Source organism: Centrocercus urophasianus, unplaced genomic scaffold (genome assembly GCF_019232065.1).
Source record: "Centrocercus urophasianus isolate 14NV4802_14NV808 unplaced genomic scaffold, USGS_Curo_1.0 seq_73, whole genome shotgun sequence".
Classification (NCBI taxonomy): domain Eukaryota; kingdom Metazoa; phylum Chordata; class Aves; order Galliformes; family Phasianidae; genus Centrocercus; species Centrocercus urophasianus.
The window spans coordinates 897863-1033670 of record NW_024885344.1 but is presented as its reverse complement, the minus strand read 5'-3'; the positions used below and the strand labels follow the sequence as shown (position 1 = coordinate 1033670).

Genomic DNA, 135808 nt, shown 5'->3' with positions numbered 1-135808 from the left:
TACAAAGACTGGCAGGAATAGGAAGTGATCTACTATGTGGTTTTAATATAAGTTAGCAGCTAGTTGGCTTTTCAAGAAGTACTGGGTGCTAAATATTTTGAGTATCTTGACACTTTATGTAGGAATCTAGTGAGAACGAGATATTTTGAAAGCCTGTCTTATCACCAAGGGCAAAATTTGTCTTCACATGACTGATTTAGAATTATTTGTGAGGAGAAATTTACATGGACAATGATGTGCAGATAAGTCACTGGCAATACTTACAATCCCATGCTTTTGTAGCAGATCAATGTCCTGAAAAAAGGATTCCTAAAAATAAAATAAAATAAAACAAAAAAATTGAAAATAGATTTTTATTTTTCTTAAAATTATATCTAGCTCACTCTGTGCTTCAAATTTGTAAGCCTTGAAATGGTTTTCCCTAATAACACGTCTTGTTGAACTACCAAAATAAGAAAACCCAGAGTAAGCCAAGAACACCTACACATTTCCTACCACTTTCTTCATCAAATATATCTTCACAGGCAAGTAACTCTGCTGTATTAATAAACTTGCGTTAGGATCACGTCTTGACTCTTTCATCCACTGTTCTTCAGCCTTTTCTGGCTGAAGAACTTTCTGGCTTTTCCTTGAAAGCTTCAAATTAACTGATAATCCCCCGACATTTAATATCGAAGTACGAGATGTAAAGCAATAATGATAATTCCATTAAAAACTGTGCATAGCTTTGGAAAGGTTAGTGAAGAGCATCTGAAGAACACAACTGTACAGAGACAATGAGATTTTCTTGGTGTTAGACTACAACAAAATGTTAAATGAATTGAACTTCCTGTTGGTGGTTTTTGGGGACTGCCTGTCTCTCTGTGGGCTTCAGTACACTGTAACAATACCTTCAGACATCTGCTGTACCTGTTTTTCAAAGAACCATAAATTTACCTCATCATCCTGGTATCCAGATTCTTCTTGGACTACTTGATCCTCCATGGCCTTCATTGTGAAAGAGCAGGCAATAAAGTATCAATTGGTACTGAAAAAAGCAAGCAAAGACAGTACTGGGACCGGAATAAATGTGCAGGTAACTGTAAAAGGACTTTTAAAATGACCTCAAACTGCACAAACTTTAAGTTTGTCATCACATATGGATTTAAACTGGGATTCTGCATTCCTCTCTTTCTCCAAAAGGAGAAAACCTACTCTCCAGTGAAGTAATTTGTCTAGAAAAGGTTTAACTGGTGTTAAGAAAACAGAACTCATTCCCCTGTAAGAATCTTGGGTCCCAGTGTGGGGACATTTTAAATGATTTATCATTAGTAGAATTTATTGCCATAAGCAGTAGCATTGTCAGATAAAAAGGACAATATTGCCTCTAAGTTATTTGAAAGCAGGAAAAATGAACAGTTCCTTATGATTTCATAACCTGCTGTACCAGTTTTGTAATTTTGTAAATTGTTAGGCTGCTTCTGTCTTAACTGTCAGCTTGCCTTCATTGCTCTAGTTTTGTAAAGTGCCTCATCCAGAAGATTGTATATGTTTGCTTACTCATCCTCCTTAATAAAGTCCATGAAAAGAATATGATGTTTTCTGTGAACCTACAAGATGAGCTACATTTAACAGAGGATGAGATAATTTAGAATAAATTGCTGCAAATAGCTTTTTTTTTTTTTTTCCCCAGCTTTCAAATAGATACAGAAGGTCTGCATAATTTGTTGACAGGAATCACAGAATCACATGTTCACAGAATCATATCACTTGGAGGGGATCCTTAAAGATCATCTAGTCCACCTCCCCTGCAATGAACAGGGACACCTACAGACAGATCAGGGTGCTCAGAGCCCCTCCAGCCTGACCTTGGATGCCTCCTAGAAGGGGACATCCATCACCTCTCTGGGAAACCTGTTTCACTGCCTCACCACCCTTGCTGTAAAATGCTTTTTCCTTATAACCAGTCTAAAACTTTCAGTCTGAAAGTATTTCTCCATGTCTTATCCCAACAGACCCCGCTAAAGTCTGTCCCCTTCTCACAGCCCCCTTTGGATACTGAAAGGCCGCTCTCCACTCTCAGATCTCCCCAGAGCCTTATCTTCTCAAGGCTGAACAGCTCCAGCTCTCACAGCCTGTCAATCTTGTATATACAGAAGATGGGAAAAGTGAGAAAGAAAATATAATTTTAAGATGATCTTATTTGGGTTTTGAAGTGAGTATATGATGCAATCACTTTTGTTAATATTTAGTGGAAACATTCCTATAAAATTAGCTGTTTCTGATAGTGTCAGGATATGGGTTTTTTTGCATTGCAGCCTTCCTGTATTTAAAAGGGGATTATAAACAGGAGGGGAATCAACTTCTTACTTCGGTAGACAGTGATAGGGCAAGGGGGAATGATTTTAAGCTCAGTGAGGGAAGGTTTTGATTAGATGTCAGGGGGAATTTCCGCACAGAGAGAGTGGTGAGGCTCTGGCACAGGCTGCCCAGAGGGGCTGTGGGTGCCCCATCCCTGGAGGTGTTCAAACCCAGGTTGGATGGAACCTTGGGCAACCTGGTCTAGTATGAAATGTGGAGGTTGTTGGCCCTGCCTGTGTCAGGGGGGTTGGAACCTGCACTCTGAGCACAGTTTCTCCCTCCTATTCCTCACCCTGAGGCAACTGACACCCCCCAGAAGAACCAGGCAGCCTCAAACCTGTGCCTTCCTGCAGACTAGGAGGAACAACAGAGCAATTATACCACTCTCTAATTGAAGCTTTAGTGATGAGCCAAATCCTCCTCCCGTTGCTGGTGCAGTGAAGGCTCAGAGCGTTCCAGTCGTCACAGCCTGCAGAAAACCAGATACAAGGCTGGAAGTGTGTGAACACGGCAAATCCATTAAGAAGTAAGGATCTTTGTGAGGAAATACAACCGTTTTTGGGTGCCCTAGGAGCTATTTGTTGGGTACATGAGCAAAGTCGGCCTGCTGCACTGCGCTGAGCAGACATGGGCTGTGTGACAGGCACTCGTCCTGGTCACACCATGCTGGGTTTAACAAACGATTCGTGAGCTGACAGAAACATTGCAGCCCACTCGACTGGGGCCGAGCTTGGGCCTCTGTTACAAGCTGAAAAACGCCCTGTCCGCTCCCCCACCCCGTGGCTGACCGGCATTACCCGATTGAATCACCACATCCCCGGACCCACCCTCAGCCCCAGCACCGCCCTGAGCGCCTCCTCCTGAGGCAGCGCCCCGCCTTTCCCGCCCAGAGAATGAGGGCGATGGCGGAGCCCGCTTCCTCGCCGTCCCTCCGCAACGCAACGCTGAGCGCATGCACTGCGGGTGCTTGAGAAATCGAGCAGTTTATGTCCGTGCCTGGATCCTGAATGCCTAAGGCTCAGTCTGCAGCGAGGAACTGGCTGGCACAGCTTTTGAAAACGGCATTATTCCACAAGAGCTGTTCCAGAAGAGCACTTCGGCAGGCAGTCCTTTAGCCTAAAGATCAATCCCTTCACAGAAGCGTGCTATTACTCCAGGACCGAGCGCACATGCAGGGAGTGATCTTTTGGGTGCCGCTAAGTGGCCCCACAACAGCTAATGCATGTGTAAACAGACTGCTGAGCAGGTTGCCCAAAGTAGTGCTGGATCCCCATCCCTGGAGACATCCAAGCTCAGGCTGGAGGGGCTCTGAGCACCCTGATCGAGCTGTGGGTGTCCCTGTTCATTGCAGGGGAATTGGACTGGATGGCCTTTCGGGTTTCTTTCCAATTCAAACAATTCTATGATTCCCTCACATTTCCTCTTCTTGGAAGAGCCAATGAACGCACAGAGTCTGAAGACCATCTTCCAATCCAAAGTGCAATTTTGGATAACAGATTCCCCCCAATATCCTCAAAGAGCTGGGATCACTAACTGTTCACCTGGCTCCCAGCAGATGTTAAAGAATCACAGAATCATTTCAGTTGGAAAAGACCTCTAATTTCACCTAGTCCAGCCGTGAGCCCATCCCCACCATGCCCACTAACCATGTCCCTCAGTGCCACGTCCACACGGCTCTGGAATACCTCCAGGGACAGCTGGTGCCACTGCAGCACCGCTTTTCCTGGGAAGAAATGCTTCCTAATGTTCAGGCTGAACCTCCCCTGGTGCAACTTGAGGCCATTCCCTCTCATCCTGTCACTGTTACCTGGGAGAAGAGGCTGACCCCCACCTCATCACAACCTTCTTTCAAGTCACTGTAGAGAGCAATAAGGTCTCCTCTGAGCCTCCTCTTCTCCAGACTGAACATCCCCAGTTCCTCCAGCCGCTCCCCATCAGACTCGTGCTCCAGACCCCTCACAGCTCTGCTGCCCTTCTCTGGACACACTCCAGGGCCTCCATGTCTTTCTTACAGTCAGGGGCCCAGAACTAAACACAGCACTCAAGGTGCAGCCTCACCAGAGCTGAGTACAGAGGGACGGTCACCTCCCTGCTCCTGCTGGCTGCACTATTGCTGATACAAGCCTGGATGCCATTGGCCTTCTTGGCCACCTGGGCACACTGCTGGCTCATGTTCAGCTGGCTGTCAACTAACATCCCCAGATCCTTTTCCTCCATACCCGCATAGCTTTCAAGCCACTCAGGCTCAAGCCTGTAGCAATCCATGGGGTTGCTGTGAACGAAGCTCAAGACTCCACACGTGATCTTATTGAAGCTCTTACAGTTGGCCTCAGTCCATTGATCCAGCCTGCTCAGATTCCACTGTAGGGCCTTCCTACCCTCAGGCAGATTGACACTTTCTCCCAGCTTGTGTTATCTGCAAACCTACTGAGGGGGCACTCAGTCCAATGCAATGTCTCCACACACTCCATCACCTAACACAGCAGGCTTGCATGCCATGCAAGTCAAGGCATTCCCATCGCATCCCATTACTGCCATCCTCACCGTGAACCTACAACTGGGCGTTGGTGAGGTGTCATCTGCATTTCCTTTCATTTGAGATTGTTCCAGCTCCAACAAGGCAAAACTCAAGTTAAACCACTGCCACAAAATACATAAAAAATATTCAGCTGATTTTGTCATCTTAAAAAAATGTTTTAATCCATGGTTACAGGGGGGAAATAATGTGGTTCTTATACTGCTTGCTTCTGTGTTTTATTTAGGTCTATACAGATCAAATTCAGAGAGTCAAATACATAAACAAATGCCCTTTCTGAACTTTCAGGCTTGCAGTACGCCTGTACCTACACAGGACAGAATAATCTGATATTTGGCCTTGAAGAATATAGCCCAGGAAGATTCAGCCTCCTGAGGAAATGATGGATTACATGTCTGTGCCATTAATATTAAAGAGATGCCAGGTGAATGCAGGGCCACATCAGGATGGATGTGACTGGAGAAGAAAAGATGCCAGAGACAATTTATTCATTAAAGCAAACAAACAAACGCAGATGAGTGAACACATGCAGTTACTTTTCTGCATCAAGAAGAAATAATCTTTAAGTATATGAACTATATAAAGACATTAGATGATAACAGTCTAAGCACTAAAGCTTCCTTTTCTTTGTAATGATTTCAAAATCTTATTATAAAATAGATAATTCTTAATATGTGATAAAGGATGTCATGAAAAAAAATAAGTATAAAAGGAAGACTAGAAGAAAGGAGGCCACTTTTAAGTTTTGCAAAACCTAATCCCAGTTAACAGCCTTTCTGGAGACATGCACCAATTTATCATATGCAGAGTCCATCAAAAAGACAGAATAAGTAAGTAAAGCTTTCCCTTCTGAAAATGAGTACTTTTAAGATATGAAAAGCAAACCAGTAAAAGGCAACAATAGGGCTGAAAGGGTCAAGAAGAGATTATCTAGTTCAAAGCTGAATCAGCTGAACTGGGAGGATGTTTGCTTGCCTGGGGAAACTGGACTTTGTTTTACTAGACGGTTGTGAGGGTTCTTTTGGAGAAAGAACCAGATAATTTCTGGTCCTGGCTTCTGACTATTCTTGCCATCATCCCTGAACTCCATCTTTCACTTGGTAATGCCATTTTGTTTGTAAAAGTGTGCTATATACTTTAAGCTAACTTCTAGTTTTAAAAGATCAAACAACCGTGACTAATTCTTGCATTCTTGTGTCTTCTACTGCAAAAGAAACAAAATGCCAGCACAGCCAGCTCTAAAATAATTGCTCCATACTGATGCATTAGTGTGCACAGCTTGCTCTTACCTGCTCTCCTCTTTTGGGGCTACAACATTGTAACCATGTAGTTCTCTGGTATTGCCATTCCCAGTTATTACAGTGAATTTCTAAGGCCTCAGGGCTGAGGCTTGTCAGGCTTGCTTTCTCTGAGCTTTGCTTGACCCTTCTGTAACCTCATTTTACTCAGTTAGCTGGGATAGCAGCTTCTATAAATGACCAGGTGTCTCTGGCTAATTTGTTTTACTTCTGTTTATCTGTGTTGTACAGCCATTCTTTCATTAAAAATAAAAATTAAAAAAAAAAAAAGCAATAACAAATGGTTATTATGTAGAATGAGAGATTTACAGCTAGCACAGTGATGGAGTGTAGAGAAACACAGGCCTGGTGCGACAGCAGAGACCTTAAGAACTGTGGACATGATGTGGTATAGAGGAGCACAGGCAAGTGATGATAACAGGCAGGACATGGGCTTGACAAAAGGAACTTGATGGCTATAAAGAGCTCATCAGTGATAAAATAAGTGCAAATCTGGAGCTGCCCAGCTGGTTTTAGGGTAACAAAGAAATAGTATCTAATATATGTCATGTGCACCACGCATAGCCAAATCAGGCATAACGTGGAGATGCAGACCAGAGAGTAAGGGTATAAATGTGTGCTAGCAAACATAAAAAGGACACCAGGTGAATCCTTGAGTGAGGAAGAAACCACCAACATGAACATCATATTCCTCCCAGTGAAAGACTCCAGATACTGACAGCTCTTTAGCACTTCTCCCACAAGTACCAGAATGAAACCACCAACCTTACAACCCACAGAAGTAGTGGAAGGGAGAGAGAAATACAGGGAAAAGGAGCAGAAACCAAGAACCGTGTGCGTGTGCTTCAGTTTTATAGAGGTATTTTCACTGCATCATTATTCTTTCCCTTTTTCTAAGTTATATCTGGGTCAGTAAACATTACACCTTTTCTATTTTACTAACAAGACATTCTTGGCTTCACATATGCATGATGTTGTCTGTAAAGGAGATTCATTACTTGGTGTGCAATGAGCCAATTCCCACACACTCAGGAGAGACATTTCTTTTTGTTCAGACCTGGGTGCTCCAAGGAAGTTTCCACCAACCAAACACAACAGTGCCATTTTCTTCACTGTGTTCATACATTAAATGCACATGCACTCTGCCTATGCAATACAGAACACCTACTACTTATATATTCATAAGGTTAGACAAGCACAATACTCAATCAACATTAAACTTAAGATTCTATTACAGTAACAATACGTTATCAGCTTTACATACACACAGTTCTGCACACACACACACACACACACACTCAATTGCTATAACAAAATGCAGTTGGGGAAATATGTTACTCTGAATCATGAAATAACTAATTTGGGAGACACGGGTCTTTATAACACTAGGAGAGCTTTCTAAACAGCTGTAGCAAATTCCAAAATAACTGTTCTTATCTAACTCCACACACACAGATCTTTGTTCTGGAGAAAGTGCATGTTGTTCTACATTGATTCAATCAACTTTATAAAGCTTGTGGAAAAGATAACCAGGGAAAGCAGACTGATTATGGAATAAAACTGCCCACATATGTAGCTAGGGGGAAGCGTAGTTGCAGACATCTTTGGTCATTTGAATTAGCCTCCAAGGTCAGAAAAAAATTACTGCTGCTTTCTTCATCCTGATTTATTTACCATGAAATTATGATCAGCCTTCACAGTCAGTAACAATGCCACTGACAAGCCTGCATTTGAATTGAAGGTCAGTCACAGACCCAGTTCAAGTCTGTAGGCGAATTATCTTCATTTCACTCAACTAAAAAGGCAGAATTGCCTAAATATTCTGCTCACGGATGAAATAGGAAACCACCATCCAAGCTCTGGGCCTGAGTGGAACATTGCATGGCCAGACCGGCACGCTCTCCCCAGCATGGCTGCTGCAGCCCTCAGACACAGCTCTGCTCTGAGCCAGCTGGGCATTTGTCATGCTCTGCTTTATATAAGTGGCTTTGCATTTCTACTCCTTGAATTCACTCTGGTGCTTATCTGAACAGTAAATAAAGTCAAGATGGGACCAGGCAGCTAGTGGGGTGGGGAAGAGAGTCAGGAGAAATTGCTTTGGTTCAAGGTTGGATCAATTTTGTCATTTGATGGACATCTGTTGTTCCTTTAGAGAATGCTCTGGAAGTGAAACACAGGAGGGAGAATTTGCCTGGTGGGAGCTGTATATGATGGTGCGTGAGACAGGAAAGGAGAGAGAAGCAACAGAATGAGCTCTTTAGAAAAAACAAAAAGAGACAGAAAACTTGACTTAAGCAGACTGGACCCCAGAAAGAGTTAAAACAAAACTGCTCATAGATGAAACTGCCATGCTGCAGGACACAGGACTGTGTGTATTCTTTACAGCAAAGACATTCTGTCTCCTAATACAAACAAGCTGGAAGTACTGCAAATATTGTCTTAGCTGCTATGGCCAAAAAAAGTCAATGCTTCTCTAATTTATTCACACATCAGCATTGAGAATTAATCTAAATTAGACTCAAAGCAGAGCAGCTTTATCCACAGAACACGGAAGAGCAGTTTTCAGTGTTACAGCTAAAAAAGGTATAATTAATTGAATGTTTTCCTTTTCTCCTCTAATATATTACAGCTCACAGAAGCTGAGTGCTTCTGTTGTCAAGTAGATTGAATAATGTCTTTGAGTGCACTGCTCTGTTTTGTACTGAGGGCAGCATTTTCATTGGCATGCTTCAGAAACAAGAATGTATTTAATGTGCAGCTAATAGAAAATAGATAATTTCCAAGTTACAGGAGACTTCACTGCTCACATCGATAAATGGCATTTTGCAAGCAAAACATTTTGCAGTCATATTTGGAGGAGGTTCAGCACTGGCACGAGAGACATTTCTTCTTAAAAAAAAAAAAGAAAAAAGAAATAAATCCAAACTGAAGAACATCAACTCAAAAAGCTAAGAATTGTCACAGTGCTTCCATGCACTTAGCAAGTTTGGAAAAGTTAGTGTTTTCTTGCTCAGCTTCTGAGCTTGTGATAGCTTTTTTTTTTTTTTTTTTTTAAACCAGCCACCCTGCAGAACTGGATGTGCTCTTCTTTTTGGCCACTTTCCTACTCTCTGCTTTGCTGCTGCTTCTGCAAGTGAGTTTGCATGTAAACCACAGAAACAAATACATCTTGCTCCATTTGTATATTTGTATTGTGTATGTTTGCCAGGCCAGTGGCAGGAAGAGATCATGATCAGTTTCTTTTCAAATTTAAAAGCTTGGATAGACATCACCTGCCTTATCACAGTTATTTTTACTTTAGAACAACAGTTAGAACTCTCAAAAGGGTTGTAGTTAGCCTTATAATATGGTGTTTCCTTGATTTTGCTACACATAAAACCTCAATTTTGCAAATGGTTCAGGTAAAAATTTGCTGCAGTCTCACAATTTGAACTTCAGTGAATGATTAACGCGGTGATTCTGATGTTTAACTCCTTGCTCCTCCTTCCTTGGATTATCAGTTTCTTTGCCTGCCATACTGGAAACGTGTTTATACCTAAACATTTTCTCTGTATCACACAGTAACCTTTCAGGCTCTTCTCTCTTGGTGTTTTCTGCTGAGTTACTGATTATGAATGATAAGCAACTTTTTTTCTCCTGGAACTCAGCACAGGTGCACAGCTCTCACTGGGTTCAATACACCCCAATACTTCCCTCTGCAATCTTTCTTTCTGCTTATCTGCCCCTCTTGTTGTGTTCCTTTCCTACTGGATTATTAAGGCAGTGCTTTCTGCTCTAATGGCCGGACAATCCAACATAGAGGAAAGGGTCAAAGCTTCCAAGAACAAATTTCACACATGACTTCTGCTCTTAGGTCAAGGAGATGGGTAGCAGACCACACAGTGACTCTCATATGTTCAACTGGAAAAACAGCATTCGGTATTTTAACTGCAGCCATAAGGGGTTTTTAAGTGAACAGCCACTGAGCACATTCCCACCAGCACAGTGCCAAGGCAGCAAAAGCAAACTGGAGATAAGAAGCTGATGAGAATAACAACAATCCTTCATCCCAGGCATTGTTTGGAATGATTGAGCGGCCTTGAAGGAACTCTATCTAAAGTTAAAAGCACCTGCAAATTGGTTCATGAGACTGAACTACCTGGGCAGAGGATTTGCCTGTCTGTTGCTTCAGAAGGAAGTTACGTATATGTATAATCAATAGATATCAAGATGTTATAATCACAATATAGTTGTATAATCAGTAGATATCAAGATGTTATAATCACAATGTAATCAAGAGAGGTAGGCAAAGTAGACAACGATAACAAAAAGAAGATAAGTGGAAGAGCTTACCCTTCAGCTGGGCTCACCACAAAACACCAAGAGAGCTGATCTCCAGAAGAGATCCTTCCCCACTGGCAGCCAGCTCTTCAATAGGTCTAGGAGGAGTGCAGCCAGGCTCCACCCCTTCCAGCAGCACAGGTGAATTGCCTTCAGCTGTGCTCCTCTGGCTGACTCATGGCTCGCCTCAGGTGATCAATCAGAGGTTCAGGCCGTGACTCAGCAGTTCCCATACAGTATATTTGATAGAAAAAAAGGCAGAAGGAAATTCCAGGCACTACTGCAGTAAGAATGAAGTATACAGTCACCAACACTATTAGGATTCCTAAAGAGGAAACGCTAAAAACCTGTTGAGGAGCATAGAAGTACGACAGATGTCAAACTATCACCATCTTGAGACTAAAAAATATATGCAAAGCACCAGAGTTTAGAATCTGCATCTATCAATAATTTGAAGACAACATAAGTTGTGTAAGCTCTCTTACCGGACCCCCATCCAGAGAATGGAAGAAGGTACTCTCAGCTGTACTTCTGGATGTGATGGAAGGTTCTAGCAGGGAACAAGGAAGGAATGTTACTGGCTACGGGAGAGAATCTGTGGGGATAAGCTGACAAAGAAGCAGCACTAGAAAGTACAAAGCAAGGCCACTGCAGTACTCCCTGTAGGTGAGCAAATGCCTTTAGGAATTGCTAGTGTATTGCAAAGTAGACTTGGATGCCAACAAGAAGATCAGCTATGAAAAATTCACTCATCTACAACATCTTCCATCCTTCTCCATATCATCACCTCTCTAGGATGAGGTGCTATTTCGGTCATGATTTCAGCATATATTGACACTGCCTGGAGGTTTGAAACAAATGCCAGCAGACTGCATTCCTTTCATCTAGCAGCACAGGACTGTGAATCCAGTACCTAAGGAAGTATTTGCACTAATGTGACACTCACAAATGGATATATACCTTCTAGCTGCTCTGATGAGTCTCAGCTATCCAGGACCAACAAACAAATCCATGTATGTATGTACATGCACCATCCTTATGGGGAGGATGTGATGTAGCAAAGCAAGCCTGCAAAGTCTTAGTAAAACAAATAATATTTTACCTTTTCCTCATTCTATAACTGGAAGATTCATTGTTTTAAATTTTGTTTGTTGGACTTGGAAGACTTTGCTTGTTTGATGAAGCTGGCAATTGCTAGAAACTTGTCCATGTTGTAGTTCTTTCAAGAGAAAAAGGAAGGGAGAAAAAATATTTGAGTCATCTACCACAGTGGTGAGATAAATGCCTTAATTTTCATGCATTCTCTTTAAAGAGGTTAACTCATCCACAAGTGAGACATGACTGTTTCTAGGGCAAAATACAGCATCCACCAGTGTTGGCAGCACCACACCACAGTCATGTGAAAAGAATAAAAGCCTCCTCTCCTGGCTGAAATTGCTAGAGAAATTGCAGGGTGGTAGAAAGCAATTACAGGCTTGGAAAATAGCTATGATAGCAGGGTAATGTCCTTATCTAGTAAAAAAAGAAAAAAGCAACTTATTGAATTATTGCATAAAACACCCAACCACTGCTGAAGTCAGCTGTCTCTAACAAAAGCAAGTTTGGAGATAGCTTCCCCGAAAATTTTTTGGCTCCATGAATTACTTTAATAAAATTAATGCCTCCCAACATGCTCATATTCCCAGTTTCAACATGTAGGCCTGGGAAGAAAAGTGGCACCAGCAGTCAGCCCTTCCCAAATATCCATTCCCTGCACAGTTACTCAGTAAAGCACATTTCCCCCCGCCACTCTGCAGTAACAAAGCAGTACCTGTAAGGGGTCTTCTTCCAACACTGATGCAAGTGGCAAGATGCTGGCTGTGGTGAGACAAACTGATGTGCTGGCAGTATGGAGTTCTCTTGGATGATATTTAAAGATGCACAAAGGCATTCCAAAGAATAAAAGGAATCTAGAGGCTGGCAGAATTGCTGTAACGGTGCATGTTACATAAAATGAAAAAGAAAAGAAAGCACTCAAGTATGTAGCTTGGTGAAGAGAAACAAACAGAAGTTGTTGCTTCCACTTGCTGGCAGGCATGGCGGCAAAAGTCTTCATTATAAAAATGTGTAGAAATCAGCAAGATGCAAGCTGACTGAATTCTGTGCATTGCACTGAAAGTAAGGATCCTCTGCAATGAGACTGAATATAAAAGAAAATGCCTGACATACTTCATTTCAGATTTTAAGGAGAACAACTTGCTGTCTTGAGAGCTTTCTTTATAGGAGTAGGAACACAGTGGGCAGACCTTAAGGCTCACCACCCATTTTTTCCCCACTTCTTCAATATACTTTGCAATACACACGTCCTGAAATTCAATTTAAGAATGATTCAATTCAGCTTACATTCAAAGCATTTATAGAGAAATAAATGGCTATCATTACCAACTTTGAATGTTCTCAGTGGCTTCTGTACCAGGTTCAGCATTTCTAGCCCCTTACCCAGTGCAGCCTCTGTGTACATTTAATACTACCATTCCTCCCGTCATTTCTTTCCGTGATGCTTTGTCCAAATAGCCACCATTTACTTTTCTCTTTCAGCCTTACTTATTTGCTGCCTGCGCTTAGAACTTTCCCTTTCTCTGCGTGACAAATAGCAAGATCTTTCTTTCTTCTAGAGCATTAACAAAAATACATCTGATGAAAACTATGTATTGCTATCAGGCATTTTAAAGAGGTTTGCTATTCTGTGTCCAGGCACAGGAGGAACGCTCTTGCGTTTGTCCATCATACGCACCATTCGGGTCCCAAGATTTCAAAACAAGAATGAAATTGGAGGCTCGTAATTAAACAGTCAAGCCTTAAGTGGCAGGCACTCACATTGGCAGCAAGATAAATGCTTATTATGGAGCATTTCTGAAAATGTAGATGCTTGTCTAGGTGTCTGAATAGCAAATCAGGAAGCCGTTTTGGAAACTGCTAGTTTGATTTATTTTTTTATTGTCTTGACCATTGTTCCTTGCACGCTGCTGAGCACTGGCTCACCTATCTCAACTCAGATGACAAGCTTTCCCGTGTCCTGCACAAGGCTTGGCAGGATTCCTGACAAGAACTTATCGCTGCCAGTTGTTTAACTTTGGAACTGAAGTAGCACATTACTTCAGCAGATAATGAATGAACGAATTGTGGAAACAGCCTGCCTGCTGACCTATGGCAACAGCTTCACTTTCTCTTGGGCTGACAAGATTTAAACTTGTAGGCTGAGTTTCACCAGCTTTTACACCCAAAATGAACTGAATTACCTACATCTGTGAGCTGGGAACCAGCTTCTAAATGCAACACCCTTCCCTCCCAATAATGCTAAATATGAGATTCTTCAAATTATTCAGGCACTTGGTGCATAAGTCACATTCAAGTATTGTTTTGCCCATGTCATATCAATGAGCATTCTTTTACACTGCATTCTTGTGGGCAGTGCTCATTAGTCTTCTCCCAGCAACTCATCATCTTGAAGGAATGTGGGGAAGAGAGAATACAAAACACAGTTCATCAGTTTTAAATCCAAAACTTAGAACCTTCTTAAAGCAGAGGATATGTGTTTTACATGTTAGTATATATAAGAATATCACAGAATCATAGAATGGCCTGGGTCAAAAAGGATCACAGTGATCATCTAGTTTCAACCCCCTGCTATGTGCAGGGTGCCAACCAGCAGACCAGGCTGCCCAGAGCCACATCCAGCCTGGCCTTGAATGCCTCCAGGGATGGGGCATCCACAGCCTCCTTGGGCAACCTGTTCCAGTGCATCACCACCCTCTGGGTGAAAAAATTCCTCCCAATATCTAACCTAAACCTCCCCCATCTCCGTTTAAAACCATTCCCCCTTGTTCTATCACTATCAACTCTCATAAACAGCCCATCTCTGTTGATATGCTCCTTTCAAATATTGGAAGGCCACAATGAGGTCTCCCTGAAGTCTTCTCCAAGCTAAACAAGCCCAATTCCCTCAACCTTTCCTCACAGAAGAGGTGCTCCAGCCCTCTGATCATCTTGGTGCCCTCCTCTGGACCCGCTCCAGGAGCTCCATGTCCTTCCTGTACTGGGGGCTTCAGGCCTGGACGCAGTACTGCAGATGGGGCCTCACAAGAGCTGAGTAGAGGGGGACAATCACCTCCCTCTCCCTGCTGACAACCCCTTTTTTAATGCAGCCAGGATATAGTTGGCCTCCCAGGCTGCAAGTGCACACTGCTGGGATATATAAACAGTTATATATAAGAAAAGCTCATGTAAATAAATGTGTGTATCAGAGAATTCGGGGAAGGAGAGCAGAGATGGAGACTGAAGGGCAAATGATTCAATTTCCAGCTTGCTTAAGGTGCGTTTCCTGACAGAAACAAAGCCACTTTCACCCATCATCCGTCCTGAAACTACACTGAGAAGCAGAGAAACTACACTGAGATGTCTTGAATTCATCAGTACTGAAACAGTAACAGCAGATATATAAGGCTCCACTCATGAAGAAAGGGAAATCCTAGGATTTAAGGGAAGAAAAAATGACAAATCCATGTAGTTTTTATTGTTACCAATATCAGAATTGGAGACACCTTTGATTGTACCATCTACATGACCAGAAATGACTACATGACTACAGACCTTATTTTGAGTTAGAAACAACCGAAGTTTCAATTGATGCAGAGAATTAAAGAGAAGTGCAATATTTGGCACAGAATGAATTAAGACATTTCTCCTTCTCCCTCATTTTTTAAGAAGGTCATATGAGCAAAAGAGAACAGATAGTTTGCTGGTTCAGAACTTCTAGCAGGCAGTAGAAACCCACTGTGATAAGTGGAAGACATTGAAGAACACATGAACAAGCAAAAAGTCTCATGAGAAGGCAGATATGAATTAGGTGAAGGCATATTCCTTGGGTGACATATAGAGGGTGGAAATGAGGGACCAGAAATCAAAACAGCACTGCACTCCCATTTGATTACTATACTTTCTGAAAGCTCTGTTATCCAGAAGACAAAGGCATGCACTTTTCTGATTATCACTTGGTGATTCAATGTAAGGATAACATCCATTACAACCACATATCCTCCAAAGTCACAACTGATGGTTGGAGATTAGGATCCCTACAAGACTCAGTTAACAGATGCCTGTGGAATTCTCTATTCATAGAGCAAGTATTGGTTTCCGGCTGCTCCTACGACGATTCAGTTCTGCGCCTCATTTCTCTTCCTAGCTGTTTTCTCTGCCTAGCTCTCTACACGCTGCCTTGAGGGCCTCCTGGTGGTGCAACCTGTGACGGTCAAGTAAGAGGAAAGCAGTTGCAATGCGCTGAGGCAGCTGTTCTCCCATGCCTGGAGCTGACCGTAATGGAAAACCACAAAACAAACAAACTGAAAAAGAAGTGTTTGCTTCAGCAATATCACAGAATCACAGAATGTCCCAGGTTGGAAGGGACCTCAAGGATCATGAGACTCCTACCCCCCTGCCACATGCAGGGCCATCAACCTCCCCATTTAATATTAGACCAGGCTGCCCAGGGCGCCATCCAGTCTGCCCTGTTATAACAGGTGACATATTTATACCACTATCTATTATTCTAGAAGAAAGGATATAATGAACTGCAGAACACTGAGGTGTCAGGAATTGTCAGACTGCTCAATAAATTAATTGGGAATGAAATTATTTTCAAGATGAAAAAAAAGCTTAGGTTTTAAACTCAGCCTCATCTAGCCCACCAGTGAATGTAGCAAGTTTTAAATGGCAGAAATGAAAACAAGTGCTAGAGGTTTGGGGGAGGTTTAGGTTGGCTACTAGGAAGAATTTCTTCTCTCGAAGAGCAGTGCTGCGGTGGCACAGGCTGCCCAGGGAGGTGGTGCAGTCACCGTCCCTGGAGGTGTTCCAGAGCCGTGTGGATGTGGCACTGAGGACGTGGTCAGTGGGCATGGTGGGGGTGGGCTGGACGTTGGACCAGGGGATCTTAGAGGTCTTTTCCAACCTTAATGATTCTGTGATCTCTGTCTTGGATGAGCAGTAAGGCTGTGAACTCTGCCCCATCTCCCGTGCTCTGCGCTCAAAACAGCAGCCTCTTATGGTAAGAATGTGAGAGCTAACTGGCCTCCCCCACCTCCCTTCAGTTTTTTTTCTTTGCAGATGAATTTCTTCTCACCACTTCCTGCTGCTTACCTGAGCTTTGAATCCCTGCAAGACCCTGGATGAGCCAGTTTGGTTTTCTGATATTAATGCTGTATTCCCACGGCCCTCACCTTGCTCAGTGCACGGACAACACGGCGCTATGAGTCTGCACCCTGAGTGCTGTGCTCAGTTCTGGGCCCTTCACTGCAGAAAAGACATGGAGGCCCTGGAGCGTGTCCAGAAAAGGGCAGCGGAGCTGTGAGGGGTCTGGAGTATGAGTCTGATGGGGAGCAGCTGAGGGAACTGGGGTTGTTCAGTCTGGAGAAGAGGAGCTCAAGGGAGACCTTACCGCTCTCTGAAGTGGACAGTGTGTGGGTAAGCGCTGAAGCCCCGTCTCATCACGGCTGTACCCCCAGCAGCGCACTAACTCTACCCACTCCCCCCGCGAGGCCCGGAACCCCGCCACCAGGCCCCATGCTCAGCGCAGCAGCTGGGCGGAGCGGCGGGGCCCAGATGTCTCCATGGCGACGCGCCGGCCGCAAACCGCCGTCGGGCCACGCGGCGGACCCGCAGCGCGGAGCGGCGGGGGCCGGCGGGGCGCAGGCGCCGCTCAGCGAAGCGGTGCTGCCCCCACGGAACGAAGGCGAATCCCGATGGAGAGGGCTGCCGCCGCCCCCGCACGGCGGGGCTGAGCCGGGCGCCGCGGCGGGAGGGGAGCGGGGAGCTCCTCGTCTGCTCTTCTCTCGCAAGCGGTGCCCGCTGCCTGCCCAGCGCGGGCCCTTCGGGAGGGACTCGTTGCAGGGCTAACGGCCCGCGCCTCTGCCCCTACTGTGTTCTTGGGACGCGGCCCGGCGATAGGAACGTGGCGGTAGGAAGCGATGCCTCTTTTCGGGAGCACCTTCAGCCCTAAAAAGACCCCGCCGCGGAAGGCCGCCTCGCTGTCCAACCTGCACTTGGTGAGTGTTGGGGCTGCTGGTTCCTCCCAGCCCTTGGGTGGCACCTCCAGTGTGTTTGGGTGGGAGAAACTGCAGGCGTTGTGGTGAGTAACTAGGGAACGAGTGATAGGATGGGAGGTGATGGCCTCAAGTTGTGCCAGGGGAGTTTCAGGTTGGATGTTAGGAAAGATTTCTTCCCAGAAAGAGCGGTGCTGCAGTGGCACAGGCTGCCCAGAGAGGTGGTGCAGTCACCGTCCCTGGAGGTGTTCCACAACCTTGTGGATGTGGCACTGAGGGACACGGTTTAATGGTGATGGGTTGATGGCTGACTAAATGATCTTAAGAGGTACTTTCCAACCTCAACAATTGCTTCTCTCTGCAGCTGGACAGATCCACCCGCGAGATCGAGCTGGGCCTGGAGTACGGCACTCCCTCTATGAACCTCACGGGGCAGAGCCTCAAGTTTGAGAACGGCCAGTGGGTGGCAGGTAGTGCCGTGCAGCGCGGGGGGCCTCCAGTGGTCACGGTTGGCTGACGGCCCTCCGTGTGGTCTCTTATTTCCTCCAGAAATAGGAAGCTTCACGGGAGATCGCAGGGAAATGCAGCGCTTGCGCAAACGCAACCAGCAATTGGAGGAGGAAAACAATCTCCTTCGTCTGAAGGTGGATATTCTGCTGGACATGGTGAGTACTGAACTTCTGCCTGCCCTCAGTGGTGGAAATGCTGATGTGAAAGGTGCTGGGGGCACCAAAGGAAGTGGTTCTCACTGCAGAGTGCACTCCATTCCTGCTTTACCATACTGTGCAAGAAAAAATTTGGTGCCAGAGTGAACGTGGGAGAAAGGTCTGACTTCATCTGCTCCCTCGGCAAGACGAGGGGCAGAGCTTGGCTTAGCACTTAGCAATGCTGAGTTGGACAGGAGTGCTGTGCTGTGTCAGGTCACAGAAGATTAAAGCTCTAGGATCTTCCTTGTGGCCTGACAAGCACTCTTATATCTATTCTGTATGTAAGCCTATGGGTGACAGAATTCCCCAGCACTAAACTAACCAAAATTCAGCTTTACACGTTCAAAATCTGTAGAGTTTCTTTGCTGAAATAGAATGTGTGTATACTCTGAGTATACTAAATGATTTGGCCTTTCTGTCAGCCTGAAGAAATAGGTGTTCCTTCAGCGTTTTCCTTCTTTATGTTCTTTTCATGTTTTCAATGTGGAAAGTAGCTTCTGTGACTGTGGCACTGCACTTAGCAGGAAGTATAGCCCTCCAGGTTCTCTGGGCTGTCTTGGTGAAGTGTGAAGTGTGAAGCCTCAGCTTCCCTCTCACTGAAATGCAAAGGCTTTCTCACATTGGTGCTAGATGTGGCTGTAAATTTTAGTGACACCTCTGGAAAGATTGTGTCACAAAACAGTGTAATTGGAAAAGCTTCTGGTAGGGTGGTGCTTAAAGGAGCACATTACTGTTGCTCACTGTGCCTTGCAGCTCTCTGAGACCACGGCCGAGTCCCACCTGATGGAGAAGGAGCTGGAGGAGCTGAAGAGTCACATCCGGAGGAGGAAATGACAGAAGCGGTGGCTGAGGGAGAAGGGAGAGGAGGTCATGGGAGACTTTCCCTGTTCCTGCAGGCACAGACTGGCTCGGGTGTCCGGGCTGTATTGGTACCACATATAGATAGCTCCATGGGACAAGATACCTGCAGTATTGCATCGGTACAGTGTAAGGGTGCCTCCGCATCCCAGCACGTCACATTGTGCACTGTTCACCAACGCTCATGTTTGTTCCCGGAGCACTTCACCACTTTTTAGCGCTCATGGCTGTTAGCCGCAGGTACACATGCTCCACAGCAACCTGGCAGCACCGCCCTCCCCGTGAGCAGAGATCTGTGCCACGGCTGATGCCTGGATTCACAGCCTGGCTTTGTGCAAGGCCTTTGGCGAGCGGAGCGCTGACCTTGCTTGTTCTCGAGCGTTCGGCGTCGTTTACATGAAAACTCACATTAAAACGTTCGTTGGAACCCGAATCTGAGGCAGCGTGGTATTTTGGGGAGTGACACCTCCCGGCCGTCAGGGGGCGCTGTGTGCGCCGCCTTTTTTCCGGGGCCGCTCAGTCCGCAGTTCCCCTTCCGCCGGCTCGCTGCCCGCTCCGTCCCTGGTGGTGGTGGTGATGGCTGCAGCTGCGTCCCTGTCCCCGGAGGAGCTGCTGCCCAAGGGCGGCGCGGGCAAGGCCGAGGAGTTGGAGGACGAGCTGGAGGATGACGACGACGACGACGAGGTAGCGCAGTGGCGGGGAGGGCCGGGATGGCCGGGAGGGCCGTGCGAGCGGGATGACCCCGTCGGGCGCCCGCAGGCCTGACGCCGCGCTGTCGCCCGCAGCTGGACGAGACGCTGGCGGAGCGGCTGTGGGGGCTGACCGAGATGTTCCCCGAGAGCGTGCGCTCGGCGGCCGGAGCCACCTTCGACCTGTCGCTGGCGATAGCGCAGAAGATGTACAGGTGAGGGGCGGCGAGGCCCGCGGGCTGCGGAGAGATCCGCTTTCCGGCGGCCGGGAGGAGGCCGGATGGTTCCAGACGGACTAAGGGCTGGAGGAAGGGGAGAAGGAACGAGGGAGGGATCCAAGTGCTGCTCCACTGTGCTGCCGAGATTCGTCTTCCTAATGCGTTTTGTTCCACGCAGATTCTCTAGAGCAGCTCTGTGGATCGGGACCACCTCCTTCATGATTTTAGTTCTTCCCGTCGTGTTTGAAACCGAAAAGCTGCAGATGGAGCAACAGCAGCAGCTGCAGCAGCGACAGGTGAGGCTGGAGCTGCACCGCCCGCCCTCATTGCAGTTTGGATGCGGCTCTGGCTGCCTGCTCAGTCCCGCAGTGATCAGCTGGTGCTGCGGCTCTGGAAACAAAAAGCAAAGGCGATGCGTTTGGTGCTGTGGGCTCACTCATCCCACAGCGTGCTCTGATTGCATCCTGGGGGAGTAGCACGAGGCAGCTTCCTCTTGGCCTGCACAGCTGCATCCATCCGCACGGGTCTGGGTTTGGCAAGGTGAAGCTCTGAACCTGGTGGTTGTTGCAGAGAGGGAAAGGGCTAAATGCCTACTCCCAGGGGTGGACATTTCCTCGCTGTGCTCTCCCAGTCCTACTGGCAGATAGTGAGGTGCATCCTCAAAGCTTCTGATCTCTCTCTCTCTTACAGATTCTCTTAGGACCCAACACAGGGCTGTCTGGGGGCATGCCAGGGGCCCTGCCTCCACTTCCCGGAAAAATCTAATTTGCTGCAGCCACGTTGGATTTGTATCATGTGGGAAGACCTTGAGATGATGATATATTGAACTGTTGATTTGTTGGGTCGGGGCATTTATTTTTTTGGTTCTGTTTTTATTTTTGGTTATATTTTGGGACATTGACCTGTTCATACTGTGGGGGAGGGGGGAAGCCCCCTGTCTGGACCTGATGATGGCTCCTGTCTGCATTCTTCCCCTGTAGAAGTCACGAGTCTTTGCTTTTGCTCAATCAGTACACTGTAATCGGTTACAGAGACTTGAAATCATGGAGTTCCTGTTCTGGACTCCTCCCTTCCCAGAAAAACCACCTTGGGGCACAAGTTGGACTTCAGACAGCAACAGTCAAACACAAGTCTTTTCCTGGCTAACTCAAAGCCTGAGAGCATCAGTGACAGAACAAGAAGCAACTCTCCCAGCAGATGAAGCAAAGGAAGAAGGAGAGTTGAGGGTATCTGTACCCTGTAGAAAAAAATTCTCTGGGAAGATGTGTGTGCAAATACTTTCACTGCAACATTGTGTGTGTGCGCGTGTGTGAGTACCAAGGGAGTGGCAGAGGGGGTTAATGAGAATCACATCAGTGCTGATCCTCTGCATCATAAAGCAGAATTTCAGAACTCGGTTGCATATTTTTTTGTATTGAATATTAAATAAATCCAACCTGAGCAGTGTGGTTTTAATAGATGTTCCTTGAAGAGGATGCTTCTTTCCTGGAGCATTGGTTCCACTGAAGTTTCAGTGGCTCTGCCCTTCCAGTTCATGCACAGATCTCCCAGGGAGGGGACTCCAAACAGTTGGGGTAATTTAAGGGAGTTCTCATAGAGGTGCTACAATTTCTGTCCACCATTCTACCTCAAGCACCAGGAACCAAGGCTGAAGGTTCTTAATATCATTCAGTTTTATAACCAAAGAAAAAAAAAAAAAAAGTTTATTTTTCCTTTACATACTTTGTTACAGAACAATTCAGTTGAACATACAGAAGTGATAAGACATTTATATGGAAATGTTTTTTTTTTTTCTTTTCCATTTTTGGTTAAACAAAATACATCTCTGTAAACAAACCCAAGACAAGGCTCTAACAAAAACCAAACAAGCAAGAAAACAAACTTGGGCTTTTCCCACTCCCAAGCAGTGGGACTGGACTGGTCTGCCCACCCTCTGTCCAGCAGCCTTGCTTGCCCCAGGGGTGTGATCATTCAGTTTCCCTTTACCTGAGCAGCTGGATCACACTATTTTCCCCCCACAGGAGAGGTGCTGACATACAAGGAGAGGAAAGTAGCCCCAAAATATTTTAAAACATCTTTGCATATTGTGCACTGATCTATTGGCTTGCAGTTTCCATGCAAACGGTTTCTCCAAAGTGCGGTTTCACGCAGCATAGAAAAATGTTGCTGTAGAGATTTTTTTTTTCTCCCCCTTCCTCTCGAAGAAATGGCTTCAAGTCATGAGCAGAATGCCTGCAGGCTTTGCATCCTGCTTGTAAAGTGTTTAAAAACTCCGCCAGCTGGTATTGGTCATTGGAATGTGTTACGAAACAGGACTTGTTCTAGAAACGCTGGGTATTTAAAACATAAGAGCCATTTGCCCTTGACTTCTGGAGGCTGTGCTCAGAAGACTGCAAAATGGTGCTTGTGGGATGTCCGGGGCTCAGCGAACACCACGCTCGTCCTGTCGTCACACTGCCTCCAGTCTTGGTAACAAGGTGTGAGTTAGCAGTCTCTCGCTTGGCTTCGAACATCTGCTCACGCTTTGCTGAGCTCTCAAGAGACAGGCAACTGAGAAAAGGTAGTTACAGCCCACAGCCCTCCTTCTGAAAGCCCCAATGCCACCAGAACGAGACTTCCCTACTGGCAGAGCAGAATCGTTTGAGGAGCTCCATCCCTCTCCAGCAGTTACCATTTAGCTGAGCCCCCGCGTGCGTAAAGAGAGAAGCAAATGGCAGCTCAGCCAGGAAGAGCTGAACGCAAGGAGCCCTGTCCTCAGCTCAGTGCTTCCTCCTGCTCGGAAGCAGCAACTGAGCTACAGCTGGCCTAAGCGACAGAGAAACAACAAAGATCCCTCTTAGAGTCTCCATGTTTCATCACTTTTTTCCTCCCCATGGAAAGAAGAGGAGGAAAAAGCAATTCACTCATTAATGGAATGTTTGTCAACCAACACTAAAAGAGAAGCTGATTCAACCACTAGGCCCCACGCTCTAACGCCTGATGATTCTGGTGGACCCTCTGCATCTCCCCTATTGGCTGCTAATAACTATCAAGAGGCAGAAGCTGACTATCATAAGACTTCCCTCCTCAAGTTATTGTTATATACATTTTTTTCTCCTTTTGTGACCAGCTCACTCGTAGGAAAGCTCCTTCTGGGACACTCTGCGTGGCATTTGTGATCATGAGCTAGACTTCTGGAAGAGAATTATTTCCTCTTAAAACCCCTTCAGATTTTATTTTTCTTTCCAAGCAGCCCCTAAACTACTGGGTGCTCATGCAGAAAACCAAAATAGCTTCAGATGTTTAAAAAAAATATATATATATATATATATGTTAAAACCCAACATAGCACAAAACCCAGGCAGACTTCAGCCTCTAGTTCAGAAACCTGATACTCCCCCATTAGCTTGTGCCTGCTGTTTTTGCACTGCCTTAGCAAGCCACACGTTGCCAAACAACCACTTGGCCATGTAAATCCTTGGAGATACTGGGGAAGAATCCTCTAGTTACTCAAAGAATTTTCTGAAAGGTGACTTCTTTTATTTTTTAAACTCACCCCTCCCCTCTAACTCTGGGCACAAACCATCCCTACCAAGCAGAGGGTCGTGCTGAACACCCTACCATTCCTAGTGTTTTGAGTGTGTCCTGAGAGACCCTTACAAGTCACAATCGCCTTCAAGACAACTTGTTTTGGAGGGAGAGGCTTGTGAAGGAGCGACAACATGCTTGGCCCCTGCTCCTCCCCAGTGAGCTCTAAAGGAACGCTGTGCCACAATACACAGCCTTGGGCAACACAGAGAAAGAGAGGTTGGAGGCTTCCAAAAAACCTGGCCCTGAAGCACAGCTTTAGAGAGAGCAACACCTTCTAGTTAGCTGAAGAGCACGCAGCTCATTCACCTTTTCTATCAGTTGAATGGCTTCCAGTTTCCTCCGCTCTGCCCTCAGTACCCCCCACCCACTGCCCCCAGTGTCCTACGCCACCGCCCTATTGCACCAAGGAAGAAAGGAAAGAGCCTAACAAAGGAAGTTCCGGAAGAGAAGAGTTGGGGCACCCATTATCCAGGTTTCAGGACATCATGAGTTCCAGAAAGGGGCAGAGCTGTAGTGAGAGGACAGTTGGTCCAGGTCACACGTCAGCTCTCCAGCTCTGATGTGCTTCCACCTCCTCTGGCACCACCAGCAGGAGTTCACAGTTCTTTCCTCTTAGCTGGTGTTTCAAAAATTTCCTACAGTAAGGAGAAACAGGAATAAGCACAACTGAATGCAGAACTTCTACAATCTTCTACAACTACACAGAGCTAGCTATGCAAATACGACAAGAAATGAGAGGAACATCATCTCACCTCGTTATTTTCTGACAGAAAACTGAACAAAAGCTCTAGATTCAATACATCTGTACCCAGCAAGCTATTGCAGAATCAGATAGACATGATTGCTTCAGTTGAGAGATCTACACAGATGTCACACCCCAGCTTTCCAAGGTGGCAAAAACAGCGATTAAAAACAAAGTTTCTTTGGGTGTCCAAGACCAACAACCACACTTTAACTGAAAGTAACTTCAACAAATCCAGCACGTGTTTGTGGGAAAAACAAGCAGGGAAAAAAAAAAAAGCAAAACACTGCCATTAGGATGCCATCATCACAGGTCACAGCAGCACAGAACCACTCAGTCGCCTGACACGGCTCTGCAGCCCCTTTCTTGTCCATATGCTTTTTCCTCATACCAAACACGGATGCAATTCAATAACCATTAAAATCAAATCAATGCTTTCTCCCATATCTTTCTGCCCAACTTCTCAAATTCAGCATGTGGGAAGCCCTTATTTATTGCTAAAGAACAGCACACCCAAGACTGGAACAACAACAACAAAAACTCCAATTAGTTCTGCACAGTAGATCCAGTACTGTGTTGTTCTACCCTGGGAGCTCACAAAAGGCTTATAACCAATTTGTCAAGACTGGAATGACATGACAGGCGCTGGAAATATTGCTCCCTTAAGTTAGAACAAGTCTAGTTGAGACAGCAATGCCATCTGTACACTTTAGAACAGGACAGAACGGCAGCAGAATGGCAACTAAGGACAGGTTGGGTTTTACAGTCAAAGCAAATCACACCAACCATCTGTATTAAGAATGAAGAGCAGAGGGGAATCAAACCAGATGTGCAACGTACACTGAAATAGGCAAACAGTCAAGAATAGGGCTGCACTCCTAATTTGAGGAGATTTTGTTGGGAACACACAGTACTGAAGAGGCAGAGGTCTCACATTCGAGGAGACAGTGAAGCAGAGCACATTTAGTTGCAGGCATCACTCACTGGTGTCAGACTTGGCCTTTACTAGTGACAGAGAGACAGTGATTGCTAGTGATAGAGCCAGCTCTGTAACAGATGAAATTAGGCTCTCCTGAGCTCTCAGAAACCTCTGTTGGCTAAAGTATTTTCCTAGCTTCGCACAAATAAGATATAAAATGACATTGGGCTTATGCAGAGAAGCTTTTCTGTAGTGGGAAGGGCCACCCAACAGCTGCCCCACATCAGATCAGAGCCAGCCTCCGCTGTCCCAGAAGGTCCCACTGCTGACCAGAGCTGAGCCATGAACAATGCTGGTTGTGCTCTGGGAGAACAGATTTAAGAAAGGAAAAAAAATGCTGCACAACAGCAGCTGGGAGAGAGGAGTAAAAACGGAGAGATAAGACAGCCCTTCAGGCACCAAGTTCAGGTCAGAAGGAGGTGCTCCCACAGCCCAGGAGAGGCCCATGAAGGAGCAGGCTGTCCCCTGCCCCTCCACCATCCCCACCGTGGAGAGCAGATCTCCACATGCAGCCATGGAGGAGCCCACAGCGCAGCAGTGGACGCGGCCTGAAGGAGGCACAGCCCATGGAGAGCCCCCACAGGAGAAGTCCTGGACCAGACCTGCAGTCTGTGGGGCAGGAGAGCTGAGAGGGGCTGCCTCCCACAGGGATCGTGCAGAGCAGCTCCTGAAGGGTGGGCCTTCTGGTATGGTGCCATGTTTGATCAGTGCTTGGAGAGCTGCAGCCTATGGGAAGCCCACGTGGGATCAGGTCGAGAAGATGGCACGCTGGGGGAGGGACCCCAAGCTCACACAAGGGCAGAATGACTATAGATCAGCAGAGAGGAAGTGTTATGGACTGACTGCAGCCCCAACTCCCTTGAGCCTCTTTGGGGGTGGAAGGGGAAGGTGTTTTCAGTTCACTTTTAGCTCTCACTGCTCTACTCTGTTAATAGTAGACAATAAATTTTAGTAATCCCCATATACTGAATCTGCTTTGCCCACATTGGTAACTTTGACCAATCTCACTGTCCTTATCCTATTTTTTCTCCTCAAAAGAACAGTGGGGGGGAGTAGTGACAGAGAGGAGTGGTGGACCTGAACTTCCCATCAGCACAGAACCACCACATAGATGTAAGCAAATCTTATTACCATCAAATATTTGGTACTGCAATTCAGCCATAAATGCTTCCACTAAGTGTCTAAGAATGAATTCACTCCTTCCAGTAGGAAATACCTGAATACAAACCCACAAACACATAACAAGGGGGTGGAGAAGACTTACCTGAGCTCACTTTCACCTCCAATCCACTCAGGCATCTTGAGTTTGGAGTCGAGGTTATAGTAAGTGCCTCCCACCTCCCGGACGCAGATCCAGTGCTGCCGCTTGAGGGGGAGCTTCAAGGGACCCCAGCAAAGGCTGGAGGGCAGATTCATGATGAAACCCATCACGTTAGACAGGGCAATGACATTAACATCCCTGAAAGGGTACAGAAAACAAACAGCAACAAGATTACGTTCTGGTATTAGAATGCCATCTGGTTCTTGGTTTTCGTTTTCAGCTTTACAGTTGGCAGCCATCTCTGGAATTACACAATTTCTGAATACCTGCGCTTGTCCCACCAAACTGCCTCATATCCTTTGGTCTGAAGCGCTGCCATGATCACGTTCACGTCGTAGTTCCCATTCCCCAGCATGCTCTTTTTGTGTGGCGTCACCATGGTGTTGGGAGACAGCCTGGAAACAGAACAAGAAGTGCTCTAGCAGATGCTTGGCAAACCCATATTCCAAAACTGCTGTGTAACTTGAAGTCTGTTTTCAGGAGATTTGCTTTCTTAGAAGTGAACTATTTCAATCTGCCCCTTCTCCCTTAAGCCAAGAGGCTGAGAGGGCTAAATAATGCATTAACAGTTACTTTGATGAGCAAAACTGCCAAAGATTCTAGCTTTGTAGTGAAAAATTGCCAACATTCCACGTGCATTGAACTGGTATTTCAGGATGCCACTTTTATTATTTTCCCCTAGTTCAGAATTGGAGTAAATGCTGGTTTGCCATTTGGAACAACAGCTACCACAGCTTCAGGTGTTGAAGTCAACAGCAGTCTTTAAAAGCAGATGAGACCCAGGGTGGGCTGCCTGCAGTTAAAGGTTGTTTTCCCCCAGTGGTAAGTGAAAAGAACGTTCATACATAAAGCTGTGGAATTATTTGGGCTTGAAAGTTTCTAAAGCACTGTCATTGCTGTTAAAAAAAATAATAATAACCTTTTAAGCTTAAAAAAAAAAAAAAAAAAAAAAAAACCTGCCTAGACATCACTTGCATGACTGTAGAATCCAAAAATCCAGAATCAGAGTCCATCATGTAATATGCAAAAGAGGTGAGAAAGTCTTTACTGTCTACAAATACCGAAAATGGATACAAGACATAAGAGATGGAGATATGCAACTCTCACCCCTCTGAGGATAAACACTGCAAGCAGAGAAAACAACGAGATAGTGAGTTAATGTGAGGAGGACAAATGGGCTTCAGCAGCTGGGAGGATGGGCACGGAGGGAAACTGAGCCCAGAAGAGCAAGGTCATGCAATGGCAAACAGGAGAAAGCCAAGCCTTAGCTCTATTCCATTGTGATGGGTTGCTCTTCTGATTGGCGAGGACTCCACTAGCTGTGCTGGCACAAGGTTCAGATGTTTCGTGGCACCTGATATCCATGTTTCCTCTGCCTTTCCTTCGTGCCAGCTCTGACCCCTGTAACCCCCCTGACCAGGTGAGTGTTACATTTCAGACCAAGCGAGGCTAGATAAGGTACAGGCAGATAACCTTCCACATCAGTTCTCCTTCAGGGCAGCAAACTGCAGCAGAACAGCCTCAAACAATGTGGTAACACAAAAATCTACTAATATCTGCCATGAGCAGTTCTCAGCAAGGCAGGGACGTCTGCAGAAAATCAGTTCCCAGTCCCCAAGTCTCTGGCACGTCTTACAGATCACAGATGCTTCTGTAGCTCGTCACAGCCCTTCCAGCATCACCATAAAGCAAGAGCACTGGGCTACAATTAATTCCTCAAGAACACTGCTTCAACCTAGTATCTCTCATGAGTGCTGGCAAGCTAGGAAAGCCTCCCAGCTAAAAGCCCTTTGGTTTACACAAGCACCCTCTTGTGGCACAGTTTTCCAAAGACTAGCTTATTTGCAGGCAAGTATCTGGCAAATGCACTTATCTTTGTTCTCTCCTGTAACTTACAAAGGCCCAGAAATGATAAAAAACAGAGGTGACACTCAGAACTGTCACCCACCAGAAAGCCTTCATCAAAAGCCACCTTGTCTCATTTCTGCTCACATACACTTCAATATGGTACACAACCATCAGCTGAAGGATTGTGGACTAAGCAAGGAACAATAACATTATTTATCTAGAGATTAATCCGGGCAAGACTGATGAAGCTGAACAGAACTACAGGCAACAATCCTTCTGAGTTTCCCAGAGTCACAGACCTTCATCAACTCCAACACAAAGCTCTTTTCTAACCAGATATCAAGAAACAGACTCGAGTGAAGTGGTTTTGTTGGCATCTCCACGCAACAACAGGAACAAGTGATCTTACTTCCTGAAACAAAAGGCAGAGAAACAGCAAAAAGATGGTTCTCCTGTTAGAGGAAAGAAGAGAGGGAGGACTACAGAACCAGAGGGGAGCTGGGGACATGCTTTGGCACATACTGGAGATGATGATAACGATCACACTACACTGGCCTGGAGCAATGGGATGCAGCAAAAGGGAAATGAATGATTAAGAAACACACTTCAATTATTTTTCAAGGGATGTGGTCAGAGCTAGGGAAAGCTCATTTGTGAGTTCATTACCATGTCAACACTAAGCTTAAAATAATAAAAAAAAAAAATGATGCCTAGCGATGTTTCTGTAGCTTATTAAAATACTCATCAGTCTTTTTGTCATATTCAGTAGAACCCAGTGTATGACTAGACATGGGAAAAACATGTGGAAAAATGATGTATAAAGCATGGCTAAGACCAAGCCACTTAAAGTGAAGCCAAAGAGCTACAAACAAGTAGCAACTCCACAGAGAGGCAAAGGAGGAGGCAATTGCTATGCATTCCTTGTAGCTCATCCATTTAGAACATTGTGAATTGGAAGGAACCCACAAGGATCACAGAGTCCAACTCCTGGCTCCATGGAACCACCTCAAATTCAAACCATATTTTTGAGATCGTTGCCCAAATGCTGCTTCAACTACTGCTGTGGGGTTGGGTCAGCCTGCATACCTCCATCTGAAGACGAACAGGAGACAACACCAGTTTGGAATTTAAGAAATTCTTCCTCTTTGGACAAGAGGTCTCACCAGATGAGCGCCTCGATGCTTTCTGAGAAGTTCCATGCTGCACATTAATTCTCTCTCACCACACCCAGAGAAAACCAACTAATTAGACCATCACACCACTTCCACCACAGGAACTGCCTCTGTTTACTTCAGGCCAGTAGAAATCCATCAGTGATTACAGCTCTGACAATTGCTACTCTGGAACAAAACCACAGAGCCTTTATGCTGGACAAAGTGCTGTCGATCAGCTCCTCTTCATGAACAGGCATTTTATTTACAGTACCATTGTAAATAGCACTTCCATGTGATATTTGTAGCTGCTTATCACCACATTTTGTTCACTAAAGAAAGGAAGGCACACGCATGACAAGCCGAGCCCCAATTCAATAAAACTTCAGATTTTTAGGGTGGTAGCAACAGTGGCAGGGAACTTTGTCCAGCAGCACCTCCAGCCTAACTGCTGCCATGGAGAGCTGTTCCCTATGCCTCACTAACACAATGCGCTGTCAGCTACTGGAAATAAGGACTCAACCATAACCTCAGTGAAGATTAGATACAGAGAGTAAATGCTACAGGGAGACTCCATTTACTTCCCCGTTCCTTAGCTTCATCAATTAAAGTCATCGGAATTTTTAAAGGCACCCTTAGGACAACTCCACAAAGTGTTAAACAACATGAAATAAACAGCCATACAACAGAGTTATGTTGCAAGGCACATTCATCAATTACAATTTCCCGTGTAAGACTCAAGAATGCCTTTAGTAACTACGTGAAGCTGCCAGGAAGAGCTCAGCCAACACTGCAGAAAACATGGCTCTAGCTACTGAGATTAAATCCTGTTTGGTAAGCAGGGTCTCCCTGCAAGGAAATAAAAAAGGCTGCAAAATTTGAGGAATTTCACTTAACTGCTTGAGTAAGTTGACAAAGCTTTAATGTCCAGCATCAAAGTTCCACGGTACTAAATTGAGAAGTTTTTACGGAATTATAGAATGGCCTGGGTCAAAAAGGACCACAGTGGTCATCTGCTTTCAACCCCCTGCTATGTGCAGGGTCTCCAACCAGCAGATTAGGCTGCCCAGAGCCACATCCAGCCTGGCCTTGAGCACCTCCAGGGATGGGGCATCCACAGCCTCCTTGGGCAGCCTATTCCAGTGCATCACCACCCTCTGGGTGAAAAACTTCTTAAAATCTAACCTAAACCTCCCCTGTCTCAGTTTAAAACCTCTTGTCCCTCTTGTCCTATCACTATCAACTCTCACGATGAACCCTCTGTCATCCCAGCCACCTTCACTGCCCAGATCTTTTACTGCATGAAGGTAACACACTGACAGGAGTCAGGGGCAGAAAACAGAAGATGCATTAATGTGGATGCAGTGCAACTACATAACAGAACAGGCAATAAAGCTCTCAGACACGTTAAACAGTCTGAGAAACAAGAATAAGAGGGGATTTTCTCTATGGAAAAAAGAAAAAATAAAAGAGGAAAAGAACAGGGCAAAAAAGAACCATGCTAACTCAAAGCGGCAGAGTATTCTGAATACTTCTATTTATCCCCAAAAATGAGACCTGCAAATCCCTCTAAGCACCAAAGGAAGCAAATGCTTCAGTCAGTGCAGAGTGCCATACCTCTGAAAAATCTCCTGCAGGGTTTCCCTGGTGAAGGCGTTGCTGTCCTGGAAGACATTGTTGAGGGCATGGAGGGCACATAGCTCCCTGCGCTGCTTCTCGTGGTAAATATGTAGCGGCGGCAGCTGGGGCGGCTCAGGGGACTCCGATTTGGCCTTGTCACCTTTCCATGGCACGCAACTCATCTTCTCACAGGGCGGATGGTGAGGCAGGAGGTGAAAAACTCAGCAGGCCGAGGTCCCTTCCTCAGAGTCACAGCAGCAGCGTGTGGCCCCTTTATTTTATAGGCAAGGGCTGCTCTCACCTCACCAACCCCCCTCTCGTGCTTCAGTTTATTCAGTAACCGCCTCTGATGGCTGGCTTTAACGACCACCTCCTATTTCCCATACCCCATAAAACACCACACACACACACACACACACACACACACACAACAAAAAACAAACAAAAAGCAGAGAGATAAGCAAAAGATACGGATCCCGTCAGTCTCAAGGTGCCAGCTGGATGCTGCCACACCGCTCCTTTTCTTCCATCTCCGGTACCCAGCGCAGGCCACAGGGAGGGGCACCCCGCGGGGCCAAGCTGACAGTGCGGGCCCGCCCCGGGGCAAGGGATGGGCCGGGGTCCCTCAGCTGCCCTCCTCCATCGCTGCGGGCAGGGCAGGCTCCGGGATGCCAACGGCTCGGGGAAGGAAGCCGCCTCCGCCTAGGCCATAAAACACAGCTCCGGGCTCCGCAGCTCCCGACGAGCCGCCCCGCACCTCCGCCCGAGGGAAAGCTCCGTTAGGAGCGGGCAGGGCCCGCACGGAGCCCCAAGGACCCGCCGCTTCCCAGCTGCCCGGCCACGGCCTCCTCGCACCGAGGGCGGCGGCGCATGCGCCCCACCCCGCTCCTTCCTTCTCTACTGCGCCCGGGGTTTTCTGTCAGGAGCCCCACGGACGCTCGGCGCGTTCCATTGGTCGACACAGCTGTCCGTAAAATTGTTCCTCTTTTTCACTGGCCGGTCCGAGAGAGTGCCCGCCCGCGTGCCTAACTGCCTTGGTGTTTGGTCCCGCCCTATTGCTCAAGTCTCCCTGTTCCATTGGATTGTAGGGCCGCTTGTCAAGAGGAGCAGCTCTCCTATTGGGCAAGGAGAACTTGACACGTCGAGCGGACTCTGTTGTGTATGTATATATAGAAAACAAGCCGAGCTGGCACTGCTTCTCCCATTGGCTTCGCGCGCTTCGCGAGGGCGTGGCCTTCCGTCACGGCCCCGCCCTCTGTCGCCATGACTACAGGCTAATTACCGTCTTCCCCGCCCTCCCATTGGCTGTCCACCCCGCACACCGCCTTGGCGGGCGGTGGGCGTGGCCTCCGCGCTTCCCGGGGCGGAGGGGTGGGGGCGGAGTGCCGGGGTAGGGAAGATGGCGGCGGCGGAGCGGAGCCGCTCCCCGGCGGGGGGCTCCCCGGTGCCGGCCTGCATGTTCGCCCCGGAGCCCGGCTCTCCGGGCGGGAGACCTCGTTCGGCAGCGGCCGCCCGCTCCCTGCGTTCTTCTTTTGAAGCGGAGGATGGTGAGACACTCAACGGAGAGCCCGAGATCGACCTCACTAGCAAGGTAGGCCCAGTGGCGGGCTCTCCGGCGGCGGGCAGGGGCTGGGCCTGCTGTCGGAGGGTCCAGTCCAGAGGGAACGGGTTGGTAGGGGTGGCAGGAATTGTGGTAGGGCTCCTCGAGATCTGTCCCGTTCGGCCGCTCTCTATAACCCTGCGCTCCGAGGGCCCGGCTCCTCTGTACGGGAGGGAGAGCTGTGGTGTGTGGCTGTAGGAGCCTTTGGCTGCGAGGGAACGGCTGAACTCTGAATGCTCAAGATATCTGAATGCTGAAGATATGCTGTAAGGAAGCGAAGGATGAGCATCGAAAATTCAGCATCTGCCGGGCCACCTGTTTGTGTCTGAAAGAGCTGGGCGAGGTGTGGATGCTGGGTGCCAGCGCCGACCTGTCTGTGTGCTTTGTGTTGAATACAACCGGCGTGGAGGAGCACGCAGGAGGGCTCCGAGGGCTGTCACCAGCCTTGACAGCCGGGAACCGCCCACAACTCTGACCAAGAGGGAGGGAAGCTCTTCTTCTGCTGCTTCTATTAGTGTCGGCAGCCGGCCATCCACTCCCAGGCGCCTGCAGGCAAAGTGGAAGTGACAGGTGAGCATTATTTTGACCTTTATTACGATTGACTTTTCTGTATGGCAGTATGTAGCTGCTGCCCTGTTTTCTCAGAAGGAGCAGTGCTGCAGTGGCACAGGCTGCCCAGGGAGGTGGTGCAGTCACCATCCCTGGTGGTGTTCCAGAGCCATGTGGATGTGGCACTGAGAGACGTGGTCAGTGGGCACTGTGGGGATGGGCTGGCAGTTGAACTGAGTGATCTTGGAAGTCTTTTCCAACCTTAATGATTCTGTGCTTCTACAATCTCTATCTTGGATGAGTGCTAAGGCTGTCAGCTCTGCCCATGCTCTGCTCTCAAAACAGCAGTCCCATATGGTGAGAACACAAGAGCTAACTTGGCCTCTTCCCCAACCCCCCTATTTCTCTGTCTGTCCAGCTGAATTACTTCTCACCACTTTCTGCTTAAAACAGTGATTCCCACTGCAGTTAGTTTGTTAGCTGGCCTTCTGTCCCACTCTGACCCAGCTCCTTGCTGTCTGACACACTTCTCTCCCATTCCCCTCCCCAGCGTGTTTGCTATGAGATCTGCTCTTCTTAGAGGATGACACTGGGGATTCTCTTGATTCTCTTAGCAAGCACATATACTTTATCAGTTGATCAAGCAAACTGTTCCATTCATCAGCACAAATCCATTATCGCATTAATCTTAATAGGTGCTTGTTTTCCCTTCAGTACTAATACACTGCAGTAGTAACTATCTTTTAGGTCAAAAACATATCTCACAAAGCTGTTAGTGAAGCAGAATTTTTTTAAGTTGTTATACGTTTGTTCTATACTGACAACAGAACATTAGTAGCACTCAAAGTATGCCTGTCTACAGGAAATAGGAAGCAAAATATGATATTACAGAAGGTGTTGGTGTGAGATTGAAATGTCACAGGGCTGGGTTGTCTTTCCCCTGACTTCCCACTGGTTCATGGTAGCCTCCCAGCCAAACGTCAGACTGTGTCATACCAGTAGAGCAGCACTGAATGCTGCTTACTATTTGTTTTGCCTTTAACCTTTGTGGTTTGCTCACCTTTTGGGTAGGGAATGTATATTCCCTTAGGACTGCCTGAGAAATATTCACACTATAACCTTAGCTTGATTGCAGCAAAAGCTTTGAATTGCTGTTTGTTTATTATGGCATCTTTCTTGCTGATGAGCAAAGCAGAGTACACAGTCTGGTTGCCCCTTGGAATCAGCTCATCTAGCTGTAGCTGCTGCCAATTTCTGGTCTGTGTTAATCCCAGAGCTGATCAGAGAAAAGGTGGGAAATGTGACCTCTCCTCAGACATTGGGTTGGGACTTTAGAGATGGCATCTCAAATTTGTGAGATATGTTTCTTTCTGCTGTCATGAGAATGGAACAATAAATGGTTTTTGCTTTTTTGCCTTATAGGAGTTCTGAGATTGCTAGACCTGCATGACTTCTGCAAGCTGTTCAGTGTTTGGCAAAGTTGAAAGAACAAAAGTGAAAATGTTTGACTTGATGAAAACCTGAAAAACAAGAGTGTGTAATAAAAGCATAGATGAGATTTCTCAAAGGTGGGAAAAGAAAACAAACATAGAAAGCGCCTCTCTGACACAGAAGGGATCTTCAGAACACCAAGTGAAGTGTTGCAGGGAGCTAGGACAGTGCAGAACTGGCTGGTGACTGCAGGCAGCAGAAGAAGCCACGAGAAATGCTGAACAACACTGAAAGATCTGATCCATGAAAGCTGCCACTTGATCTATCTTTCCTTCTCTTGACATCCCACTAAATCATATCATATGCAAGCTTCATCACTGGGGGAGGCTTTGAAGGACTCCTGCTCTTCAGGGCAATGTTGTAGCCCCTGAACACCTTTCAACATCACCACTGCTGATGGCGAGCAGCGTTCTGATCTGTGCAACCTGAATGTGTGCATATACTGTGCTCTGTGAGCCCACAGCCCTCCTGCCCAGCTCTGTGAAGAAGGGTCGCAGCGAGCTGCTCGGCTGAAATGTGCCTGGTACTTCAGTCAACACACTGTTGAAGCATTCAGACTTGCAGAAGTGGTGCTGAGGCTTGCAGACTTGGTGCTGAGGCTTGAAGAAATGAAAGTTAGCGTGTCTCTATGCTGATGGCCCCTCTGTTTACTGATCTTAATGGATATAGCCACCTATTTAATAGATTTTCCCGAGTTCCTGACCTGTACCAGTTCACTAGCATGAGCAGTGAGCTGGTTTGCCAGGAGCTTCTGAAAGTGCTCACTGTACAAAACAAGCCCTACGTGTCAACGCACAGCCTTTCATTCCTGTCCTGATCAAACCTCTGAGCAGATTCCGATTCTCCTCTTCATACATTCAGTGGTCTCCTCTGAAAAACAAAACAAAGCCCAACCAAACCAGAACACACCTGTAATAAAGGCAAAACTCAGTGTTTTATAGTACAGTAGAGAAAAACATCACTCTAGTACATCAGAGAGCTTTACTATCTGTACTGCTTTGCAGACCATGCCAAGTAGTTCAAAGCCTTAGATAGGGCACGCATCTAGAGCAAGTGCATGAAGGTGGTTGTCTCTCAGCTCTTTGTCCCTTGCAGAAATACTGCTGTTGGGTGCTACTGTTAAGATCTGAGGAAGGCATTGCTTAGGCTGCCTTAAGCCCTCTCATTAACACTTGGTATCTGTGCTTCATTTTTCCAGATGTGCTCATTGCTGTAGTTTTGAAAGCTGCTCAAACATTGGTTATGATCTTTTATGCTCCAGATTTCTAAGAAAGGACTTTATCACCTATGTAGCAGCAGGTGGCAAAAGCCGAATACACATTTTGTTAGCTGTGCCAGCAAGTCGGGCTGTTTGAGGTCAGGCCTGCAGATGTAATGATTGTGAGCTGCTATAAGCCATATGCTTTAGATGCTTTAGACAAATCTAGCCGGGTTTCTTGCTGGTCTGGGTGCACAGTGGCTGTGCTTACGGAGCGTGTATATGAGAGCAGCTGGTGGAAGTGTGGATTTCATGGAGTGCTGTAGGGTGTCATGGCAGTGCCTGTCTACAGAGCTCTTGGTTTTGCTGCCTACTTGTGCCCTGCAGTGGGTCTGTAGAGCTTCCACTTGTGGATGAACAGCAGAAGTACCCACCTATGGTATTTGTTTGGAGGAAATCCCTCGTCCCCTTTGTGCTTTCCTTGCATGGAAACAGGTATTTCACAGAAGTCAAAGTGGGATGTTCACTTGCATGTGGCTTTTAAACATCGGTTGCTTCAAAATGAGATGCTTGGTATTCCTACTTGCTTTGAAGTAAACCTTCCCATGTAAATGAGCTCTGAGCTCAGGCTAATCATCTCATGCAGTGTCACAAGGAAATAGTTGCCAGCAAAGCTGTCCTGAAAAAAAAGACAACCAGCCACATATACACACAAAGCCAGAAAATGGTCGTTGGAAAAAAGCTTTCATCTTTCAATAAAGCACACTGATTGTCTCGTAGTGCAAGTAGATTTTGATTTATTTATTTTTTTTCCTTGACATCTGCACGTTGGGTATTTAATCTCTTTTCCAGCTGGTGATGGTGAGTCCAACCTCAGAGCAGTACGACAGTTTGCTGCGGCAGATGTCGGAGAGGATCGATGAGGGATGCGGGGAGACCATCTATGTCATCGGGCAGGGATCAGGTCAGTGCAGCTCCCTCTGGGTAACAAGAGAAAACATGAAAATGATAACCTCAGTGACTGCTGTTGAAGATGACACTTCACCAGAATAACATGGAACCCTTCCTAAAGTGTAGCAGAAGGCCGTCTTATGTACTTGTATAAAATCATACAGTTTCTTTGGTAATGTGTGCCTCTGCTGCAGAGAGGGAGGTTTGCCTGTTCTGAACATGAGGTCTTTGTGTCACACTCACTCAGCTGTGACTGCACGTGTTTGCCTTTGCAGGTTTTAGCAGTTTAGGGTGGGCTACCTTTTTGTTCTTTTTCATGACTGGAACGTTCCCATCTGATGCTGATAAAACAGTACTGTGCGTGGCCTTGTTTTGAAATGCAAATTTCTGAATGCAAAATGAGTTGTCTGTCTCTGTCATAAGGCTAAAGATGTACTTAAAGTATGCTAAATGTCTACTGAATATCTAGTTTTAGGCAAACGTTCTACTGGTTACTATGCCTGAGGAAGAATATAAAACCATGGTCATCAGTGTTAGGGTTGGCTGTAGTAATGGAGGGAATTGTGCTACCTCAGCATTGTTTGCTTTTCAGGTTTTCTTCGTGTCTTACAAAGCAGCCAACATAGAAAAGAAGCCAGGATTAGATGGGCAGTGGTGATGCAGCCAACTTCAAGGGAATGCTTTTGTGTCCAGACAAGCTTCCCAAATGTATTCTGAGCTCTTGGTCTTCCTGATAACCACAACTGCAGGGAGATCTGGCTAGTCAGGCTAGTAAATCCTTTCTCTTCTAGAACAACTCGTGGGTGTGTTAACAGGTTATTGTTGCAACAATGTCCTTAAAATAAGTGCTTGTTTCTTAAAACAGGAGATAAAACTTCTGACTTCGTTTTAGGCTACTGCGTAGCTGAGGAAAGTCAGGTTCTTTTCTGTAGATTGGGGCTATTGGAAACAACATTCAGTAGAAGAAAAAAAAAGATATCCCTCCACTTTCTCATTCCCTTTGAGTGTCTGTGATTTTTAATATGCTGGGTGTGATGACTGAGAGGCCGGGGAAGGCTGCTTCGTCAGTATTGACAAATATCTGTTCTCCTTCAGCTGTTACTCCCATCCTCTACTCCTTGTTCCCTTCTATGACCCAGAACCCCACCCATGATGCTTCTTGTTTTTCCCACCATCCCCACAACTTCTTAGTTTGCTTATGAAAAACTGCCCAGCAGCTCTGCGTGCTGCAGAGCTTTGCAGTGACTGAAATGCTGATTAGTCCATGCACAGTGCAGTTACTGCTTACCAGCTGATGAGTCAGCCACGCATGTAAATGACTGTGCAGCAGTAGTTTTGGTCATCCAGGTGCTGTGTGTCACTTCACCTTTCTTTGTGTGTGTTTTTGGTTGGTTGATTTTTTTTTTTACCCCACGGAGGAGATTCTGGCCTGAGATCTGTGCAGCTTCTGAGTACCTGGGGTAGGAGAACAGCTGAGAGCTCTGGTGGCCTTTCAAGTGGCTGAGTGGTTGCCACTGTCTTTCTCTGATAGTCAGCACTTTGCTGGGGTGAGCTGTGCAGAAAGAATCAAGAGTGCCTCATTCTTTTTTTTTCCCTGCCTCGTGTACTTGTCAGCATTTCTTCCAAGCGCGAGGATGAAGGCAATGAGATGGGCCAAAACCCTTGTTTTAACTGAAGCATGTGGGGGCCAAAGGAATTGCTGTGGAGGCCAGATTTGCAGGAAAGTGGAGTTGGTGTGTGTTTTTTTCTGAAGTAAGCCGATAGCTTAAATTGCCTCCACAGTCACTGGTTAACCATGATGATATTCCAGTCAGAGCTTTCAGTTCTTCTATGGTTTTTCCTTTATTACAGTGTGAGTGGAGATTCTCTGTCAGACTGCAGGAGATTCTTGTTTGTAGTAATAACAAAGGAAGCTCTCTTTGGTGAAAGATGGTGCATTTCTAGTATATTTTAAGACTTAAAATAGATAGTCCTTTATTCTCTTTGGCAAGGGACATTTGTTCTGTTGATATGGTTGATGTCTCTGGTTCACGTGTGAGTCCTGATCGGTGTGAAAGTGCCAAACAGGGCTCAAACTGCTGCTGGCTGTTGCACAGCGATGCTCACAGACTGTCCTTTGTCTCAACCTCACACCAGATGGGACCGAGTACGGTCTGAGCGAGGCAGACATGGAAGCATCCTATGCCACACTGAAGAGCATGGCCGAGCAGATCGAGGCCGACGTGATCCTCCTGCGGGAGCACCAGGAGGCAGGGGGCAGGGTGCAGGACTACCTGGTTCGGAAACGTGTGGGTGACAACGACTTCCTGGAGGTCAGGTGAGGAGCCGGGTGGAGACAGGTTTAGTCAGCAGCCCTGCTGCATTCTTACCCTGTGAGCACTCTGTGATGCTGAGCCAGCAACGCTGGTTTGAGTCTAGGTGTTGTCGTTGCCCAGCAAAGCTTGACCACTCCTTGCTAATGAAATCTCCTTTTTGTTGTCATCACTGTCTTTTTTTACACACAAACTGTAGAGATTTACCTCTGTATAGTTGGGAGCTGTTGTTTGGGTGATGGTGTGGGGATATTTGTGCTAGAATTCCATCAGGATTTTCTTCCACTCCAAGACTGATGATTCTGATCACCCTTTAGTGGATATCTAATAGCTTGTATAATTTGACTTCAGAATCCACCCAGCCTTGGATGGAATGGATTTCCACCATTTACCAACAATGTTCACCTTTATCAGAAGCAGGAAGGGGATTGCTGTAAGGAAGGGTCTTCTCCTAGGAGGTTTTGTTTTTGTTTGGGCTTTGCCTTTTCCAGGAACAACAGCTTATATTTCTCTTTTCTCCTAGCGTATGGTGCTATTGCAACGTGAAGAATACAAAAATGGTAGAGGGATTCTAGCCCAAGCTGAGATTTAGATTTTTGAACAGCACCTGTGTTTGACTGCAGAGACTAGGAGTTAGAAGAAGAGAGATTCTGAGCATCAGTGACATATTTCAGTAATCTTTTACTTTTCAGTCCCTAGACCTTGTGATGTTCCCTGTTAACTGGGAACAGTGAAAGAACCTCTGCTCTGCTGGTAGAGATCCAACTATTTAAAATTGCTGCTTGCAGGCTAGGGAGAAGAAACTATTTGCAGGAGCAGTGGTGTATGGAGTTTGTTGCTTCAGGTATCAGATTTTAACAGGCTCCTTTTTCCTTTCTCCTTCAGGGTAGCAGTGGTTGGCAATGTGGATGCAGGAAAGAGCACCCTGCTGGGTGTCCTGACACACGGTGAGCTCGACAACGGCCGAGGCTTTGCTCGGCAGAAGCTCTTCCGCCATAAGCATGAGATTGAGTCAGGCCGCACCAGCAGTGTGGGCAATGACATCCTGGGCTTTGATAGCGAGGGCAACGTGGTGAACAAGCCTGACAGCCACGGTGGCAGCTTGGAGTGGACAAAGATCTGCGAGAAATCCACCAAGGTCATTACTTTCATTGACCTGGCTGGTCACGAAAAATACCTGAAAACCACCGTCTTTGGCATGACCGGCCATTTACCTGACTTCTGCATGCTTATGGTAGGTAGCAAGAAAGATATGTGGTACCTGCAGTAAGAGTGCTGTTTGCAGCTTTACAGCCTCAACTTCTTCCCTATTGCGAGGTCCCTGTGGGTTGTGGAGGCAGGCAGCATCTCCCAGGGATGGAGAGGAGCTGCTGCTAGGGGTATATAGGCAGGATTCTGGGACAAGTTCCCCAGGACTCTCAATCACTAAGAGGTCCAAGATGTATGATTCTTGGCAAGTGAAAGCTTTCTAGACTCCAGAGCACCTTGTTAGAGCTGTGGAGATATGATTCCTTAGCCAGTAGCTGCGAGCATTTGAAGTGAGCAGAGTCTCCTCATTTGGTTCCACTGCCACGTCTACAACCTGACCATAGCCTACTGTGAGTCTGATGCAAGACATTCTCTGTAAGCCAGCTTGCAGCAGGAGGAACACTGAAGGAGGAATACTGACATCCCTTGTATCTTGTATCTGCTGTAGGTTGGCAGTAATGCTGGGATTGTGGGAATGACCAAGGAGCACTTGGGCCTGGCACTTGCACTCAATGTTCCTGTCTTTGTTGTGGTGACCAAGATCGACATGTGCCCAGCCAATATCCTCCAAGGTAAGTCTATATGCTCTCTCCAGGTGTGTTCCTTACTTCTGAATCTGCCATTGTTCTCCATTTGGGTTGAGGAATCATTGCCAGAGGAAAGCTGCATTGTCTGGTTTTGACTGCATCTTAAACATCTTCCAGAAATCTAAACTTTTTATTCCCCTCGCTCATTTGCAAGGCAGTTTGCTTGTAGTCACCATTTCAGAGTGACCCTGGTTGGAGGGGCTCAGCTGGGCAACAAAAAAGTGTCTGCTATAGGATTTTGTTTAACTGAGCTCTAAGGAGAAAAGTGTGCAGGTAGGGCAGTGCTTTTTGTTTTCTCTGTGGGTGTTCAAGCCTGGAGAGAAAGTCTGGAAGTTCTCTTGAAATTTGCTGCTTCTTGCCCACAGTTTGGATGTGATCTTAAGCTGTTGTCAGTCTTGTTGTCTGGCAGCTGCTAGGCAAAGAGCCAGCTGCTCATTGCATCCTGCTTACCTGGGCACTTCTCACATATGCTGGCATCACTTCAGCAGCTCCTTCTTTTGTCTGACCAACTAACCAACATGCAGTAAATCACAGTTCAAGGCAGCCATAAATGTGTAGCAGGACTGGAGAAGGCACAGTTGAAGGATGGTAGTGAGCAGCAGGGGCTAGCAACTTCCTTGGGACCCCAGCAGTGGCCCTTTATCCTGCTTGACTTTTTTTTCAGGGTGTGACCAGTTCTCACCTTCAAAACCCCTCGGATGTGTTCTCACATCTTCAAGAATGTGCTGTGGTTAATTGGAGTGATGCTTTTTTTGCTAAGCAGTCCTTTGGATCGGGAAAGTGGGTGCTCCCAGTACTGTCTGTAGTCAGCTTGTTTTTGTAAAAATCCCGAGTGTGTTTCAGGGCAACAGAAGCATGTGATCCAAAAGGAATTTGAATATTTCTATAATAAGTTTGTGAAATAAATGCAAGGCCTGACTAATAGCATAATGACTGGGAAGGAAGGGGAATGTTTGGCTCAGCAAAGAGAGAAGAGCTGCTCTTGGGAGAGGCCTCCCTTGTATCATGTTCTGTTTAAATTAAATAGACACAAGGTTTGGCTCAAATGTATCTGTGAAGAGCAGATGGCATGATTAGATGTTTGTCTTTGTATCCAAAACATTACTCTCCCATAGGCAATCGTTTGTTCACAAAAACCATTTAATTGGATGACAATTGAATGATTTACTCTTTTAAACCCATATCAGCTTTTTGTTTTTTCCCCTGTTGTTTTTTTCCCCTCATGTTTTAAGGCAGAAAACTGATGCTACTGCATTAGGTATTGCCCCTGCCGGATGACAGATATAAGGCTTAGAATATAAGTTAAAAAGGGAAGAATTCAAAGCTGAGAGCTGGGAGATTTGTCCCAAAACTGTTATATGTGGTTCTACGTTGTCGTGGTCTTTACAGATGATCTTTACTTTTTATGCTTCTCTGATCTTCTGTGGTAGGTTGGTTGCCAGCCAAAGTCTTTTGAGGTTTGTTTGGTCAAAATTGATTTCTAATTCACATATTCTCCTGCACAAGAAAGCCTTTCTAGGAAGAGGAAGTATTTTATAACTCCTTACAGCTCCTTAATAGACAGCTATTCACAGCACTGCACTTGTAGCTGCAAATATCTGTCTGTCGCTTTGCAGCAGGCATGAGATAGAAGATGGAATGGCTCCTAAATGCCACCTTGGCTGTAGCAAACTCACAGTAGCACTCACACACTTCTGGCCATTTTCTCCTGTCTATTTGTGCAAGAGTGCCAGCCTCCCTTCGGGAAAGCCAGCAAAAGTGATTTGTGAAGGCGGGAGATGCTGCCCTAACAATATTCATTTCACCCTTTAAGAAACCCTGAAGCTGTTACAGCGACTGCTGAAGTCCCCAGGGTGCAGGAAGATTCCCGTGCTGGTTCAGAGCAAGGATGATGTCATTGTAACAGCCTCCAACTTCAGCTCAGAGAGGTAATGGGAGTAGAAGAGAGTTGTTTCTCTTTCAATCCTATCTGGAGACTGGGTGAGAAGGTTCAGAGAGAGTCCCGTTGTCTAGATGTGTTCAGGTTGTGTTTGCCATGTGGTGTGTTGATTCCCCAAGAATGTGTTCTGAGATTGACCTGCTTGTTGCTCCCCTCTGAGGCAGAAATGAGAGGCTGCTTCTGGGCAGTCTGCAGGGTACTTGACTTCCTTCAGTCTTGGAACCTTCCACTTTTTCCTGAATGTCATTAGGAGGCAGGGGCAGTGTTGTAGGTTTTCAGAGATGGGGTGTTGTACACCTGACTGCTTGTCAGGTTCTCCCTTCCTAGCACTGTGTGTTGAATACAGTCCAAGATTGTGAATGTCTCCCTACATGTGGAATCCCAGGCAGGGAGGCGAACTAACTCAGTTTTCATCAATTTCCCTTTACAGGATGTGTCCAATTTTCCAGATTTCGAATGTCACCGGGGAGAACCTAGACTTGCTGAAGATGTTTCTTAATCTCTTGTCTCCACGGACCAGTTACAGGGAAGAAGAACCAGCAGAATTCCAGATAGATGATACTTATTCTGTCCCGGTAAGGGACCTGGCATTTGGAGCAATTTTCCACTGTTTGTTTTAGGTTGAAGCAGGTATCATCCCTAGGAAGGGATGTTCTACAACTCGTCTGTGAGTGTGGTTGAATAACCCTGGTTACTGGTGTTTGTTTTCTGGCATAGGGTGTAGGAACGGTTGTGTCTGGGACGACGCTGAGAGGCCTAATCAAGCTGAATGACACCTTGCTGCTGGGGCCGGATCCGCTTGGCAACTTCCTGCCTATTGCTGTCAAATCCATCCACCGCAAGAGAATGCCTGTCAAAGAAGTGCGGGGAGGCCAGACTGCCTCCTTTGCTTTGAAAAAGGTGAGATGATCTGCTCAGGACCCCCAGAATAGGAGCTACCCCCGTAATTCCAGAGTGCTCTTGAAGATCAGCTGCTATTGGACTGCAAATCTCAGCTACCTCGTTTTGTGGCACAGTAAAATCCCATAGAAATCTCGTAGATCCCATGTTCCACCTGACAGGTGCTAGACCACAGCAGTGGGACCCAAGACAATGAGGAATGATGCTGGGGATGTGTAACAAAGCAAGAAAATTCTCTGTGCTGCGACTGCATTAGTGTTTCTGAGTGAGATGTCCTCAGAAATTTCTGCTGAGCTTGGTTTTTGCAACCTTTGCATAACACAGTTGCCTACTGCTAAATTGCATTTGCTTTGCCTTTTTGTGTGCACGAGTTAATATCTGTGAAATCCCTCAGGATCCTTCTGGATGCAGTCATGCAGAGAAGAAAATATCTTCTCCAAAGAGTCATGCTGAAGATTTTTTTTTTGGGTCTCTGCTTTTCAGATCAAGCGTTCTTCCATCCGGAAAGGAATGGTAATGGTGTCACCCCGCCTAAATCCACAAGCATCATGGGAGTTTGAAGCAGAGATTCTGGTGCTCCATCACCCCACCACCATCAGCCCACGGTATCAGGCCATGGGTAAGTGTCAGAGAGCAGCCTCAGCTGTGTTTCCCACTGGTAGTAGTTTACTTCAGCTTTAGTCTTTTCAGTCCTGATGGCTCTGTCAACCTGAATAGAAGCCCGAGTTTTTGCTTTTACTGTCCCAGCAATCCATTGGAGGGACAGGAGGGAGGGAAGAGACTGAGAAGAGTAATGGAGAGAAATGTGTAAAAAGGAGATTGTGACTTCAGGTGTTTTTGTAGCCTGCCTGAGCTTTATCTCCATAGTGCAAAGATTCTTAATCTTCCAGTGCAGATAAACTCATTCTGGTCTGGCCCTCTAGCCCAGCTGCTTGGTGTGTAAGGATTCTGTTAAGGGTGATTCATAAAGTCTCCATCCAAAGGCAACTGTTCTGTCTCATGCATGTTTTCTCTTTGAGGACTGAACAAAGGCAGACGTGTGACGCATATAGTCTACGCTACAGAATTGATTTTCACCTATCAAACTCAGCACTGTTAGTTTTAAAGTAGCAAGAGCTGCCTGAGATGTCTTCCTAAAGCTTATTCCTCTAATGACACCATTCGTTGAAAGCTTTTGTGCATTACATTCACAGTTCATTGTGGCAGCATCCGTCAGACAGCCACAATTCTCAGCATGGACAAGGACTGCCTGAGGACAGGGGACAAAGCCACAGTGCACTTTCGTTTCATCAAAACCCCAGAATATTTGCATATAGACCAGCGCCTGGTCTTCCGTGAAGGCCGTACCAAAGCTGTGGGTACCATCACAAAGGTAAAGGCCAAAGAGTCTTGACTTTTTTTTTTTGCCCATTAGCTACTTGTGTCACTGAGAAGCCAGCAGGAGAATCCCATTAGCTCTGGAGAATTGAAGGAAGAATCACAGTCCTGACGTGGGTTGCAGATGCCCAATGTGCTTTGCTGTGTGGTGGGTCTTGGCTGGTACAAATGTGGGGGTGAGGCAGTAGGGGGGGAACCCAAATGCCTCTGGTTCTTAAGACTTACTCTCTTTCTGGGAGCTTCCAGCTGGTCTCTTTGATTCACCTGGTGGAGGTCTGAGCGCTCATCTGAGTGGCACTTTCAGCCCCATAGAGATTCTGGAGGGCAGATGAGGATTTCTTTGAACAGAATGCTGTCTGTATTCTTTTCCCAGTATTTGTTGGTATTAATTCTCCCAATTTTTTTTGTTTGTTTGTTTAAATAATGGTGCTGAACCTTAACACACTGGCCTAGCAATTTTAATGTTGCTTGTGTCCTCTCCCTTTGTGATACACAGTTACTCCAGACCACCAATAACTCCCCGATGAACTCCAAGCCACAGCAGATCAAGATGCAGTCAACAAAGAAGGGAGCTCTTACAAAACGAGAGGATGGTGTTCCTCCAGTTGGGATGGCAACTGGGGGCCCACTGGTGGGGGATGAGCCCCCCTCAACAGCTGCAGCACCACCAACACCTACTGCCCTGCAGCCATCGGTAAGTGAGGGAAGCAGCTTGTCCTTTCTAGCTCTTTGCAGCCTGTTTTTCAGCTGTTGGAGGAAAGATGCTCTAGAAAATAACTGTTATTTTCATTGCACTCACCTCGAGACTTAGTGTGTGGCAGAAGCAAATGGAAATAGAAATAGTCTCACAGCAAAAATCAGAATTATCCGATGACTGGATGACTCTTCAAGGCTGACCTTCCAGCAGTAAGAAGTGCAGGGGCCTGGGATAATTAAAGTTGACCTCAGGCGTAAGGCTGTGTAACTTTGCAGTATCTCACTACTTGACTGCGATCGTGGTAGAAAAGTTCTTCCATATGCCCAGTAGCTGAAGTAGCAAAGCATTTAAAAAAAACACAGAACAGATCTCTACTGCCTGAATGAGAGATGGAGAATCCCCACACTAGAGAAACTGCAACACAAGTAGTGGTATCGAGCACAGTTGACAGAAAGAAGATGGAGATATCTAAAGAAAGGGAACACTCTGGTTCTTTGGTGCTCCTTTCTGGAGCCAGTTGTACTCGGTGATCCTTATGGATCCCTTCCAGCTTGGGATATATTAGATTCTAAGGAAAGGCCTTTCACTTTCTGGACGTATTTGTCCAACTTGCCTTGTTGGTTAGGACTTCTCAGCTTGTTTTTTCCAAAAAGGAGACCCAGCTGTGAAAAGGAACAGAAACTCCATCGTAACAGCGAGCTTTAGGAGTTATTTTATCAGCTTTATTACACAGATCTTCTCCTTTTGCTGTACTTATCTGGTGAGCAGCAAAAGATTCAGAAACTGACTGTCAAAAGTCTTGGTCAGTGTTCTCGCTTTTAATTTTAACTGTGGTAGTTGCTATTGGCCAGCCTGGCTTCTGAAAGAGGGCCCTCTGGCAGAGGTTCTTTCCTGTGTAATGCTTGTGGCTTCTTATTGATCGCTTGTCACCTTGTTGTGGAGTCACTGTGGTTATAGGAAAAGCTCCTCACTTGTTTTATCCCTACCCCTGAGAGTCTTGCTTTTGCTCTTGCTGATTTCTGTCTCTCTCTCCTCGATGCTTCCCATCAGCCTGCACTGGATGAAGAGCCCCACATCCGTGAGGGCAACAAGGTATTTGGCTACTTTGAATGAGAATGGTGGGTTTGGCTGGAGCCTGGGGAGAGTCATGTTAGCAGGAGTGCTGGGAGGGGGGCCCTCCTTCAGTTCCCCACAAAGCCAAGGGAACCCTGAGATTCAGTTGCCCAGATGCTGAGCTCTGTGGCTCCTGCTGACTCCTAGAGGAGCTAAGCACCCAGAATATTGGGAAAGCAGGTCTTCCCCAGCTCAGAGGCCCATACTTCATGATGTGTTTGTCTGTCTCGTCGCTCCTTCCCTCATGGTGCGTCTGCCTTTTTTCCTTCCTGCAGTGGTAAGCAGCCGATCAGTGCAACCGCCATCCCTCTATCTGGATGTGTGTGTTGGACTCCTGCTGTGTTGATGATCTGATGCAGAGGTCACTGCATACTAAGATGTCTCTTCTTGTTTTTCAGTCAAAAGTTGGAGGAGGAGGCCGGCGACGAGGAGGTCAGCGCCATAAAGTGAAGTCTCAAGGAGCCTGCGTGACTCCTGCCAGCGGCTGCTAAATGTCTTACTCCTCCTCCTCCTGAGGAATTCTTCCTCTTTCCTTCATTTCTTATCCAAAAGATCCAGAGCAGCTCAAACCAAAACCCATCCCAGCTGACTGGCTGCAGAAGAAACTTCCTTCCTCCTCAAAGGAGAAGACGGAGAGGAACGTTAACTTATAAGCTAATGAAGGTGATAAGACACAGAACAGAGTAACTGACACCTTCCTCCTCCCCCTGTCGACACATTTTTGTACATCATGGGCTTAGTTTTTATTCTTATTAGTTTTTATTATATTTTGTGTGCATGAAGATAAGAGGAGAGACTGGACAGAGCCAAGAAGAGCCAGTTAGCTGCCTCCCTCCTCTCTCACCCCGTTCTGCCTACAGGACTTGCTGCTCTCTCACACATGCTATCTCAAATCCTGGGGCTGTCAAACACCTGAAATTTCGGACTTGCAGTGGCTAAAATTCGTTGTTTAGGGTGATTCTTTATAGCACTGCTTCTGCACTGCTATGGCCACATGCCAGATATGTTTCTGAGTTCTACCCCATCGTAACTGATTTGTAAGTGGCTTTAATTTCACGTCCCGTAGTGACGGAGATTTGAATGAGATGATGGTAAGAAAAAATGTGTTAGTTGGAGGTCTAAGAGGGAAGGAAATTGAAAAACAGTTACATTGATCTTAAGTTGAGGAATTCCGTACTAAATATCCTTCTCAAATGCATTAGTAGCAGTTAAGATTTTTATTTTTTTTTTAGAGGCAGAGTTAAAGGGGCAGTGGTTTGCCCATCCTCTCCCCCTTCCCTGCTTTTCCTACTGCCTGTTCAGTGCATTTTGGAGCCAATCCTACTTGCCTCTCTTGGCTGTGGCAGCTCAATGAACAGTATTAACAGTATTGTGCAGGAGCACTCAGTCCGTCCCTTGAGCCAGAGAAGAGCCTTCTCACCTTGACGGACAGAGACCCCACGGGGGTGGAACAGACACCAGGTAAAGATGACCTTCCCTTGATTTTGGTTGCTCCAGGATTTCCTAAGCGTTTTCTAGAACTCACTGGCCCACTGGCTGTGGTAGAGATTATATGATTTGTCTTCTCCCCTCTTGGCCAAAGAGGGACCAAACTTACAGGAGTGCTTTCAGGTTTGGAAGTACATGATAATTTTTCTGTCTTTAATTTAATTAATTCAGTTGTAAATGGTAAATTCTAGTTTCAGGAAGGCCCTGCAAGCATGCTCTGTGAATTACCAATATCATGTCTTCTAACCCCAGGCTGTGTGAGCGATCAGTTCCCCGTTTGTTCTCATCTCTCCTCTCACTCAGCCTCTTGGTGGCTGCCTGCAGGACAGGAGTTACCCCCTGTGGGTGGGAGTGCAGGGCCGTCTGGAGGGAGGAGATGGACACCAGCAGATGGCTGCTCTCCCCAGCAGGTGTGGTCACCTTCAGTTTCTTTGAGGTCCTTCTTCCCCAGTGGAAGACTTCTCACAGAGGGAGACTTTCAGGTTGTAGTCCCTCTGCAGAGGGCTGTTTCTGCTTCTTGCTAGAAGTGTAGAGCTCCTTCCATTCACTGCTTGGTTTCAGGTAGGCTGGAAAGCCAAGGTTGGAGGTAGGCTCAAGTGCCATCCGAGCGAGAGCAAGCATTAGGGCTTGAGAGGGAAAAGCTCGCCTCCTTACGTGGATATCAGCGCTCCAAAAGCATGAAGCAGCGCGGGAAGGTGAGGAACACCACGGAGGGGAGGTACTTTGCCTTAGAGACTGTAGCGGCCTGAGCACGGGTGGCAGCGGGGAGGTCAGCCCGTCCTTTCCCAGCTATGTGCCTAAACACCAGCGCTCTCCTGGAGAGGGGGGGAAACCATAGGCGGCTACGACACCAATAGCACCCGCATTGTGAGGGTGTGAAGTGTGGCTAAGCAGGGCACGAGGGCCTGCTGCCTTTGTCCTGGCCCTGTAGCAGCATCCAATGCATCAGATTTCACTGCCCTCCGCTTCTGAGGGGAGCGGGAGGCCGCGGCGGCGTTCTCTTTCTCCATTCCTTGTGCTCCAAATGAAGGAGACTGCCGAGACTGGAAGAGGGTTTACTTCAGTTGGGGTGAAGGAGGCGGTGCGATCTCTTTTGTGACCAGCATTCAAAGATCACTCGGGCTGGCGTGATCTATAAAAATAAATTTTAAAGAAGTTTGTTCCGAGTTAAAGGCTGTCTCGTGGCTTTTTGTCCTCCTGGAAAAGCAGCGCTTGCAGCTTCAACACCGCCAGCCACAAGAATGTTCACCTGGCACTGCTCTCCTTTGCTGGCTGCAAGAGGAGGCCGTGCTTGCAGCAGGGAGCAAAGTCCAGAGGATTGCTGTAGCTGAGCCCCTGCAGAATTTGCTTTGTGTAAGAGTTGGTGCTTCTCATTGGTGGTGGAATGCCAAGCTTAGCAATTCTGCCGTAATTGGTGAGCATAGGCTCCAGCCAGCTTTAGGGTGCGGGGATGTTGTCCTTGTGCCAGAGCCTTCTCCCAGATACAAAGCAGCCTCACAGGGAACTGCAAGGGAGAGCCAACGCTGGGGCAGCCTCGGGTCATGGGCACAGCACAGAGCTGTGGCATTGCTAGAAGGCAGCAAGCACGGCTGGAAGCTTCAGCTTAAGCATCCCAAGGAGTCCAGGTCTGTAAGAGGAGCTGTTGGGCAAACCTGCATGCCTGGATGTAGTATGGCAGCTGGAAAATAAGAATTGGGTATGAGACTACACAGCAGCTACAGCTGTGCTCTCACCTTGCTGCATCTTGTTCCCACCTGCCAACACACCAACCAACCACCTCTCAGCAGTTTTGATATAATTTATTTGTCTTGGTCTTCTTTGCATAGGCATAAATTACAATCTGTTGATTAAAAAATACAATGAACAAAACAGTGCAGCATTTGCAGCAGGCTACAGCATGAAGTACATCTCCTGCCTGTAACAGTCCATTGGCGCAGGGGGGGTCTGTAACATTCTGATGGGGCAAACTGAGAGCGAGGGGGGAGAAAAGTGGAGTAAAGAGCAGATCTCCAGCCCTGCCGTTATGGCATTTCCTCCAGCAGATGGACAGCCCTAATACAGAGGAGAGCTGCATCTCCACTCTGTTTCTCATTCATATAAACACAGGACAGGTCTGAGTGCTCACCAGCGTCACCACTCGCAGGCAGCTGCAGCCAAGCTTAAAATAACTCATGCTGCGGATGCCAAAAGTTGAAGCTCCACGCTCAATATAGGAGCAAATCTATTTCCCTCCCCAGTGCCCTGGCTGAGGGGCTGTTTTCCCCCAGCAGCAGAGCCTCCTGACCCCACGCGGCCATTTTATGTGATTGGAGATGGGGACAGCATAGTCCCAATCCCCTGGGGCTGACAGCCCTGTGCCCTTCTCTCTGCCCCTTGCCTCTCCCAAAGCAGGGATCAGTGCTCAGCACCTGGGAGGATGATGCCAGCATCCTACAGGGCACAAACACCACACGCAGGCCCTGCAGCTTATATTATTATTTGCAAACTAAACGCAAGACAAATGTGGTTGTTAGAAACACTACCCCAGAGCATAAGCTGAGCTGTAAACTGAGGCTGGGGGGCCCTGTGGGGTTCAGTGAGCCACCTCCACCCCACAAACCGGATGGCCCACCCCACAAACCAGATGGGAGAAATGGTACCCAAGGACAACAGCTCCCAGCAGCAGCTGCCTCTATACATGTGTGCCAGTGGGAAAGTGAGCTCGGAGGATGTCCTGCTGGCACCCAGTGTGGGGCCCCGTCCCCCAGCCCAGCTGTGCTCCTATTATTGCAACTTATCCTACAGTGTGTGCATCCTTGTGCCAAGCAAAGCTCTAGCCCCACTGCCAAGCGAAGCCGCTCGCTCCAGTGGTATCATGTCACAGCCCCAACTCCACGTAAGTAGAAATTGCATGGAAAAAGTTTTTTCCATTGTTAATACAAAAAAAATAAATCCTCGACACCCTAATAGGAAAACAGTCCCACCCCTTAAAAAAAAACCAGCAGAGCAAATCCAAAAGGGGAAGCAGGCGAGGTTTGAACGTAGCATCCTCAAGCTTAGCAAGCAGGATAGGCAGTCCCAGGCAAGGGGAACCCGAGCATCACTGGGACCCAACACAGTTGCTGGTCCAAGTACATGGACCTCAGCCCAGGACTGGCTTTGAAGCCCACACCTGCCACATTTCTCCCCTCCTGCTGCCCCCAAACCTTTACTTTTACAATACTCAATTAACACTGTCTCATGTCCCCTCTGCCTGCCCAGCATTGAAGGGTTTGAGGTCCTTAAGATCTTGAGAAACACAGAGGGGAGCACCATGCTGCACGGTGCCCCAGCGCATCACGGAGTTCCCTCCTTCCCAGCTGTGGGAAGGTTATATGTGCCACCAGAAAGGGGACGGCGCAGCCCCAATAGAAAAATTGAGCTTCAGAAGTCAGAAGTGTCCGAAACGCACTGAGAGCCACCCGCGTGGGATGTCCTCGCCTCACCCCCCTGCAGGCAAAAAGTCCTTTCCTCCGCAAGCAGCAGCGCAGGCGAAGGGCAGTGCAACCTCCTGCATCCCAGGACGGCCCTGTCTGGCAGCAGGGGGGGTCAGAGCGCCGGCTCCCCGTGCACGCGGAAGCGGTAGATGCAGGTGTACTCGGGGTGGCCCCAGTTGCTCAGCACACGCAGCTCCACCAGCTGGAAGGCGCCCACGTCGTCACCCTTGGGGACAGGAGAGATGTGTCACAGAACCACGGGATGGTTGGGTTGGAAGGGATCTCCGGGTCCAGCAGGGTGCCCAGGGTCAAGCCCAGGTGGGTGCTGGAGATCTCCACGGAGAAGATATGCGGGAATGGGCAGGCAAGACAGCCTCCCAGTGAGAGGCTTAAGGTGGACATCAGCCCCTGCCCCACTTCACTGAAAGCTCTGAGCACAGAGGGACCCCATGACCTCCCCACATCCAACACCGTCACCCAACTTCCTTCCCATGGCGAGTGCTCCACCACCACCGCTGTGCCTCACCTTGAAGTAGAATGTTTGGATGGGGTCACCATCCTGGTTGTAGGTGAAGCGCCCCAGCAGAAGGCCCTCCTCCTCTCGCTCCTCTTTCAGGCCCTACAGGGAACAGAAAAGAGACAGGAACGTTCAGGATGGGGAATGAGGGCCACAAAGGTGCAACCCACTCTCCAGCCTCCCACTACAACTCTACTCACATAGACAGTGAAGTCCTTAGGAGCACTGGGGATAGTTCCCTGGGGTGACAGCGCTTTGGGAACGTGCTCCAGTGTCACGGCTGTGGGGCGGATGAGGCTGGAGAGGCGGATGACAGCAAAGCCCTGGGAGCCACGGAAGGCCCAGCAGTTCCCGGGGTTGACGTCTGGCTACGTGCACAGAAGAGGAATGCCATCTCTTAGGTATCAGAATCAACATCATCACCATCAGCACTGTTTTTTCTCCCATCAATGCCAGCCCAGCCACTGTGCCCAGTGTGAGCTTTGCATCACCCCGGGGCTCTCAACCCACTCTCAGTGCCCACCTGCAGGATGACGCGTGGGGATTGTGAGTGGTACCACAGAGGGATCCCGAACAGGCTCAGCAGTGCTGTCTTTGTCTCATAGGTTTCAGAGCAGCGGGTGTTGATGACGCTGGCCCCTGGCACAGGGAGAGGAGCGCAGTGGTAAAGCAGAGTGCCAGCGCTCCCTGGCTGCCTCCAGCTCACCCCCCTGCCACCTACCTGCTGACTCCAGGGCGTAGTCGACCATCCCTACGCGGTCCTCACTGTAGCGCTTCAGTGCTTGGTCCACGATGAGGTGCACTTGCTGTGGGGGGGTAAAGAAGGGCCTGGTCAGAGCCATGGAGTCCAGTCCCTGCCTCCAGCCCATGGTGTCAGGGACCTTCTCACGGGACAGGCAGTGATGAATCACTGCAGCAAAAAGGAGCAGGCGTGCGCTTGGCTGCAAAGCCTCATTAGAGGCTGCTAAAAATACCCGGGACAAGAAGTGCTGTGCAAGGAAGGGGCAGAGCCTGGGCTGACTGGGCTCACCCTTCCCAGCGCTGATGGATGAGGAGGGGGACAAGGACCAGGCCCAAGGCCATACAGAGCCCCCAGAGCTGATCCTAAAGCTGTGTCCCAATGTCACCACGTGCACAGAGCCTGCACAGGGTGAAGGGAACACTAGTCCTGTGTGATCCCTCCCTCCCTCCACAGGGAGCTGCCAACAAACATTTCCAAAGCAAACAGGCTCATTTTTTCCTCTGCTGTCATCCTGCTGCAACATTTTGCCCCAAATGACTCAGCAGTGCTGCTAGGGACAGAGCAAACAAGGTGGCCCTGGTTGTTTGCAAGCTCCATGGAATCCCCACCCATGTTCCCAGTGCTCGGCCATCACTCACCTCTTCTGTCACCCCCCCGGTTCCCCCCTGCCGCAGGGCCACACCAATGCTGTCCCGTGCTGCCAGCCCACGCTCCTCCCGCATTTGGGCAAGGATCCGGAGCTCCAGGGCGCGCAGCTCTGCCTGTAAGTCCTCCCGCTGGAGCAGCAGCCCAGCTGTGCCGTCGTCCTGCCGGGACTGTGCCAAGAAGTGGCTGATCCATGCTGGCATCTGTGCTTCCACCTGGAAGTGTGGCACAGGGCTCAGCTGTGGGGCAGAGACCCTCACCTCTGCCTCAAATAGAGCACTGGGTGGGGGGTGAGGGTCTCTAAAAGGGGGGACGTCCTGGACTTACATCAGCCCGTGTTGCTTTGATCTGCTCCAGCACAGCCTCCAGGTGCTTGCTCACAGCCTCCTGGTCTGAGCGCAGCCCTGCCAGCTCCCTCCTCAGTGCTGACACCTCCTGCTGCAGCTCACCTGTTGCCCGCTGCCAGCGGCCCTGCAGCTCCTCCTGCACAGACCTGTGCCACCAGCACAATGAGAGAAATGCCACCAAGCACCACCAAATGCCCCAAAATGCCAGGCTGAGATCTACCCCACCCTAAACAGTGGGGTTTCCCCCCACACTGAGCAACAATACCTCTGCCACTCTGCATTCAGCTCCTGCAGACGGGCCTCCATCTCCTGCCAGCACAAAGGCACAAGAGTCCACATGAATGCTGCCCACCAGCCCCAAGGACCCCCACAGGGTGCACATCACTCACCTGCGAGGCCTGCGCCATCTTCCCCAGACGTTTATCCACATCAGCCTGCAGCTGCGTCCGCAGGGCGTCCAGCTCACCCTGCGGGACAAGGATGAGATGGAGACATCACAACCCATCCCATCACATCCCCATGCCTGCACCACCCTGCTCCCCTCACCTGGAGGTGTTCGGTCATGTCACTGCGCAGCCGCTCCTCCATGCCGGCCTGGCGGCGGTCTAACAGCCCCTCCAACAGGCCCAGCACGTCTCCCGTCGGTGGGGGTTCACCCCCGGCCACCCCCAGCTCCCAGCGTGACACCGCAGCCTCCAGTGCCTCAAAACGCTTCTCCAGAGCCTGGAAACGGGCCAGGAGCTGCTGCTCTCCTCGCAGCCCCTGTGATGGGAAGGAGAATGCCATGCAGCCCCCGGGCGCCTTGCGGGTCTACATGAGTGGCTGTGCCCCGTTACTGCTTCCCCTCCCTCCATCTTTGGGACGTACCAAACTTTAGGGGCTGCACCCATGGGCACAGAGCTTCCTTGGGTGACCGGCCCCAGCCATTCCGCCCCAAAGGCAACCAGCTTGTACCTGGTCCAGTGCAGTCATGTCCCGTGCCCCGGGCACATCTGAGGAGGAGAAGCGTCCCGCTCCCCACCATGAGAAGATGGGGAGGCTGCGAGCTGACAGGCCATACGGGTACAGGTACCACGCTCCTGGGCATGCAGGGGACGAGATGGTTCAACAGTCAAATGGTGATGGGGGACAGGAGCCACAAGCACTGAGCTCACTGCCATCCCAGCACGGGGACAATGGCTCTCCAGCCTCATATCACGGTGGGATGAAGGGACAGTGGGCTTACCATAAGCAACTGCAGCAAGGAGCAAGAGGAGCAGCAGCAACCACAGGGACTTCTTCAGCCGTGGGTAGCGCCTGCAGAGTGGGGAAGAAAGAGGCTACGGGCTGTGTCCTGCAGTGGTGGGATACTTCTGGGGCTGGGATCCCACTCACCTGGACAGGGGAACACGCTGTAGCTGGGGAGCCCTTCCAGTGACATGGTGCCAGGCGGTGGCTACACAGGACAGGAGCCATCCTACAAATCGGGCTGGGGGAGGACAAGCAGGATCAGAGGAACCCCAGGACATCCCCTCTGCCTCCAGGGCTGCTCTCTGGAGGAAGACAATCCATGCATGCAGCATCCCCTTCTCTCCCTGCCTCAGATTTGCAAGATGTGGAAGAAACCAACTGCTACATGGTCAACAGCAAGTTGGCATGAGAGTAAAGCAGCCCTGTAGGACAACAAACCTCCACACAGGCACGGGACAAGTGTGCAGAGGAGAAAAACCCCTTCCCCCTCAGGCCCTCACTCACCTGGTGCAGTGAACACCCGCCACAGGAAGGAGCCAACCCTGGAGGCGGCCGTCCTCAGCCCTGACCCCGAGCTGCTGTGGGCAGAGTAGAGCTGTCCTGGAGGGAGATAGGGACAAGAGGTAACAGTTTTGAGTTGCGCCTTGGGAGGTTCAGGTTGGATATAAGGAAAAAATTATTCTCAGAAAAAGTGGTGCTGCAGCTGCACAGGCTGCCCAGGGAGGTGGTGCAGTCACCATCCCTACAGGCGTTCCAGAACCGTGTGGATGTGGCACTGAGGGACGTGGGATGGTGGGGATGGGCTGATGGTTGACTAGATAATCCTAGAAGTTTCCCCCTTATGGGGACCCCATTAAGGTCCCCAACCTTAATGATTCTGGGATTCTACATGAGGAGAGGCAACAAGAGTTGGAATGGAACCCACATCCCTGGGTTTGATATAAGGGCTGGGACTCTGTGATCCCCAGCATCCCACCACCGCATTCCTACCTGCATAGTCGTCTTCTGAGGAGTACCCTGAGGAGGAGGCGTAGGTGTCATAAGTTCGGCTCTCCAGCAGCCCGTTGACTTTGCTGGACTCCGTGTCCCCTGTATCCCTTCTCCTCCTGGTGGAGAGCTCCCTGCCTGCTTACCCACCCCAAAAAATCCCATAGAAACAGCTCAGAAAACAGCCACTCTGAAACAACTGGGATGCCCCAAGGGTTGAGGTGACAGACATCACAGGAGGACAGGCTCACCCCAGTAAGTGCTGCCATCCAGAGCATCATCCAGCACGGCCAGACCCCGGCTGCCCCCCAGGTAGGACTCGCTCACCAAGGACTCGCTGTAATAGGAGGTCTGAGTGCTGGGGCCGGGCGACAGCCGCTTGGTGCCGCTTGATTTCCTCCTCGCCGCCGTCCTGCCGGGATGAGAACCAGCCGATCGGCGTCACATAGCGGAGGCAAGGCTACGATGCCGGCACCGGGAGCGCTGCAGGGCTGGGAGGATGCTCGGCACGGCGCAACCGCCGCTTTGCGAAAGCCCGAAAGGTGGGGAGCCCCCGGCCCCGCTTCCGCTTACACCGCTGCGGTTTTCCGGCACGGCGCTCGCAGCGCTTCCCTCCCTCCCGCCATCGGGCCCAAAGCTGCTGGGTGCCAAAAGCCTGAACCAGCCCCCTTCCCCCCCCCTCCCACGTCTCTACGGTACCCCCCAACCTGGCGGTGCTCTCCTTGAAGGGCAGCTGCGGGCCGCCCAGCAGGGAGCTGGTGCCGTCCTCATCCTCTGGATAGAGGCGCGAGGTGACGAGGCGCTGGCTGCGGCGCGACATGGCGGGGGGACAGTGGCTCACCTGGGGGGCACACGGGGGGGAACAGTGTTATGGGGGGGGAGAGGGGAGCAGCCACGCTCGGGGACACCCCTAAGTACCCCCGTGCCGAGGGACGCACGAAGCCAACCCGAGCGCACCCAGGAGCACCTGCTCACGGGGCAGTGACAGCTGCGCTGTCCCTTTATGCCCCCCCCACGCTGGTCCAGGCAGCCCCACGACCGAGACACGAGCGGACTCCTCCCACCCCACCCAGTACCCCCCGTGCCCCAAGACCTCTTCACTCCCAGAGCCCCCCAGACCCCACCCCACCAAACCCAGGACCCCTCCCCATCCCTCCCCATCCCTCCCCCAGCACTCACCTCACGGCCGAGGACAGCCTCGCAGCCGCCCGCTCCCCGCGCCGCTCCTCTCCCTTTTGTTTTGCAAGACGCGGCCCCCCCGCTCCTCCTCCTCCCCCTTGTCTCCCCCCTCCCCCTCCCGGCTCCCGCCCAGCCCCAATGCTCCGCCCCGGCAGCTCCGGGAGGGGGGGCTGGGGGGTCCCGCGAGGCGCAGCGCTGCGCTCGGAGCGTCCCCGTGTGAGGCGCGCATAGCGCGCCTTTGTCTGCTATTTCTTTTCTCCCCCCCTCTCTCCCCCTTTTTCTCCAAGTTCTTGGGTTTTTTGTCCCTTGTTTCTTTGTTGTTTTTTTTTTTTTCCACCCCCCCCTCTCCTTCCAGCCCATTAATTCTAGCCCCGATCTCCCCTTGCCGTTCCCAGGCCCCATTAGCCGCTGCCTTCCCCCCCTTCCCCATAGCTCATTAGCGACCAATTCGCCCAATTTGCTGCTTTCTGCACCGTGTCCTGGGGACACCTCGTGCCCCCGCCGCCACCCCAGAGACCCATCCCCACCACTCATCCCCAGCATGGGGCACGAAGCCCCCGTCCCACAGCACCTGTCCCGGCTGACGCAGACCCACCGCAGATTAACCCCGGCCAGGATTAGTGGATAAGCCGGGAGCCGGGCACTATATATGGTGCTGGGCCCGGTGTGGATCCCAGAGCCACCTCTGCGGGAGGGACGCGGCGCCCGCTGGGATTTTTGGGTGGGTGTGGGAAGAGCGTGGGCAGGGATGAGCGTTGCAGGTTGGGTGAACCACGTGAAAGCTCACCAAAGGCCCCATTAACTGTGGGCTGGGGAAAGGCTGGAGAGGGACTGACTGCAAGAAAGGGGACCAGCTTTATGCACAGGACGAGGGGGAATGGCTTTAAACTAAAAGACAGGAGATTTAGGCTAGGTCTTGGGTGGAAATACATTACTCAGAGGGCGGTGAGGCACTGGCACAGGCTGCCCAGAGAGCTGTGGGTGCCCCAACCCTGGAGGTTCTAGGCCAGGTTGGATGGGGCTCTGGGCAGCCTGAGCTGGGGGCTGGCAGCCCTGCCCACAGCACGGGGTGGGACTGGGTGGGCTTTGAGGTCCCTTCCATAACCAATCATTCTGTGATTCTATGAAAATTTTTTTCTCTCATTATAAAAGGATTTGGAGGGATGGCCGTGCCACGTGAATCTGGGACTGGAAAAACAGCCCCACTGGCCGGGATCCCAAATCATGTTTTCTCCACGAGGCCGACCTATTTATTTAAATAACGCGCGCACCCGCCCTTCTCCCCTTGCATCATCCAATACCACGCACTCCAAGCTCTTCCCAGGCTGATGATTGACATCACACCACGTCACCGTCTCCGTGACGTCACAGCCACGACCCTGTGTCATCCACCAGCACCTGGTGGGGCTGTGCTGCCGTGGCCAGGCAGCGTCCCACAGCTACCAGCACCTTGCCCAGGCGCCGGTCCAATGCCTGCAGGTGGGGCTCGGCCAGGACGGGCGCCAGGCGGTCGGCAGCCAGTGCTTCCCGCATCAGCTCACTCAGGCGGTAGGGCTCGGTGGCCAGCAGCCGCAGCCGCAGGTAGGTGGATTTCTTGATGCTGCCGATGCGGAGGAGAGAGCCTGACATCAGGGTGGGTTTTTCCCCAATGGGAACATGGTGGTGGGAGCCGCTTACCTGCAGCACTGCTGGAGCGGGGCCAGGATGGACATCTCGTCACGAGAGTGCGTGCCGAAGCTGAGGGAGAAACCCAAGGGTTGGCATCGGGGTGTGCGTAGGATCACCCTGCATTGGCTCTCATTTTGACTCTTGGCATCCCTCAGCCCCAGCTCTATCCATTTAAGGTGGTTGGGTGCTCCCCTCTCTCCTACCCGCGGCCGTTGTCCAGGTGAAGCAAGAAGGTGTCGTTCCCAAATTTCTCAAAGGTCTCATAGTGGTGCCGGTCCATGTTGCCTGAAAGGGTGAGCAGAGGGTGGCAGCAGTGGGGTGCTGGGATGGGTACCCGCATGGCCCCATGCCAACTCCTGCACGATGTCATCCTGCGCTGAGTTTTGGCAGGAGACAAGCACCCCGACATTGTGGTGGTACAGGGCAAAGCAGCCTCACTCATGTCATTCATTGCAGGACAGTTGGACTAGATGACATTTAAGGGTCCTTTCCAACTCAATTCTGTGACTCAATGTATGCAACATGCCACCGGTTCTTCAGCCCCGAACATGCCATCAGGTGGGGACCAGGCCGTGGGGACAAGCAGGCAGAGTGCCTTCACGGTGCAAAGCCTGACCACTGCCTTTGCCATCAGCTACTGGAAAGTGAGAAGAAACTGGAGGGATGCTCTCACCCATGAGGAAATCAAGTACTGCCATGTCGATGAGGTCAAGGAGGCGATGACCACTGTCATAAGGCGGTGTCCGGCGCACCTGGGTGCAGTAGTTGGGGTCCAGCTCCCACCTTCATGCAAAGAATGGACAATGGGTACATGAGAGCGACCACAGGGCCAGCCCTCCCGTGCTCCTCGAGTCCCTTTGTGTCCCCCCAAGTCCCAGCTCACTCAGCCTTCTTGCTCTTGTGGTAGGAGCGGCGCCAGGGGCTGCGCCAGGAGCGACGCTTGGCCAGAGCTTTGTCGGGCAGCAGGACTGCCATGGAGCCCTCCAGCTGGTCCGGCTTGCCGCACAGAGCGTGCTCGGTGGAGCAGTAGTAGGAGCACTCCCCGTAGAAGCAGATGTTGCCCGCTGGCATGGGGGACAAGCACAGGCTGATGACTGAACAAGAACCAGATGAAGCTTCTCACCATGCCACATGCATAAAGCAATAGCATGGTGACTCTTCTTGAGAACCACCTCCATAGATGGGGACGCAGTGGCAGCCAGAGTCATCGCTAGATGGGTGCCTGCCCTTGCGTGAGAGCCAAAGGTTAGCAAGAGCTCACCTGGGGAGATGTAGAAAGTCTTGGCCAGTTTCTTGTCAGTTGTGATGTCCCGGATCTCCTTTGTTATATTCACCAAGCGACCAGAAACTGGTGGGATTCGTCGGAAATCCAGGATCCTAAAACACAAAACTCAGCACAATTTCTTGCCAGTGGAGCCATTTTTTTACACCCAGTCAGTACAAGCGCCATGAGATGCAGGCATCCTTGCAATAGAGGAGGAAGAGGTGGCTGAAGGAGCCGTTTCTTGGCCAGGGCTGGATGTCAGGTTTGCTGGGAGGCTACAGGCCCCAGAGGGAAGATTTTTGGCCTTGTTTTCCACCAAGCACCCAAGGCTGAGGTTTTCCACCTCAGTCCCCAGGGGCTGAGGCCCTTTTTTGGGTGCGGGCCACACGAGAACTCACCTGTCCAGGTGAAAGGCTGCAATCTCTGCATTGTGCCGCTCAAAGTCTGAGAAGTAGAAGAAGTCAGCGGGGGTCTCTTGTTCCCTGCTCTGCCTGAGAAGATTTGGGGAGGGCAGGGATGGTGGCCAAAGCATGGATCACCTCCTGCTTGTTCGCAAACCACCCCTTGTGCTGTGTCTGTGGTGCTATCAAGACATGACCAGGCACAGGTGTATCCCGCTGCACGGCGCAGCCCCAAATCCCTCTGGGACAAGGGCTGGGAAGTGGTCCTCATGGATCGTCTTCTCCTTCCCACCACTGGAGGTCACTACCCCATCACAAGCTGCACCAAGCCTGCTGCCAACAGTAGGGGAAGGGGCCTCCAGCACTGGGGCTGAAGTCAAGCTCTACTCACTTCATGGGTTTGAAGAGGGCCTGCCCGTAGTTCGGGAAGGTCATGATGAGCTTCAGCTGGGTACCGCCAGACTTCTGCACTGGAAGGGGGCACACGAGGGTGACTGGGCCTGGTGGGGAGGCCAATGGGACAGGGGCGTGGGTAGGGGCGAATACCCGAGCTGACAATCTTCATGGTGGCCAGGTCCTGCAGGAGGGTGGGCATCAGGGGGTCCCTGCGCGGGTACAGCTCGTAGCGGTTGATGCCGACGTGGAACTTGAGCCAGGCAGGGTAGGTGTCGTAGGCTGTCTTCCCTGTCGGGAGGACCATCTCGGCTTTACTGCTGCTGACCCTGCAGCCCAAAAGCCACCACCACCCCAACAACAACAACATTTAGTTGGGATGGGGTCTTGTTCCCAGGCTCTTTCTGGGAAGAGCCGGCACAAGGCCTGGGTGGTGACAGAAGCCCCTAGGGCAGGTCCCCTTGGCAGCAGATGGCCACCTTTGTGTCCCCCACAGAAAGTCCCCATGGTCTCCCAGCTGGTCCTCAATTTCCAGCTGATCTCACCCCAGGGGATCAGCTCCCAGGTGTGCAATCAGCTATGCACAGTTAAAGGGGAACACAAAACATCCATAAAAGAATGCTTCCCAGCAGCATCCTGAGCTCCCACTTGTAACTGACTCCCCCTGGCCAGACCCATGGCACCCCCTGGTTTCTCTGTGGCATGAATTTGGGTTATCTGGTCCCACCATCTTAGTATTTTCACCTCTGGAAGGTGTGCTTTCCATAAGGAATCTGCTGCGTATTACCCAAGGTATCTCCATTAATATCTTCCTTTCTAATTAGAGGTTAGTAGTGCAGGGACAAAAATAGGCACCCAGCAGTGGTGAGCTCACCACCCAGCAGAGCCTAAAGAGGTCAGAAAGTGCCCTGAGAAACACGGGACTGCCGTGGTCTCGTGTCAAGAGCCAGCTGACATTTGGGGTTTTGCATTTTCAACATGAGGTGGGTGAGAGGGGGATCAAACTGGTCAGAAGTCTGCATTGGGAAGTTCCTAGAAGTTTACAGTGAGAGCCCAGCGCTGGGTAAGGAGAGGAGGAGATGACCTAGAAGATATTATATGTAACAGTATGAATAATTCAGGCCTCCCCTTGGACTTCACCATGTGCCACATGGGCAGGAGGCTCCCTACAGCTCCCCGGGGCAGCAGCCTGGAAACGGGGCTGAGATAAGATCTGAGGCACTGGGGCTATCCAGGTGGGATGCTGAGCCAAGCAAGGAAATAATTTGTTTGCTCCCTGCCATGTGTCCCCTCGAGAAGCTCCACTCATCCCCCCAGACCAGCCCACTCCTCACCATTCATCGCTCCCACTGCTCCGTAGGCTGAACTTTTCCATGGGATTGACGACAAACAGCTTGTCTTTGTCCTTCACCTCCGGCAACGGGATGTTATAAAGGGGATGCTCAAAAAGTGCAGCCAACTTGGATCCCTTGGCCCATGCTGGGCTGACATCTCCATGCTGGTGCTGGATCCCCACGTCCCCATCTTTTCCCAGTGGCCCTGCTCCCTGAGGCTGGGAGCTTTTCTCCAAGGAACCGTTGCTGCCACTGAAGTCCTGAAGGATGCGTAGGCTCAGCTTTTCAAGGCTGGCCAGCAAAGGGCTGCCTGTGGGGGTACCCAAGGCTTTTGGTGCTTTTGCATCGCAGCTGCAGAGCCTGCGACTCTCAGGGAGAGCCAAGTCCATCGTGACATGCAGCAGAAAGGCCAGGAGCAGCAGCAGGAGGAGGAGGACTTTAAACTTCCTTTGGACAAGTGTCTGCAGCTGGCGCCGCATCCTTCCTTGCCAAGGGGCAGGCACCCACACGGGGTAAAGAGTAAGTCAGTAAAAGAGAGTCAGTGCTTCCACTGCCCTGTCTCTCCTCCAGGCAGAAATCAGGGAGAGTCGTCCTGCATCTAAAACATCGCAGCAAAAAGCAGAGCTGTGGGAAGACCCTGGTGGCAGGACAGAGAGAGGGGTAGGAGCTGCAGCAGGATTTATAAGGGACGAGCTAGCAGTGCCAAGGTTAGCATGAACAGGGCAAGTTCCAAATCAATAGCTGCAGGTGGGTCGGGGACAGAGACGGTCACAGATAACCTGCACACTGGCAATCAAACAGATGCCCTGCACTGTCCCATCTCTCTGGGCTTCTTCCTGCCCAGCTCCCCTTGCTTTCACTCCTTGTTTGCATACTTCTGCCCCCCCTCCCCTGCTCCATCCTATCTGCTGGGCTCCCACTGTGCTTATATCCACGCACTCGCCATCCAGTTTTGCTCCCACTGCTCAGCCAGGGCAATGTTACCACCTCTCCATCTATTCAAGGATGCTCGTATGCAACTGCCCATCAGTGGGTAAAATAAATAGGATAAAACAGCAGCTGGAGCAATTTTACCCTTTTTAATCTCCCCAAAAATGCAGAGGACACGTGAAATCCCATACATCATGCTGTCCCCTTGCTGGAGGCAGTTAGATAAGGAGCAGGTCTGGAGACCTCCTCCAGTGCCACGGCCCTATACTACTCTCTCACTCGTGCTGCTCTCCACACCAGCCCCGTGCTGGCTCCGTCCAGCCCACACGGACAGCAGGAATATGGTGTTCCTGGCTCTCCGTGTCCTGCAGCACAACAGTTGCTTGGAAACCGCCTCCAGCTGACATTGCCAGCAGCCCCAGATCCAGCCAGCACCGTGTTTCCTTCCCCCTGCCACGCACAAACAGCATGGCCGACAGGAGCAGAGCTTCCCACAGGGCTGGCGAGCTGCAAGCCATGCAGAAGGAGCCGGGCAGAGGGGAGCAGATGGCTTCCTTGAGGAAGGGAACACGGCGTCTTGCACTGGGAGATTTGCTGGATCCGGTCTGGATGCACGTTTTGGAAAGAAGGAGCTTAGGAGGGGCTGTGGTTGGAACACAGGATCGTTAGGTCATTGCTTAGTGGAAAGAAAAAAAAAAAAAAGCCAATAAAAACATGTGCTAACTACTTGCATCAAAGGAGTGGGGCTCAGCTCTGGGAGAGGGGCCATGGATTCCTTTATTCCAAAGCCAGCTCTGGGAGAGCAAAGGGAGAGGGAGACCCCCTGCTCCTTCCAGTGGCCCAGCATCAGCTCCAAACTTGGCTAGGGAGGGTGACAAAGGCATCCTTCCCACATCCCAGAGCCAGACTGGGACAGGTCTGTGATGTAGTTAGCTCCCTCCTGCTGAGCTATCAGGGCTGCTGCACACACAGGGACACCAGCACAGAGCCTGCAGCTTTTTTTCCTCACTATGGGTTGAAGCCATCCTTCTCATCAGGAGACCTGTTCCCATGCTATGGTAAATCATAATCCTCCCTCCTCCCCAACTCTAATTTAGCATCAAATTGGAATGTAGAGGAAAGGGGAATAGGTGGGGTGCTCGCCACACTTTGCACTTCAACGCTGGCATTAAATATTAACCAAAAGATTTTTCAGAAAGCCAGACGCGAGCCTACAGCAACGGGGAAGAGCTGGGGAGCTTCAAAGCCTGCCCTGATTGCCTGACAGCACATCAGCGCACCTCGTTGCCATGACATCACCACAGAGAAGCGATTGAATTTGCACCTCTTTCCTCCATTTTTCCAGCTTCTTCACCCCTTCTCAGCAGGGCCCAGTCACCTTTGGGATGCAGGAGGAGCCCTACGCCCAAGGACATTTCCATTGCTGGCACAGAGCGCGGACTCCCCGCCACGCAGGCCGACAGCCGATAACGATGCTCCTCATCTCCCCTCGGCAGGGAGGGATGAAGTCATGAGCACAGCCCTCTGAGCTGCTGCCGCTGCACACTGGCTTGCTGGGATGGACGGATAGAAAGGGTCATTCTGACTGGCACCGATGTATCACCCTGAGCTTTTCAACTCCTTTTCCACCTCTGACTCACTTCGGTGCTTTGACGGCAATAGCAGCGACACCCAGGTGGCAAGACACAATGGGGAGAGGAAAAACAATAGTTAGAATAGAATAGTTCAGTGCCAACCTCCCCAGATTTCTGCTAAAAAACTTTTAAGGTAAAAAACCTCCAGCAAGAGATGGCAGTTTCAGAGTCAAAAGCATTTGTAGGCTCCAAAGCATCGGAGGCAGAGTGGTTACTTGCAGGATAACATGGAATGAGACCATCTCCAATCCATGAACCTTACTGCCATGTGAATTACAGGCATGCCTCAAAGTGCTCGAGTTCCATAGCAAAAGCCCCAAACTGTGCTCTAGTTCCACAGCAAAAAGAGGGTGGGAGTTTCTTGTAGCACACAGGAGCCAGTGCAACGTGACTCAACTTGCAACAAGCAGGAAAGCTGAGCCTACCAAATACTTGCTTGGGGGCCTTGACGCAAACAGCTGAATTTTGGAAAGTTGAGGTTTATGCTTTCACATATAACAGGCATTCAAAAATGGGGTGGCTTTTTGTGGTAAGTTCCTGTGGGAGAGCTGTTGCCCTTGGAAACAAAAATAGCCTGGCACTCTCCTGTGAGCCACCTTCCACTTGCCTACCTTGCGGGAGTCGCAGTGTAGGAGCTGACTTGCTGCAAATTCACACCCAGCTCACCTCAATTTGTTTGTGTGCTCGTGCTCTGAGGATGCTGGGGACTGGTCAGTGTTTGCCTATTGCAAATGCAGGTCACAGAGACATTAGCTTCGGTCAGCTGGTAGCCAAAGTGATAACAGGCTGGTAGCAAGGCCAAGAGATTGCATGCTGAGGTAAGCAGCTCCCTCTCCCTATGAATATCTGCAGGTCAGCATGACCCCACAGAGATGCCCATGACCAGCCTGCCTGTGGACATGCACACAGCAGTTAATTATTCATTAGTGTGAAAGAAGGACAATTAAGGAGACTGTGGTATGGCTGAAGGTATCACTATGCTCCAGCGAGCACAGGGCATTCCAAAGATGGTGACTTTACCTTTTCTTCTGGATGTGCATCCAGACATAAAACATAAAGGAGGTGGAAAGTCTTGGAACAGAAAACCAGCTTTTCCACCTGCCAGCTGCAGCAAGTGCCAGTCAACAGTGCTATTTTCATTTAAAAGTCAGCCAGCTGAAGCGAGACAGAGTAATCACACCAACAGGAAGCTCATGGGTTTGGAGTCTTCCAGACTGCACAATGATCCCAGCACCTGGCAGACATGGTACCAGTTTTGTGTCCTCCCCACTACCTTACAAGTCCCTTTCACTTGATCAGTAAAGAATTACGTGACAGGATGTGGGGTCCAGCCAGCACAGATGGTGCAAAATCAGAATCATTTCTAGTGGACTTATATTACTCCAATTCCTGACATGCTGAAACGGCAGAAAGACATCTCTATCATAACACTGAGATCCACAGAAGGAACTAAGGGAAATGGAAAACCCTTCACAATTGATCCACTGCAAGCCCTAGTGCAGAAAAGTCCTTTGGAATTGAACTACGTACTCGAGTATGGCCTCATAAAACATGAGCTGCCAGTGGCACTGTTGGTGGCTTTCCTCAGAGCAAAGTCTGAAAAACCATAGAAGTCACAAATGCCAGACCCCAAAGGTCAGAGCAGATGCATGCTGGCTGGGCAGAGGATGCAAGTACGCCCCCTTGATGCTACTCACACAGAGGACCTGGGTCAGCAACACCATGGACGTGGTAGCCTTCCTCAGCAGGCTTGCAGCAGCAAAAGGAATTGAATGGGAAGGATGAGAGTGCTTCTCTGCTCCCTTGGAGTCACCCAGGAAGGAAGCAGGGTGTGTATCCACCATCAGCTGTTGCCTGAGCCACATCATTCCTTGCTTACTTCCATGTTTCCTGAACTGCTTCTCTTTTTCATCCACCACCATTGGGTTTTTATTTTAGAACAAACACAGAAAAGGACAATTTACTATTTTTTTTATTGTAAAAAACACAGTTCCCCAGATTTATATAAATAAGCCATATACGTAACATACAATTACGTTCACTCCATCCTCCAACACTGACAGCTTCAAAAGAAGAAACAGGCTAAAAAAGCAAGTCCAAAAGGACGTTAGGTTTCTGATGACCAAGTGATATCTCACATGGCACCTCCTTCCCCTACCAGCCTCCAAACAAGATGCTGAAAGTACACAGCACTTGCAACACCCCCAGGAACTGACAGGGAGGCTTTCAAGCTGTACGAAGAGTTCTCACCCACTCCCCAGGCATCGACAGCCGCCTGTGTTTCAGTGCCATCTCAGCATGCAGTGGGTGAGAAAGGAGGGGGTAGCTTGCATAGCAGCCTCCTACATCCAGGCAGCTCAGCTGTCCTCCCAAATCAAGCAGAAAAGGGTAAAACAAGCCTAATTCCCCACAGCTAACACCTCCACGGACAACCCAAAGGGACACCCTTGACGCAGCCAGCTCTGCGTGGTCATTTAGAAGACAGGAAGGTGGGGCTGTTAATAGGGAGGAAAGAGGCACTGGTCAGAACCATACCACACATAGCCAGGGAGGCAGAGAAGAGAGGACACAATGTAGAACAAGTGGGAGGAGAAAACTTAGGACTAGATAGCACCTTTTCTCCTCCTCTTCGCCTTCATAGTGCTGCTGCATGGTGTGTCATGAGATTACCTATTTAAACACCTCCTTCTTGTTTAAACTCAAACACCAAAGAAAGAGCCACAGACAGATCAGAAATCCCATGAGCGAGGACAGGCTTAGCAAGTTACACACACACACACCCCCCCAAATATACACATCCCATAGAACTGTTACGTCAGTATGGAAAGAAATCTCGATGTTTTAACTATTAAAAATAAAGCCCCACCTCCACATTGTACAAAATCTGTGAAGGAAGAAATCTCCTGTATGCAGCGAGTCTGCGAGCCAGCCAGATGTCAGGAGCACTTCCAGACACACACAGCCAGGCTGCCACCAAAGAACATGTACAGCAGATTCTTCACCTCGTGAGTGATCTCAAAGCCAAACCCTTCACCAATCACAACGTGCCAGGAAGATCCAAATTTCTTGTCCATCATCTCTTTGATCATCTTGGCAGCACTCTGGAGAACGAAGGAAAGTGTAGGGTGAGACAGAGCAAGCAGCAAGTTTCCGTGCAAACAACCCCCTGCTATTCCTCTCTAATAAAGTACTCAAGCCAAGGCAACAGGTATACAGCTGCACTGAGCAAACTGGAAGCTCCTCAGGGCTGTGCCAAAGGCTAAAGCAGCTTACTGTTTGCAGCAGCCTCCAACACAGCAGCTAGGAGAAATTAAACAACTACATCTAGCAGGCATTTTTCTCATTCACACAGTCTGAGAGAGAAGCAAGAGCTGTTTTTGATGGTGGTGGAGTTATGCTGGGCATGCTGAGCATGGTAGGAGATTCAGGTCACTAAGCTGCAGCTATTTTTACATGAGTCCATTTATATATATATTTTTCCAGCTAATTACCAAAACAATGAAACTAGGCTGACTTTTAGAAGGCTTGCTTCTCTAAGATCACACCCTGTTAGGTCTAGAAAAGAACAGAAGATTTTGCAGTGACACTTGTTGTCTCAGGCATGAGGGGACAGAAGGAATCTCCTGCTCTGTAGCTTTGCCTCACCAGCACAGAGCTCCTCTAGCACAAGCAATCTGTGCCCTGCCCATTGAGCAAGTGTGTTTCATTCATCTTTCTACCTCAAAGATGAGGGTAATATTTCAAAAGACTGTAACTCCTCCATCACACCCCATCTACACGTTCTCAGTAATTTCATTCAAGAGGCTGAAAGCTGACAGGGAAGACTGAACAGACTGTACCTAAAGGTTCGAAGAGCTTAATTTGCTCGTTTCCAAAATAAGAGTCTCCTCCCTGCCCTGATGGGGATGATCTTGCTCAACGCTGACAGATGGACCCACATTTTGGGACAGGCCCTCAGGACAGACAGGACATTTTATGAACAGAGAGGAAGCTCACAGAGAAGGAAGGAGATAAGGTTTGTGAGGCGGCATCGCTCTGTGACTCATCTTTGCTTCCTGCATGAAAGCAAACAGCTAGTACAGATCTCACTCACAAAAGCAACTAAATCTGAGATCTAGCCAAGCTGTCTCTTTCTGCCCTTGCCCAGAACAGAAACTGAGTAATCTGTCAGTATGTGATTCTGCTGTGCCCTACAGCTCCAGCCCTGCTCCTGCAGATTCCTTGAGCTGCAGCAACGAAAGGTTGGCCTGATGGATTCAGCTCATACCTCATTGTTCGTGGCATATTTCTCACACGCTGTGACACACAGCTCCATGGCCTCTACGCGCATCTCCTCTGGCATGTCTGTGTGCTGCAAAGAGCAAACAAGAAAGAGGAACTGAGCAGAAAAAGAAAGGCTAGACAGAAGACAACAGAAAACAGCCCTTATGTTGCCCACGCTGTCACAGAGCCCAGACTGCTGGCACGGACACAAGGCAGCTACTCCACGTGACGTTCAATGTTAGCTTAAAGCAGAACATCATCAGCGATACAGGCTTGTTAGCATTAGAATGATTAATATGAAAATGGCTTATTACTGTACTGACTGCCCATTCTTTCCTTTGTCCCAGTCCATGCAAAATTGTTCTCTTCCAAATTTAAGACTAGCATAAAAATAAGCATAGCTTAACGGAGGAGATAAATAGTTTTTCAGTGCTAAAATGAAGAGAAAGACAGCACTGTTTCAACCGTCCTTAATTATGGCTATAAGCATAACAGAAGTCTAAATTACACAGTCTTTTCTGCTATCTAGCTGGCTAAGATCATTTATTTCTGCTCCTCTAAACAGAATAAAAATAAGTTGTGTCTAGCAACATGAGCAGAGGGCTCCAAAAGTGGCATGTGTGGAACATCAGATGATTGCTTTGTGCCACGCTCCCCTAGCTGACTGATTTCCTTGCCTGATGGACAGGCAGAAGAAATGGTGGTGACTGAATCAGTCCTGAATCAAGGAACAGCTAGGGTACAGCACAGCTCTCACAGCAGCTGTCAGTGGAAGAAATCTTATTTTGGAAGGTAGGGAAGAACAAAGGTAGCACTGCATATCTGTAACACTGCTAAAGACATAACTCATTTTCCTTCTTACCCTAATCAGTGGAAAGCTGTGCAGTCTTTTATAATCAGCTTCCTCCTTCTTCCCCTCCCCAGTGTCGGCCATGGTCTTTCCCCAGTGACCCCGTGAAGGGGCAGGGGTCTGAGATGGAGATCAGCAAGGCCCTGCAGTGCAGATGGCTCAGGGAGTGTGCCTCTGAGGATCAGCAGAAGGGGAAGCTTCCCAGCCCAGAGGACACCGCTTAAACAGAAACAAACAAACAACAAATAGGAGACAAGAAGAAAGCTTTGCATTAAAATGGAAGGCGAAAACTATTACAAAAATGCTGTTCCTACCTCCACTTACTCGCTGTATCACAGTAACTTCTTCACACCCCATGCAATCAGAGAGCTGTCACACAACACATTAATGCAAACAAATTTTAAAAACGTATCATTTCCCATAAGTGAGACTTCAGGATGGCAGCATTTCCCAGAAGCACCAGCCCAGTTTGAGGGACGTGCCAAGTCAGGGCAACGCTTCCCACAAGCAACGAGAGGGCATCAACCATGACCAGTCTGGTACACCACAAAGTGCACGTGTATTTGAGGAACAGGATCCGGTGTTCAACAGAACACCTCAGCCCTCGTTGGGGCACTCGCTATTCTCACCCCCAAGGTATCTGTCAGCTGGGGATTCCCGTGCAGGAAAGCACCAGGCCGCTGCTTCAGGCAAATCAGCCAACCACAGCCTGGGCACGGCAGCCCAGCCAACTCCGAGCCTTCCCCTGCGGCCTGCCCCGGCTCTCTCGCTCACAGCGAGGTGCCTCCCCTCCCACTTGGTCTGAGGGCAGCCTGGCTGGGGCGGCTCGGTAAAGCACGCCACAGCACCGGCCGCGTGGCTCCAGAGCCCGAAGAGCTGCGCCGGGAGGGAGGAAAAGAGGGCCGAGAGAGGAGCGCGGCCTCACCTACGCCGCCGCCGCGGCCCGCACCGGTTGCTAAGGAAGAGCCCCGGCTGTCTTAGCAACCGCCACCGGAAGCCCCGCCTCCCTGCCGCCCATTGGCTGTCAGCGCGCCGCCCGCCTCACCCTATTGGCGGAGGGGGCTTGGGGCCGCGCGGCGTGGGGTGTCTGCGGCGTGCCTGTGCTGAGCCACCGCCTGGGGGTGGGGGCAGGGAGTGGCTTCAATGCGGAGCGTGTTTGGGGATGTGGTTCCGCCTTTAGTTTTGAGTAGGATCGCAGACACATTTAGGTCGGAAAGGCATAAATGATCCAGCCCAACCGCCAGCCCACCCCCACCATGCCCACTGACCATGTCCTCAGTGCCACATCCACACGGTTCTGGAATATCTCCGGGGATGGTGACTGCACCACCTGCCTGGGCAGCCTGTGCCACCGCAGCACCGCTCTTACGGAGAATAAATCTTTCCTCATATCCAACCTGAACCTCCCCTCGTGCAATTTGAGGCTATTCCTTCTCATCCTATCACTGTTACCTTGTAGCAGAGGCCTACTTCCACCTCATCACGACCTCACAGAATCACAGAATGGCCAGGGTTGGAAGGGACCTCAAGGATCATGAATCTCCAACCCCCTGCCACATGCAGGGCCACCAACCTCCGCATTTCATACTAGACCAGGCTGCCCAGGGCCCCATCCAACCTGGCCTTGAACAACTCCAAGGACAGGGCATCCACAGCCTCTCTGGGCAGCCTGTTCCAGCACCTCACCACTCTCTCTGTAAAGAATTTCCCCCTGACATCCAACCTAAATCTCCCCTCCCTCAACTTAAAACCATTTCCCTTCGTCCTACACATATCTACCCTTTCAAAGAGTTGATTCCCCTCCTGTTTGTAGGCTCCCTTTAGGTACTGAAAGGCTGCCATGAGGTCACCCCGCAGCCTTCTTTTCTCCAGGCTGAAGAAGCCCAGCTCCCTCAGCCTGTCTTCATAGGGGAGGTGCTGCAGTCCCCTGATCATCTTGGTGGCTCTCCTCTGGACCCTCTCCAACAGCTCCCTGTCTTTCTTGTACTGAGGGCTCCAGATCTGGGCACAGTACTGCAGATGGGGCCTCACAAGAACAGAGTACAGGGGGACAATCACCTCCCTGTCCCTGCTGGCCACCCCTCTTCTGATGGAGCCCAGGATACCATTTGCTTTCCAAGCTGCAAGAGCACACTGCTGGCTCATGTTAAGCTTTTCATCCATCAAGACCCCCAGGTCCTTCTCCACAGGGCTGCTCTCGAGGATTGCTCCTTTCAGTCTGTATAGATACCTGGGATTCCTCCAGCCCAAATGCAAAACCTTGCACTTTGCTGTGTTGAACCTCATTAGGTTCACCTGGGCCAACCTTTCAAGCCTGTTGAGGTCCCTCTGAATGGCATCCCTTCCTTCCATCGTGTCAACCACAGCACTCAGCTTGGTGTCATCAGCAAACTTGCTGAGGGTGCACTCGATTCCATCATTGATGTCATTGATAAAGATCTTAAAGAGCACCTCCTTTCAAGTCACTGTAGAGTGATGAGGTCACCCCTGAGCTCTTCTTCTCCAGACTGAACAACCCCAGTTCCTCCAGCCGCTCCCCATCAGACTTATGTTCCAGACCCCTCACAGCTTCACTGCCCTTCTCTGGACACACTCCAGGGCCTCCATGTCTTTCTTTAGTCAGGGGCCCAGAACTGAACACAGAACTCAAGGTGCAGCCTCACCAGAGCTGAGTACAGAGGGACGGTCACCTCCCTGCTCCTGCTGGCTGCACTACTTCTGATACAAGCCAGGATGCTGTTGGCCTTCTTGGCCACCTGGGCACACTGCTGGCTCATGTTCAGCTTTTCATCCCCCAGCACCTCTGTGTCCTTCTCTGCAGGGCTGTTCTCAACAAGTTCTTCTCCCAGTTCATACTCATATCTGCCCTGACCCGGATGCAACACCTTGCTTTTGACCCTGCAGAACCTCATTAGGTTCTCATGGGCCCAAAATCTCAGTCTAAAATTAATACAGGTGAAGGAAAATACAGCTCTGGGATCACACTTTCTACTCCCAGGTCACCAAGAGTGATGCCTGGCTCTCCATCAGGGCACATCCTTGTCGTGCAGGACATGTCCAGGGCCAGATTGTTCACATGGTATCCTGTTGGTGTGTATGTGAAATGTCCTCCCAGCAGCTGCAGAGCGAAGGCAGCCCTACTCACCCAACACCCATCCATCCAAGCAGAGCCCAGGGCTGCTATTGCCCTGACAGCGCTGGGAGGACAGTGTTGCAGTGATCATTTCTCTTCCCTTTGCCTTCATTGCTGCCGGTGACAGAAATGAAATGCTGCCTCCAGTCCCCTCCCTCCATGACAGTTGCAGTCTTCCTGCAGTTGGGGCCGATTCCTTTTCCTTTTTCTCCTTTGCAGGCATGGGCCTTTTGCAACGAGGCACTAAAACCATCAAGAGAAAGATAAAAGCTGGGAGATCAGCCTTTTTGTGTGTGTGTGTGTGTGTGCAAAGGAGATAATTAGGAACAGAATCTCTGGGAAGAAGATCTTTCCATCATTACCCTATCTCCAGGCAGCTACTCTAATCTCTCTGGGGATACAGCGCTTTCAAGCACCATATTCTTTCTGTGCTTTTTTTAATGCTTTAATCCCTGTGTAGTTCACCCACTTTTGCTGGGAAGCAGCGAGTCGGTGCGAGCTCTGTCTGAGGCTGTGTGTTGTATGCGAGTGTTTGCGTGATGTTGCCTGCAATTAATTGTGCTTTGGTTTTGATCAATGTGGTTCCAGGGTAGCCGGGGGAGGAGGGGAAATGTTCCCCATGGGAAACCCTGGCACTGTTCAGCAAAGCCTGAATTCATACCTCTGTGCTGGTAAAACAACAACGTGCCACTGATGCACGGCAGCATCAGGTTGCATTGCAGTGCCCATCATTGGCTGGGAAATGGGGACACAGCCAGCTGTGTGTCACCACAGCACAGCCCTGCTGGAGCGTCCCGCTGAGCCTTCCTGCCTGCAGGAGGACATGGAGGCAATTAGAGCAGCCCCCCATCGTTAGGACAAAGTGGGCTCATCGTGGTGGCACCCACTGGGACACATTGCAGCCCAGCTCCCAGCTTGGGAATTACGGCGTTTCCTCCTCAAGCCTCGTAATTAATGGCTTCAGAGCCTCATAATTAATAGTGTCAGCATCCAATATGTCTTTGCTTTAAACCCTCTTTTAGGAAGAGGTGCCGAGCCATAGCGTGCTTCAGCACAGCTGTTACACCTCTCCTTCATTAACCCTCCTAAGAACCATCTCATTTTCCCTTGTCTTAGTGCACAAAGCATTGTTTTCCAGCATGCTGCCCTCAGAGAGACACAGCTCTTTTCCTCAGTGGCTCTGCTTAATTTAGAAGCCAGCAGCATCTGTAAGCCACTGCAATTATTCTTTGCAACCCCATCGATTTTTTCACCTCCTGCCATCTCCCCAGCTGCTTTCCTAAACCCCATAACCAGTTTTTGCTTCTCACAGGGCACAGATAACCAAAACCCACACCTTGCTTCTCCTTCTCCACCCAGTTACAGAATACGCAGCCACAGAACATCAGGGCTGAGGCCTCACTGAGAATGGAAATCAAATATTTATTCCCATTCTTGATTTCCTGCCTCTTAACTAGTTTTTAATCTCTCCATAATGACTTCATTTCCTTAAGAGCCTTATTCGGGGGAGTTTGCCATAAGCCTTTAAAATGCCTGGGTAAATTATAGCCTTTCCATGTCCCCCGTTCAGCCCAATTGCCTCCAAGCCCCCAGGAGAGAGCCTTAGGTGAGAGCTGCAGAGCATCCTGCAGCCCTGAGCTCCCAGAGCTCTGCTGCCTTCCTCCAGGCATACACCCAATATCCCCACAGGGATTTTTGCCTTCTTTTTCCACCAGGTTTGCAGCCCCACGAGGCTCTGACAGACACGCCACGTTTATTGCCCACAGCCAGCGTTACAAAAGAAATGTCCCAACACGACACGGCCACGCACAAGCGAGCGACTGGGGGGGTGGGAGGGGTGGCATGAAGATCACAGTGTTTCCCACTCGGCACAGAGGCTGCACTGCATCCCCACTGCATCCCCCCCACCCTGGTGGGTTGTCCCCTCTGCCCCCTGGTCCCTGGGCAGGAGGTGCAAAGTGGGACATGCTGGGCTTGGAGGAGTGCTGGAAGCTGGACATCACACCGTGAGACCCCCCCAAAAAGTCCCTGGCATAGACATATTGAGACACCAGCAAGGAAACATCACATCCTCAGGCACTCTCCGAGGCCACCAGCATCCCCAGCCCCAGCCAGCTCAAAGCAGGGGCCGAGGCACGGGTGAGGCCAGCACCCCTGCAAGTAGCTCAGCCCCAAAAGGCTGGGGGGCAATGGGGCACACTTCTCCCCGTGCCCCTTTTCCTCACTTTTGCTTCATTTCCTCCACCCTGACCAGGGCTGGGTGCATGAGGACGAGTCTCTGACCCTCTTTCCCTGCCTTATGTGGCACAGGGAAGGCTTAAAATAAAAGAAATAGATCCCACTCATAGGACTTTTTTCATCCTATGGGGGGAGGACGATTCTGGAGAATGGCTGATGGAGAAGAAGGGCTCGGAGGGAGCAGGCTCACAAAACCAGACGTCAGGGCGATGAAAATAAAGAAGTGTAGGGGATGTCCCACTCCCAGCCCCTCCATATCCCCAGTGCCCGGGGCCCAAAACAAAACAGGGCAAGGTGAGAGGCAGGAGGAGCGAGGGGCTGCCGTGGGACCTCCCCTGAAGGCCTCGAACATCGCCCCATCATAGGGTGGTGGTGGTGGTGAGAGGGTCTCGTTGATCTGGGAGGGTTGGAAGGGCAGCCTGGAGCTGAGAGTGTCGTTCACGCCTTCCTCCCCTCGTCGCAGGCAGTGAAGGCTGCCTTGCTGGCCCCTCCAAAGACCTCGACAGCCTGGTCGTCCCACTGGATGACGTTGCCTTGAAGGTGCGAGGTACAGTTGGCCAAGGCCAGGATCTCCGCTGGAGCCAGCATGTGGTCCCAAACAGCAAAATGGGCCAGCTCCCCCACAAAGGCCTGCGTGGCATCGAAGCGGCCGCCCAGAGTGTCCTGGGGATGGGAGGAGAGCAGGGACAAGGGGATGAGTTGGGGAGAGGGAGGGATCCGCGTGGAGGTGGAGGTGAAGAGGGACAGGAAAGGGAAGAGGAAAAAATGTTGAGGACAAGAAACCCACCTGGGTGTTGGATGAGAAGGCAGAGAGCCCTCATATCTGAGCCCCACAGTCCCCACCCCGGGCCCCATTTGGGGCTGCCTCTGCCCAAACTCTGTTTGGGAATGCTCACACCCATAGCAACCAATAGGCTGCAGCAGGTACCTGCTCCTGGCCCAGGATGATGACGCCCTGTGGCTTGATGGCGTGCCAGGAAGCCAGGTTCTCACCGGAGCCCCGCTGCTCACCGTCCTGATACGCCGACCACTTGCCATCGCGAGTGGTCCATGCCACACAGACGTGGTGCCAGGCTTTGTCCTTCAGGCTCAGTGGCAGCTGGGCAACCTGTGGGTAGAAAGCAAGAGAATGAAACTCACTGGGGCTGCCAATGGGCCCCAGCACATCCCACTGAGGGACTCAGAACTGTTGCTTCTCTCCATCAAGACCCACCAGGCAGAGCTGTCCTCCCCATGCCCTTCCTCCTTGTGGTCCCCCATGCCACCTCCCAGGGAACTCACTTAGGATCACAGAATCACAGACTGGCTTTGGGTTGGAATGGCCATTGAAGACCATTCATTTCCAACCCTTGCCATGGGCAGGGCTGCCAGCCACAAGATCAGGCTGCCCGGGGCCCCTTTCAACCTGGCCTTGAGCACCTCCAGAGATGGGGAATCAACCTCCAAGAATTGGGATGGAGAGAGCGTGGGAAGGCTGGGCTGACCTTGTCATTGATGAGCAGCTCCAGGGGGTTGCTGCCCCACTCAAGCAGCACGATCTCGTTGGCTTGGGTGGGGACAGAGTAGGAGAAAGGGGTGCCGAGCCCTGACAAGGCCTTGGACTTCAGCCACATGCAGATGGTGAAGGCATAGAGCTCCGGCAGGCTCTTCTTCATGCGGGCGTACATGTAATTGTTCTGCACCGGGATAGTCACCTTGAAGGCATCAGGAGGGCTGTAGCTTGGAGCTCCTGCATGCCACAGATGGGAGGAGAGAAGAGAAGGGTGAGGAGTGAAGGTGCCCATCCCGTGCTCCTCCAGGTTTGCCCTTGGATTCGGTGTCAGCCCACGCCTCCTCTGTCCCCCTTGGGCAGCACTCACCGTGCTCCAGCTCCGCCACTCGGTTCTGCAGGGCACTGAGTTCCTTCTCGATGTCGTGCTGCTGCTGGCTGCGGTCCGTGTTGGCGGCGTGCCTCTCCTTCTGCAGGGCGAGGATCTTGGCCAGGAGCTGCTCCTCCAGCTGCTCCATCTTGCTGTGCAGCGCATCGCGGGCGAGCGCTGGGGCGGTGGGCGCTGACCCATTGGGGCGGGATGGCAGCTCCTGCTGCGCTCGGCGGCGGGGTGAAATTCAACATCATGTCAGCATGGAAGGTTAAATCGTGATATGTCAACCCATGACACCACGTGGACCACAGGGACCACGTCAACCTATGACACCATGGGGACCACAACCCAGGATCTTACCCAAGGGCTTTGTCCCATCAACCTCTGGTACAAAATGGGGTTGGTCACGTTGGTTGCTCTCAATGACTTTTGGGAGCTCAGGTCGCCCTGCTGCTCGCTTGCTGTTGTGGCACGGCTGAGCAATCCTCTTAGCCCAGCTCAGCCCATGTGCGTGGGTGCGTGCACACGTGCCAGGTCAGCAGGTAGCTCTCCGTCAATGTAAAGCCGGCATCGCCCATCTGCTGGCAAAGCCCCAGCTACCAGGATGTGTGCCAAGAGGAACGGGGTCAGCAGTGGCACTCGGGGACACCTCCAGTCCCCAAGGCTGATGGCAGTGACCCCCCTGCCCTGTCCACACCTCCCTGTAGCTGAGCCAGGCTTGGGCAGGGAGGATGTGGCCTCCACGGATGGGAACGGCAGGGGAAAGTAGCAGGGAGAGGAAGCGAGGAGATGGTGTTGGCGTGAGCACAAATGGACCCGGACCAGGCGGGAGCACGCTGAGGCTGGAAATGAAGAGATGCTGCCGAGTGCCAGCAAAGCTCTGGGCTTTGGAAGAGCCTCTAGCAGGGACAGCCAAGGCAAAAACCCTCCGTGGGTTTTGCAAAGAAAACCAAAGAGAAAAGCAAAAATCAATGGCGAAGGTGCATGGGGGGGCAGCTCCAGCACCCACCTTTGTCTAGGGATGCTCTTGCAGAGAGCAAAGATTCTCCAGGAGGGAAGAGTGCAGGTGGCACCCGCAGCTCCAGTCACCCCATCCCTGAGGCTAACCACCCCAGTGGGATGTGGGGACACGGGACCATCTCAGCCCCCCAGCTCCCAGACTGCACTGCATCTCCACAAGCACCTCCAAGCACGCTTCTCCCCAGTTCTTTGCGAAACACTTAATTATAGCTGTGCAGCTGTTATTTACCAATGTGGGGAGGGCTCCCATCTGCCGCCACAGCACGGGCAGCTGGGGAGTGGGCAGCGGGAGCGGGGGAGGTGCATGGCACACGTTGGCCACCAGAGCTGCTGAAAAGATTGAAAGCTGCCAGGTAGCGCTCAGCGCGTGAAATGTCAGCGGCTGCGGGGGGGCTCGGGCGGTGCTCATTGTTGGGCACAATGCACTTTCGTTTATGTAAGGGGATCACAGCCTTCATTTACTAATGCGTTGGCAAATCTGCTCCTCGTGGCTTCCCTCCCCCCCGTGCCGGCATTCAACTAAGTGGGGAGAGCAGGGCTGGGGACAGGTGCCCCCTGTGGGGCCCATCGCTGGACACTTCCCCCACTTGTGTGCCCGCCCCGTGTGGGCACAGCTCTCCGTGCCCTCAGCACTGTGCCACAAGGGACGGGGGTTTCCTTGGAGGAGCCAATCCAGCAGCACGTCTCCATCACCCTTGGGTCTCGCTTGGAGCTGTCAGTGTTTGGGTGTCCATACCCATACCCATCACTTTGCTGCCAACAGCCAGCGCATCACCCCCAGGCTAGCCCCCCAAGGAGGTGTCCTCCATGCACATCTCTCCATTTCAATCTCTTTATACCTTACGAGGCCCAGATGCATGCATGACCCTTTGCCATCTCCTTGCCTGAACCCTCTGTTGTTAATGAAGTTCATGGGGCACTGGCTCTCAACGGGCCACTGTGCTGTTAGAGAGGAACAGGATGGCAATGGGAACCAGGTGGGATGGGGATGAGGTTGATGTGAAACTCCTGGCAGGTGGCTGTGGCCCCAAATGACCTCCAGGTCAACACATTGTCCCTGGAGCAATGGCAATCTGGGGGAAATAACCCAAGAAAAACAGCCTCCACATGCCCGAAGCTTGCCTGCTTCACCCCGCTGCATCCGTTCCCCCAGCGTGGACACTTCTCCCTGCCAGCCTCCAGGTAACCATGAACCCCCACCAGGGTTTGTGTGGCCACTGAACCCATCCTAACCCCAAGGAACGGACAAATGGACACTGACCCCAGGATGGGCTGACACCATGGTAGAGATGCTCGGGGGAGCAGGTGTGGGTTGGGGTCTTTCCCAACTCTTCAACCCCTCTGGGTTGGGGGGCTACGCTCACACTTTCCATTGTAAGGAGCCCCGCTTTATGGCCATGATGGGGCTGAGCAGGAGGGCAGCACCTGGACACAGTCCATGGTTCCCACATTGGGCAGCGGTTGGTCAGGAAGTGACGTTTGGGGCCACCCGCTATGGGGGGAATGGGCGGGAGGCAAAGGGCGAGCACTGAGGGACCCCCATCCCCTGAGCAGGGACCGCGATGCCGGGAAGGGGGGCAAGGAAGACCTTCCCAGAGCTCCCCAGGGGTGGCGGGAACATCGGGAGGGGAAAGAGCAGGCTTTGGGAGGGATGGGCTTGGGGGATTCCCCCGGCCTCCCCACCTCGATCCGGTCGATGCGCTCCTGCAGGGCGCGGACGGCGTCCTCCAGCTCTCGCACGGCGGGCGGCTCTGCGGGGGGGTGCCCCATGGTGCCGGGCCGGGGGGCGGCGCGGAGCCCGGCAGCGGGGGGAGCGGCGTGGAGGCCGCCCTCGCAGCGGCTCAGCTTGCCCGTCAGCTCGCGGATGGTCTCCTGGTCCATGCGGATGCGCTCCTTCTGCTCCAGCGCCGTGCGGCGCAGCTGTGCCGCGGCGCTGCGCAGCGCCAGCAGCTCTTCGGGGCCGGCGGCGGCGGGGCCGGGGGCGGCCGCGGGGCACTCGGCGCTCAGCGGAGTGCAGACGAAGCGGCTGAACAGCGGCGTCGAGCCCGTGAGGCGAGGCCCGGCGCTGGCCAGAGCCTCGGCGGGGCCGTGCAGCGCTCCCAACCCCTTGTCGGCGGCGGGGAGCAGCGCGGCGGCGGCCGAGTCATTGTCGGCGGCGGTGGGAGCGGCGGGGGCGGCGGTGCCCGCCGGGTGGACGCTGGCGATGATGCAGATGATGGCCCCCAGGAAAGCCAGCATGCCCGCCGCCAGCAGCACCGCCAGAAACTTCAGGGTGGCAGCGGCGTGGGGGGCCCGAGCCCGCGGACGGCGAGAAAACAAAACGGGGACGGAGGGAGGGAGGAAGGGAGGGATGGAAGGAAGGATGAATGGAAGGATGGATGGATGGAAGGATGGATGGAAGGATGGATGGACGCACGGACGGAGGGACTGGCAGCAGATGGAGAAACGGACGCTACCGGCAGCAACAGCACCGGCGCCGGGCCCCGCCGCGCCGCGCTTATATCAGCCGGAGCCGCACGCACCGCCCCCGCCGCCGCCGGGCCGCCCCCACCGTTCCGCCGGGAACGGGAACGGCAGCGCCGGCGCTGCCCGCGGTCCGAAGCGCCGTGCGGCTGTCCAGGAAGGAGATGTGGGGCTGCTCGGGGAGCGGGTGCGTGCAGCCGGCCCACTCTTTCCATCCGTCATGAAAATGAGGCACCTCAGGCACCTGCTTGTTCCTTGCTTAGTACTTGAGTGCACAGCGCAGCGCATCAAGATCATAGAACCATGAAGACTAGAAAAGAGCCATGAAGATCACCCAGCCCAACCGCCAGCTCACCCCCACCATGCCCACTGACCACGTCCCTCCGTGCCACATCCACACGGCTCTGGAACACCTCCAGGGACGGTGACTGCACCACCTCCCTGGGCAGCCTGTGCCACTGCAGCACCGCTCTTTCTGAGTTTTCCCTAGGATCCAACACGAACCTTCCCTGGTACAACTTGAGGCCATTTGTTCTCATCCTAAAAGAGCAGTGAGGTGAAAGCGATCAGCTCAATTACATCACACCCAGCCCCAAACCCCACACTGGGATGAGAAGGCTCCTAACACTAATCCTAACCTAACCAGCCTCTCCATGGAGCCACGGTACACACACATGGCACAGCCCTGGTGCTCAGTGGCAATGAAACCTTCAGCCTGGAGTCAGCAGTTCAGGCAGATTTACCATCTGCAATTAGTGCTCAAATGGCACCTCTGGGGGGCAGGCACCCCCAGAACATGGGTGGGTCCTAAGGTGGGATGGGAAAAGGTGTTGGGGCCTCAGGCTGGGGATTTAAGAGGAAGTTTTTCACTCAGAGGTGGTGATTCACTGGAACAGGTTGCCCAAGGAGGCTGTGGATGCCCCATCCCTGGAGGCATTCAAGGCCAGGCTGGATGTGGCTCTGGACAGTCTGGTTTGGTGGTTGGCAACCCTGCACATAGCAGGGGGTTGAAACTGGATGATCTTTATGGTCCTTTTCAACCCAGGCCATTCTGTATGATATATAGATTATATGATTTACCCAGGGGGTGATCAACACAGTGCTCCCAGCCCAGGCCAGGAGCCTTCAGCCCACCAGCATCCAGCCCCAACTTGTGGGCCAAAGATGGCTCTATTGGCCACTCCACTGGCCAGTAGCACACGGAGACACGGCCCACCCAACAGCACAACGCAAGCGGCACTGAGCCTCGGCCACATTCTGTTTGGGTGGGCAATGCTCCCTGCTGCCGTTGAGCCAAGGCACGTCACTGCTGGAGAGCTGCCCCGCCACTCCGCATGGCCCTTCCAGGAACGACTCAACTCCTGGCATCCTCTGTGCATTTCTATGGGCTGCAGCCCAACACGGTGCTTTGGGGCTGTGATTGTGCACATTAAGGGTTTCTTACAGTAAGACAACAGCAGCTTTTGGAATGTAACAATTTATTGGGGTTATTATTATTTTTTTTGTGTGTGTGTGTGTCTTTTTTTTTCCTTTTTTTTTTTATTTTTTTTTATTTTTTTAATTTTTTTATTTTTTTTAACTCCCCATTTCTGGCATCGATACAATATTCAAGAGCAGCAGAAAGAACAAAATGTACAAGAGAATACAAGAGTCATCAGCACAACCCCCACCCCAAACCTGGAGCCAACCGCTTCCGTGTGGGGGCAGCTGGGCAGGGGCGATCCCATCACCCCCCCCGTGTGTCCCCCCCCCTCCACTCAGAGTTTAGCCAGCTGGGAACTGGATGGAACAGAAAACAACAAAGGCAAACGCTCTATTGAAAAATGAAAACCGCAAGACAAAAAAAAAAAAAAGAGAGATATATAGATATACAATTCATCCGTGCACAATTTTTATATGTTTTTCTTTTTCCTCCAAAATAATAATTAAAAAAAAAAAAAAAAAGATACATATTTGTTTTAAATTAAACAACAACAACGGAAAAAAAAATGACCGCCTTCACTCTGTATGCTGAGTGAGGGAGGTAAGGAGATGGATGGGCTGCACTGGAGCCCCCAGCGCTCTGGGAGCAGCTCTGACCTTCTCTATGAGGAGGAAAAGAGCTCCAGTGCTGCCACAGCTCAGAATCTGTGGAGTTTCAGCCTATGCTTGGCACTGGGGAGGGTGAGAGGGAGAAAAGGATGAGGCAGGGCTCTGTCCTTTGTCACCGCTGGGCGGCTATCTATGCAGAAAGAAAACAAATGAAAAACAATGCTGGAATAGGGGTTCTGCTTAAAAGCATGGCCTGAGCCTCTGTGCTTCCCGGAAGGGCTGGGGGCAGAACCTCTCACTGCTGGGAGGAGAAAGCTGCAGGAAGGGAGAAACCCAAGCCCTGCACAGATGGGGACCGAACCCTGTGTGAGAAGGAAAGCAGAGGATGGATGGGCGGATGGATGAGCAAAGGAGGAGCAGGCAAGGATGGAGACAGCGTCTCCTCTCATCTGTCCCTCCCAAGAAGAAACCATGTGCTCTGGGGCGGACCTTACAAAAAACAATAATTAAAAAAAAATTAAAAATAAAGCCACTTATTTGCTCAAACCCACAGCATCGAGATGCTTGCTGGAGCCACCTAGGGCAGGAAGCACGGAGAAGGGCACTTCCAAAGCCATGCTCAGCCCTCCTCTGTCCCCCAGCAGAGCTCTGCGGCTCCTAATGCCCAGCCCCAAACCCAGCCCTCGGCAGCACGGCGCAGAGGAGGGCGGTGGGGAGAAGGGGATAGGGGAGAGGGAAGGGGGCATTTCTTTTATAGATTTCTATATAAAAAAGTAAATAAGATCCCAGCTCTTGCACGATTATTGGGCTATTGAAAGATGCAGCAAAAAGCAAGCGACACTGGAGTAAAAGGATGCGCCAGGCAAGGAAGGAAAGGTCTTGTTGGAAGGTGGGGAAGGGGAAAATCAGCACGTAGCCAGGCACGCGCTCCAGGCTTGTTACACCTCCCTGGGGGAAGGATCTGCTCCCACGCTGCCCCACAGCAGGCAGGAGTGTGGGGACCTGGGGCAGTGTCCCTCAGCAGGGCAGAGCCCAGGGAAGACATTCTCATCCCCACCAGGAGGGATTGGGATGCGGCCACCTCCGAGCGCCAGGAGCTGCCGGAGCCCCTTTCGTGGAGACTGGCTGGGAAAGGGAGTGGAATCCCTAGGAAGACTCAGCTCACAGACAGCTCCTACCTGGTGAAGAGCAGGATTGGTGGCGTTCTATTTTGCCTTTCAATTATTATCTCACAAATCTCCCTGGGAATCTCAGAAAGGGGAGACGTGGAGAAATGCTCCCTTTTCTCTGCTGAAAACGCAATAGCGGCTCACCACAGTCTGCTCGTTTTCCACGCTGGAAGGAGCTTGCATCTCTGTCTGCACACCTCTCTGGTCCCGCAGGGCTCAGCAAGAAGAGCAATGAGCCAGGAGGTGGCGGGTCCAAGTCGAAAGCTGTGGGAAGCACTGACAGAGCTCAGAGAGAAGAGAAAATCCCCAGGAACAGCACAGGCTGTGGGAGGCAGCAGTTTGCCCATTGCCTACCGCTGCTAAGCCAAGAGAAGTCCAGGTGGGAAAATCTGTCCTAGTGTCCCCTAGAGCTGGGTGGCTGCCTTCTCCCCACACCAGATGAACGCACGACCATCTCACATGGGGAAACAAGTGCACCATGGTACACCTCCTTGCTTTGAAATGTTAGGACAATATTAGGACAACTCCAGGAAGCAGGAGTGGAAGAACGTGGTCCTTTCACGCAAAACCCCATTGGAGCTCTCCTCTCCCCAGAGAGAACCTGTAGAAGAGGGTGTGTATCTCAACCTCAGCAGAGCCTGAGTGCTCCTTCACCTGCCCTGAAGACGGGTGACAATCAGGGATGGGACAGGCGGATGGGGCTGGGTTCTCTGTCCTGATGTGGTGAATCCTGCAAGAAAACTGCCATTCCCTACCCAACACTGGGAGAATCATAGAATGGCCTGGGTTGAAAAGGACCACAATGATCATCTAGTTTCAACCCCCCTGCTATCTGCAGGGTTGACAACCACCAGACCAGGCTGCCCAGAGCCACATCCAGCCTGGCCTTGAATGCCTCCAGGGTGGGGCATCCACAGCCTCCTTGGGCAGCCTGTTCCAGTGCATCACCACCCTCTGGGTGAAAAACTTCCTCCTAACATCTAACCTAAACCTCCCCTCAGTTTAAAAAGACCCCACGGAGGGGAGGTGCATCCTCTTCCCAGATGAGCCCACCGTGCTACATCCTGCTCTGACAAGGGGAAGGGAGAAAAGGCAGCGATCTGGCAGGAAAGGTACATGCTGACCCCAAATCTTAGCAGCTTGCCGTGCATGCAAAGAAAGTCAACTGTTTCCACGTGGTGGGCCAGGAGCGGCCACTGCTGAGGGCTGCTCGGCCAGAAAAACCATTTGGAGACTCCACCTTAGCTCACAGGAGAGGAATGGGAGGGAAGGGAACTCCAACACGTGGGAGGCGCGGGCAGAGGGGGCTGCAGACAGACGGGGTTCCTCCAACACGCAACTCGCCTTCTCCATTCGGAGATCGCTGCCAGTCCCAGAATGCCTTTCCCTCCGGTTCAAGCAACCAAACACCATCCCAGACACACATGCTTCGATACTACAAAATACTCTTTTCTCTAAGGACCGCCTAATACCGCTACAGTTTGTGCAATCACCGCATTTATTATTCATTTTTAAACTCTCTCGCTCTCTCTCTCCCTGTAGAAATTTTTTTTTTAAGCTTTTCTCTTTTTTTTATGCAAAACTAATCATTTCACTTTTTCCACTCCATCATAAAATCTCCTCTAAAAACACGACGACAAGAGAACAAACATGGCACAGACACAGAGAATATCTCCCTGTTTTTGTTTTTTTTTTTTTTCCTAGGGTGTACGGGGAAGGGAAAGGGATACTTTCAAATGAACTCCTCCCCTCAACCTCAAGCCCTTTCCAAAGGGCAACGGATGGATCTTCCTTCCCATCTCCATTAAAGAGCAAGGGCAAAAACTGAGGAGGAAGAGCGTAACCCACATGAGTACGAAGGTCGGTTGGCCGGCCCCAAGCGGCGCGTCCACCCGAGGGCACTTGGAGACTTCCAGATAGCAGCCTCTACCTGGAAGCAGCAGGGGATCTGTGTTCCAGATCCAGAGGTTCAGGGTTTGATTCCCACCTGGCGACGCAACCGGGGAGTGATGCGTCGCGCAGGCGGTTGAGCTGTGTCTGCAAGCTGGATGGCACTCCTTTCCTCCTCCGCAAAGAGCATGTACCGCACGAGCTTCCCCACCACGACAGCACCCCTACCACGACCCACCGTGTGCTCTTCAGACGGTCCCCTTTGCTTGTCACTCCGGAGAAAGGCAAAACCCCTTCAACTACACAGTTCCTGCCCCCCGCCCCTAAAGAACACCATATAAGAGACACCGGAGAAAAGAAGTCTGCCAAGCGAACGCACCTTGGCCACAACACATCGAGAGTTTCCTATTAAAGTTCCCTTTTATCTCCCACTTAAACGCTCCGATTTGTTTCAGAACCTCATTATCACAGAACAAAACACATCACCACATACACACCAAACAGCAACTGAACAACCTAAGGTGACAGGCCGGTTTGCATCCACCCCATAAAGCTCCTCTTATCCTGTAGCCTCCAAATAGTTGTGGTTTCTTGTTGTTGTTGCTTACAAGGGGAAAAAAGAGAAGCATCTCCTTGCTGATTCCCTAAGGAAGAGCTTTTCCCCAGAACTACGGACTGCTCGTCCTTGAAGCAGTGGATAGGCTATGCTCAAATAAGGGACCCTGGGTGTGCCAGGCACAGGAAAGATGCAAAAGTAAGAACACAAAGAATACAGGCAGGTATTAATACAGACACGCACACGAGTCCAACACGTTATAGGAAGCCTTAGCTTGGGTGAATGGATCAGGGAAGTCTCTTTCTCCCTGCCCCTGACTTCAGCTGTGAATGCAGCCGCATCCCCAAAGCACCTGCTGAGCTCTTAAAACAAGGGAAGAGAAACAAAGAGGTGTGCCAAGGGTGGAGATCGCAGCACCTGGAGCCCCTTTGAACCCAACACAAACCCCATCCGCTGCGAGGCATTCCTGTGGGCAGGCAGCGAGGCATTCACTGCACCCACTGAGGAGCTGCAATTAGAGAGGCTCTAATTACAGTCAGCGGTCAGTCGGTCCTTCTGCCACCCCAGTTCTATCCCACAGACCGCCTCGCTGCTACCCTCAGACCACAAAATGACAGCTCCAGGCAGGAGCACTGCCAGAGCAGCTGCCAGCACCCTGTCCCTCATGCAGAAGCACCAAAGGGTCAGCTCCGCTCGTGTTCACCCGCTCAGGGCACAGCTGCAGGCCTCAGAGTGGGGAATTCTCTCCACCCTTTCCCACCTCTGCACCACAGACGTAGAAGTAAAACCCCCCTGCCCCAATCCCAGCAGTGGGGACAGGGCTGGGAGGGGAGGCTCTCCCATGGGTTGATCCATCAGCACCTTTTCCTGGCCCCTACAGCCCAACCACATGCAAGTAGAGGAGAAGGGAGAGGAAGGAGTGGCGTCTCACCACGGTGCTTAGGATAAGCAAGCCAGAAGTGGCAGGTAGAGGAGAGAGCTCGTTAGGGGCATGACAAGAGCATCAGGGAAAGAGCTGTGATCTCGCTTGCTCCTACTTGCAAGGGCCAAGGAGAAGGAATGTCTGTATCAACCCAGAGGTGCTCTCAGAGAGAGCCAGCACGCGTGCTTATGATGCGAGAGTAATTTTTTGTTAGCACCTTTGATGGCAGTTGTAAGGGGCCATTTCAGATCCTGGAAAAACAGAGGGGAACACTCCTTCCAAGACATCCCAGACAGAGAGAGGGGAGCAGGAGAGATGAGAGGGAGTGGGTAGAGCACGCCACCCACCTTAGCACCCATCCTTCCCTCTGAGGGAGCAAAAAGGTTCAGGGGAAGCTTGCTGAGGAGGCAGGAGACCACCATCTCCTCCCAGACCGAAGGATGGGTGCTCCCACTCCCACCACAGAAGGGCTGGAGGGGGAGAGGGGTATTTGATTCCCTCTCCCCCAACAAGTGCAAGTGATGAAATGCCAGGAGGAAGGTTTGGCTGGAGGCAGGCTCCCCTTCTCTCCCATTCCACCTGCAAAGCTGAGCACACTGGAAGATGCAGGGGAAGAGGAGACACCAGGCTGCCCAAAAGTGACCATACAACTGCCAAGGTAGCACCGATAGTTGCAGGAACAGAGAAGCCACCATGGGATGTTTGCTGTGTGGGGCTCTCTCAGCCACCCCAGCTTTGTCATGAGCACCTTGCAGCTATGACACTTCACCTCACACTCCTCTCCTCCTTGCGGGACATCTGGATCTGTCACTGCAGCACAGAGATGGCAGATCCAGGCCACGGGCCAAGGAAGGCAAGGACAGTAGGATCCAGGTCACGGCAGGGGAAAAATACAGGAATGGAAGAGACTGTGTGCACCTTGTGGGAGAAGGCTCAGGGGTGTAGGCTCCAGCTCTCCTTCCACCCACCTCTTGAGGGTCTGGAGCTCCTCTTCACTCAAAGATGGAAGGGGAAGGGGTGGAGGTGCAGCCCCCCTGCCACCCCGCAGGCACACAGAAACACGCTCACCCCAAAGGCTCCACTGCCAGTTGGACGCCACCACATTCAAGGACAAACAACCACGGCCCACCCTGCCTCCTGACTCCCCCCACTGCAACACTCTGGCCTCTGCACCAGAGGGATCGGGCAGGAGGGGGAGGAGGAAGGGTGGCCGTGAGGGCAGAGGGACAGCGCAGGGGAGAAGGAGAGAACCAAGGACAGCCATTCACACCACGACTTCTCGCAGGTAGAACCCCCACATCCCTGGAGCAGGGGGATCTGGCTGGCTCACTTGCTGCCGCCTCCCCCACCACCCGCCGCCGCCACCTTCTCAAAATCCTCCGCGTTGCAGAACTCCTTGATGGTGACCGTGAGCAGGTTGCTGGTGACATCCGTGACCACCACATTAGAGCAAGGGGACATCTCGGGACGCCAGTCGCCGGCCTCCAGCTCTGGGTCGGAAGAGGAAAGGGGCAAGGAGGGCGTCTGCGCCCCGCTGCAGCCTCCAGGGGGAGAACGCTTGCTGGTGGCAGCTGACTCAGGTGGGATGGAGAGGTCGAGGACCTCTGACTCGCGCCAGTCGGGGATGGCCGGGCTGAGGGTCTCGGGGAGCAGCTTCGGAGGAGAATCATCCGGGTCAGAAGAGGAGTGGGGCGTGGGCGACGGGCAGCCAGAGGAGCTGGAGCTGGGGGCATCGTACGGGGTGGAGCCCATCATGAGCCCACAGGAGGCCGCCTGGGAGCCTTCGGCCTCCCCCTTGCCCTCCAGAGAGGGGGCTGGCGCAGCAGACGGCTTATTGTAAAGCGAGAAGCCGCCGAACTTCATGTGGCGGATCTGAGTGCGGAGGACGCTCTCACTGAACTTTTTGCTCTTACCGATGACACGGTTTCGGGAAGGGATCTTGGGTCGAGCCAGGGCCCCGGCCCCGTTGGCTGGCTTCCCACCTTTGTCAATGACTTTGAGGTTGAGGATGATGCGGCTGCGTTTGGGCTCACGGGGTTTCACCTTACGGTTGATGATGCGGACGGTCTCCGAGAAGGGTGAGACGGGGGGACGGATGCCAGCCCCCCCTCCCACGCTTCCACCATTCTGGGGGTCGGGACGGGGCAGGGGACGCCGGGACATGCGATGGCATCTCCGGATGTCTTTCTTGAGCCGGTGCACTGCGGCGCTGGAGTGGAGCTTGGGAGACGAGGTGCTAGAACCAGGCTTGACAGAAAAGTGTACATCCCCAATGTGGAGGGCCTCCGCTTGGGCCCGAGCCTGCGGTGGTGGGGAGAGAGACAAAAACAGGGTCAGAGAGGTAGCCTAAGTGCAGCCAAATGCCAGGTCAAACACTGCTTGCCTCACGCTGAAGAGAAATGCCATATCACATCTATATCTACATAAATGACGAGCACGAGTCCACACCATCCTCCTACTCAATCCGCTGGTGAGTCAACGTGCCCCTATGAGTCTGCTCCACAGAAGGGATGAGCCAGCTCATCACTCCCCCTGCATGCTCTCAGTGTCAGCTCCAACAGTGTGAGCTCCCACTTTCAGCACCCAACTCCCAGTTTCATCCCCAGCCTGATGACAGAGGAGAGATGCCACCATCATGTGGCAACAAGCATGCTAAGGACTGCATGGGGAGATGGGGTGGAATGTATGTGCTGTCTGCAACCGTGGATTGCTGGGAGCTGTGGCACAGTCCCTGTACAAGCAAAGGAGGGTATCCAGATTCTTTATGTGCAGCTAATTACTCCCCTGTTGGCATGTATTTCCCCGCAGAGAAAACTGCCAGGCTCCAGCCATGTTACAAGCAACGGTTCCTAATAGTTGGTAATCCTCAGCACTAACTGTTTGGCCTCTGTTGAGTTAGCATCCTAAACTAAGTACTAGTCCCAAGGGAGGGGAGCTGCCCCGCATGCTCTGGAAATGAGCATGAGACAAGAGGAAGGCAAAGAGAACTACATCCAGGTAGCTCCCACAACCAGACTTGTCTGCTCCACCAAACAGGGTGAATGTGGGTCTTGAGAAACATGGAGGTGGGTGATGGTGATCTCATAAAGCTGTCTTAGCTAAGAGCAAGAACCGCAGAGATCTGGAGCTGAGTTTTCAAATAAGTTGCCTATCCCTATCCTGCAGTGCAAACAAGGCACTGCCTTGTCCGTTGGAACACCATACAGCCCACTCCTCATGCAGCCTCCTGCGTACCATTCCTCACCCCAACAAAATCCCATCTCTATGCCTCTCATTGGTTCTTGGAAGCAGAAGTAGCCCACACCTGGAGCTGGGATGAACCCCCTCTCCCATCATTACCCAGCTAGCAAGTAGCTTCCTCCACCTCGTGGGCACAACAAGAATTGCAGTGCTACAGACAGCTGCTTTTCTTCCCTGACTTCTCTCTCCGATTGCCCCCTCGCCCCAGCCAAGATCGGGATGGCTGCCTGCCAGCTGAGAGCTTAAGTACTCCAACACCATCTCCTTTGTCACCCTGCAGGCTGTGCCTCCTACCGAAGGAACGCCTGGTGAAAAAAATGTTCTTGTCAAGACAGCAATCTAACAGATCTGAGCGAGGGGCCCAGGCGCCCTTTCCTTTCACACAATGAGCTCAGGGCCCTTTGCCCCTCGACTCCCACCGAGGGCCCAGCAAGAGTCACAGAAGACCCTGAAGAAGCAGAGAACAGGGATGTGAAGACATTTTGTTCCTCCCTGGCTAACGTCAGGTTGTTCCCTGCAGTGCTGTGTACATCCTGGCTTTAAAAAGGACTGTGACCAAGAGGCCTCTGTCCCCTGTAACATGTGAAAATGCAGACCAAAGTTTCACCTGTGCCACTCAGCCTCACACATCACTCTGTGCCCTGAACAGTACAGAAAATTAATAGTTAGATATGATTCTGTCTGCCCTGGCCCTCCAGCTTAAAGGAAGCAGTTACCAACAACCACAGTTGCTTTCTACACCCTGAATTCCTTGGTGGAGTTTCCCAACAACTGAAAGGAAAAAAAAAAATGATAATGCTGGGACAGTTGCTGCTCAGCCACTTCCGAAGTCCCACTGACTCCACATTCTCTGCCTGTGCTCATTAATCAGCCCGTCTTGCTTTTACTAAGAGACCTGTCTTTGTTTGGTGCTTATAGAGCAGCTAGCACAGACCAACGCACATGGCTGGGACCTTCCCAGTGCGCCAGAACCACCGGGTCTCCTTTGTTTGTCTGTGTGTCTGTGTTTCCAGTTACTCCCCGCATTCGTTAAATTCCAGTTTTGGTACTTTCTGAGCAGCCTACACCAACCATGGACTGCTGAGGCCAGGCTGTTAAGCAGCGAGGTGAGCCAGGCCCTCCCCAGGTGCTGTCCCCAGCGACCAGCTTCAGTGCTGGTTTCAATGAACAATATGCAGATACACAACTTACCTTCAGCTTGTTTTTCCAGGTAAGGTTTCAAGAAAAATAGTATCAAGATGTTCTATCTAAGACCAGCCCCCACCATCATCTCACTTGCAAAGATCAGTGTTCCTACTACAGGATCAGGTTTATTCAGGCATCAGCTACACAAACTCGAGCCTCTTCCCTGCTGAGGACAGCATGTTTTCGGGGCTCAGTCATTTCCTTCTCTGGCTTCCAACTTTAAGCGACTTGCACCTTTGGGTTGCAGAAGACTCAGCATTCAGGTTGGCAGCTCCCTGCTTCAGACCCACGACACTAAAACGCTCAAGAGCTGCATGAGCACAAAGTCTTTAAAACCAAACCTGTTTAATCCTTTCAGCTGCATCACCAGCGAGTTACTCAGCTGAGAACTTCTCCAAATGGAAGCTACCTCTTGGGGTTTTGCTGTTCTCACCCGCAGGATTTGCTCACCACCGAAGAAGTACTCAGCATGTACATAAGTAATTCGCTGCCTGCTTACAGCTCAGCCTACATCAGGAGCAGCTTCTGGAGGCTTGCTGCAGTGCTCTGTCACGGGAGCAAGGCAACTGCTTCCCTTCCCCCCACTCCCTTTTTGGGATCTGTATCACCTTTATTTAGCTTGTGCAGCTCTTTCCCATTGCCTCTGGGAACAAGTATTATCTCCCTTGTTCCCTACTATTTCTGAATAAATGTCCCTCGAGGCCCAGCACGCATATTTGTTCATTCATTCCCTGAACGCACTGAGGCACACAAGCACATGCACTGACACGTGCTTTGTGAAGGCTTGCTTACCTGATTTGTATCAAAACCTTTGCAATCTGAAAGGGGAAGGGAGGTTAAAAAAGAAGAAAAAAAGACCTTGCAAAGCAGCAGATTTCTAGTTGATTACTTCAGAATCAAGTGATTTCCAGCACCACTGCTGCACCATAGTAGCGCCGCTCTCTCATACATTACTGGTTCTGCTTTGTCTTTTATTCTCCACCTGCATTCCCACAGTCCTTGCTCCGACCAGCTCTTCTTTCCCCTTTTTGGCTGCCATTCTGCCTTTTTACTACCCTTTTTCTTCTGCAGCCTTCCAAGTGACAAGGCAACGGCAAGCCAGTTCATAGCACAGCTCTCCCGAGCAACACCGCCATAAACTACAGCTTCCCTACTGGATAGGGGAACAAAATGCCACAAAGGGGAACAGACTGTTTTCAAACCGCCCGGGGATAATTTACGAACAGGGAGGAGATCAAAAGAAACCCAACTCCAGCTTCAGAGTTCAAGGAAGGGCGAAGTGACAGAACAACACGCTGCTCTGCCCCTACGTCCCCTCTCACTCTACTCTGTTACTTATCCCTCCATTAACCTTCTCCAGCCTTTTTTTCCTTTCGTGTATCTGCAGCCATCCTGAGGAGGAGCCTTTGCTAGCCACCCACTGAGCCTGGAGACTGGGCTCTGTCTCTTAATAGCACTCACTACACTTTATTAGATTAGTGGGTGAGCTTTGCGTTCCTCGCAGCGGAGTGCTGAGGGAAAAGCAAAACATAAAGAGCAAACCAAGCAGAGGGAGAGAGGAAGATCACTACAGTGTACATGACAGGTCGATATTGCTTTCTAACCTTGCACAAGCTGTCCTCAAGGAAACCTTCTGCAGACATCTAAGCACTGCAGCAAGAGCCTCGTGTGCAGCGCTGCCCGTTCCGAGTGCTCAGCACAAAGCTTACGGCATACCAGGAGCCTCCCAAGAATGACAGCCTCCCGCCAAGCCTGAGCTCAGTCAGCTGTGGGAAAGTTTGCCCTTAGCATGCAGAGGATCAAGTCCCATTTCCTGCCCCCAAATTCTGCAGCTGAGGTTTGAAGGGGTTTCTTGCAATGCCGGCCATCTTGATAGCGACATCACAACGCCCGGCCTGTGACTGCCCTCGGCAGCCTGATGGAAAGGGCAAGTGTTAGGCAGCTTTCAGCAACAGTAGCCTAGTTCACAAAGGCAGCAGGTGGCTGAAGATGTAGCTTTTCAAAGCTCTTCCAAAGGCGCGGGCCTCTAACCTGCTGGAATGCGTTCTGTAAATCCCCCCGGGTGCCTATCTGCAGCTTTTGACAGCTAATCCCTGAATAAACCTATCCCCATCTGCAAATCGAAACACCCCCAGGCTAGGGAACGGTGGCACGTGGGAGCACTTATTTCCATGCCTTACTGGAGACTCAGAAGCCCAAGTTTAAGCCCTGTCACATATGGGAGATCCTAGCAAGCCATCAAGCCGAGGGCAGGCAGGCCACCAAGGCAGCCCCAGGCCAGGCTCCCACTTCAACGTCATTTCACCAGACCTAATCTGTTCAGCTAGCAGATCAAAAAGAATATTGTTCTTACTGCCAACTTCAAAGACTCCCTTTGGGATGCAAGAGTCAAATTTCTTCCCCTGCTTCTGAAATTCTCACTGGAAGCCGAGAACCAAAAACGCTGTCAGCGACGCATGAGGCAGAGCAGCGCTGTGGGGTTGGCAAAGGCCAACCTTCAGCAGGTCAGAATTGTTGATAAAGATGCACATTGGTCTCAACCATTCTGGTGGCAGCCATGCTGCTTGCAATTTGCCTGAACAGAGCTCAGAGAAGCTGAGATAGGGCTGGCGGAGATTGAATTACCTCCTGCTGCCTGGCCCAGGGCGTTATTTTTAGGGCAGGTTCTGGAGTAGCAAAAAGCAGCAAGTGGAGCACCAGCAGTTGAACCAGCTCTGTCCCCACTCTGGAAAGAGAGCACCAGGGCTCTGCTTGATCTACGCTTCCCTCAGCCAGGCACCTTCATGACAGCTCCACCCTCCCCGGAGCACTGCACCAGCTGCACAAACCTACAGGTTTTGGGTAACGTTTGAGAAGCTGGCAGAAGGAAGATGTGCCGCAGGAACTTGTCAGGGATGTGATTCAAAGGATGCTGTTGAATAATTCAGGTTCCAAGTTTAGAGGGGTTTAAAGAGCAAAGGGAGAAGAGGAGGAACAAGGTTTTGTTTTTTTTCTTGCTTTTTCTCTTTTTTGTAACGGATTTTGTTGTTGTGCGAATGAGAATGAAAAATTGGCGATAGATTTTTCCACACTCCACTCAGAATCAAAAGAAAAGAAACTGATTATACACAGTAGTGTCAAAAGCACAGAATAAACAAAGACAACACTTCCCTACTGCTGAACGATGTCAGGTGTTACAAATCCCAGCGCTTTTTAATTCAAGTGGAGAACTATTTTAAGGCGGTGGTTTCCCTTTCAGCTTTCCTTTGCATTGTTGGAAACCTAAACACCAGGGTTTCACTTAATGCATGACTGCCAGAAAAACCACATAGCCCAGCTTCCCTGCACAAAGATTACGAGGTGGCACTCATCGGTTGCGTTTGTAGCTTTCAGGTTGCAGATGCAGAAAGCTGTTAGCAGAAAAACAGGCGGAGGATATTGAAGGAGGGACTTTCAGGGGATTACCGTGTCCCCTGAGTTTTGCTCAGGGCATCAGCATGCGCCCATTCCTACCTTCCCCCATTTGTTTCATGAAGCAGAGATGACATCCTACCCCTCTTACTCAGTCCAAGCACTAGGCTAACCGGAGCGAAACTCCTGCTGCTGCCAGGCAGAGGGGAGCGTTAACCCACCGGGAAAACATGCACAGAGGGGTGAGGACTTGCTGTGAGCCCCAGACAGAGCTGGTGATGGAGATACCTCACTGCACAGATGTTCCAGGGCTTCATGTGGGATCGAAACTATGATCTCCCTTACCTGCCTCAGTCACACTGAGGTGCGCTGTCAGAGTCTGTCTGAACCGCAATGCTCGTGGAAGGAGAAGGGAGCAAAGCATGCAGCTCTGCCTTTGGGCTAACACACCCACAGCACTCCCCCCAGATAACACATTTCTTAGTTTAAAAAAAAAAAAGAGTAAAATCGAGGGGTCAGGGCTGCACTGGGACTACAGTCACTGCAAGCAGGCTGCAACGACGGCGAGGGGTCTACTGGGGCACCAAAGCACCGCTCCTTCCCCAGTGCCTGCAGCTCACAGATGGGAGCTCACACAGCGAGCGGGATGTGGGGAACGGCGGGCCGAGGGAAGGGAAGGGGCCACGAGGGGAGAGGCCGTGAGGGGGCCCTGCCGCCCCCAGCTCAGGCCAAGCACCGAGGGCACGGCGAGGGGCTGGATGCGCCATGCTAGGCCAGAGAGATGTAAATAAGAGTTACCTTCAGCAGAAAAGTTTTGGGCTTCGGTCCTCTCTTCTTGGGCCCGTACAGCTCCCGCTCGCGCTCCCTGCGGGGAGGCAAAGCCAAGGGTTACGGCCGTCCCGGGGGGGCCCTTCCCGCAGCCCCCCACCGCCCGCTCGCTCGCTCACTCACTTCTGCTCGAAGGCGGCGATGAGGCGGGAGTCCAGGATGTTCTCCTCGGGCTCCCAGGTGCTGTACCTGCCGGGCGGCACCGCGACGCGGGTCAGAGCGGAGCTCACCTCCCCGCGGCCCCCCGCACCCCCCCAACCCGCCGCCCCGCACTCACTTGATGGCCCCGCCCTTCCATTTCACCAGGTACACTAGACGCGCCCCTGCAAAACACACGGAGGAGACCCGAGGGGGGGACGGGGGGTGGAGGGGGGGACTTCACCCCCCCTCCACCCCCAACCCGCCCCGGGCCGGGCCGGCCGCCCCCCCGCACCTTTCGGATGCGCCGCTTGATGATGGACTCGGCGGCGAAGACGCGCTCCCCCACTGCAGACAGCTCCATCTTGTGCGCCTCGGCGGCGGCGCCCGCAGCCCATAATAATCCCGCGCGCCCCGCCCCGCCCCGCCCCCCCGCCGGCTCGCGCGCGCCCGCGCCCGCGCGTGACCCTCTCCCCCCCCATTCCCTCCCCTTCCTCAATATGGTGCGGGGGGGGGAAGAGGGGGAGGAAGGCCCTTAAAGGGGCCGCAGCAAAGCGGGAGCGGGGCTCGGCTGGAAAAGTCCGCGCAGCCTTCGGAGATTGGCTCATTTAAGCGTTCATTAACGCCTAAGGCGTCAATGTACTTAGCGCCCGTCCGAGAGCCGGGCTGCGAGCGTTCCCGAGCAGACGCTGCATTTCGACACGGACACCTCTGCAGCGAGGCTGCCCAGCAGCAAGGCTGAACCCTGCAAGATGTGCCTCCTCCTGCAGCAGCCGTGGGCCAAGCAATAGCCTGCACCACCCCTCCAGCCTAAGCGGTACCCACGGTATCCCCAGAGCTTTCCTACGAGTTCCACAGGCAGGCCCAGGTTGTGGCAGCACCCTCAGGCTTCCAGCATCCCTCCTTCCAAAGCCACTTCCTTGAGGAGCGTGCCCTGCTCTCAGGCATCCCATCAGGTTACCCTGCATGGGTCTGAGAGGCAGCACAGCAACAGACTATTTAAAAAATAAGCTATCCAGATCAACCTTTACTCCAGCCAGCACACGCATGTGGAAGGACAAGCACTGGGCACAGAGTGCCAGCCAGCCACTGCAGCACTGGCAGGGGTAGGAAGGAAGTCTCTGGAGCAGGCTTTCCCGTAATGCTGCACTGCAGCTTCTTACTCCTTCACCTGATTCCCAAGCTGCTGCCAGCAAAACAAGCGGCTGGCTGCAGGCCTGCACCCATGCCAGCGGTCAGGCCCAGCCCCACCAGCTCGTCACAGGCAGGCTGGATGCATTTTGTTAATGTGGGCAAAGCCAGCTGACTGGCATGACTGCCTCACTCCAAGCTACCTGAAATAAACCCAGGGCCCAACTCCACCTCACCAACCAAGAGCTGCTGGGCTCTTGGAGAGCTCCCTGGAAGCCCCACAGGCCAACAAACTCAAGGCCACCCCGTCAGCAACACGAGCAGCAGCCCAAGCTGTGCTGTTCCCAGGAGATGTGGGATGCAGGCGATGGCCGTGCTCTCCTCCAGCTGCTCTTGGCAGATCTAATGAGCCCAGAGCAGCAGCCATCCCGTGAGCAGCACTCTCTTTCTCCAACTCGGATCCATCAAAGACCAGCTGTCCTGGGTCACCCCTGTATAGCTCTAACTTACCCAGTGGTTAAAAATTAATAAAAACCTAACCTCCTTGAATTGAAGTAATGAGTAATGCCAGAAACAGCATTTTGCACGCTCTGTACTTCACAAACCTTTTTTTTTTTTACTGGTCGTTCTCACGCACGGGCCTTTTTTCATTCTTTTTCCAACCACGCTGCATGTTTATACCAACAGGAGCGACTAAGGAGAAACAATTCAGCCGTTAAATTAAAGGAAAAGGAGGTAAATAACCACACAGACAGACCATTAGGTAAATGTCAGTTCTCATATTTAATATTTTCATAATTTTGTTTGCAACATTTACCACATAAATCATCTAAATAAATAGATGCTGTACAGTCTCTTATCCGTATCAGTACAAAAATAAAACCACACTTTGTGTCAAATTATACTTGCGCCTGCCCTCCCTTTGCCATTACAACCTCTGCTTACGACTCACGCTCGCTCAGACAAGGCATGATACTCTGATTGGTTCATGTGGAATTGGTTTACGGCCTTTTCCCTCCCTCCCAACCCCCCCAAATACATTCAATTAGTCTGTACAAAAGCTAGAAGCTCATTCTGTGCAAAAGAAAGCTTTCTGTGTGCAAAGACTCTCATACTCTAGCGTGCTGACAGAAACAACAGCTGAAGAGACATGAACAAGAACCAGGGACCCTCTTCTCCCAGTAGACCCCATCTTCTGCCCCCCAGCAGAAGGGAAGCAGATCACATTAGATGAGTCAGTGTGCAAAGAGTCCAAACGGTGTGTCTAAGCTAAGGGGAGGGTTGGAGCCAAAGACCCCAGGAAAGAACTAAGGTTCCTTTGACTGTAGAGCATGCTAAGCAAGAAAGAAGAGCCTCTCATCTTAGCCTGCTCAAAAGGCTCTTTAGATATGCAGAATAAAAGCTTCATTTGGATGAATTCAGTTATTTGGTTGCTGTTATGTTGGAGATAAGGTGAGGAAACAGCCTCCAGAAAAATCCAGCATCTACTGAAGACAGCTTCTGGCTCACCCTTCCCTCCTTTCCACACCACCTGCAAGAGGACAGGTGCCTCCCCATTCCTCAACCAGACTCATAAGGTGCAATTCTTCAGGCCAGATATAAAGATGTCTCCAGAGCTAAAAGATGCAGTCAGTTCCAGACTAGGACCACTGCAACTGAACTTCCTCCTCTTCTTCCTTATCTCAGATAAAGGAGGTGGTGGGGAGGAAGCCAGCACACAGGGCACTGTGAGCCTCCCCTCCCTCCTTGGTTAGCCTCTTCCACTCAGCAGGGCTGAGGAAACTCTCCCCTCAGCCATGGGAGGGAGGCTAAGGGCTGGGTGGGAACTCTGGAAAAATAACAAGGGACAGCTACCGACCTGAAATAGATACATCTTTTCAAACGCTTTTAAAATGTTTTTCAAATGCCACTTTCAGGCAGACGACAAGGAGTACTTTGCACTCCCAGTGCTTTGCATTTTCAAAGTGCTTCAAAACATGCTTCAGACTAAAAGCAAAAAAAAAAAAAGCTGCTTAACGTCTTGACAGACTTGCAAAGAGCTTCTTTGTGCTGACACTACGCTTTCTGGTTAAAAATAAAATAAAACCAAGTCTTTCCACTTCCTCTGAAATCCCCCTCCCAGTCAAAACTGCTATCCCAGTAATGAGATAAGCTAATAGAGGTTCTGAACACTCTTACAAGCTCTCCCCTTCAACATCCAATTGGTGCTCTCAGACATCACCAGGGTGTGTTTCAGAAGAACCCCTGAAGGGTTTGCAGCGTGTCCCACAGCAAACAGAAACAGTTCCAGCAGCAAAGTTTCTACCCACACTCTCTTGGTAGGCATCCTTCTCGGGCCTAACACCCATTACAAACTCCCCCTGAGTTCCTCTCCTCTGCACACAACCCCGTTAGCTGGGGATCACCCTTGGCCCACTCCCTAATAAGCCATTGTACTTTAAGAGCTTTATGGTACAAGGGAAGAGAGCTGGAAGAGGAAAGAGAAGGATTATCAAATTCAGGAAGTACCTGTTGCAGGAAAGTATTTGAGAAGTCTGAGTTGCATTCCAAGTGATTGCTTCTCTCTTCAACAGTTTCATAGGCGTGCCCAGTTGCTTGGTTGGAACATGGGTGGTTCAACACCCAGAAGGTCCATGCTGTCTCTGCAAAGACAGCTCCACTGCAGTCAGACTCAGTGGGCCTCTTTATCATAACCTGCTGTCTCAAGATCAAGTTTACTATACCCTTGGGGACAATTATTTTGAGAACAGTGAAAGAGACACGCTCCCTTCACTTGTATATGCTAATGCTATATACTTCCATGCAGAAATTACCTCACGTAAGCTGTCAGCATGCACCTCCCTTCCTTTCCAAATGATGAAAGAGAGACACGAACACAGCACCTCCTCTCTGCATGGCCTGCTCAGAGGGCCATCCACCCACTGACTGCTCTGAAGCACTGACACACCAGAGCTGATGTGAGGGATCACAGGTTTCGGAGCAGAAGGCACTGCATTAGAACAGTGGCTGAACGTGGCCTCATTTCATCCCCTACTTGTCTCTTCTCCTTCCCCATCATATGATTTTCCCACTCTTCTTGGAGACTAAGGTAAATTCACAACCAAGCAAGAAGCACAAAGGGCCTGTAAGGAGCAGGCTGCTTTCATTTCGCTGCTATTAACTGACAGATGGCAGTTAACACCCACCTCAACAATTACAAAAAATAAAAAATAAAAAAAAATCAGGTTAATCATCTCAGTATTTCTTTTACAATCACGACAATTTTGGCCCTTGAGTTTCATTACAAGTTCTTTGCTCTTACATAGCATCTCCTCTCTCAGTTGCTCACCCAAAGGCCTGCCCTTTGCAACCTAGCAAGAGCAAACCTGAGGCCCCTCCTTCCCTCTCTTCCTACCCCTACAATTTTTTTCCTAGAAGGTCCAACAGCCCTCTTCTTCTCAGGCTGCAGGCAAGGAAGGGGCGAGCTGAAGAGGAGCAGATACCATTTAGCATTAGGAAGAGTCGTTTTCCCTACCTTCCCTACCTCAGAAAACCTGAGAGGAAAGGAAGGGGTGGGGAGGCAACGGCAGACTGAGCTTTGCTCAAATGCATGGATGTGGCTAACAGCTCTCACTGCTGCCTTCCGCACCCCAGCCTCTGTTGTGGCTACCACCGAAGGTCGTACATGTGCTAAGCCTGCCTATTTTCTGACCTACGCGAGGCCTCCCCTCTCTATTCCAGTGAAATCATCAAACAACACTGGCTGCCACAGAGCAGGAAACAGCACTGGGGCCACCGGCACCCTGTGAGGCAAACAAACAATTTTATACATTCAGTCACAAAACACCGAGAGAACAATTCTGGATAGTTTCACAACACTAACAACAACAACAAAAAGAGCCATTCCTTTCTCAATAAGCTTCTTGCTGTATGAGGCTCTGACATAAGTAAGGGTCAGTTCACCAACAAATTTAAGCTTATTTTGGACAACAGAATGGCATCTGGGTGTTCTCATAATAATACCCTGGCTGTGCTTGAGAAAGAAAGAGAAAATAAAATAAATACCTCGGTCTGACTTCACAAGCAAAAGGGCCCCCAAGCAAAGGCAAGACAATAAGGGAGCATGCAGGAGCTACAAGGCTACTTAATGCCACTATTTAAGTGCTAAAACTTGCTGTTCCAAGGCATCGCTTACATATCTGAGCAACAACATCTACTTTGTAACCAGCCAGGAACAGAGGCACCTTTCCAATTGTTTTTAAACCAGTGTTAACAACAAAGGTTTTCTAATCTCACGAAGCCCCTCGGTCCTGTCACACAGTGAAGTTACTGTGAGAAGATTTATGAAAGATAAACTTCTGCCCCCAAACACAGCTGGTCATTCTCATACTGGAACAGTTCTGAAGAACAACCGTTAGAAGAGTTCTTCCTTGAGAGGTTTGTTTCTCGTGCACAGTTCACTGAGTTCTACTGGCTGAAGTTTGTTTTTCTTGTTTACAGCCATAGAGCCAAATGAGGTATGGGAGAGTTAGCCCATTTCTATTCTCAGCTTGTGCTTTGAATAGAGTTATTAAACTCTGCTTCAGCTGGATGCTATTCTGGCTCTCCTAATCAAATGGAATGTGTAACAAAACTGTGAGCACAGCATCCAATTTTCATATGTTAGCTCTAGAAGTTCCAGCTCAATATCCAGACTTTGGGATTGAACCTAAAGATGGATGGGATATGGGAGAAAAGTGAACCCAGAGGAGCCCTGCTGCTATCAGAAGTACAAAAGCCCCATGCATCTCTACATCTGCAGACGTGGACTGACGTTAATTTTGAAGTCCCTGAAGACCAGCTCCACTAAGGAAGTCTACAATGATATGTTGCCAGACACTGGAAATGTGTTAGAAAGACCAAAAGAAAAATCTTTAATGGATTTTTAACACTGCATTTGTGAATGTAAAAAAAAAAAATCCCAATAGCAAAACAAAAGAAACACAACAAAATGAAATCAACCCTACAGTAACTGCTCAGTTTCCTACCACAGACTCCTCCTCACACACACAAACCAAACCCATGCACAAGCAATGTGCTGCACCTTAACCTGGTCCCTAACTCCTAACTGACCTGTACATAAAGCAGCATGGGAGCCAGGTACCTTGTTCAACACTCCATGTAGTCAGGTGATTAGTCACTGCAAAAAACACGAGCTAACCTAATCCAGGCATGATTAAGAGATGAAGCTGTGGGTGTATCCTCTTTGAAAGAGCACCACAGGTTTTTTGAAAACCTCTACTGCAGGAGAAAGAAAAGATGTTTAAAGAGAAATGCCAAAACAAAACACTGAGAAGTCTCAGCTGGTGAGTGGAAGAAAAAGCAGAGGATGCAGAACTGGTTTACTATGACAAGCTCCTTCCTGCCATGGGATTGGTACTGCTTCCAATGTCAGCTGATGACTGGAACCTAAATAAGTAGGAAGGATTTTGTTGTACTTGTACAATGTGATGGTAGCAGTAGCTGCATTAAACGAAACAGATCCCATAAATGCCATGAAGATTCAGCAGGGTGAGCTGGAATTCAAGAATTTGCCCCAAACGAGCTAAAATATTGTGCTTCTCTAACTGTGACTACCTGACCTACTGCAACCCCAGTGAGCAGACTCAGCCATACTAAATGCCCACAGGTCACAGTAAGAAAAAAGATAAATGTTTTCTGCCTGTTTGGCAAATATCAGGGGGAGGGGGGGGGGGGGGTGTGGGGGGGGTGACAGTGTGAGTGATACTGCACAACCTCACACACTGCAGAGGAGAGCAAACCAATTTATGTGATACAATTCCAGATTTGGAAGCCTTACTCCAGACACCCACATTCAACAAACATCCTAGGCCTGTATAATTCCCTCATCAGTCTGCCCTTGCTGTTCCAAGCTTCTTCCCTGCTCATTTTTCACTTCTCACCCTCTCTAATTTCTCCATAATTAAACTTCCACGTTGCTTATTTGGGAGACAAAAGATTAGCTCTGAAATTCAGGGTCTTCCCCGTGGTCCTGAAACTGCAGCGACACAGCAGAAGACTGGCCTACTTACACAGCTTCGAGATAGAAGGGGAAATCTTAAGTCTGCACTGACCTGTCACGTCCTGTAAGAGGTAAAATCTGCTTTTAATAAAAGCTTCAGGGGGCAGCCCAAGCATTTTGCAAGAAGCAGATGTTTGGATGACCAGAAGTCCCAGAGCTCCCAAACTCTGAAGGTCAGCAGGCAAAGCCCTTCAAAGGAACTGCTGAACACTGCCCAATTCCACAGAGCCTATACTTCAGAGCTCAGAAGGCTCATAGTTTCACACAGAATAAATACAGCAGGAAAGAAATGCTTTGTGTGGAATGGGAAGAGGGAACAAAGAAGTTAAGGATGGAAATCATGACAGCCAGCAAACTCCTGCAGCTCTCTCTGGAAGTTCCCACCTCAGACTGTAGCTTACTTTTCTTGCTTTCCATAGGAAAATGTTTGTATTTAAAATTTTTAAATTACTTAAATAAAATTTGATTTCAAGAAAATGGAAGGGAATATGCATGTGCAGGAACAGATGCTATGCTAAACTACCAACTCAAAATACAGCATTTCTTCAAATACCTCAAAGCATCACAGGCAGTCCAGCATGAGGCATTTAAGTGCAAGATCAGGCAGGGTCTATTGAAATGCAGACCACTTTCCTTGGCAAAGTTTTAAGCCTTCCAAGGGGAAGTTTCCATCAGTAAAGAAGTACAGGATCACAGATACTGTGAGGAGACTGGAGTCACGGAAGAACATTACTCAGACAGTACAATCCAAGCATTCTCCTTGCTAAGAATTACGATTCCCCCGCCCCCACCCCACCCCCTTCTACTCTAATGCATGCCTTCTCCGCATGTTGTTTACCTTGGATCTCCCAATGGCATCCAAGAACAGAATTTGCCACTAATCAAGGTCCATTTCTAGCTCAGTTCTGTCCAATTCCTGTGTCCTGGGCCTGCGCCAGTATATTGAATATCTTTGCAGTGCCAGGCAATGCTTCAGTTGTCTTACCGGCCTCTCCTTCCAGGGAAGGAGAGTCAGATTTCAACCAACTATCATCACAGACTCAGGGCAGCATCTGTCATTAAGTCAGAATTTGGCAGAAGATAGGAACACCCCACTTTCCATAACATATTTCTCACACAGCATAGACAAGCCTGGAAATATTGTTTAGCATAGACAGAGTGGTATGCCTCCACTATGCTGGGTTTCTGGGCTTTTCACAAGGGCATAATGAATTTAGTTAGCCAATTTATTTTTCAGACACGCGTTTCAGTCTTTTCTGTATGACCAACAATCAGAGAAACCTCTGCTGTCTACATGGACCTGCTGTGCTGCACAGCCTTACTTACCACAGACAGGCAAATACGGTTCTGAAGTCCTGACAGCAGGCCCCAGGGAAAACAGCACTGGAGAGAAAGTCTTAAGAGGCTGGAGTGATCTACACAGGTAGGATCCATCGTCTCTCAGTGCTGCATGAAGAGAGGGAGGAGGAAGGTGGGAAGAGCAACGCATAGAGAAGTATCTTTATCCAACGGATATCAATTGCAGAACAAGGCAGCAGGCTAGAGACCTAGCTCTCTTTCCACCTCCACATGCCCTCTCCCCACAAATGCAGCTGCTGCCACTTAGCAGCATAAAAGCCAAATTGTTCAGCTTGCTGCTTCGACATCTAGGAGGGGAGTCTTTGCCAGGGAAAGGGCTGTCAGTTTTTCAGATGGACAAAGCAATGACAAACACACACCCCCTATGCTGCCTTTTTTTTTTTTTTTTTGCTATCTGAAAGGGGAAAAAGGAGAAGAAAAAAAGGTCTCTGTAAACATTCTGAGACATTTTGGATTTTTTTTTTTCTTCTTAAGGGATAAAATAAGCCCCCTCCCTAGCCCCACTCTAAAAGCACTAGATTTGGGGAGCACTGAAAATGGAGATTCACAACTGCGCACTCCGGTCTCGGAAGAAGCCCTCAGCCACTTGTGCTTCTCTGAAAGTGACGGTAATGGAGTTTGCCGTGATGTCTGTCACTGTCACTTCGCTGGGGGGCACAGTGGGAATCCAAGGGAGATTGCCATCCACATCTGCTACAAAAGGAGAGGCAGACAGAGCATGTTAGTGAGAGGGAGAGAAGGTGGAAGAGAGAGAGAAGCAAAGAGGAGGATGGAAAAGGTGCCTCGTTTCTGATAAACGGTGGATGAAATCAGCCTGTATTCAGTCTGCACACACGAGGCAAGAGCGAGCATGGGCAAGCCCTCCCTTCAGAGAGGCTAAGGAAAAACAGAGGATCACTGCAGATTATAAAGGGAAAAGCAGACGGTTGTAAGGGTGTTCAGACACACACCAGCACTGGATAAGCCTACATGGAGATCGACAGGATGAAGTAACAACACCCAGCGCCTCCAGCCATTCACAGTTCCCCAGTGTCTCCTGTGCCTTCTCAACCCATGTGCCTCTGTATCAGCTAAACACACTCATCCAAGAGCAAGCTGACCTTCTTGCAAATGTCTTACCCCCATAAAGTCAACAATGACAAGCTCTTAGATCCTCTCATGAGAGGCATAGGGATCCAAAGATGAGGGTCTTCTTCATATTGCATCTGTAATGCAGCCTGGCTACAAAACATGAGTATTATTTCACAAAGAGGCTGCTCTCCATTTCTCATGTTCTTTCTTTGCTCCCCGAGAGCTCCATAAGAAACTCAAATATTTCTGCACTTTGGCACTGATAACTAACAGTCCCTCTCCCCATCCAAAACCTCACCATCCCTAGCTCCCAGAGACAGCCACAAAAATAGACAGAGAAAGGAAATATACCCTCCCTCTACCACTGTACCTGCTCTGTACCTTGTTACCTCAAGCTGTGCAAAGAATATGGGAAATATATTCTTAAAAGGTTATTTATGGCTTCTTCTTGTCACACTTGAAGTGTGTAACCCTAACACTAACTAGAATTCCACACATCCCATATGCCATGGGGAGAACAAAAACCATTTTATGTATCTCCAGTGCCATTCACCCTTCAGATCCCCAAATGCCTTGGAGGCTAGCACTTCTAGCTGAAAACAGCCCCTCACATTCGCCTGCTGCCAGTATGTGACTCTGGATTCCTCTGTGCTTGTCCCACTGCTTCCCCCTTGGATTTCAGGTGCTGTTCTAGTCCCAGGCTGAAAGAGGGGATAGTGCTGATTCCCTAAACACAGTGTTCTCTCCAAAATCTTGCCTAATCTGGCCTGGCTAACAACTACTCCCAGCAAGGAGTAACAGGATTCTCTTAACTACTACAAGCAGCACAAGCCCTTGTTTTCCACTCCTCAGGAAGCCTTACGCCTTCAGAAGCTCTAATAATGCAAGGATAGAGTTTCCCTGGTAACTCAGAGCAACGTACACATCCCACAGCCCTCCTGCACAAGAGGATGGTATCCCTCCCCAAAATGCCAAATGTGCCAGGCCATCTCTCATGCCTACACTTATGCTGCCTACTCAATGGGATCAGGCCGCTACCATCCTCAATTATCTCTCTCACCTCCCTCTCACATAAGCTCTACAGCAACGGGCTTTAGAGAGGATGTGGGGTGTGAGGAGGAAAGGGAAGGAGGGGGCAGAAGGAATGTACTGTGGGTTCCTAAGGACATTCCTGTTTGCTCTCAGAGCAGCACCAGTAGAGGAGCGCCAATGTCAGAGTCTGCCCAAGACCAGCCAAGCTCCTTTTACATGAGCAACAGGAAAAACACACACGGGTGTGTGGACAGAGGCAGAGGTTATTGTCACCTCTGCCAGAAGGAAACTGGAACACAGCATTAACTTCTAGTAACTTCTGCATGTTTTCTAACACGGGAGTGGTGCCGTTGATTTAAGACTACAGAGAGGTGACAGCATTCAAAAACTATAGTCATCCAACCAGGAAAGAAATCTGCAGAAATGAAAGCCACAACGTGAACCAGCAAGAGATGCTCTGAGGATCTGACCTCAGCCACAATCCCAGGATGAGGCAAGTAAGGAGGCAGCACGCAGAGCGTCCTTCTCATGCCCCAGAACTTCTCAGCCAAGGGGTGTCTGGCCTTACCTTCTTTGCCGGTGTGTTGCACAGCCTCCCAGTCCTCAGGGCTTTGCTGGGTCTCCAGGTCTACTGCGTCATTCAAGAAGAACTCATGCCTGCAGCTGCGGTTCTCCAGGCTTGCCATGCGGGGGAACTTCTTCCTTGACAATCGCAAGTACTTCTGGTTTTTGCGTTGCTTCCGGAGAGAGAATGGCAGGACTGTTCCCCCAGTCTTCTCAGAGAACTCTGCCTGCCCTGTCTTGGCCCCTGGCAGGCTACTGTCTCCTCCTCCAAACCTCCGTGCAAGAGAGAAACAGAGCTTTTCCTTTCCCTTGTGGGCACTCCTCAAGTCCATGCCATACAGCCGCTGACAAGAACATCAATACAGCAAGGTTCAGAATGGGAATCTGACGATGTAGTCATCAGGGCTCTCACCTGGGGGCCAGGAATCTATTCTTACCTGAGCATCTAGGTGACCTAGGAGAAGCTGTGGTGCTCCTACAACACTGTTTCTCTCATCTCTTCACCTGCAATCTAAACTCTTCCTTATATGCTTTGCCTAGGACTGGTTGCTTTGCATGGCAATCATCAAAGCATGCAGCTACTACCTTTCACATGCTGGAAAGTCCAAGCCCAGTGTGAAGTGAAAAGATCATGTCAACCAGGCAAGATCCTAGTTCAGAGAGCAAGAGCTGTTTCTTGTGCTTTTGTGTCTTTTTTTGCCATTTTGCTAGCTGCTGTTCAGCTAACAGGTTAAAAGTACCTCCCTATCCACCGAGATCAAGTTCTTGCATTAGCATTTTACCTCCAGTTTTGTCCATGCAACAGTGAACGGACAGTTTCCACCTTCCTGTGAGCAGAGCAGCAGCACAGCACTAACTAATCAGAAATGTACAAAAGAAAAGCAAGAAGCTACCTGCAATAGGAGGCGCTTTGGTTTGGGACCTCTTTTTCTGTACCCTGAAGCACGGTCTCTCTCTTCCCTGTGAAGGATGAACACAAATCAAACAAAGCAATAAACACCACAGCACAAAGCCTAGCCAGGACTTCCACCTTTTGCAAAGCTCCCTCATTTCCTCTGTTAAAAACCAACTGTGAATAGCGTGGACTTGGAAAGCATCCCAGAACTGCTTCTTGCAGGAGTGAAATTCTTGCAATACAGGAACTTCTCTGACTTAACTGATCAAGAACGGGCTAGGGAAACTTATCACCTCCCATCACTCCAGTCCAGCTCTGGACCCAATCAAAACCTGAGAACAATTGTTCTTTGGCTCAATGCTTGTGCTTGGCCTCATTTTGCCTTATCTGCCTCATCAAGGCCAGGTTACAGAGATGGAGAAGGACTTGTTGCTGCATGTCTCATCTTTGATTGAAGTGGGGACACCACAACAGAATAAGGACACTAGTTCCTGCACCCAGTGAAAGAAAAGAACACACACACTTACTTTTCTTCGTAAGCCACTACCAGGCGAGGGTCCAAGATATGATCTTCTGGCTCCCATGTGCTGTATCTGAAGAAAAACATAAGGAATATAAAGTAAACAATGCTTTAATGAAATATTCCCTCTGCAGGACCGTTCCCAGTGTGCTGAGACCCTGGATATTGTCTTCACAAGGCTCCGTGGGGCCTGCCACAACACTGCTAGAGCTCTTAGGAATTCTAGCCAGTCCCCCCCAGACATCACCTCCCCTTCCACCAAACACCAAGCAACAATTTGCAGGAGAGCAGGGAAGGCTTTCCTGCCAGTGCTCCCTTCACACTATTTGCAAAGCCTGTGCAGAGCCACAAACTAGTCTTAAGGCAAAGCATAAACAGGTCGCACTTGCAGCACTCCCAGAAATCCAGCAAATATATGGGACAGCGAGACGAAATCTGATACAGCTTTCTGAAAAATAGGTCTCTCTTAATTTAGAGAGCTCAAAGATTAAGTATGCTTTCTTCCTTGCATTATTAATTACCTCTAATCACTGGAACCAAAAGTATTTCTTTAAGAAGAGTTTAATTTTTCTTCACTGTTGCCATTCAACTGAACGTGTTTAGATTTGGGCCTGAGGCAAGTAGATGGCAATCATCCAACTACTGCTCCTCGTACTCAGCTCCCCCTGCAGGTTATTTCTGCCTAGCAGAGGTCGCACAGGAGGAACCCACCTGCACTGTGGCTACGACTACTGAAACTGCTTACAATGAACTCAACACTCTGAAGGCAACCCATGAACACTGTCATTTGCTGCTCCCACTTCCTCTGCTGCCAGACAGCCACAATGGAGCCAGCTGCTCAGGAAAAGGCTGACACCACACGGCAGGCCACACCAAAACCTGTTCCCAAGGGGCATGGCTGTGGTTAACACCAAAGAGAAGCAGCCAAAGATTCCAATGGTGAAAGGCTTCTGGAAGATGAAAGGGTCACAAGGCAGTCCTTGCAGTGGGTTTATTCTAAGGGCTCACGGTTGCCAAGAAAAGATGGGCAGCACATCTTTATTATGCAAACCCTAAAGCAAAAAGGTAAGTCTGACATCCCAAATGCCTCAGAGCATTCAGTTTCCAGCACGTGATGTCCAGTGTCTCAAAGCAGAGCTTCTCCAGCCCCCGGAAAGGGGGACAGACAGGAAAAACGTACACGTGGCAAAGGTGCACTTGTAGCAGTGCCTTTAAACTCAGAAAAAGCATTTTAGGAGGCTTACATTTCTGGATGAAGCACAGCCTGCACTGGCAACATGTGGCACACTCACATACATACACAGGAAGGTGGACTGCTTTTTCCTTTCATCTACTCATGAGCTAGAAGAAAGGTACTGAAAGACAGAAGAGTTCCTGGAGAATGGTTCTATAAATGGAGGTACAGGTTTGTTTGTTTTTAATACCAAACTGAGAAGCAGAAATATGGAATTCAGATATCCCTAGGTGCACTGTGCATCAGAGGGTTAAGAACAGACGTCTTCATAACCAACTGATCCACCCTCCCTCCTTCGCCCAAGCCTCTTGCAGCAACCTGACTGTGAGCTGTCAAAACCAAGATGCTGTTTGAACAGAGGAGGGTTTCCTCCCAGCTGCAGGGATTCTGGCACTCATTCCTCAAATTTCAGAAAAATGGTAACGCAAAGGGGGAGGGGGGGGGGGGGGGAAACATCAGATCACTTTTCATAGGCAGGAGAAGAAAAATTTGCTTCGAAAAGAAAAGAAAGAAAGAAAGAAAGAAAGAAAAACCCTTGATGGGTGTTGCCTTTTTCTCTGCAGCTCAATTCCTGGCTTCACTGCAGTGGCAAAACACTGCATATAAAAAAAAAAAAAAAAAAAAAAAACAACCATGGTTCTGTCTGCCACACACACACACACACAGCTATACATACGGGCACACACAGCCCAGGCTGCAGCAGAACTGCAGAGAGCAGGCACTCTGGAAAACATAGATCATATGATCCTCCTTCCCCCTCCTTCTACTCCTCCTCTTCCCCCTCCCCTCTTAACTCCAAGGCAAGTTGTAAACAAGCTTGTAGCTAGAATCAGGCAGTCATTCCTTCATTCCCTGACTCCAGCAGTACAGTCCAGGAATCCGAGGAATGGGGCATTAACACTTTGTGTGTGTAAAATATCAAATAAATGTTAAAGCAGCAAACATCAGTTCTATGCTTGCTTTTTTCCATGAAGCATTCAGTGGGAATCACAAGATAACTGGTACAGAGATTATAAATAACAATGCGACAAGGTTGAGGAGGGGAATGAAGAGAAATATGATGTGGGACGAGAAAACAGCAGATGTTGGGAGACAAAGATGCAAACAGCTTGTGGGGTGTTACATGCCATCACAGGCATATTTCTGTTTAGAAACAAGGAACAGAGACTGCTAGCAGGATGAAAGTAGCTTGCATGCTCAAAGCATCTTGGTTTTAAGCAAATCAAACTGCTGTGTAACAGTTTAAAAAAAAAAAAAAGCGTTCTTTGAACTTGAGTGTACATGAAAAAGGGGTTCGGACTTCTCACATCAAAATAAGGGAATCTTCATATTCTCTTGCTCTCTGGGCATAAGCTGTGCTTTTAATTCCCCAGAGATCCTGTTCCCCTACAGTTCCAAGGTATAGGGCATGAAAAGGCAGTAGCAAGAATAAGGGCTGCTCTGTCAAAAGAAACGTGATACCAAGTCTCACTCCACCTTCTCTTGCAATGTCATTTGCCAAAAAAGATCTCGCTATGTTTGCCCAATTCTCCTTTCCAGATACATTAGTATTCCAGTCAAAGGGGACAGTGCCTCACAGACTAGAAACGTTCCCAACCTCTGATAATGATTACATTAGGTGTAGCTACTTAGGGGGGGGCAAAAAGGCCCAAGAACTGATCCACATTGCAGCTGGTACTCATTAAGAGCACTAGGTTACACTCCAACAGCAGGATTTACAGTCAAGAAAACAGTCATCCCAATTTGACTATCACCACCAGAGAGGGAAAGCTACTTATGCACGCCCTGTAAGCACAAGGATTAGGCACACAGAAACACATTCCACCTTCTTAAACATGAGGTACAATCTGTCGGGATCACATCCAAACACCCATCAGGATCACACCCAGCATTTTGCAACTACAGGGATGAGCGAGCAGAAGTTCCCCTTTGCTCAGCACCGTCCAGGGCAGCCAGACACACTGCAGTCACACCCAAGCACACTGGGTACCTGCAGAAAAGCAGACCTCTCTCCCCATGGGTAAGACCATGAGGCTGTTCCATCAGGCTGCTAGCTGACACAGAAATGTTCTCCAGTTACCTAATCTTTTTAATCTCAAAGCATGTCACAGATTGTACAGACACAAAGCAATGACTCTTTTTCAGCGGCAGCTGCATTTTAATAAAAAAGCATCTGTAAACAGTGCACAGCAATGATGCAATATATACATATATATATACTGTTTCCCTCTTGCAATATGGCAGCCAAAGCAAAGGCAGAAAAGGCATTGAGAACAACAGAAGGTTTCAGACAAGGAAATAAAGGCACTGCAGTAATTTCAAAGGGACAAAGATCACCTCCAGTTGGCTACAATCCATCTGAAATATTGCCCCTTCCCTTTTGTGAATTGCAGAGGGGATACAGTAGGATAACAAAGACAAGACCACTGCCTTGTTTTCTATGTTACAAGATTACATATAGCTCTACAAATAAAGTGCGGTCCCCTTGGTGCTGATTCAGAAAAGCAAGCACCATTCAAGGCTCTGAAGAATCAAGGTTCCTTGTCAAACCATACTGAATTATAAAAGCTTTTTAACTAAAAATCATCTCAATGAAATAGCTCAGTAGTGGCAAAACCCAGTCAGAAGAGGTTGGCATACAGACTGCATCCTTCGGCTGTCAGTGTGGAAACAATACAGAGTTTTGGTTTGTGGCTCTTTGTTTACAGCTGTCAGAATGAGGCACATGAGGTTACCCGTGAAGAATGAGACTCTTGCTTGCAAAGATACAGTGAATACTATTAACAAATAGTTAAGAAAAAGACAAGTAGAACAACTTACTTTGGGGGCCATCCTTTCCACTTCACCAGGTATTCTACTTTACCCTGGAGGGGAGAAAAAAGAAGGAAAAAACAGGTAAAGTCTACAACCAAATATGGGCTACGGTAAGAGAAGCAACCAATCAACAGGACTGAGCGAAGAGCTCATTTCCCACCACTTCATTTTCAAAACAACACCACTTCCTCTTTCAACTATACTTGTGGTATCTCCTTCCCTGTGGGCACGGAGGGCTGTTTAAAAGGATGCAAACTCCCCACAGCTTGGGACCATCGCTGAGAAGAATCACAGAGGCTAGAAGGGACCTCCGGAGATCAAGTTGGACCCTGCTTCTAAAAGCAGGTTCCCTACAGTAGGCTGGAGCAGGAAAGCATCAGGCAGAATCGCAAACGCCAGACTGCAGCCATCCCTGCATTTACAGGGAGCCCTGCAAGAAGTCAGCATGCATAAAAGCAAGAGGGAGATGCACGCCGGGAGCAGGTGTCAGAGGAATCTGTTCAAGCAGAGAAGATATACAAGACTGAGATCCTATGAAGCGTCACTTTAGCATGTTCCAGCTGCTGCACCAGAGCACCACTCCATCCATCACAGCCACTCCACCTTTCAACCCAAACAGCTCAAGCTCAGTGTTAACCGCTTATCTGTTCACCCCAAGCACAAAACCAAACAACAAACACACAGCAATCGGAAACCACACGCAGAGGCCCAGAAGAACGTGCACAACCAGCAAAGAAATCTTTAATGTTATACCACAGGACTTGTTAAACACTTCTCAGAGCACTGTAGGAGGATGGAAGCGCTGCTGCTGCTGGCACCAAGTGACAGCACAGAAAGCACAGCCCTGCAGCCCGTGTTTTCCAACAGAGGGGCTCCCCAGCTTCCAGATGCTTGCACACACCGCCCTATAAGGCACTTCCCGACGACCAGACGCATAAGGCTAGCCCACCCCCCCAGGGACGGGGTTCCCCCACTCAGGGAAACTGAGTCACCGAGCTGAGGCCGAGCCCCCCAGCCACTATAGGGTGACTCTCACTCACAGACCCCCCGCCCCGGAGACACCCCCCTTCCCCGCCCCATCCCAGAACGGCCACCGCTACCACGCCCCCCGCTCCCGTGTGAGGAGGGAGGAAAAGAGGCGGGCCGGGCCGGGCTGGGGGGACCCCTCTCGCCCACCACGCGGCCCACCTTCCGCACACGCTTCTTGCGGATGCTCTCCACCGCGAACACCTGCTCCCCGATAGCCGACAGCTCCATGGCAGGGGAAGACAGCGGGGCCGAGGCCGGCGGTGCCCGTCGGCGGCCGTTGGCGGCCGTTGCCCGCCGCTCCCCCTCCCACGCCCCCTCCCCCCGCCCCGCTTTAGAACCTGCGCAACGTTTTCCTTCGGCGCGCGCGGGGAGGCGGAGCCTCGCGCTGGGCGGGAACCGCCGGAGGGGCCGCTCCCGCCTCCCGCCTCCCGCCTCGGCCCCCCTCACAGCCACTCCCGCGCTGCCCGCTCCCTTCGTTCGTTTACGTGACGGCCCTGAATTTGGGTAACGGCGGCGTAGAGCGGCCTGAAGCGTGCTTCGGGCTCTGTACCTGCACAGACCCAGCCTACTCAGCATCTCCAAGTGAAGAGCTTCGGAAAAACCGTAGCCAAACCCCAGAGCGTTTCTCTGGGTTGTGACCGCTTTTAATCCTTGTGCGACCTATAGCAGATCCGAGCTGAGAAATGGGGGACAATGTTCTGCTTGATGGTTGGACCAGGGGGTCTGAGAGGTCTCTTCCAACCTTCCAATGATTCTATTGACCATGTTGGGATAGAGGGGAAGAGAAACCCCGCCTTTGCTGCACAAAAACTTGAGGCTGAATCCTTTATGGATAGCTGCTGCACTTGGTAGTTCAGGACATCTACATCCCTTTATTGAATTTGTGCCGCCTCAAACTCAAGCATTACATATTTATTGTCAGTATGAGAGAACGAATACTGAAGGCATTCTTGAAACGAAGTAACCTGCGTTATAAGTAGAGGTGTACAGCAGGAGTCCACGTCCTCAGTACCATCAGGCAGATTTCTATGTGATCCTCCCCTTCATCCTTCCTGCTTTTGCCATTCTTCACCTCACTCCAACAACTGTTCCACGTGTGGCATAACAACATTCCCATCACTTGCATCACACTCTTCGCATGGGGTGAAAAGCAAGAATCCACCCACCTGTCCCAAGTCATGAATGACTGCTAAGTGAATGTTACTCAGTCTTCTATAGGAACTAAAAATAATGATGACAAACAAGCGGCCCAGTCTTTCAGATCTTACAACCTTTAAAAGCCACTCTGTGATAAAAGACCTTTTTAAAGTATATCAGGAATTAGATTACCAAAACCTTCACTGGAGTTGCTATGACTAATTGTACAGTCATACTAACACATAGAAAGGAACTTAATGCACAGAAAACCAAAGCAAATATTGAACCTTCCTTAGTACAAATCCAGAAACCCAGATCCAGGAGCCTTTAATCAAAATTCCAATTAACTTCAAAGAGTTTTACTTGAGTAAAAACTGCAAGCAAAATCTTGTACAGAGGAATTACCATTTTAATTGCTACTGGTTTGATTAAACGACTCGGCTTGCAGTAGATACAGGCACTTACATTAACACTAGAAATTTATTAACGGTCATTTAGATTCTATAAAGCCTAATTCTACTGAGGGTTTTTATTTTTTATTTTTTTTCAGAAGAGCGCAGCAGAGATTTAGCACAGCTTCAAAACAGCCCAGCACATCACAGAAGTACTGGACAGTGATAGGACAAGGGGGAATGGTTTTAAACTGAGACAGAGGAGGTTTAGATTAGATATTAGGAGGAAGTTTTTCACACAGAGCGAGGTGATGCACTGGAAACAGGTTGCCCAAGGAGGCTGTGGATGCCCCATCCCTGGAGGCATTCAAGGCCAGGCTGGATGTGGCTCTGGGCAGCCTGGTCTGCTGGTTGGCGACCCTGCACATAGCAGGGGGTTGAAACTAGATGATCATTGTGATCCTTTTCAACCCAGGATGTTCTATGATTCTATGAATGCTGCCTGACGTAGCTCCAGGAAACAACACTGCAGCAGGAGCAGAATGCCGCCGTGATTCTGTAACGCCATGGGAGCTGGCAGCCACGGGAGTCGTGCTGCCAATACTGTTTGCAACGTATCGCTGGCTTGACTGGTAAACCGCCTATTGCTCTGCTCTGCTGTGTGTTTAATTATCAGTAGATGGCACTCGTTACGCTGCTCGGTCTGTTTTATATGCAGGTTGTGCTTTTGGTACACAGCCTCATAACGCATCGCAAAAACAAAGGGCAGCAAAAGGACGAAGCCAGTGCTGCACTGGCCTCTGAGTCCAGCCCAGTCAGAGCTGAGCTGGCTTTGCAAATGCAGGCTGTGCTGAGTGTCAGCAGTTAGACTCCAGAAAAGCTACCCTATGGGAATGGGAATGCCTGTATTGATCAGTGCTCTTAACGCTATAGGTTTGCTTAAAGCTTGTGGAAAGAATGCAGCTGCCCTCTGCTGCCAATTGGCAGCCCCTCAGTTTACCCAGAGTCTTGCATCAGCCGCCAGCAAATGACGTGTTTGAAGCTGCACTTTTGTTGTGTGTGCCTTGCCTTGCTCTGATTCTCTCCCAGCTCAGGGATTTCCCAGATTCAGAGGGCCAAAAAGCCAGAGCCCCAGCACAAGGTGCTGTTTCACCTTGATTCTATGAGCTGCACCTAACAACTTTCTGCTTCAGCCTTTCACACTAGACCAGAGCACTCAGCATTTCCCTTCCATTGTGGCCATGCCTTGAGTGCAGCTCTGAGGTGCCAGGAGTGTGATCTAAATGGAATAGCAAGCACCAAACCCCAGACTGTGGTCCTCTAAACAGGGAAGATGACACCTTGGTGGGCCCCTCAGCTTTCCTGCACGTTAGCTTACACCTGGGTGCAACTGGAAAACATTCTTAGGCGTTTCTTCCTGGACTTCCTCAAAGAGCTCAGTCAGTTCCTAGGACAGGGTCAGTGCCAGAACTAGCAGCTACTATTTGTCTTTGAACATACCGCTGAAAGAGGATCTGTTGTTTTCTTATCTGTTAAACTGTAGCTCAGCAGTTACAGCACACACTAGTGCTAGACATCAAAGTCCCATCCCTTTTCTGTCTTTGGGACCATGAAATCCATCTTTGGGGTTATTGTCTATCTTGAGAGTAAGGGGCATACAATCACCTGCTGACGTTGTCCTTCTTGATGCAAGTCACATTCAGAACTCACTGGACCAGGGAACAGGTAGCTGTATGACACAGCCCAACCTCACAGCTATTTTCCTGCACAAGAGATCCGTGTCCTGGTATTGGTCCCAATCCCTGGCTGCATGCACGTGCTGTCCAGTGACTGATTCATGCAAAATACGTAAACGTCCTTGTGAAGGTGCTGAAATACCTTCCAAGATAAACAGTTTGCTAGAGAATGGGGTTCCTTCTCCCTAGGCTGCTCTGAGTGCTGAATGCTTCTGTGTCGCAGCAGGTCTGAAGTGCACTGCTGTGGTACACAAAGTACACAGTGCTGATTGCTCCCTTCTCAGGAAGCTCTAGGAGGATTTTCAGTGCTCCGAACCTTAGGACTGAAACATGGGTGGGCAAGGGAAAATAAGTGCTTTGTCATTTTCCTTGTTTGCTCACTTCTGTGGGTTTCCATAAATGCATGTATTTGTGATTTCAATCGAGTTCTGCTGTTTCAATGAATTTGAATTTTGTTGTTTTAAGGAAATGCACATGGACATATAAGCTTCTCATTTCAGCAGCATTCCTTTAGGGCGAGCGCAGTCTCCTGAGGCTTGGAGCAGGGCTTGCAGGCTCTCAACTCATGGACAGCAGCCCACTTGCCCTGTAGAGCACCCTAAGTCCCAAAGCCTCTTTTCACAGGACATTTACCATGAAAAGCATTGCACATCCCCCATTCTCACACTGGGAAGGGCCAGAACTGTGATGCTTGCTTTCTACGAGGCCCTCATCTGAGGGGTGCAGGCTGTGATGGGATTGGTACTTGTGCTCAGAGCTGGTCTGGGGCCAGAAGTGGGCACTGAACTGCATCTGTGCTGAGCCCTAGAGATACAGGAGGTAGGAGGTGACCTTTATCCACGTTTCAGGCAAAAATTGTAACACTGTGCCCTGCTGTGCCACGCCACACCACCCAAGAGTCCTTCATGCCACCAGGCGTGCAATTAGGGTTTGCTCTTCTTAGGTGAAGCTCTCGCTCCCTAAGCCAGCAAGAAGTTTTGCAGTGCGCTGTCATATACAATAAAAACAAAAATAGCAGGGAGCACAGCAGGCAAACACATCTTCCAACCCCCGGTGAGCATCCAGATCACCAGGCTGAAGTGATTTCTCTCTCCTAGACACTATTTGGCCATAAACCTTCCATCCACCGTGGTGCCCTACCTTCCTCGGAGCCGCCAGGGCAGAGCAAAACGGGCTGACGACTTCCTTAATAGAAGGAGATCCTTCACTGGAGATGGCTGAGGCAAGGGGAGCGCCCTGAATTAGCCTTTGCGGCCAACGCCTGCTTTTCACGTCTCAACGTCATGCTCGTTAGGTGGCACTGCAGGCTGGGATTTAGGGCGAGCGCAGTCTCCCGAGGCTCGGAGCAGGGCTGTGCAGGCCCTCCTCGTCTCAGCTACGTGTTTTATCGCCAAATTCTCGGGAAATCGTGAAGCCCGCGGCGGTGTGAGTGCAAGGAGCGACCTGAAGATGCTGCCTCATGCCGCATCTGGCCCACGGGGCCAGCGCTTGCCTCCGCTTTTGGGGGAAGACGCCCCACATTTTGAGAGAGTACCTCCTCCCCACAAACACCCAGAGCCGAACCAGGGAAGGGAAAGTGACTCCATTCTCCTACAGCGGTGGGAGCCACTTTTCTCCTCACCTCGCTTCCCTTGGCATGGCCTTGGCTAAATGTTTATCTGGGTTTCCAAAGCCAGGCAGCACATAGGCAGGATCTCAGAGTGCTCCCCTCGTGGCATTTGGCAGAAGAGTTTTAAGGCTCTCCCTTGGGCACTGCCAGCTAACCCTGGCCTGGTAAGAGCACATACCCTGGCTCTACCAAGGCAAACGCCAAGGCTGCTCCTGTCCTGGCCAGGGCTGTGCAGCTGGGTCCTGCCTCAACCCAGCACCTGTGCCCCCCCTCCCCTTCACTGTCTGAGGCCGGGAGATAAATGCCCTTGAAATCTGAAGTAACCATGATAATTTGATTTTGAACAGGAAAATGAACTGCTTTTTTCCCCCTTATCTAATTGATTAGGAATGTCAACTATTCCTTTCTGCACACCGTGCGTGCCTCTTATTTATGTAGGAAGCAGCTGGTCTGGTGATTCAGCCAAACGCTTTTTTTAACCAAAAAAAAAAAAAAAAAAAAAAAAAAAAGCTTTCTCTTTGAGGGATAGGGGGAATTATCACTGTATTTCCACCACAGGATGAGAGATCAAATCCATCTCTCCACTTCTCCCTCTGCATCCTGGTACATCTCCACTCCAAAGACAAACGTAGGTGTCTGGGGACATCATGACGGGACACGGGTGTCTGGTGCCCGGCTGACATCAGAAACCTCCCTGGCTTTTGTCTGGGCACACTTATGCCCACAGCTATTTCTGCACATTGCTGAGCAGGGCTGGAGGCAAGGGCTGGCCAGAGAATGGCCGGAGCTTTGTGGCCGCGTGACTACTTTCTGTCATGGGCTTAAAATGGAGTGCGTGTTCCTATTTTTCTTGGTAGGCAGTTACGCTTCCCTTCTGAAATTATACAGTCTTCGGATACATTTCAGAAAGTTTTCTTAGGAAGTGCCTGAAACTGTAACATAGTGAGATTTGTTGCTAAGGAAATCTGTCTGTGCAGCCCAGCTGATGGCTGCAGCACTATCTGCTTGCAGAATCTGGTGGGAAGATAGTTGTTGGCAAGATTTGGTCAAACAAATAATTAGAAGCACCTAAGAGATTTCAGATTGTGTGCAGGCACCGGTCATCCAACTTAGGAATTGATGCCAAGTATCCAACCAACAGAAGTATTCTGTATGATAAACATTTAAATAATTGAAATGTGAAAGAGAGAGAGCTGGAAGATTCGAAGCAAACGGGATGGCATCTTGACTCTCCAAAGAGTTCTCAGGACTCTGTGTTGTTCGGCCATTGTTGATATCACCACCACTGCTTCCCACAGTCTGTGACGCAGATCAGCTCTACAGGATCTCATCACACTTCATAGATGCGTGCCTGCCCCATAAGTAAAATGGGATCATGATACACACTGTCATTGTAGAGAGCAGGGCTGCCCCCAAATGAGCATGAGCATCGGAACTAAAGGTGTGAATGGATTTTCCAGGTCAAAAAGCATAACCCTGTGACAGGTTGCCATGGCATGTGATTGTTTTGATCACAGAACCACAGAACTGATAAAGTTGGAAGAGCTCTCTAAGATCACTTAGTCTAACAGTCAGCCCAACCCCGCCATGCCCACTAACCACATCCCTCAGTGCCACATCCACACGGTTCTGGAACACCACCAGAGATGATGACTCCACCACCTCTCCGGGCAGCCTGTTCCAATGCATCATCACCAGAATGTTTTCTTAATATTCAACCTGATGGTCATCTCAAAGATAATTCAGTCTAGTGGCTTGGTCTGATGTTGATACGGCTTTCAGCAGGCAACAGCCAAGCCACCATTTGTCTGCACTGGATTCCGAACTGGAGCTGTGAAGACCATTAAGAGTCAACCTGGACTACCCACTGAGACAACCTGGTCTATCCTAATGTGAATATTCACCTTCCTATACCCTGGCTGTGCATCCTTTTCTAGGGCCATTTCAGCTCTGAACGTGTGGCTGTTGTAAAGCAATGACCAGAGCAACCCCTCATGCCTTAAACCAGCACACAGAAACATCTGAGTTGCTGCTTTCTGCCCATTGAGCTTGTAGGAGCTGGCAGGAACGCTGCAGTTTGTTTAACCAGCTAACCAAACAACCTCCAGCACCTGCTCCCTCTGCAGTAGAGGCCAAACAACAAACATTGGGCTGAATAAACTTTCCACTGTACTCTCACCTTTAGGAGGGTGAGCTGTCAGCAGTGTTGCTCAGCCACCGACAGAACACAGGAGCTGAAATGGCCAAACAGACAGTGCTGGGCTGGAGGGGATGCACGTGGTGATTTGGGCTCAGTGTTTAGTTCTGGCTACCACAGATTTTCTCTTCTGTTATCAGAAGAGGGCAAATTGTCAAAGGCTTGGCAAGCTGATAGAAATAAGTGCTATGCCAGACCCAGGGAAAGCCCCATGCTCAAAGAAGCAAGCCATTAGCCTCTGCTCCTCTCTCTGATGTGTTTCACGGTCCCCACAGAACATTTTCTTTGACATTTTTCTGGAGGACGAGGCTCGCTCTGTAGTTTGAGCAATCTGTGTTTTGCTGAGGCAGTGGTTCTCATGATCAAATGCGAGCAGTGACTGCAACTGTTCAATAAAATCAAGGTGAGAGCCAAGTTCCGGGACCTGCCACTGCCTGTTGTGCGCTGGCACATCGTTCTCCCAAGGTTGTATTCACTGTGCCTACTGTTTGCCAGCTGAAAGTTAAGCATCTTCCACTGAGCTGGCTGAAAATTAGGCAGTCAAACACCTGCAGCCTTTGTGTCCTACTCTAGACAAAGGAGAGCATTGAACGCTGCCACATGACTCATCCCAACCCTCCAGAAATAAAGCTGAGTTGCTTCATGGAGGTGCCCATCACTGTTGACTATGGAGGGAGCTGAGGCGGCTGGGTGAGACTTCAGAGCCAGTGTTTAGATGTGTGTTGTCAGGTGAACCCTGCTGCTGGCCCACTTTTTGTGCCCACAGTTATCACTAATGGTTTGGGGGCATCCTAAAGGCTGGGTCCATCTCTCCCAGCACAGTAAGAAAACAGAAGTCTGGTAGTACATGTACAGCTGAAGCACTGCCATTTTGTATATAAAGACTCTGGGGGGGAATGGGGCTTAAAAGGATCAAACCCAGCATTTCTTGCACCTGATATTTAATGAAAAAAAAAAACACAAAAAACCAACACAATAAACCTATGGCAAAAGGATAGAGATGGAAATGGAGACAGAGAAAGAAGAGAGGTAGAAAGGGAGATGGCTGTTCATTGCCACTGCCAACAAACAACAGGTGTGGTGCCTCAGATGCTAAATATTTCAGGAAAGAAGCTAAAATAAACAAAACTGGTTTTCCTTGAATTCCTCCACAATGCAGACATCTAAACGGTGTGGGGGCCAGCAGCACTATCGTTTGGAAGAGAAATCCCCATGAGAAAAAAGCTGAGCCTGAGCCAAGTGGAACCTGAAGAGTGGAGAGCCAAGGAACTGTTTTTCCCCTTATCCCAGGCTTCCAGCCTGGCCAGAAATGTCATGAAACCATTCATCCTATGAATTATGCATACATATTTTTTTAATTCTGTTTTATTTAACCTGGCAATAAGTCAATGTATTCCATATGACCGCTGTGAGCCATGCATAGGAGGGCTCCTAAACTTGGGCATGTCTACATGGGGATGGCTTGTGATGGCTGCGTGCTTGACCTTGGGGAGCTCCCACCCCACAAGTCATCTCAGCCCCAATCTGCCAATGGGTGGCAGAGGCTGGGAGGGCACTGAGAGCCACCAGATGCCCTCACTCCTCCTCAGCAGCAGTGGGAGCAGGCAGGAGCAGCAGGGGGGGGAAGGATGGCTGCTCCAGGGCCATTACCCTAAGCTCAGACCTTGCGACAAACAGGGGACGGCCCAAGAGGGCCGTGTTGCGAGAAGGAAGTATTATTTAACGTGCATTGTGTTGGGAAGCAAAAACAAGGGTCCTGGCGCCAGGCCAGGTCCCTTGGCCTCTGATTTTTTTCTTATTATTATTTTTTTTTCCTCTTTTCTCCTGGGCAATTGTTCTAGTTAGACCTATTCTTCTCTTTTTTTTTTTTTTTTTTCTTTTTTAAATTATTTTGTTTTGTTTTGTTTTGTTTGCTTTGGTGTTTTTGGAGCTGACAATGCGCGGGGTGATTGCTCAGCGCACTTCCTGTGTTTTGGCACGGGGGCTGCTCAAGTGCTTGGCAGCACTTCCCACCTGCCACTGTCACCACTGCTGCCACCGTCACCTCCGATGCCACTGTCAACACACGGCCCACAGCGGTGTGTGGGTTACATCAGGGGGATGTTGGGCTTTCTCCTGGCCCAGTGGTGTGAGGCAGAGGGAAGCGTCGGGCAGCGGTGTGAGTCAGTGTGGAAAGGCTGCACGCATTTCTGCTGGCTGACTCACCGGCCCTGAGGAAAGAAAAAAAAATATATATAAAAAAAAAAAAAAAAAAAAAACAAGAAAAGAAAATTCCAGCCAGATTCTTTCGGGGAGGTAAACAAGGTCAGGCAGCACGACCAGATCCTGTTTACCTGGGACAGGACAGATTTATGGAGCCTGCACTGCAAGTGGGACGTCTCCATGGGATGGGGATGCCCACAAAGAAGCCCCCAGCCCATTTTACCTGAAGTCAGATGGCTCCAGCATGGAGTTAAATCCCCACATTCTGGATTTTCCTGTTTTGTTTTGTGACGCCTGACTGCAGCCCCCATGTGCTGAAGCTCCTGCGCAGCTTCAACTCCTGCTCCCCATACAGAAGCCCCATCGGCCCATCAGCCCCTCCAGACGCTGACTGAGTGTTTTTTCCTGATAGCGAACTGTGTGTGAGTGGATGTTGCTTGGGCAAATATCCTGTTCTTGTGACGGGACAGAGACACAGGGTGGAGGGGGGGCATGGGGCTGGTGTGCCGGGATTTCACATTCCTAGCATTCCTGCTTTGGCTGGGAATGGGAGAGCTGCAGAAAAGCCTGGTGCTGAGGACCAGGCACCCACCTCCATGTCACAGAGTTGTTAAGGTTGGAAAGATCACCAAGATCACTTGATCCAGCTGCTAGTCCACCCCCACCATGCCCACTGACCATGTTCTCAGTGCCACATCCACTCAGCTCTGGAACACCTCCAGGGACGGTGACTGCACCAGCTCCCTAGGCAGCCTGTGCCTTCAGCACTGCTCTTATGGAGAATAAGTGTTTCCTCATATCCAACCTGAACCTCTCCTGGGACAACTTGAGGCCATATCCTCTCATCCTATCACTGTTACCTGGGAGAAGAGGCTGACTCTCACCTTGCCACAACCTCCTTTCAGGTTGCTGTAGAGAGTGATAAGGTCTCCCCTGAGCTTCTCTTCTCCAGACTGAACAACACCAGTTCCTTCAGCCCATCACACGTATTCCAGACCCCTCACAGCTCTGCTGCCCTTCTCTGGACACGCTCCAGTACCTCAATGTCTTTCTCGTAGTGAGGGGCCATAGATGATCACAGTACCTGAGGTGCAGCCTCACCTGAGAGCTAAGTACATAGGCACCCACTGTGCAAGCCTTGAGGTCTTCTCCTATGCTCTCTACTTCTCCAGGAGCCCTCAAGTACATGCAGCATGGCCCCGTACAGGAACACATAGGGCTGCAGGGAACTGCCAAGTCTCCATGTCGTGCCCTTAGCCAAGCAGCAGGAAGACACAGCAGGGCTTAGTGCATGGATACAGCGTTCATGGGTTTCATGGAGTGAGAAATCTTTGCTCTCCTCACTACTGGGCAGCTCTTGGGGCAACGCACCATGTCTAGGCAAGCTCCCTGATTCATTTTGTATAGTATTTAGCACTCAATCAGCATCTTCCTCTTCCCCTTCTTTCATTGGCACAGTAAAACAAACAGGGCTAAAACTACATTGCGTTGGTCTTCCCTCATGGTCAAAGCAAGATGCTGGGCTCTCCCCTTCCATGCCATGCTGGGTTTTGGTGGCTTTCTCAGTGAAATGTACACATCGTACCCTGTGGGCTGTTCAAAAGGAGAAGGAGATGCCCTGGCTCCAGCCACCCATTGCACACATGTGCTGTTAGAAGGGGAAGGGACAGGCAGGAAAGGAGACATCTCTGGTCACATGCAGAAGCAGGTTTTGAGGAATTGAAAGACTGTTATATCTGCAAGATTTCAAAAAAATATACATAATAATATCTGGGAAAGGACACCAATCATGCTTTTGCCTTTGAGGAAGCAGAGATGTGCCCCAGTTCTAGGAAGGCTCTTGAGGGAGCCCTACTGATGCTGTCCTTATGAGACAGGTAGGTCCCAGGCTCTCCAGAGCCCAAAGCATGAAGATCTGGGTGCAGAAGGGCTCCAGCCTTGCCACAGGCCCTTGGGGTGAGAAAACCCCTCTGAGCACCCACTGTGTTCCTGAGCATTGCAGCACAGATTACTAAAGCCATTAGGTCACCAACATGAGTTGCTTCCTTTTTTGGTCAAAGTCAAGTGTCAGAATCACAGGTTTCCTCTTTCCTTAGAACTGGGCTTTCTCGATACCACAAATCCTTCTTGCAAGGCTAAAATTAAATGTCTGAAAGCACATGCACAGTGTTGCAATCTCACCGCTCTGCTCACTGCGCTGTGTAATGCATGAGCAGGGGAACAAACAATAGAGGTTGGAAATAGCTGGGATGGAGATTTCCTCCTTCAGTTGCAGAATTGTTTCCTCGACCGGTGCGTGCATAATTCAGGTGGCAAAATGCTTGCCCCCATTGGGCTTCCTGGCAAGCACGGGGGATCTCTGAGTGAAGGGTAGAAATGAGTAGAAGAAAAAGTCCCCCAAAAGCAACTTCCACCCTACTTGAGCTTTATACACTCTCCTGCTCCTTTGCAAGCTCACTATAGCTGTTTCTTGCAACTCCTTGCCTGCACCCCGCATTCATTTGCAGATCCATGGATGGATGGATGGGAGCTGTTGCAGCTCTGGTAGTGGAATGTGGACGCCCATGACAAGAGCACGTCTTCTGGTGGCTCCTTCTTGGCCACAGGCTTTGAAACTTAAGTAAATAAAGAAGCACAACATAGGTTGCAGCTCAGCTGGTGGAACTATCCATGAAAAAGGGAAAATGCGTATCATGGGGGAAAAGTGCAGATCCTGTTCAGCTGCTCCTTTTTGTTTCATTTAACTCACTTGGAGGTGGCTGTGCTGAGAAAATCCTTTATTTGGTTTTGGGGCTGTTCACAGCAGCCAGGGGAGGAGCATCATCCGTGCCAAACCCCAGTGTCAGGACTCAGCTCCAGGTTCAGCCCCGCTGGTGAGAGCTGCACCAGGTGGATGATGAGCCCATAACAAAGTTGAGGGACATCCTGATGAGATCCATCCCTCCCTTGGGAAAAACCTTATGGCAGAGATCTCTGATCCTGTCCTTTGTGGACCTCATCTGTGTTTGTGTATCCCTTGGAAGCACAGATTTGGTCTCGTCAAAGCCATGCTGCCGTGTCTCCATACAGTCCCAGAGCTCCTGCCCCTGTACCATGCTTCTTGGCTGCCTCACATTTTCCACAGGGCCAACTGTGCTCCCATCACCATGTGTTGTTCACAACCCCCAAGTTTATAGGACATAAGAGAGGCCTCCTTTTCCTCCCAGCCCCCCCAGTACATTATTTCTGTTTTTCTTCTTGATTAGTGGAAAAAAAAATCCTAAATCCATGCAGGGAAGGAAGGTCTTTTCTCTCTTTCTCTCTCTTTGGTCAGTCAGTTAGATACAATTTCCATCACAGCCATGAAACACTTTTTCCACTGAAATAACACCTCTGCATGCTTTAAAGGCACAGGTCCCCCTGCAGCCTCCACCTGAGGGATGCATGCTGCAGTTCATCCATCATCATGCTCTGCTCTGACCCCACAGAGTCATAGAATGGTGTGGGTTGAAAGGAACCTCAAAGATCATCCATTTCCAACATCCTGCTGTGAAAAGGACTGCCAGCCACCAAATCAGGCAATGGATCAGACTGTCCAGGTCCCCATCTAATCTGACCTTCAACATTTCTCCTCTTTACTCCTGCAGGAGAACCCTGTGAGCTAGGCTTTTGGGGCATGGAGCTGCAGTTCAGTGACTGCATTGGCTGAAGGTCAGCAGATTTGGGAACCTGCGAGTTTCCCAAGCTGCTCGGCATCCCCAAACTGACTGTGCTGCCTCTTGGCTTTTGCAGTGCCTGCAGAAAAAATCACAGCAAATGTTTCGACATTGACTGTCAAGCCACAAACCTCCCTGCTCCCTACTTTTGGGTCACTGCTTAATTGTTTGCAAACAGTTCCTTTGGCTGAGTTGGTAATTCCAAGGGGCTGTGTTTTCCAAGTCTATTGTGCTTCCAAAACGTTGGCAGCCCACTTGGATTTTGGGGCCCAGGGGTTCTTCGTTCCGCTAATCCCAGGATGAAAGCTGGAAGCAGCCGAGGCTATTTGGCTCCTTCCCGATGCCTTTTAAGAGGGGAAATTCCCAGGTCTGCAACGTGTTTGCTTGGTCACAGCAAATTACAGCTCAGGGGGGACACGGCTCTGCTTGGTCACAGGCTGTGTAAAGGCCAGCTATGAACAGCTGCACCACTTTGAGAACAGCTTTGTGGGCTCTTTTTTCCTAAGTAGATTTTAATTCTTCATATTTTCCTCCCTCTGTGTGCCTTGTTTGGCACAGGCAGCTCCTCCACCCCCAGGACCCACTGGGTTCTTGTGCATGGACAGCATGGTGGAGCCACTATAGGATGCATCCCCTCTCCCCTCCATGTCCTGCCTTGCCTCAGTGTCCCAAGCGTCCAAACTCCCTGCCATGTGTGGATCTGATGTCACGACGGGGGCTCCAAGTGTGGCTTCGAGATGCCACCTGCCTGGAAGGAGAGAATGCTTCTCCCAAACCTAAACCTAAAACCTAAACCCAAACTGAAACCTAAAACCAAACTGAACCCCAAACCCAAACTCAAACCCAAACCCAAACTCAAACCCAAACACAACTTCAAACCCAGACTCAAACCCAGCGAGCGGCTTTGCCAAGTCTTGCACCCACTGACTGCGCAACACTCCTTTGCTCGGGGGAACAGGAAAGGCAGCAGCCCTTCTGAAGAAGGGAAGGACTGACGGCGTCTAGACGGTGTGACTAAGGGGGGACCTGGCTGAATGTTTGCACAGCTTTGAAGAGCATAAACACCGGCCCAGCTCCTTCAAAGCAGAGGAATCCGGTGCTGTGAAGAAAGCGCAGGGAAATTCTGCTGTGCCTCTAAGTAGAGCTGCTAACGAGAAAGGGACCCTCTATAAGAAATCCCCAAGGCCTGACTCATTTCGGAGAAGCCCATGAGCTGGCAAAGATGCTGCAGGCAGGTGCATGCCGAGCTGCCCTCGTGGGAGCGAGCAGGACTGTCCCTGCAGCACTCGCTCTGTGCTGCAGCCTGGGTGTAAGCGTCTGAAATCGAAACAGGAGGCGCTGGGAATCCCACTGTGTCTGACCATGAGCTGTGTGTGTCTCTGCTGTTAATTCCTTCAGCTCACAAAAGAAAAGGTTTGAGAGAAAAGGAGAGGTTTGGTTTGCTTTCCGTTTTTTTTTGTTCGTTTGTTTTGGTTTTTTTTTTTTTTTTTTTTTTAACAACTTTAAAAACAGTATTGAATATAAATTAATCTTACGTTAAAAAAAAGCAAAAAAAAAAAAAAATTAAAATTAAAATAAAGCCTCACCATCTTTACAAACTGAAGGAAAAATTTTGGAAGAGGAAAGCGAAGCGCATTAAGACTCGACGGCTGGGGGCTGACCCCATACACAACCTGAGAAGCCCCACGTTGTGGCTCTGCTCCCATCCCCAGCTCCCCCGGGGCTTTGCTGGGTGACGCCATGCATGACGCTGCCAAGTTGGAGCAGGAGTGCCAAAGTCCCACAGTGGGAATTCCCATTTTGGATGGAGATGATGAAGGGGTGCACAACTTTCTCTGCAGGAGCTTGGAACATCCAGTGGGTAAAATCCTGATGGAGTTTGAGAGGGAAAAGAAAAAAAGATGGGAGAACTGAAGACCAATGAAGGCACGATGCACAGGACACCCACGAAGGAGTTAAAGAGCCCGGGGGAATGACATGATTCTGCTTTCAGGACCACAGAGCAGGCGAGGACAGCTTGATGAAATTAAGTCATGCTTCTAAGTTTGGCTGTTGTTCATCGCCTTGCACCGCCGCTTCACCTCCTGCGAGGAAGTGGTGCTGAGTGTCGGTGGAAAGAGAGAGAAAAGGGAACCCGAGGCAGAGAGCTGCAGGCAGGGATCTGCCTGTCTCGGCCCCAAACTCGCAGGCAATGAGCAGTGCAATGCCAACCCAATAGAGCCAACGGCAACGTGTGCCTCCAAACTGCCCACCGCCGGGAATGAAATCCATTTAAGAACATATATATATATATTTATATAGGTATGTATAAATACGCACGCACACGCACACACACGTATACATATACACACATAGACACGCGCACACATACAGAGCAAATTGAAAAAATACTCTGAGTCCAAGCCTGGAAAGTTGAGTTCTCCACCAGCATGTGCAAAGACAGCTCCTCGGCAGGGCCGGGGCACGGGGACGGCTCTGCCGCCGGCTGCTCCTTCCCCTCGGTCGGAACACCTTCCAGTCAGCACCAGGAGCAGGAGAGGAAAAGGGAGGGAATGGCATTTGGCTTCTTTGTTTTCATTTTGCTTTGTTGTTGTTTTTTTTTTTTCTTCTGTTCCCCGAGATGTCGTATATTTCAGTGGTTTTGGTTTTTCAAATAAAATATACACACGCACGTTAAAAATAAATCTCTGTCCAGGTAGGGTGATAAAAGTCCATATAGTGCATTTTCCATCATGGGATGCCGTCCTCAGTCTGAGATATGCCTGTGTCAAATCGCAGGTCCAGTGCAAGTGCTGATCTCAGCCGGGCCCCGGCCGTACAGAAACACATGAGGAAGGAAGAAAATGCCCCTTCTTCCTTCAGTCCATTCATTTTCCTCCTCCCCACAGTAAGGATTTGGCCCCACTCTCCTTTTCACATTTTCCATCCTGTCCACCTGAGCAGGGAGGGCATTGTCCTGTCCTCGTTGACTGTTGGGGGGTTTGTGGTTTCATTTCTACTTTGTTCTTTTCTCATATGTATATATATATATGTATATATATATAAGCTGTGTTTGTCTTTTTTTTTTTTTTTTGTCTTTTTTTTGGTTGTTTTTTGTTTTGTTTTGTTTTGTTTTTGTAAAACTTTAAAATGTTAATAAATGAAAGAAGGGAGAGGCTTCGGTAGGAGAAGGTCCACTGATGGAAAGGGAAGCACCATTTGCCGCCTGAATCAGTCGTTGAGGCAGACTGGCAAAGAGGAAAAGTTATCACTCCAAGGACCCCATGGGGGCAATACAGCAAATATATTAAATAAACCTGGAGGGCAAACAAAAACAGGCACAGCATTAGGATGAAGTATCACAGAATCATTAAGGTTGGAAAAGGTCTCTAAGATCATCCAGTCCAACTGCAAGCCCATCCCCATGCCCACTGACCACGTCCCTCAGTGCCACATCCACACGGTTCTGGAACACCTCCAGGGACGGTGACTGCACCACCTCCCTGGGCAGCCTATAACCCTCTGCCATTTCCTCCGGAAATGCTCAAATACCAAACAGAAGAGCTCAGGAGGGCTTTTGACATTCTTTGTATTTCCTTCTAGATAGTTCAAGCCAGAGCTGAGCTGATCTGTTCCCAGATACCAAGAGTCATTGTCCCCCTGTCCTGAGTGGGGCACGGCCCAGGCTCCTCCAAACAGTTGTGGCGGGGTAAAATTCTTCTGATGATGAGGGAATTACTCCTGTTTACACAAGTCAGAGAGAGAAGAATCAGGCCTTGGACTGACAAAGTCCAGATCTATTGCCTGAGATTCCAGCTTCTCTTTCCCTGGTGTGACCTCTCTCAAGCACACAGGCTTCCCGCTAGGAGAGGGATGAACCAAGCGCTTTGCTGCTTCGGAGTCCTTCTGCCAACTAAACTAATGAAATGAAAGGAAAAGGGATCCCCAGAGCAACATTAATTCTCTTCTTTCAACAGAGAATCAATAGAGAAAGGAGAACAGGAGCTGTTCCACAGAAGAGATGAATAACACAGATCCCACGGGAATTTAGGTGTGGAGAGAAGTTGGGCTTGCTGTCTGCCTTTAAGGGAGGCAAAGGGGAGGCTGAAACCCAAGAGCCACAAAGCCATACATGGAACATGTGCACTGGGCTGTTCCCACGCTCAGGTCCTGCTGCAGCCCCATGCTGAGTTGCTGTAGGTGCTGTGGGAAGGGTCCAAGGCACCAGGACAGAACCCTGACCCAGGGAAAAACAGCTTGCTGTCACTTGCCTTGTTCTCTCTCTCTCCCCTGCCAGCACTTCTATGCTATGAGGATTTCTTTCAGCACTTTCTTATCGTTGACATGCTTGTATTTCTTGTGTTTTCTCTTCTGTGCTAGCGGCCGGCGTACCCGCTTCCTCTGGGAGATGGCGGCTGTGGTGAACGACGGCGACAAGCCTGCCAAAAGAGAAGGGAGAGCGTACAGAGTGGGGAAGCTGGATTCATGCTGGAGTGCCTTTCCCCACATACTGTCACCAAAGAGGTCTGCAGTCTCACCCAATCCCACCTCCTGCTGTAAGCAGAGCTGCCACCCACCAGCTCCAACCTGGCCTTGAACCTCCAGGGTTGGGGCACCACTGCTTCTCCGGGCAGCCTGTGCTAGTGCCTCACCGCCCAGCACCCAGCATGGAGGAGCTCATTCCTCCCTCCCCAGCCTTCCCCTGCACTACAAAGGCCGAGGTCCTTACGTCTCTGCTCACGGGGTGCTGGCCGGCTGCTCCTGGGGGGCGGCCGGGACACTGCTTCACACCGGCACTGCACATGGTCCTCCAAAGGCACAACGACTTTTTTGAATACTGGCTTCTTCTGGACAAACTCGATCTTGTTCACCTATTTGAAGAGAGATGCAGCCCAAAGATGAACGTGGCTGTAGCTCCCGCTCTGCAAAAATCATCAGTGTCTGTACGCTTACATACTGGCTCTCTTCCTATCAGGGCAAAAGGCAGCGGAGAGCACACAGTTTGAGACCAGGGGTGGTGTATATAGAGCTAATTTTGCACACACCAGCAGGGCAGAGCTAAACTTGGATTTGACTGCTTGTTTCTCCCATTCCTAACTTGTCCCTGCTGCTGGTGGGGAGAAGAATGAGTGGCTGACCACATGCAGAAACTGCTTGTACGGCCGGGATGGTGTGCACCTGGGGGCAACCAGAATTAATCGCCGCAGGATCCCGCAGGAAGGGCAAAAGGAGAACAGCCTGTGCTCGATGTGAGCAGACATAGCCTCACCAGGCCTGTCTGAATCTGTCTGCATCTCTTTAACAACTCATGGGGCTGAAGCCCTCTGTTTCAGAGGAAGGCGGTGCTCTGGAAATTCCCTCGGACTCTCCACCAGTGCTGACTCAGGGAAGGCTCACGCTGCATCCCACCACAGCCTGGGGTTCTCCCACTCTGGGTCTGACCCCGTTCAGCTTATCTGACAAGCACACAGTCCCTAAGTGCTCTGCAGCTATAAATAGTTGCATGTGGGATTGAATTCCTGCAAACCCACTGCCCCCAGCAGCATCCCTAGGGCAGCACTGCAGCGGCCACGCTGTTTATCTTTCCTTGAAAGCCCACTCCATGCGCTTCAGACCACACGCTGCTCACTAGACAAACACTTCCAGCCAAACAATAGTGAGACCTCTGTCCTCAAAGAAACCATTTCCAGGTCACTTTTTGTGGCTGGCTTTTGACCTCCCGCTTGCTTTTTCCACAAAAACAACTCCTGCACCCCCTGCTTTTCCCTCATTTCAGCCTGGCTTTTCTGAGAAAGGAATTTCCTGATGAACAGAGCTGCCTGACTGCAATATCTCCCAGTCAGCCTCTGCCTGGGGGAGTCTCCTAAGGCTCAGGCAGGGGATTAATGCAGGATGAGTATTATTTTTAAAAGAGCTGTCTGGGAGGAAGCTGAAAGAAGATCACTGTTAGCAGAGAGGAGGACAGAGAGGTGAGCTGTCAGGTGTCTGTTTTCTTCTGGACTGGCTCAGGAGGTAACTGTGGGGCTGGCAAAGAGGAGAAGCTGCTGCAACACCTGTTGCAGAGGAGGGATGGAGCCTTGACATCACCAAGCCCTCCTCTTTCTGCACTGAAAACAGTTCCTGCAATGAAAGTATCCTGGTTTGTTTGATTTATCATTTGAGTTGGAAAGGACCCTTAAAGGTCATCTTGACCAACTCCCCTGCAATGAACAGGGATGCTTACAGTTCAGTCAGGGTGCTCAGAGCCCCTCCAGCCTGACCTTGGATGTCTCCAGGGATGGGGCATCCACCACCTCTCTGGGCAGCCTGTGCCAGTGCCTCATCCTGGTTCTTCTGCTCTAACACAGAAGACGAGGCCCTCTCAAGACACAGAAACAGCAAGGGAACACTGCTGCAGTGACAGTTCCCAACTGCTGGACAGCAAAAGCACAGACATCACCATGCCAGAGACTGCAGCACTGTATGGATCATGCAGAACCACGTGACCATAAAGAAAGCATCAGGGAACGGGCAGCTATGCAAACCTTGCATGAGGGTTTGGGGTTTAGGGAGAGCTGCCTTACCTGGACGTGCCGGACGCGAATCTGCATGGGGCGGCACTGCACGTTGCGGTTGTTGCAGCAGCCGGAGCACCGCTGCACCTCCACGCAGGGTGGCCACACCACGAAGTTGGCGTTGGTGCTGTCCACCATGTCGCGGGAGATCTCAAAGACCACCGTCCGCGTCTTGCACTCGGCGAGGACAGCTGGCTCTGCTGCTGCCAGAGCATCTGTGGAGGCCGAGAGGAGGAGGGAGGATGAAAGAGGCTGTGCAACTGTTATCAACCTGCTGCAGCCATCAGTGGGGAGAGGAACAGAGCCCATACGGCTTTGCCACACTCACGTGCTCTTCCCCTTTGCTCACCTGCCAACCTCCCTCCTGGAAACAGTGCCTCCACTTGTACTATAATCTGTACCCCAGCACACATATGAGGTGCAGCACCCCACACTCACCAAGGCTTCGCCTCTCTCGAGCCAGGGACACATGGTTTTGGCTGGGCTGAGTTGCATTCAGGTCCAGGCTAGAGCTGTCTTGTTCTGCAAAAGGAAGGAGAAAGTTGGTAGTAGTGGGTAGAGGCAGGAGAAGAATCATAGAATCATACAACAATAGAATCATAGAATCATGAAGGTTGGAAAGATCATTGTGATCATCTAGTCCAACCATCGGGCACCAGTGCTTTGCCCACCAATCACAGCACAGTGGTATGGGCCAAGGCCCTGGGGTGTCATGCATGTGTAAATGCACAGCAAAATCACAGCTATGACCTGGAGTGGGAAAGGAGCAGCCAAGAGGGTTCAGATTGGTCTTCTGCAACCAGGATGTGGCAAGTGGGTTCACAGCCCAGCTTAAGAATCTCTAGGCTAGAGTCAGTTTGATAGCAGAACATGAAAGTGAAGCTAAAATGGCTGTTTTTCCCCTCTACTGCTGTACGGTAAGCTGCAGGAGCAGGAGGTAGTTCTGTCAAAGATGGGAGAGGAAAGCAGATAGCATTCAGCCCGGCTCTGTGCAGGGCCCTCCCACCCCTCCACTTTTTCCCATAGGAAGTGCTGAATAGAGAAATGCCCATAGTCCCTACGGAGCACTCCAACATGCAGCCCCTCCTGAGCTATGGACAATGGCTGTGCTCAGAGATAGCTCCCACCCGGCCACAGCTCTTTCCTTCTCTGGCCTGCTTTAGCAGCTGAAGGAAGCTGAATGGACGTCAGCATCGAGGGAGCAATATTCTTACAGGAGATCTGGGCCAGTGGAAGATCTCTGTTTATCAGATATGCGCTGGAGCAGACTTCCCATACCCATCACATCCCATCCCTCTTCCTCAGTGCTATCTGAGCCCTCCCAGTAGGGATGTTGCTCTCTGCTCAGCTCTGAAGCAGCTACTGAAGGATTTGGGTTATGTGCACAGAGGCTGCATACATGAGGAGGAATTGTGTCTGTTCAGCCAACATCTGTGCATGAGGGGAACCCCCTTCAGAGTGGCTGGAGAGGTGTGATCACTTCTGGGTCACCATTTATTTCATCCAGAGGCAGACACCCAGAATCTGGTGGGCTTTATAAGGACCTACAGATCTCCAAGGGCTACAGAGGGTGTTTGGGTGACTGGCTTAAGTGGCAACAGCTAGCCAGTGTTAATGGAGATGACTCCCACCCAACACACCTTAGTTGTTGGGTCTATGGGAGTTTTTAAGGTCAGGAAAGAAACGTCTCAGTCCACTTGGCTCCTGGAATTCCTGATCCTGGCTTTCTGTGTCCCTGTGCTCAGTGCCAGGAGCCTCAAGTGAAACTGATGACTCCAAGCTCTCTAGCCTGCTCTGTACCCTTTGGCTCTCCAAGCCAGCAAGAGACTGCTCGCTGTATTTCTCAGCCTTGAAGGCAGCTGGTGGCTGCGATAGAGATGTATCTGTTCCTTGGGCACCGGGAGATGACAGACAGACAGCATGCATCTCCCCACCCCTCCATCCTGCATTTCATCCAGCGAGGGTGGGGGCTGCCTTTTGTGCAAAGGTTAAGC

General features: G+C 50.2%; 12 protein-coding genes across 28 annotated transcripts in view; 3 read left to right on the top strand and 9 right to left on the bottom strand.

Moving 5' to 3' along the window:
• Window positions 1-10544, bottom strand: part of DMC1 (DNA meiotic recombinase 1) — a 20593-nt gene extending 10049 nt beyond the window's left edge. For 3 of the 5 annotated variants that reach the window (XM_042837829.1, XM_042837833.1, XM_042837834.1), the window contains exons 1-4: window positions 10507-10544; window positions 2722-2809; window positions 937-1027; window positions 265-309 (exon numbers count right to left, since the gene is read on the bottom strand). In XM_042837829.1, coding sequence (XP_042693763.1) covers window positions 265-309; window positions 937-993 — 102 coding nt within the window. In that variant the 5' untranslated portion in view covers window positions 994-1027; window positions 2722-2809; window positions 10507-10544. Of the gene's footprint in view, window positions 1-264; window positions 310-936; window positions 1028-2677; window positions 2810-10506 lie in introns of all 5 variants that reach the window. The other 2 variants (XM_042837830.1, XM_042837831.1) reach the window with 2 other exon arrangements.
• A 6842-nt stretch (window positions 10545-17386) lies between these two features.
• Window positions 17387-19565, top strand: CBY1 (chibby family member 1, beta catenin antagonist). Its single transcript, XM_042837920.1, has 4 exons — window positions 17387-17570; window positions 17932-18037; window positions 18117-18232; window positions 19028-19565. Exons 1-4 carry the CDS (start codon window positions 17493-17495, stop codon window positions 19106-19108), a joined length of 381 nt encoding a protein of 126 aa, XP_042693854.1. The 5' UTR covers window positions 17387-17492; the 3' UTR covers window positions 19109-19565.
• Window positions 19566-19670: 105 nt separating this feature from the next.
• On the top strand, window positions 19671-21494 carry TOMM22 (translocase of outer mitochondrial membrane 22). Its single transcript, XM_042837947.1, has 4 exons — window positions 19671-19816; window positions 19918-20036; window positions 20218-20335; window positions 20730-21494. Exons 1-4 carry the CDS (start codon window positions 19709-19711, stop codon window positions 20802-20804), a joined length of 420 nt encoding a protein of 139 aa, XP_042693881.1. The 5' UTR covers window positions 19671-19708; the 3' UTR covers window positions 20805-21494.
• A 217-nt stretch (window positions 21495-21711) lies between these two features.
• Window positions 21712-32068, bottom strand: JOSD1 (Josephin domain containing 1). Its single transcript, XM_042837946.1, has 4 exons — window positions 31268-32068; window positions 26918-27046; window positions 26595-26789; window positions 21712-24244 (listed from the first exon to the last, which is right to left on the bottom strand). The coding sequence occupies exons 1-4, from the start codon at window positions 31450-31452 to the stop codon at window positions 24145-24147; spliced, it is 609 nt and encodes a 202-aa protein (XP_042693880.1). The 5' UTR covers window positions 31453-32068; the 3' UTR covers window positions 21712-24144.
• A 601-nt stretch (window positions 32069-32669) lies between these two features.
• Window positions 32670-49892, top strand: GTPBP1 (GTP binding protein 1). 2 transcript variants are annotated; one of them, XM_042838121.1, is made up of 13 exons: window positions 32670-32861; window positions 36961-37072; window positions 39196-39376; window positions 40257-40605; window positions 41068-41191; window positions 43020-43134; window positions 43576-43720; window positions 43863-44045; window positions 44529-44664; window positions 45239-45417; window positions 45919-46116; window positions 47170-47211; window positions 47631-49892. In XM_042838121.1, exons 1-13 carry the CDS (start codon window positions 32670-32672, stop codon window positions 47721-47723), a joined length of 2049 nt encoding a protein of 682 aa, XP_042694055.1. In that variant the 3' UTR covers window positions 47724-49892. The 2 variants fall into 2 exon arrangements, with proteins under 2 accessions (XP_042694055.1, XP_042694056.1); XM_042838122.1 differs by lacking the exon at window positions 47170-47211.
• A 608-nt stretch (window positions 49893-50500) lies between these two features.
• On the bottom strand, window positions 50501-57875 carry SUN2 (Sad1 and UNC84 domain containing 2). Of its 3 annotated transcripts, XM_042838119.1 has the most exons (18): window positions 57823-57875; window positions 57351-57484; window positions 56895-57055; window positions 56647-56781; window positions 56161-56256; window positions 55801-55894; window positions 55652-55722; window positions 55381-55505; window positions 54973-55149; window positions 54816-54893; window positions 54692-54735; window positions 54407-54572; window positions 54073-54294; window positions 53414-53498; window positions 53216-53331; window positions 52893-53060; window positions 52702-52794; window positions 50501-52401 (listed from the first exon to the last, which is right to left on the bottom strand). In XM_042838119.1, exons 2-18 carry the CDS (start codon window positions 57461-57463, stop codon window positions 52288-52290), a joined length of 2058 nt encoding a protein of 685 aa, XP_042694053.1. In that variant the 5' UTR covers window positions 57464-57484; window positions 57823-57875; the 3' UTR covers window positions 50501-52287. The 3 variants fall into 3 exon arrangements, 2 of the variants coding, with proteins under 2 accessions (XP_042694053.1, XP_042694052.1); XM_042838118.1 differs by lacking the exon at window positions 57823-57875 and having other exon boundaries at window positions 54973-55188; window positions 57351-57481; XR_006171874.1 differs by lacking the exon at window positions 50501-52401 and having other exon boundaries at window positions 52704-52794; window positions 52893-53056; window positions 54973-55188.
• Window positions 57876-59049: 1174 nt separating this feature from the next.
• On the bottom strand, window positions 59050-67305 carry LOC122170877 (extracellular serine/threonine protein kinase FAM20C-like). Of its 7 annotated transcripts, none has more exons than XM_042838123.1 (12): window positions 67144-67305; window positions 65093-65459; window positions 62883-64455; window positions 61702-61877; window positions 61547-61625; window positions 61153-61245; window positions 60752-60867; window positions 60374-60584; window positions 60164-60273; window positions 59694-59775; window positions 59500-59559; window positions 59050-59422 (listed from the first exon to the last, which is right to left on the bottom strand). In XM_042838123.1, exons 3-12 carry the CDS (start codon window positions 63359-63361, stop codon window positions 59188-59190), a joined length of 1641 nt encoding a protein of 546 aa, XP_042694057.1. In that variant the 5' UTR covers window positions 63362-64455; window positions 65093-65459; window positions 67144-67305; the 3' UTR covers window positions 59050-59187. The 7 variants fall into 7 exon arrangements, with proteins under 7 accessions (XP_042694057.1, XP_042694059.1, XP_042694061.1 ...); XM_042838125.1 differs by having other exon boundaries at window positions 62883-63519; XM_042838127.1 differs by having other exon boundaries at window positions 62883-63480.
• A 95-nt stretch (window positions 67306-67400) lies between these two features.
• On the bottom strand, window positions 67401-71503 carry DNAL4 (dynein axonemal light chain 4). The gene is made up of 4 exons (XM_042838130.1): window positions 71485-71503; window positions 70572-70778; window positions 69714-69797; window positions 67401-68547 (listed from the first exon to the last, which is right to left on the bottom strand). The coding sequence occupies exons 2-4, from the start codon at window positions 70641-70643 to the stop codon at window positions 68383-68385; spliced, it is 321 nt and encodes a 106-aa protein (XP_042694064.1). The 5' UTR covers window positions 70644-70778; window positions 71485-71503; the 3' UTR covers window positions 67401-68382.
• A 4129-nt stretch (window positions 71504-75632) lies between these two features.
• NPTXR (neuronal pentraxin receptor) lies at window positions 75633-81211 on the bottom strand. The gene is made up of 5 exons (XM_042837853.1): window positions 80496-81211; window positions 77790-78012; window positions 77415-77659; window positions 76859-77038; window positions 75633-76593 (listed from the first exon to the last, which is right to left on the bottom strand). The coding sequence occupies exons 1-5, from the start codon at window positions 81048-81050 to the stop codon at window positions 76369-76371; spliced, it is 1428 nt and encodes a 475-aa protein (XP_042693787.1). The 5' UTR covers window positions 81051-81211; the 3' UTR covers window positions 75633-76368.
• A 4187-nt stretch (window positions 81212-85398) lies between these two features.
• CBX6 (chromobox 6) lies at window positions 85399-97006 on the bottom strand. 2 transcript variants are annotated; one of them, XM_042837854.1, is made up of 5 exons: window positions 96910-97006; window positions 96764-96797; window positions 96610-96675; window positions 96457-96523; window positions 85399-90144 (listed from the first exon to the last, which is right to left on the bottom strand). In XM_042837854.1, exons 1-5 carry the CDS (start codon window positions 96986-96988, stop codon window positions 89170-89172), a joined length of 1221 nt encoding a protein of 406 aa, XP_042693788.1. In that variant the 5' UTR covers window positions 96989-97006; the 3' UTR covers window positions 85399-89169. The 2 variants fall into 2 exon arrangements, with proteins under 2 accessions (XP_042693788.1, XP_042693790.1); XM_042837856.1 differs by having other exon boundaries at window positions 85399-90090.
• A 1335-nt stretch (window positions 97007-98341) lies between these two features.
• Window positions 98342-114601, bottom strand: CBX7 (chromobox 7). Of its 2 annotated transcripts, none has more exons than XM_042837916.1 (8): window positions 114473-114601; window positions 113291-113334; window positions 109244-109309; window positions 108715-108781; window positions 107826-108165; window positions 105713-105847; window positions 105122-105241; window positions 98342-98448 (listed from the first exon to the last, which is right to left on the bottom strand). In XM_042837916.1, exons 1-8 carry the CDS (start codon window positions 114539-114541, stop codon window positions 98372-98374), a joined length of 918 nt encoding a protein of 305 aa, XP_042693850.1. In that variant the 5' UTR covers window positions 114542-114601; the 3' UTR covers window positions 98342-98371. The 2 variants fall into 2 exon arrangements, with proteins under 2 accessions (XP_042693850.1, XP_042693851.1); XM_042837917.1 differs by having other exon boundaries at window positions 105713-105844.
• Window positions 114602-130349: 15748 nt separating this feature from the next.
• The window catches only part of PDGFB (platelet derived growth factor subunit B), a 17063-nt gene continuing 11604 nt past the window's right edge, over window positions 130350-135808 (bottom strand). For both annotated transcript variants that reach the window (XM_042838064.1, XM_042838063.1), the window contains 5 exons: window positions 134253-134336; window positions 133824-134029; window positions 131990-132131; window positions 131532-131699; window positions 130350-130577 (listed from right to left, as the gene is read on the bottom strand). In XM_042838064.1, coding sequence (XP_042693998.1) covers window positions 131563-131699; window positions 131990-132131; window positions 133824-134029; window positions 134253-134336 — 569 coding nt within the window. In that variant the 3' untranslated portion in view covers window positions 130350-130577; window positions 131532-131562. The remainder of the gene's footprint in view (window positions 130578-131531; window positions 131700-131989; window positions 132132-133823; window positions 134030-134252; window positions 134337-135808) is intronic.

Coding starts and splice junctions, on each gene's coding strand:
- CBY1 (XM_042837920.1), top strand. CDS start 17,493: ATGCCTCTTTTCGGGAGCACCTTCAGCCCTAAAAAGACCCCGCCGCGG. Junction 18,038..18,116: donor GAACGGCCAGTGGGTGGCAG/GTAGTGCCGTGC, acceptor TATTTCCTCCAG/AAATAGGAAGCTTCACGGGA. Junction 18,233..19,027: donor TGGATATTCTGCTGGACATG/GTGAGTACTGAA, acceptor TGTGCCTTGCAG/CTCTCTGAGACCACGGCCGA.
- TOMM22 (XM_042837947.1), top strand. CDS start 19,709: ATGGCTGCAGCTGCGTCCCTGTCCCCGGAGGAGCTGCTGCCCAAGGGC. Junction 20,037..20,217: donor ATAGCGCAGAAGATGTACAG/GTGAGGGGCGGC, acceptor TGTTCCACGCAG/ATTCTCTAGAGCAGCTCTGT. Junction 20,336..20,729: donor AGCAGCTGCAGCAGCGACAG/GTGAGGCTGGAG, acceptor TCTCTCTTACAG/ATTCTCTTAGGACCCAACAC.
- DNAL4 (XM_042838130.1), bottom strand. CDS start 70,643: ATGGCCGACACTGGGGAGGGGAAGAAGGAGGAAGCTGATTATAAAAGA. Junction 69,798..70,571: donor ACAGCTTTCCACTGATTAGG/GTAAGAAGGAAA, acceptor TGCTCTTTGCAG/CACACAGACATGCCAGAGGA. Junction 68,548..69,713: donor AATATGCCACGAACAATGAG/GTATGAGCTGAA, acceptor TTCGTTCTCCAG/AGTGCTGCCAAGATGATCAA.
- JOSD1 (XM_042837946.1), bottom strand. CDS start 31,452: ATGAGTTGCGTGCCATGGAAAGGTGACAAGGCCAAATCGGAGTCCCCT. Junction 27,047..31,267: donor CTGCAGGAGATTTTTCAGAG/GTATGGCACTCT, acceptor TTCTGTTTCCAG/GCTGTCTCCCAACACCATGG. Junction 26,790..26,917: donor GTTTGGTGGGACAAGCGCAG/GTATTCAGAAAT, acceptor GTACCCTTTCAG/GGATGTTAATGTCATTGCCC.
- SUN2 (XM_042838118.1), bottom strand. CDS start 57,463: ATGTCGCGCCGCAGCCAGCGCCTCGTCACCTCGCGCCTCTATCCAGAG. Junction 55,723..55,800: donor CAGCGTGTTCCCCTGTCCAG/GTGAGTGGGATC, acceptor CCCACTCTGCAG/GCGCTACCCACGGCTGAAGA. Junction 54,295..54,406: donor TCAAAGCAACACGGGCTGAT/GTAAGTCCAGGA, acceptor CCACACTTCCAG/GTGGAAGCACAGATGCCAGC.
- CBX6 (XM_042837854.1), bottom strand. CDS start 96,988: ATGGAGCTGTCTGCAGTGGGGGAGCGCGTCTTCGCCGCCGAGTCCATC. Junction 96,676..96,763: donor TGGAAGGGCGGGGCCATCAA/GTGAGTGCGGGG, acceptor GCCGCCCGGCAG/GTACAGCACCTGGGAGCCCG. Junction 90,145..96,456: donor CCAAAACTTTTCTGCTGAAG/GTAACTCTTATT, acceptor CCACCACCGCAG/GCTCGGGCCCAAGCGGAGGC.
- LOC122170877 (XM_042838123.1), bottom strand. CDS start 63,361: ATGCGGCGCCAGCTGCAGACACTTGTCCAAAGGAAGTTTAAAGTCCTC. Junction 61,878..62,882: donor AGCAGTGGGAGCGATGAATG/GTGAGGAGTGGG, acceptor TTTGGGCTGCAG/GGTCAGCAGCAGTAAAGCCG. Junction 61,246..61,546: donor GCCCTCTTCAAACCCATGAA/GTGAGTAGAGCT, acceptor AAATCTTCTCAG/GCAGAGCAGGGAACAAGAGA.
- GTPBP1 (XM_042838121.1), top strand. CDS start 32,670: ATGGCGGCGGCGGAGCGGAGCCGCTCCCCGGCGGGGGGCTCCCCGGTG. Junction 39,377..40,256: donor AACGACTTCCTGGAGGTCAG/GTGAGGAGCCGG, acceptor TTTCTCCTTCAG/GGTAGCAGTGGTTGGCAATG. Junction 41,192..43,019: donor CCCAGCCAATATCCTCCAAG/GTAAGTCTATAT, acceptor TCACCCTTTAAG/AAACCCTGAAGCTGTTACAG.
- NPTXR (XM_042837853.1), bottom strand. CDS start 81,050: ATGCTGGCTTTCCTGGGGGCCATCATCTGCATCATCGCCAGCGTCCAC. Junction 78,013..80,495: donor AGCGCATCGACCGGATCGAG/GTGGGGAGGCCG, acceptor CGCCGAGCGCAG/CAGGAGCTGCCATCCCGCCC. Junction 77,660..77,789: donor AGTGGCGGAGCTGGAGCACG/GTGAGTGCTGCC, acceptor TGTGGCATGCAG/GAGCTCCAAGCTACAGCCCT.
- CBX7 (XM_042837916.1), bottom strand. CDS start 114,541: ATGGAGCTGTCGGCTATCGGGGAGCAGGTGTTCGCGGTGGAGAGCATC. Junction 109,310..113,290: donor TGGAAAGGATGGCCCCCAAA/GTAAGTTGTTCT, acceptor GTTTTTCTTCAG/ATACAGCACATGGGAGCCAG. Junction 98,449..105,121: donor ACCGTATTTGCCTGTCTGTG/GTAAGTAAGGCT, acceptor GTTTCTCCTTAG/TCGCTCCTGTTGGTATAAAC.